The following is a 144,179-nucleotide window of genomic DNA, read 5'->3' on the forward strand; positions in this document are numbered from 1 at the left end:
CATTTTAAGCAGTAACAGACCATTTTTCAAATTCCCACCTTCTGGCATTTCCCTGTGGCGTTACTCTCGGCAGCTGTGTCTCAACGCAGTGTTAGCGACATGGCTACCGCTAACGACGTGGCTACTGTCCAAAGCAAAAAAAAAAACAGCCGTAAGAAACCCTGAAAAGGCAGAGTTAAACACCCGGTTGAATTTATAAGCAGGCAGGTTTTGTTATTTACTGATCTAATAGAATTCATCTTAAGTCCCACTGGTAAGAGGAAACACGTTTCAGTCGGGTTACAGAGAGTCTGTAGTCCAAAAACATCTCTCGAACCCAAAGCGACTGAGCTGGAATAACTTGCTAACCGTAACCAAACTTGGTTAGCTTGTTGGCTTGGACGACTGTGTTCTCCCTCCTCAAAAACTTTTTATTGAATGAAATGTGGGTGCAATTGTCAAAGAAATGCCAGGGGGGAAGTAAACAGAACAGCAGAGAGAACACTGACAGCCTGCCGGGCCACCTCGCACGTTAACAGTTGGCTCACCAGAGACAGGAGGGAGGACATGGCTGTATCCTGAGCGAGAGTGCAAACATCACAACATCCCTACGAGTCACAGAAAGCCTGCAGGGCTAAACACAGACGTAACTTATGAAAATTAATGAAGAGAGCTGCGAGGAAAGACTTCCTTATCTACGTGTTTCTGCCACCTGCCTCCCTCCTATCTCGTTTTCTGCCTGTCTGGTGCCAGATTGGTACAGACGGAGCAAGAGGTGCAAGGATGACCCTGAGCTGTCATTGTTTCCCTGCTAACGCCCTTCCTCCTCACTCCCTCTTTCCTTCCTTTCTTCTCCCTCTCTGTTCCTTTTTAGGGATGGCAGGCTGCACAAAGACAGGTGATTGCTGCTGCTGCTCCTGTAAGGTAAAAAAAAAAAGAAAAAGATGAGCGAGAGAGAGAGAGAGAGGGAGAGAAAAGTGTGTTTTTTCTCTTCCATTTGGAGATGTGCTACGTCAAAGCCTGCAGAAAGTGTTTGGAATCACTCACCTGAAATGTCAGTGACTTCCTAACAGGGTGTCCATCAGTGCTTTTTTAAAACTGACAAGGGAGCCATTAGCTGGTAGCTCTGCCTGTGGGTGTGTGTCCTGTGGTGGGAAGGGCTCATATCGAGGTTTTTTTTTTCTTCTTTTTTTTCCAATGTCCATCTGCAGCGAGCCTGTATGACATCCATGCGATAGAAGAAGAAAAGGAAAAGCATCTGGAGTGTATCTGCTCATGAAAGCATGTGAGGATACTTATTTATATCCAGCAAGGAGGGTTAAGGTTCACGATCTATGAAATGTGGTGTGATTATAATACCCCCTTGATTATAGCTGTTGTTTATGCTCTGCTCATGTGTACACAACCACACACACACACACACACACACACACACACATCACAGACACACACACACACGCAGGTGCAGGCACCATGACGACACCGCACTGTTTGCAGCATGGACACAATCTTTAATCATCCTGTGGTTCGGCTGCAGAAGGGAGAATATACAGTGATGCAGACACAAACACAAACACAAGGACACACACACACACACACACTCACACACCTTCCCCCACCCGTAGTCCACCCCCTGCAAACCCACCGATCCCTAGTCCATGATGTAATGCTATCAGACCCCTCCTCTGCTGCCTCTCCCTCCCTCAGTCTCTCACACACTCCCCTCTCTCTCCTTCGACTCATTCTATTGGTGGCTCTCGCCTGCATCTGCTGGATCAGCTCTGACTCCTCGCACACACACACACCACACCACACACACACGCACACACACACACACGCACGCACTCACACACACAGACGCGCGTGCACACTTCCACCACGCTCCCCTCCTCTCACACACACTCTTTTACACATACACTACCAGGGGGATTCCTCCGCCACTGCAGCCTCTGCTCGCTCCACCTGGCTCCCGTCTTCTCTGCCGTGGGGGGGAAAGCACGGTGAGTCCTCCCTCCTTTTCTCTCTTGTGACAGCAGGCGATTGGGGTTCACAATAAGACAAAAGGATGAACGGACGTTGGGAGTGTGTGTGTGTTTTTTTTTTCTTCAGCAGAGAGAGTGGCGGACAAAACACCGGGAGGCATTGCTTTCCTGCCACTGCAGCCTGGGAGGAGGAGAGGCTGGCAGCCGAGTTTGGAGTAAGGAAGTGGTGTGAGGTTGCTCAGCTACTACAGATACCGGTCATCCAGGCGCCGGGTGCCATGGCAATAGATTGCATTCAGTCAGAGAGGGTCTCGCCTCATTGTGCGTCTGTGTCCTAGTGGTGAGGTGCACGTGTGGGATAAGGAATCTGTTTGTATGCATCTGTGTGCATGTGCAGCCTGATTCCCTGAAGCCTAAATATGCTCCAGGGTGTTGTGTTTTTTTATCTGCTGTTTGAAAAAAATATCAGTCAGAATTGCTTTGAGATAACACAGGGAATAGGGAAAATGATTTTGGAAGCTGAATCATATGAATTTTAAAGCTGCTGCTGCGTTAAGTTCCTGCGATGTGGTGTAGTTCTCACTGGACGGCGAGGATGTATGGCTGCAATAAAGCCCTGACAGTGTCATTATGTACGTATAGATTGTTCCTGTTGTGTCCCTGACGAAACAGGGTGTGTGCATGTGGTGTGAACTCATGCGCCTGTGACATTTGGACACTTGCAGTGCTCCCTCTTGTCTTCTCCTTCCCCCATTATGTGCACTGGGGCTCTCTCATTGTAAGACTCAATGACATTGAGTCTAATAGGAGAAAGTAATTCTATTATTGCCTCGGCTTTTGACTGCTAAATGACACATTAATGATAATGGAACTTGGGGAGCGAAGTCACTGGTGCATTTGTTCTTTTCCGGGCTGAGCTTGACCAGATTGCATTTTCTGTAGCCGTGCACTGCAACCTAACCTTTTAGATCCAGTGTGTTGAAATGTTAATATTTAATAATGGCTGGTCTACTTCACATGTGGACACTCTCATGACTAATTCATCCAGATGTTTTTTCCCATTCCTGTATCACATGGAGCTGACAAAAAGCCAGACATGAGTCGTTGCTTTTTTCCATTTCAATACAAATGCAGAGAAACTGGCTAATTTTAAAAGCATCTCCATCCTGTTTTAGTTGATGAGTGCGTTGATGGGATCCATAATTCAAACAAATATCGGCTAAATCTGGAAGGAAGTGTGATCCGTCACCAGCTCACTGGCAGCAACCCAAACAATATATTTTCCGCGCTAGATAATCTGCATGCCGTTCTTCAATTAAGCAACAACCAAATTAGCTTTGCTATGCTCTTCAGCTCAGCTCATTATTATCAACGATTGCAGCTATAACCACATCGAAAGGAAACAAACCCACAAAGATATTTTGAAAGTCAGCTGGCCTCGTTCAGATTCTCCCCCTCATGGAACAGCTCGTGCAAATATGTTGCTGGTTTTTTTTAAATCGATGATTAGCACATGAAACGGCTCTTCCTCCAGGCTGTTTAACTCCGACATACTCTCCGTGGGCATAAATGCAAAGTAATTAGGATGTGGGTCCAACAACAAACTAATAAACCAACAGGCAATGAGGAAGTGAAGTGCATGGTGAGTTCCCATTGGCTGTTCAAGCATTATTTGGGGTCCTTTAAAGGTTAGTGTGTTGTCACACTGAGATAGTTTATTGATTTCTTACTGTTTGAATCCCATTACAGCCCCACTGCCCCAAAGACCTTTTGAAAGTAAGGGCAGGAGCTAATACTGCACTCATGCGCTGCAGTTTGTGAAGCTGGCACAGAGTCTAAATGTTAATATTCTCCCTGAAGCACTTCTTCTGTTATTCACACATCCTCTGATTGTGAGGATTCTCTGGCTCTCATCTGTTCTGTCACTATTTCTGACTTTGGAGCTTCCTGTGTGGTGAAGTTGAGGATGCAGAGCCTGTACATTAGATCTGCTACAATTTCATGCTGACTGAACCTGTTAATTCTGTATCTCTCCCCTCACCGGGTCTACTGACGTCAAAGCAATCAACTGAGGTGAATATGAATATTTGAACTCACTCGAGGTATAGCGCGAGGAAAGAGGGAAGGTAAAAAAAAGGTCAATTAAATCAATATTTTATCGACTCTGCCGACTGTGTAACCGATTTGGATCCTGAACGCAGCGTTAGAGGAGGATTCACATACCTTTAACCTTCTGGACAACTTCAGCTCAGTCACAGTTTTAGCAGCGCATTTGCCAAGAATGAATGTTGGCAGTAAACATGAACGCAAACAACTGATGCAGTCACATTTGTCTGTGTCATCAAGGCCGGATTAAATGTAAAGATTACACCAGGCAGACATATGTTTCTGAGCCCCCTACATGCTCATCCTGATATCTGGTAAACAAACCAAAAGACTGAAACGCCACATGATATCATACTATTATGCTCATTATTTTTGGAAAGGTATATATTTTAGCTTATCTATTTATGTTTCAGTTACCCATGTATCTATAGGGAAAGTACAGCTAAGGTTGTGTATGTTTAAAAATGGATAAACTAACATTGGAATTAGGTTTTAGATGGTAGATACATTTAGATTTTTCTGTTTTCAAAAATACTCAATTTTGGCAGGATGGCACGTAGCCTGTGTCACAGGCTACGTGCCATCCTGAAATGACATTAAAAAAAACATGTCATATCACATTCACGTTACATATTAATGACCTAAGGTGCAGGGGATGGTGGTGGAGCTACAGGTGAAAAGACTAGCCAGGCTAGCCAGTGACTGCTGTTCATGACTGTGTTTCAATATTTGTAAGCGTGACACTACTAGGCATTTTTAAAGAGACCTTTTGTGACGACACAAACGGATACTTTGTATACGTGTGTGTGTTTGTGGTGAGTGAAACAGCAATTTTAAGACAAAGCGTGATCTTTTCCAAACCCTAACCACGTGGCTTTGGTGCCTAAACCTAACTAGATCATATTAAATTGAAATTTGAACCCTAAGAAACATAAAGTAGCAACATATCAGTGGTTTGTGGAAATGTTAAAGCTGCTGTAAGCGTTGTTGTCGTTTTAGCTAACTTCCTGTCCTTTTTGCAGTTAGCTATCCCCTCCCTCCTCTCTACGGCTCTACACTTGCACAACTCCTTTCTTTTTCTGAAGCAGCTCTCTTTGCCTCTTTCTTTTCTGTCATCGCTTGGCCTGTTTAGTTGTATAAGCTCACCCATTGCTGGTGCAGGTACCATAACAGGAGGATGCTGCTCTCTGCCTCTTGTTCGAGCAGACAGCACCGCCTCTTTATGGCGTTCTCTGTCCTGATTGGATGAATGAGGCAGGGATAACAGATTTTCTTTTGCTCTTTTACTGCATGAGCAGGGAAAGGAGAGACATGGCTTACTGACCAAACACTCCACAACAGTGAAAACTGTTGGAATAAAGATCTATGTAACCCTTATTTTAGTAAAAAAAAAAAGATATAATTTACAGCAGCTTTAAGTGCCAACATGTATTCTGGAGACAGGGTTGGTTTTATTGCACTGACTGTGTGCATGTGTGTGTTCTGGTCTACATACAGGCTTCCACACGAGCACTGACAGCTGTCATTTTCCTGTTTTTAATCAAAGATTGTGATTTTTCCCCCCCCCCCCCCTCCCTGTTGGCTCTAAACAGACACACCACAAGTATTCCTAAGAATAAAACATGTGACGATGTGGGGCTCACTTTAGGAAAAACCAGACCCAGGACAGCTGCTCTGCTTCTTTGATCCTCAAAGCTCCGAAGCACTCTTCCACCAAAGCTGTCCACCAAATGTCATGCATATACAAGCTCATCAACAAAAAAAACCCTCCGACATCTAAACGCATTCGACTCAAAAACAATGAGTTCTTCCAAAGTGGAGAGCTATGTGTCTGCAAATAGACACACGGCTGAAGAGCATATGAATACCTGGGACTGCACAGTGTTTTAACAGAGACTAAACACACAACAGAAGGTTGAGAGTAAAGAAAAATATGGATGATCTTTGTTTAACACTCGAAAATCTAGTTTGACTGTTCGTGCCTGCACTTGTGCTATTATCACACTTTGCTTAAAAGGATTACACACACGTCGCATTGCTATCCAAGCAGCTGATGGAAATTTTATTTTGTTTTCAATGAGGTGTTGTTTTTTTTGTAACATTGCACAAATCTCTGCGGAGCTTTACTGGAAGCGGAGCAGTTTTGATTTAATTTCAGCAAAAAAAACTTTAATGGAAAAACCTGCCATTAGACCTAAGAAACACAGAGGCAATTTCTTACATTTAATGATATTCCCCTTTAACGCTGCGCTATATTTAATGTCAAGATTAATAAACTTGTGTGTGCTGAAAAATTCATATAAAAAAAAAAATCAGAAACTCATTAATTCAGTCCCAGTGCTGGGAGGCTTTCTTCCACAGCCCTCCCCCCGTCCCGCTGTGCAGCTGTGCAGGACCTTCACCTATGCCCTCCTGCTGCGGCATCCACAGCCTCCCGGCTTCAAAACCAACCAAGACAGAGCCAGACAAAGAAAATCTATGTATCGAGCAAACACACACACGTCGACATCTTCATTTAAACTGCACTGACTGTCGCTCAGGGGAACACCAGACCACCTTAATCTCATAACATCCTTTAGGATTCATAACGCCACATGTCAGCCTTTTCTCCTGAGAGGCTGTCCGACAGCAGATATTGGTGCTTATTCAGTATCAAACACTTCAGCTAGCTTGACCACTGAGCAGGCAAGGCTTTGAGCCCATATCATGATAATCTCTGCCACATGTGAGACTGTCTTTATCTTTTTTTTTTCCACTTGTCCTCCTTTGTTTTTAAGTAGCTTTAATGTTTTCTGGTTAATGGAGCAGAAATGCTATGAAGCTAGTCCAACAGATAGGCCGCGATTCTCCTTTCCCGCCACATCTTCAGATTCGTTTTCTTTTGTTAACTTCTAACGAGCAGGAAACCCTAAAGAACAATTGGTCACAACATGAAAAACAGCACAGAACAGGACCTTAAAAATCAGAACTTAGTATTCTCCATGATGAGCTGTACTATTGACAAGTTAGCCTCTAAGCTTTAATTACGCGGGGGAACCAAGAAGCCTCAAAAACTCACTGTGGGATGATTGAACATGTCAGGAATGAAAGTAAGAGCCAATTAAAGTTGATGACATGATTTACATCAACTCGTGTTTAATTATTTCCCCTGTCACTTAATATACGGGCGTATTTCTGACATGTGTGTGCATCAGAGAGAGAGAGAGAGAGAGAGAGAGAGAGAGAGATGGTCGTGAGGCTGCGTTAAAACAATGGAAGTTGTAAAAACAGGAGAAGCCACCTCCCTTGTCTTTGATATGGACATGAGCTACCATCTGTGGTAACAGTGTGATTTACTCTCTCTATCTCTTTCTCACTGCTGTTTGGTCACTCTGGCTTCCTAAAGGGCCAATTTACCCAAATAACAAAACGTCAAACATATTCTCTCACTTCCCTCTGATAGTATTTATCCATGCAGATAGTTTTGGATTTATGTGCTCAGAGATTTTTGCATATTTGGCTGTGAGATTTCTGCCTCGACCCCAAAAAGGGAATTATGTTTGTGGTGCTCACAGTGTTGACAGATGATTTTAAAAACTCATAAGCAGCATGCCTTTTCATAAAATCCACTGATTACAGTCTCTGTGTTGACTGTTACTTTGGTAGAAAGTAGGTCCAATGTAAACGGAGGCCTGTGGATTGTCCAGAGTAACCGGGTCAGAGATGCTGTTGTGGTTTTTGTAGCTATGCTAAAGGCTCTATAAGGACGGTGCTGTCAGTGTCAGACCAACACTTTGATCCAGAGTGGAATATCTCAGCAGCCACTGGATTGATTGTCATGAAATTTGGCTGACACAATCATGTCCTCCTTCATAATAAATTCTATTAACCTTGTTGAACCTCCAACACTTCAAATTATGAGCAGATACATGCAAAACCAATGACATTCACATCAGTCTCAGCTGTGCGTCAACCGTGTCCCAAATTCATACTAATTTTATACAGTATGCGCCACATAACTCATAATAATATACTGTTTTTTGCAGTTACTACAACAAAGTACATCTGCGTGCGTGTGATGTCGGATGTCAGTTAAATTTCTACTTTAAGATGTCACTCCAAATTAAATAATTAAACTTCATATTGAAATGTTTTCCCTTAGATTTAATACTTCTGTTTACAAGTTTTTTTGGAGCTGTTTCACCACCACCACCCACAGTTAACTTTAATTTTTTTCAGCTGTGAGCTGCTCCTCCATTTCCCCTGAGAATGGCATTGTGGGAGAATAGTGTGCATAAACAGCACGCTCAAAAAATGGGCTGTATTTAGTCTGTGTGTCGTCTGCTTTAAGTGTACTTTGTCACGTTTTATACTTACTGACACCAAACGCCTCCTTAGAATCAGTGTGTAGTATGAATGTTGGACACAGTGTTTGTATTTTGCGCTAATTAGCAAGTTTTAATTACTTACTGAAATAAGTAACTGAACAATGCAACATTACACTTCGAACAATGCAACATTACAACATTTTCATTGTGGAAGTAGAGTGGGAGTTTCTGTCACAACTACACCTTCTTTCAAGGTGCATTGGAGAAGAGAAGTATTTTCCATTGTGGGCATGTTGGTTTACCAGCTCAAAGCCCTGGTGTGTCTAAATACAGCCTTTACAGAGCTGCAAGCTGGAGAATCACTTTGTTGAAATGTTATTTGAAGAAGTCCTTTACCTCCAACTAATTGATTTCACTAGGGCTGATTGAGAAAATGTGATTCTTCATAGCTTGAGCTGATTCTTTAAACTGTGTCAGGGTCCAGAGTAGTTCATTTGCCTGAGTTGTGTGGGGTGTCATCGGCTACGCTAAGAAGAAGGCTTCACATGTGTATAAATGACAAACATTTATTCTGATTCTGGTCCAAGAAACATCAGTTTAGGTGGTTTACCCAGATGTGTGGGAAAAAATATGGTCACAGCCGACAGCACATGCAGTTTGATTTAAAGGTATCAAAACAACAAGTCATTCCTGTCAATGATAAACGAGCAACTTGTCAAAACAACTCCACTCAGGATCATTTATAAAGGAAGCAAATGGGACACTTTCAGATTGGAGTGCCGCACCCGGTGAATAGTCATGAATCATCGGTGTGAGGAGAGACGGAGAGAGAGAGAGAGAGGGTGAGTGAGATGTGGGGACATTTTGGGGACCGTTGGAGCGGGACAAGGTGAGGACACGGGGATGAGTCATAGTGCAGTCAGGTCTACAGGAGGTGCCTCTGACTTCATCACAGCCTGCAGGAGTAGAGCGTAGTAGTCAGGGTGTTCGCACCTCAAGGAGTCATGAGTCAACCTTGTTGCATGTCAGCGGCTCTAGTCGTCATCGTCTCTAACAGATACGTCTCATATTGCATACAATTTTGAATATATCTGGAACATACGGCATAAAATACGTCTGTCGTTATTCAGTTTTGTTGTATAGCTGTTTTGTGATAAACCTGTAGTACTGGGCTAACTGACATTCTGATCAGATCCGATTATGGCAATTGATTAAAAATCTAAGGATCACCAATGTCATTCAAATGTAAACTCTGAATGTCTGTACCAAATTTCATGGCAATCCATCCAGCGGAGAGCTGCAGGAATGAGTCCTAAAACCCAGAAATAATAAGGAATAAGTTAGCATTTTTGCACTTCCGGTTCCCTCGTCTACTCAGTCCGTCTTTACAGGCTGACTTTAGTTGCAAACTATTGTGACTAAGGAACCAGGGCGATGCTAACTTCCGGGTTAGCCTACAAAAATACGTCATCCCTGCAGCACTCTATAGTCGTTGAGATCTCTCAGTCTCAGATTTCTTTTTAGCCAAGCTGCTAGCATGGCTAAAAAGAAATCTTTTTTAAATCTCAAGTTCTTATCTATGAAGGTAAGACATAAGGGGACGAACACCTAAACTTCGAGTGCCTTTGAGTCTGTCAATGAAAGAAAAAGAAATGTTGATCTCATTGACGTAAGCCTTAGCTTTGCCGTGAGCTGCTTAGCGCTTGTAAATTGACTAAATATTTAGGCGAGTCTCCAAATCTGGTGTTGTGTATTACTGAAAGAGTCTGTCATACACTTAACCCCAATAAAAGCTCCGCGGGTGGCCGTGACCTTAATATGAATGGCTTGTGTGTGCTCCCCAGTGCGTTCGCGTGCCACCACAAAGGGATATTATTTGAGTGCGGCGGCAGATTAAGGGTTATGTGGTCAACAACTGAACATTTGAGAAAAATGTGACCTTCAGGACTTAGAAACTGCTCTGATTGATGATTTTTCTGAGTCTGAAATAATTTCTTCAAAGTGTAAATAGCTCCTAATAAACCCTGGCGTGCTCATTACCAAGAAGCTACTTAATTCTTATCAAAGTGCTTCACAGAAAGCTTGCAGAGCTGCTCAGCATCTTGTTATTGCATCTTCAGTTTGGGAGTGTCGGAGGACTGCTCGGCTTTTTTCTCCTGTTTTTTTCCAGATAGAAGCTAATTTGTTCTCGTAATTTTTTAATCCATTTGTTTTTAGAGCGCTCAGTCTCAGTTTCGTTTGGACTCACAGCTCGATGCATTGATTAATAATTGCTCAGTGCTTCAAATCACTAGGAATAAAGAAAATTCTGCCCATTTTTTAGAGGAATTCATTCTGCTGTGTGGTCCATCGACTCCCTGTTGTTGCGAGGCTGACTTCTGCATAAGTTGGATGATTTTAATCTTCCCGGAAGTAATCCTTGATTGAATTTGAGGGATTACTGAGATAAAGGAGAGCAACTTTGATTTGACGCCTGTCTATCAGAGAACGTACAATAGAGAGAGAAAGAGCTGCAAGTAGTCAAAGATATGGAACAACAGGGACAGAAAGCAAGAGAGGAACAGAGACGTTGCCTTTAGTTTAACCCTCTCCTGCGACATATTTTTCTGTGACAACATTTCCAGAGGCTATCAGGATGCAGGTTGCTGTCATTACATCACTTAATGGTCAAAATATCTTCCCCCCTGATGATGCATGATTTGTGTCCCTCCTCGTCAAGAAGAGATACTGATCATTCTGATTGGACGTCCTGAGCGGAGCAGAAGGGTCAGCCGCGCTGTTGTTCTAGAGGCCACGTTTCTTTTTTTTTTTACTCTTTTCTGAGGGCGAAGAGGAGATTACATGAATGGCTGAGTCTGGTTGTGTTCAGGTCTTTGCCTTTGTACATAATCCCCTGTAATTCTCTTTGTGGTGGACGCTCTCGGTTGACGTTCATTGTCTGACGGCTGCAGGGTCGTCCTGAGAAGAGAGAAAGAGGAACTCTGACACCCGCGACAACAGAGCAGGAAAACTTTCTCTCAGCAAAGAAATCTGTCGAGGTCGGAATCAGAGTCTCTTCTACTGTAAAAAATGCATTAATATATACTTCAGAGTGTGTTTCAAACAGACAAGTGCTGAATCAATTCACTACTCCTACACGTTGGTAACTAACTGTTTATGCACAGATTGTGTGTGTGCATAATTGTCAGGTTTTCTGCATTTTTAACACTTTCAGGCAACTTCAGGCTTTTATTGTGGTGGAATATGTGACCCTGTGATCCCTGCAGCAACTGGGGGAACTCTTATATATAGTACACAACTATTCGATCATTCATTTATTCATATTGGGTTTGTTTTACTCATTTCATTCCCAAAACAATCGTACAAAACAATAATACACTTTTACCCAAAACACTAAACAGGAGCAGGAGGAAGAGGAAGAGAATATTATCTGCCCTATGCTGCCGTGTACAAACAGAATTTGAACTTCCACATATTATGTTTCCAAATTTCGATAAGACATAAAGGCCTTTGCAATATTTTGCACTCACACTTTGCAACACGAAATTCTTACATTACAGAAGAGTTATGTGTAGACCTATGCATATGGCACATTGTTGTTTTTTTAGCTAACTTCCTGTTGGTTTTGCAGTTAGCAATCCCCTCTCTCCTCTCCGCCTCACCACACGAACACACAATCGGCAGACATAGCAGCAAACAGGAGGATCATGCTCTTTATGGCGTTCTCCGTTCTGATTAGATAAAATGGGCAGGGAAAGCAGAAAACGTATTTTCTCTTTTACTGCATGAGCAGGGGGAGGAGAGACATGGGTTACTGACTAAACGCTCTATAACAGTGATTACTGTTGGAATATAGAGCTAATACTCTTTTTAATGAACAATATATCAAACTTACAGCAGCTTTAAGAGATAGAAGTGGGAAAACAATCTAAGAAGCAGGGCCGTAGCCAGGATTTTAGACATACTGAGGGCCTGCCCCCCACCCCCATCGAGAACATTTTGACTGCTATAAATTTGACTTTAGTACAAATCTTCACGTTCATCTGCAATTTGACAGGACCAATAATCACTTAGGAAATAATATAGATGAAAATTGGACTCTGAAGAAGAAGAAGCTAAGTAACAAATATGGCCAATCTTGACTTAAATGTATTAAACTAATTGCTTTGCTAAAAACAACTTAGCGACATGGGTTACACTTCATAATAACCATGATTAATAAACGGTACATTTATATTTAATTATGTTTAGTTAAGTCATTTCACTGTTCAAACGCTACATAAAACATTAATTAAGCAATCAGTTGCAACTCCAAATAATGTTCATGAAGTATTCATGAAGTATTATGAGCATCAATCACCACTTTCCAATAAACAGCTGCTAAAAAATGGATCATTGCTGAAATAACTATTAACTAAAGTTAGATTAACTATAAATTTACCATTTTTTTTTAGTCTATGTAATTGTTTATTTGAATGATCTGACCTGTGAGTGATTTCATACATGATGCAGTCAGACACAGTGCGCTGGCAGGCGGACAGGCAGCGTGTGCAGTGGGAGGAGCTTAAGTTTACAACCCTGTGATCCAGCGGCTTCAGTCTGTAGTAGAGGAGGCTCGTCTTCACACACACACGGACTGTAACACCCACCAGCTCCTCAGGCGAACTTTTAGCGGATTTAAATTGTGTTCCGGTTCGTTTTTTCGACACTTTTTTTTCCCAAACAACCGTGAAGACGTGAGGTTTTTTTTCTTCCTGCGCTGCAGCTCGTGCACGGTAAGGTCTTTTCTTGGGCTCGAGCGCTGCGGTGTGGCGTTCAGGTTCAGACACCTTCACAGCGGTTAGACAGAGTGGAGAAGACCCTCTGCTACATATCATATACATTTATGTTATTTTGTTTTCTTTCTTTAGAATGGAAAGAAAACGTTGTGGGCCTCTTTAACTTGACATAAATGTACTTTTAAAGCATTTAAGTGAGGAGGTTTATTCAAAAATGGGATCTTTAAAGCCTAACTTGAGGTTTTCTGGGCATTTCTTTTCGATTTGTAGTGTTTTGTTTGATGTTTCGTGTCATTTCCGGCAGGGATGTGCTGCAATTATCTCCTATAAATTTCAATTAATACAAAATTGATTGCAGCTTTGGCAGTATTGTAACCTATGTGGGTTAGCTGCTATTCAGTTTAACTCAAAGAAACAAGAAACACTTCTTGTCTCTGCTCTTCCATATAGTGTTCTTGCTCACTTCAGAGCTGCTTTCATGTCATTTTTACGTCAGGGATGTGCAGCTTTGGTGAGGCTCCCTGGCACAAATCCTGTGCAAAATCCCCAAATTTGCATCTTTAAATTTGAATGAATACTTCATAAAAACTGCAGCTTTGGCAGTAAGGCAGTAACTGTAGGTGTGGAGGCAGCCTGATGGACTGGACCCCTCTGTTTTCTTTCTACCCATGTGGGTAAACAGCTGCTGTTCACGTTGGGAATCAAAAGAAAACACTTCTGTTGCTTTATTTCCTCCAGACTTTGAGAAAAAAGACACATTGGCACAAACTGCTGCTGCTGCCGAGCCCTGATTGATCACACAGGTCTGTTAACACCATGTGGAGCCACTTGGAATTGATCCTGTCCAACTTTACACTTGCTTAACGGCACCTCGCTTTTTTTCTTCTTCTTCTTCGTGTTATTCTCCTCCTCTCGTCTCTGCTGGCATGTGTTGACATATCTCTCATATCGCTCTGCATTTCTGCGAGACAATCACATTTTGACCCTGCCTAAAGCATCCTTTTTCCCCTCTCTGAGCGTGTCTTCGTTAAGGTTTATGAAATTTGTACTCTATCCTGAACTAATGGACCCGATCTGCAGGCTGTGATGCGTGTGAGTCTGTGTTTAGATGGTGCTGATGTGCTTTGTTAGAATCTGACTGTAAATGACCGGTGCGGCAGTCTTTTCCCCTCGTCGGGCCTCATCTGCAGCTCTCCTGCTCCTCTGTGATGCTGTATCACCAACACTAATAACACTGATAGTGTGTGGCTCTCTGGCTGTAAACAAACCTTTTTTTTTCCTCTTGAAGCATCTTGTGTGCTCCCCATCCTCCCTCACACACACACACACATATGCACACACACACACACCCCCGCCCACGCAATCACACGCACATTCAAACACTCAAAACAAACAGGCAGACTCCACCCAGCCCTCCACCCACTGTAACAACTTCAGAGGAATGGTCAGCATGTGGAGAGGTTGTGGTAAAAGAGCTGGAAGGGAAGTGGAAACCGGGGAGGGGAGACAGTGCTGCTTTTAACCCCTGGAAGGGTTAGAGATATCCCATACTGAGTGCAGCGGGACTGGAAGTGCTCAGTACAAACTGATGGGAACTGGTGTGTTCATGCGTCCCTGTGCAGCTTCCCATACTGTGCCGAGATGTGGGAAAACAAGTCATTTCACTGGGCTGCAGCCAGATAGCACCCAGGACGGGGGCAGGCATGAAGCCAGCCACGCTGCCTGTGCGTCAGCTGAGTTGAGTTAGTGCAGATGAGTTCATGAAAGGTTAGTTGTCAGTCCCGAGTAAAGAGAGCAATGGCAGTGTGTTGTTTTCTGTCGGGTTTTTCCTCCAGCGAAAACATTTGGCAGAGAGAGGAGCCCCAGTTTGAGGAATCTGCAGGAATTCTTGTAGCATTATCGCAACCTGAACTGTGAAAAGTCACACTTCGCCTCTACACACGGGTTCACATTTGCATTCACTAAAACCCGCCTGCAGCCCCTGTTCCAGACCGGCTCTGCTGTGTTTTAAGGCCATTCATATTCAGTTTGACCTGCAGGTCCTGTAGAAAGGCTGGTCAGGCCCTGAAGGGGTTTTAGATGTTGGGCCAGAGGAGGGCTCTGAATGCAGGTGATGTCCCTCAAGGGGCCACGAAGATGAATCTGAGAGTCATTTCCCTAATCTGACGTTCAACCTTATCCTGTTGCTTGCTCTCTGCACACTCTGCCTGGCATGACTATGACAGACGGGTCTGTTTTAAAAGTAAAAACACGTGTTTTGACACATTCTTATCGGTCAGCTGTCATCACTGTTCACACAGGACCTGAGTTTGTAGCTGCAAGTCCGTACATATCGCAGCTCAGCCCCAGAATTACACCAGTCCGTACCGACGCGCCGTGTGTTTGCTTAACACCGTCCATTAAATGTGGTTTTCTGCTGTGTTTACACTGGAGATTAAACATGTCATGTAACTATTTAACATGCCTATATTTGGTCAGCTTTATGAATGGTTAAAGGAGAAGTTCTGCCCAAAAATGAATTCTGGTCATCTACTCATCCCCCATGTGGGTGGAAAGTTGGATGAAGAACAACTGAAGTAGATGGGGACTTATTTTTAAATGTAATAAAACAACAACAAAAAAAGACATATAAAACATAAAATGGCTCCATGCAGCTCGTCTGGAGTAATCCAAGTCTCAGGAAGCTCCTAGATCCCAAATTTATTTGGAAAGATTTTTATTTTCACCCTTTTTAAAGCCAATATCTTCACTGTAGCTGCTAGGCTAAAAGCTTTAGCGCACACCCCGTCTCAGTTGGGTGCACAAGCTCCTGTAAATTTTGTCTTTTCAAATCATTTGGGATCTCAGGGCTTCCAGAGACTTGTATTATGACGGAAGAGCTGTAAGTTGTTTAGGAGAATGCTGCAACACTGTTATGATGTGAAGCTCCAGAAATATTTTCTGCACTGTGAAATTTCACCCGACTTTCCATCGGCATGAGTAGATAATGACTGAGATTGATCAGACAAGAGATGGTTGAGAGGATCAGAACATCCGCCGTGAACTATAGTAAGTCTATAGTAGTCCTGTTATTGTTAATAAAAAATAATAAACCCACGTTTAACTGTGGTTGGCTGAAACACGTCCACCCAGTCGTGGTTATTATAAAAGGCAGGTTTAAAGTCCATCTGACAAGAGTTTAAGTGAGAAGTGTCCTCTGCATCGACTTGGACGAGGCCTGAACTGAGGTGGCTGTCTCTGGATGGAAACATATTATGTAACACGCTCCTCTCCAGAGAGAAATTAATGTCTTCCCCATTTTTCTTCCCATGTTTTGAAAGAAATGTAGACAAAAAAGATAAACCGTGACTTTGTAATGAAAAACAGACTTTTCTGTGTGCCTGGAATGTTTTTCCTCGTGAGCCCAGTGATAACCGTATCTTATATTTCAGCTGGAGTGATATGGATACAGTTATTGTGTTTTTATTTTGCCCCAAGATGGTTTTTGAGATTGAGCAGATTCATGGAAGTTACGAAATCCAATCGTCTTATTTTGCTATTAAAACAAATAACTTTTATTCCCACATGAGGCGGGAGGGGTGAAGTTATCAGGCACGTGTAATTACAGAAAAAGTGTTTCTTAGAAGAGATAAGAAAGTCATTTACTGAAGTTAAAGCTGCACTTTTATTTCTTTCTTAACTTCTCTCTTAAATATTTGAACAAACTACCTCAGTACATCCAGTTCCCACTCTCATTCTCCACTTGTTGGAAGTCATTTTATGTGATGCAGTATGACTTTAATCTATCATTAAGACATAAATGTTGATTGCACCTCACTTTCACTGTGCTGTACTGTCTGCTACCCGGGCACGAGATCTCTCAGGATGGGGGTGAATATCATGTCTCCATTACACGTACACAAAAAGAAAGAATAAACTTGCATTGTGTTCTGTGTTGTTGGTAGTCGCAACTCGGAAATGGAAATGATCCAGTTATCTTTGACAAATAATACTTTTATTATTGGAAACGCAAGGGAGACTGTTGTCTGATGGATGGATGGAGGTGTTACAGTGTTCATGTAGGAACGTGCACTTTGCCAACAGCACTAATACACTAATACATTTTGCAATATTCAATTTAACCTTAAATGCGGCATCAGGGGCTAAATTATTGTTGCATTAACATATTCATGTTTGAATTAGGTTACAGAGTCTAATGAGTTGTACCAATTTACTGTTCACTGCTTTGGTATTATGACATATTGGGAAAAGGGAGTGCTGCAGTTTTCTTCTAATTCCAACGAAGGGTCCAAAGAACATATTAATAACACTAGAGAGGGCCATTATTTTTAAAGTGAAGCATTTGATTCAGCCTATCTGCCCACCCAAATAATTTTCCTCTCACTCATAAAAGGACAAAATCCTCCTATTTTTATGACAATTTTCATTGGAAATCAATGAATCATAGCAGCAGCAGGCTTTCTAATATTTTCCCAGCTTCTCTTGCACCATTGCCCGTTATAAATTCATTATGATACCATTCCTTATCTGTCCATGTATCAGCTATTATCAGCGGTATTGTTGCCAGGAGGGACGACACTGTTGACTTATTACTTCCGTTATTGGCGTCGACTGCTCGCGAAGACAAAAGACGGAGCCCCTGACAGTAAACAAAGCAGAAGTGCTTCGGCTGTTCCTTTTTGAAGTCGACGTGTTTGCAGAGCGTAAACAGCCAACAGCCTCGAGGCGGCGAACCGCACAGACGACTCAAACTGTGTCGTGTTTCCACTCGGGATAAGTAATGTGAACAGTCTTGTGGTCACGGCCCGTCGTTAACATCATCGCCGTCGGTACCTGATCACTCTGAAGTGTTGCACTCTCAGGTTTGACGAGGTGAAGCAGGGGCCAGAAACAGAATATCGTCATCTGATACGCTTTTAAATCCTATTTCCCTGCCTGTCAAATCGAGTAAAGAAATGAGTCCTCACATCGGTTTAACTGCAGGGATTAATCGTGCCCCCCCAACTCGATGTTTAAGTCATGAGATGAATAGCCTACTATGGATAGCCAAGTCTTTGGATTTGATGGTGTAATTAGCAGATGAACTGTGATGCTAACACAGCGTGGTCCAGACCTCACAAAGACCTCTATTGTGCGATTACATGACTGTAAATCTTTCACTCTCCTTTGTCACGCCACACAGTTTGTCCACAGACGTGGCTGACATCATCATCGACCCGGCAGATGAATGAGAAGTTGTCTCCTGCGATGTGAACGTCTTTGCAGCTTTGAAAGCAACAAGTGTTTGCTGTACATCTTAGCTGGAAAATAACAAGGAGACCAGAGTGGCGGGGAAATAAATGAAATGCCCTTTTTTCTCTCGCTGCTGACGTCTTTGGACAATCATTAAATTGCAGTCTGTCAGGCTGCAGAGCCCAAAGCAAGATTTAGATTCCTCTGTGATTTTTTTTCCGACTGGAAGCAAAAATGTTTGGCTGTAATGACGAGGATTTCCTGATTGGTCAGCGCATTCATTAGTCTAAATGGGTCATCAGGTTAAAAGCGTGGAAAGCTTTTCCAGCCCAGAAGCACATAATAAACAAAAGGAGATTAGACTAATCTGTTATTTTCCAGTGAGTTTGTGTGCTAATAGCAGTCATTCTTTAAATACAGTAAAGTGATTTCGTTATAAGTGGCTTATGCAAAGGTCTCCCATAGTTTCCGTAACAGGCCTGCGATCAAGTGCGACTCCGGGAAATGATGCCTCCTATCACACTGCGTTCTGACTGACACACGCAGCTCATTATTGACACTTTGCAAGTTTCTCAAGAAGCGATCTCCCACTGTTCCCCCGTCAGGCTTGAATAATTTGAGGCAAGGGCAACTCTGTATCAGAGGGAATAAGGTGACCCCAACTCTCCTTTGAGCACTTATCTCCTCTGCCAGTTCTGCTTCACTCACTCGTTTGAAATGATAATTGCTCTTTCCCACGCGGCAAAGCTGAGCAGTATGTGCACAAATGTAAAAGGGGGGTTTGAATATTCCTCAGAGCCTATTCGAGCTTAGGATCACACTTAAAGTGGTGTCACACCACGCTCTGGGCTCCTCATTTCAGCGCTGCCTGTATATAGCATGTTGGGATTGGTGTCACTGAAAGACAAGTCCCGATAATAACCTAAAACGATAACACGAGGGGATGTTCATCGCTGCTTTTAATACCTTTGACTCAGAGACATGGGCGCAGTGGGATCATGGGAATGGTGTTAGTACTGCAATTAAAAAATAAGCACAGGTCTGTCTGGTAGCTTAGCGTCATGCAAAGCCAATTAGGGCATATTTAAAGGAGCACTACGTAGTTTTGGGGAAAAAATAACATAAGATAGAAAGAGATAAGCTAGAACAGATCTGGATGGCAAGATCTTCATTGAATGATTGAATGATGATGCAAAATTGCTAACATGCTCTTTAAATTCAACATAATCCAGCTCAAACCAAAAAATGTTTTTTCTACGTCCCTTTTTTATTTTTGAAACTCCAATTATCCGAGAGATGATGCAGCTTTCTGGACCTAATCACACTGTGAAAGTTATATTCCTGCGATTAACGGCTAAATCTTAGTGAATATTATTATTTTTGCGCGTAGAAATGTACTGATCGATATCTTCAATTGCATTGTCTGCAACTAAAATCAAACATTTGGAGTGTTGTGCAGCAGAACATGCCGTCGCTGAGTGCTTTCTAGTTTAGTTAGCACACTGTGTGTCTGCTCTTTGATCCATATTTATTTTTTAGCCGATGGCGGTTTGAACCATCAGTGAGTGAGTCACTCTGGGGTCATGGGAAATGCCTGGTTTATGTCCTGAAACCGCCTTTCGTTTGATAGTAAGTTTAATGTCCCTTGAGTAAAAGTTAAACGTACTCTACAGCATATTTCTCTTTTGTTTTGTTGTTTGAAAGTCGTCATCGTTGAGCATTCGAATGCATCAGGGACAAACCGCAGCAGGATGCGTTACAGCCAGCCATCAATGAAAAGAGGATTCTATGAATAATTAATAATCCATGCCGGAAAAGTCAGTATCCTGTTATTATCACTCTGGGATCACACATGTAAATCAATGATTCAGTAAACGCTGTCTATTTCGATTCTCAGAGACTTTCATGTTATCGTCAAGCAAACTGAGAGTGACAGATGATAATGTGTCCAGGAAATAATGCCCGTGGTTGTAAGATGGGATATTTTTTTCTTTCTTTCTTAAGATTTAAACCTTTTTTGACAGTAAACCAAATCTCCAAAACATTCAGAATCACATTCACGAGTTGGTCATTTAAACAAAATAAAAGGGTTTTATAAATGTATTTACATCCGAATACACAGCGGGTCTGAAATCTGTCACGTAGTTTCTGAGTTGCTGATTTCCAGCTTCGAAAAAAAGATAAACAGGAAAAACATACATAAACATACAAGTATACATATTTATACTTCTTTTTTTAACGCAGTTCTCGTGAAGGATTGAAAAAGTGCCAGATTGCTGTTGCGACGTCCACATTATCAGCTGCCTGCTATCATTAAGACGAACACATTTGCATGGAGGAAGTGGAGGTGATAAGTTAAATCAATGGCTCTTGATTAGAAGTCGCTTCTGTGTTTTTCGCAGCACTTGCACAAATTTTGTCTCTTTCAGAGGAAGGTTGCCTTCAGGCGTCACAATCTCGAATCTTCAGTGTGCAGCTGTCCCATATTACAGAGCCGAAAGTTGGAGCGTGCGTAAAGGTTTTTTTTATTTTATCCCGGGTTAAAGTCTCTTCTGTTGTGTACTGACACGGAGGCCTCGGTTGGTTTCAGAGCCAACAGAAAATCGTGTTACCTGCAGGGCAGAAATGATATTGGAGAGACAATATAAGAACATTTTTCTCTCTGGGGTTGCTTTGTATTTGTGTGTGTTAGTTTTTTAAGGAGGAAAAAGTGAAAGCGTGTCCAATTGATTTCATATCTTCAGTTGACATTTATAAAAATAAGCCCTTAAAAAGTTTACATTCAATTTCCTACTCTATATGAATTTTCTTTGAGAAGCAAAAACAATATCTGGATGTAAAGACATTTCTGCATTATGAGTTATGACGAGGTCGTCCATATTAAGAACAACTCAAAGGCCTCTGTGAGATCACATCCTGCAGACGTGTCTCTGATGGACGTATTACCTACAAGCTGCTGTACAGTCTTAAGAAAGCAATGAGCCACTTTTGTTGCCTGTGTAGACGTACCCACGATTTTAGAGTTTATTTTTAACCCGGTCGTGATTTATTTAGAAGTCTGCTTTCTTTGGCGCTGGGAGCAGTCTGCTCAGCTGAAACCTTCCTCTCTACTTCCCCCCTGTCCCATCCCCAGGTGGGCTGGATGAGAGGAAGTACGGTACCCCACGTTCACAGAAGGCATCATAGTGCTGTATCTCATAGTATGAAAATAACAGTACTTTACCCTCCACCCCTGCTGGAGAAATCCACTCAAAAGGTTGAGGATTCAGAATCTTTCAAGTTGAGGGTACGTGTTCTCGTTCTCAATCATCAATTTATGAGTTATTTATCAAATGGACTATTTTCTCGAAGCAGTGAAGTTTGCCAGTATATAAAAAAAGAAAATGCATTAATATGTACCGTGTAGCATTGTTGGCACACATGCTAATTACATTGCATCCTTTGCAGTTTGAGCGTACATGTAGAAGCTTGAACTATATAAATCTGGCAGAAGACGTGCACTCCTTGCAAACGTGCAATATTGTGCAGGAAACAAGCCTTTTTATTCCGAAGTTGAAGATTCTGGTTGTCGCACCTGATTCAGAGTTCACTGAAAAGTTTTGTAGCTTCTGTTGACCAGACTGTCAACATATAAGCAGCTCTATGTGGTCTCCTGAATGGTTTTCCTGGCCATTGTTTACTACATTACAATGTTAAATGCATATTCACAAGTGAGGGCCCATAGGTTGGTATTGGAGTGGAGAGATTGGTCCAGGATGTGCTAGTTTGCTAAAGGTGTAAGAGAAGGAATGTGTCTCCATGTAACTCCACGTTTGGGTTACATGTCTCATCTTAGCTGGCTTGCTATCAATATTCACCCTCAGCTTGAGTTGGGCTGTAGGTCTGATATGAACTCCTGCAAGGACGGACTTCTCAAGTGCTGCTGTGTTTAGCCATCTAGAGCTGAACACAGCTAAGCCAGCTGGTGATGATCAGAACAGAGACTCTGTGCTGTGCTCGGAAACAAAAGTACTGTGTCGAGAATTTAACTAGTGCTTTTGAGTAATTAGAAAAGTGATCATGTGAAGTATGTTATGAGTATTTGATTACATTTTTATCACTGTATTTAATATATTATGTATCAGTGAATCCAGACAAATTTTAGTTAAGAGTTCTTACTCCGGAGTAAGTTATTGGACAGGGGGGATTTAACAAGTTAATGTTGTTGAAATTATATGTGAGATAATTGGTTTTTACAGCTTTTTCTTGGCGATAAATTAACACTCATTTCACAGTCAGTGAGTAGCCAGCCATTGGTTTTTTGAGGCAACATGGCACACCCTCCCCCTACCATCCCCCTGGTTGACTTTAACCAATCGTGCACTGCTCGCTCAGCAAAGCAGACTGCTATAAGTGAGAGTTATAATGGCAGACACAGCATGGAGTCTCTGATTGTCAGTCACCTACTGAGATCTTTTCTGCCCAACATAATGGCTCCATAAATCTCCCTGAACAGCAATCTGCACCCAAGGGGCTGTGTTGTTTTTAGGGTCAGAGCATGAAAAAAAAAATCAACTTTAACATTAGTGCCAGACAAGGGCGGATATAATTTACCCTCTGAAAATGATTAGACTTGTTGTTGTTTCTTTTTTTTTGAATATGTGTTGGAAGCAGTAGTTGCAGTCGTACAAGGTCACCCTTAAACCTGGCAAAAACCGAGACAATAAAGTTTAAAACTTGATTGCAGCTGCACGGTATAATGCAAATTACAGTTCTCTTTCACTTTGGACTTAGATGTACTCATGATACTGTTAATGGATTGGACGGCGGCCTAATCTAGCCTCATGTCGAGCTCTGTGATCGCGCTCTCATCACAGGGTCCTGCCCGGCCGCTGATTATCTCCATAAGTGCCTCAGCCTGTGCCAAAGACTAAATGAGAGACAAGTCACTTTGCAGAGATGACTTATTGGGAGCTGCTCGTCGAGGACAAAGCCCAGTCGTTTATGCATAGCTAGCCAAATGGTTAGCATTCATGCTGCTCCCCATTCAGTGAACTTGCCGTGACCTGGCCGAGCGTATCGTCCAGTGTGTCTGTCACATCCTTTCTCCCTCTCAACAGATGCAGGTATTAATGGGGAGCCTCGAGGGAGGTTTGAAAGGTTAATGAATCTGTTGCCTTAAGCAATATGGCACCAGATTCACCCTTCATAGATACAAGGAGCGGCAGACCCTCTCCTAGATGAGCAGATGGGTCCTGTGGCACTGAGCGTAGCGGGTTGCCTGTACTGTAACAGCTCCAGATGAACAGAGCTCTAATCCTATAAGTCCTGTAATAGTTGCCTCTAATAAGATCACTTTCTTTGGTGGAGTACTCGCTGTCAAATATGATTTAATGCTTATTAATATTTAATACTGTTCCCTCAGATCCATGCTTCATTGTTCTTCAGAATGAATTAGGACACTACATGATTCATTTGACTAAAATGCATGTAATGGTGACATGGCTGTATGGCAACAAAAATATGTAAGAGAAAACAGGACAAGTGTGTCATTATGTCGTTTACTTGCCCTCCCTGCCCTTGCTAAGCCTCAGCAGATCGGCCTCCGGGGTTTGGAACATCCATCTTGTCTTCCTGAGGTGCTGGACTGAAGATTTGAGGCAGCACACCCATGAGTCATCCCGTATTTTGGATTCCCCAGATACTTTAAGTTTCCCAGACTGCCGGAGGGGCCTCTTCATATTGACATAACTCTTTTATGACTAAGCTCGCCAACTTGTTGTTTTTGCTTCAACGTACAATAATTTGTTGGGGAAGCACCAGAGAGAAATGTTCAAATACGAAAAAAAACACTGAGGAATAAAATAAGCTAAAGGGATTAAAGATGACTAATCATGAGCCACACCTGGTGCTACCGTCAGCCTCTCCTGTTTTAAAGGAGACATATGCTCATTTTCAGATTCATCATTTTATTTTGGTTTACTAGAATAAATTTCCCTGTTTAAATGCTCAAAAAAGCAACATTTCTTTTTTGCTCATACTGCAGCACTGTAATCATCCTCTGTCTGAGACACTCTGTTTAAGCTCCTGTCTCTTTAAGGCCCCCCCCCCCCCCCCCCCCCCCCCGAATACCCAGTCTCCTCTGATTGGTCAGCTCACACACGCCTGAGCCAGCATGGTACATCGTGTCACTGGTCAGCTCTGTCATGGTTTTGGGTCCAGTTAGCTTCACTTCTAATGTGAATTTAGGCATAAATTAAGCAAAAGCGTGACATGGTGATGTAGTGTGATGTCACAAAGTCACGGAATTAGAGTGGGGGACTACTGACGAGGCGTTTTAGGAGCAGTGTTTTCCGTGGGAGAGAGGAGCTCTGGTTGGCGCAGACTTTGGGCTTTTTAACTTTCAAGATCTTTGACATGTATATAAGAAAGTATAATAGTTCCCCTTTGATATAGATCAGAGATAAATATATTTTACAAGATATATAAAAGATATTTTGACACAACAAATAGCAAATCAATAACACCTGATGTGCCTTTAATACTCAATAATATGATCTGGTGTGGTGTGCGTATAACCTCTTTTCTCAACAATTTGCACAACCGTGTATGTGATTGACAAAGTAATTTGCGAGTGAGTTAACAACTTCTGGTACAGAAAGGTCAATGCAAGAGTGTTGAGATGTTTATTAATGCATCCCTGCCCTACAGAACTAGCCACAAAGTTTCCCAATTTCTCAGAGTGCCAGGAAACCCTCCCGAACAGCACCCCTCTCTTTTCATTAAAATTTAAAAGACCTCTGGAGTTATATAAGGATATGCCCCGGGAACATGGAGACCTGGGGTGTGTGACACATGCGGGGCTGCCATGCTTGTTGTTGCAGTCTCAGCAGGCATGAAAAGGACCAGACGAAGAGGTTGGGGGATGTTACAGGATCACAAACGCGTGTTTCAGCCCCCAGTGACTCAGCTAGCTTCAGTGGATCAGAAAGCTGCTAATTTTCCTGGTGCCAGTCTGCAAGTCTGTAAGCCAACTGGTCCAGTCTTTGCGCCGGTAGGTAGCGAGGAGACAGCGTCGTACATCTGTTTATCCTGCATTCTGCTGTAGTATGTCCCGGCTGGTCCAAAGTTTTTTAAAACGGTATTCCCCAGCAGGGAATTGTCTCAGCTGACAACCAGGGGCCACTAACTGACCCCCAGTTGTCTTGTACTGTTGTCGGATTTATCAGCTCCCATAAATATTTGAACGAGGTCCTTCGGGAGTTGTTGCAGTGACGCAAGCTCTCAACCAGAGACGCCATGTGCTCTCCAGTGTTTACTCTCTAAACGTCACCACCTATGTAGGAGCTCGTGGGGGGAGAGACATCCAGCGCTGTCAGGCAGTAAGGAGCAGTGAGTTCTGTTCTGTGACGGGAACAGGCCTCGCTGTGTTTACCGACTTTGGTGTCTGTACTTTTCTCAGGATGTTGGCGAAATCACAAGAATAAAGAGACAGTTTGCTCTCTTGTCTGACATTTACGTCCCCCTCAGGATACATTTTGATACCCATCAGCTCCAGCTGTACTCGGCGTTTAGTGTTAATTAGCCGTTGTTAGCATACTAACATGCTACACTGACAATTTAAGCTTTGGTATTGCTTTTACGTTTTTCTTTTTTTTGTTTTTTAAAGCACAAATGATGATTCAGACTCAATTCCTCCGTTTTATTTCTTTATCTGGTACAACTTCACTGTTTTGTTTACATATCAGTCACACATCATCCTTTGTGGCCACACTAGTCAGCTGTGCTCATTCAAAAAACCTCAGTAATAAACATCAGACATGCAAATCTAGCAACTAGCTGATGAATGCAACCTTTAATAGCTTAAAAGCCAGATATATCCGCCAGGTGTTGGTGGAGACCCAAAATGGAGCTAAAAGGATCGTAAATGTCGCCATAAACATGACTCTAAATTAATGCTAATGTAGCTTTGTGTCAGCAGTATGATGTGTAACAGGTTCGCCATACAAACATAAAAGGTCTGTGTTGGTGTCACAGCTTGTTTCCACCACCTCCAAGTGTTAAAGAAATGTGTTATGGCTGCTTAAGTGCTACTAAGACACATGTCTCCATTTTATTTTATCATATATCTGCACAGCTTGTGTTTGTTTCAGCCAAGAGCGATGAATCAGACGGAAGAAGTGCCTATTTCGAGTGTTTTCCAAGGAAGAAGACACCCTTATTAAAGAATCTGAGCATACATAACAGGCACCTTATCTGCACACTCACACTGTAGGCAGTAAAAGTCAAAGAGCAGATGTGTTCATTGCGCCTCTTTGAGACAAATTACAGAGTTGTCTTGGGAGTCACTGTTCTTTCATTTATTTCTCCACATAGCCACAAAATTAGAGCGAAGCTACCATAATATCTTCTCGGGGAGCTCTCACCGATTGTTGATGACAGCATAATTAAATACAGGGATATAAAATAAAAAGTCCAACATGCGTTTTATCTGGCAGAGAAAACTTTGTGGGCTGCTGTGCAAATTGGACATTCACTTGGATTTAAAAGTTTATGAAACCCTTGAAGCTACCACACGGTCTGTGTGTTCGTGTTAGCTGTCTGGTGGTCTGAGGAATGTTGAATTGAGTTTTTCTTTGGCAGTGTGGTGAAAAAGCAAACGGTAGAAGGATAAATATTTGTTTTTGTCATCAAGGCTTTAGCTGAAGCCATCAGCGCGCTACAGTTGAATATTAAAATCTCGGGACAAAGAGACGCAGCGGGTGATTTTTGGGGGGGTGACGCCATTGTTTGCTGTCGAAGCTGATTAACACCTTAACTCTTGAATTCTTGATTTGTTGTTTGCAGTAAAACCAACACTCCATCCCCCAGGGTGAACCACCAAATCTATCAGTCCTTTTGCTTTTATAGTTGGTATGGTTATAGCGTCAGAAGTTGGATATGGATCTGTTACTCCAGCTGGTGTTTCATCTTTTTTTTTAACGTGTTCTTGGATCCGACATAAAGGAACAACTTCTCTCTCTTCTCTCCGCAGATCTGGAATGACTTTTACTAAATGGCCGGTGGTCGGAGCTTAACGCTGATCCATCGAAGAGCACTATGAGTAGATGACAACAAACAGCCTTTAATCCAGGAAGGACTCCTCTTCTCTGTGCTAAGAGTCTCGCTAACCGTGTGTAAGGACCACTGGGAGTACAAGAATCAAGTCAAGGACACGTTCACTCCCCCGACAGGAAGATGGGAGTGAGAAAATAAAGCTCTGCGGAGTCGAGAGGAGCTTAATGAATTCCAGGGAATCTTAAAAAACAAACTGTGCTTTTGTGTACGTCTGTGTGAGAGGATCAGGCAACCATGTGGACATTAGCTGCGACGGTCCACTGTCTTCTGGCTGCTGCACTGCTATTGGCCTGCTGCCTCCAATCACTGATGGCCACTGAGGATGATGTCACGCCACGCATCAGTTTCCCTTACAGTAAGTCAAAAATAATTACCTGACACAGTTTTGTAGGCATTGCTAGATACATAGAATACCAGTGTTATTACAGTTTCTCTAAACCCCTCCCCCCAAATACAGCAATTGTCCAATCATGTGCTGAAGCTGCATGCAATCTCTCTTTTCTCATTAAAAGCAAAACGTGCTTCTTTAAAAAATGTGAACAATGAAGCACAAATCTGACCTCTGTCTTGCTTGTCCAAGTATTTAAGATGAGTAACTACACAGAAATCAAGCCAGCTACAGCTTAGAAATCTGCTACAACAGTTGTAATTTCAGTCAACCACACAAAATAATACAAGTTAGTCTAGCTGAAGGTGACCTGAGAGAACCAACAGCTAGACATTGTGTGTAATGAAGCAGCCCCCTGCAGCAGTCTAGTACCGACACAGACATGACAGAGACCACAAGCGCCTGCAGGCCCCGGATGCACGCGTGCCAACGTGAAAGACGGCCACTCAACAAACACCACTTTTCCTAAACACATGCAATTATAAGTTTGTTCCCTCTGGTTATTTTTTTCTCAGATTAGATGTCACTTTGCATAAAATTGTGTTGTTTTTTTCACCCCGAGCGTTGACAGAACTGGGTGAAATATGCGTGGCTCAACACGCGACTCTTCAAGTTCAACAATTCAGGCGCTAGGAAGTATTATGCAGCACTCACAGAGCCGGGCTTTGTACCTTCACAAGCACTCGGTCCTTCCCTCCTTCTGCTGCTGATTGAGCGCTCGGTATTGTCCAGCTGAACGCAACAATTTATCTCACGAATATAAACTTAATGTGTCTCCTGGTGAATCTGATGCTGATTGAATGGGAGACCTTTCTGCACCTGACTTCATCACTGAATGTAATTACTTCACACCGCAGCACTCCTTATTATAATAACAACTGTGGATTAGGCTTTTATAATGTAAATACATGCTGCCGTTGTTTGCCATTTGTGCAGCTAACAGCTTTTCGGCAATTGATTGATGCATTATGGGAGCTTATGACAAATGAGGGAGAAGAGAAATAAGGTCGCTGTTTGGATGCAGCTCACAGGGAAATTGACTGGCTCACTAAACACTATTTTTTAAATATCCTGTGCTGGAAGCGGACAGTTCTGCATAGCTAACAAGTTGTTTCTTAAAATTAGCTTCCTGGTTTATGTATTTTTATCCTGTCTTTGCATCTGTTTTGCACCACTGCTCATCCAGGCAAATATGCCGATCCAGCAGCAACCAAAGTACAGGCTTAAATGGATGTAGGGGTGCGTTGGCTCCTGTAAACACTACCTGTCTCAATCTGAAGTTCCTCCCTGTGAAAACAACAATCTGACGCTTGTTTCCTTCACTCCTCAGCCAACGCCAGCGAGGCGTAATGCTGTAATTCACATGCACCCATCTCAAACTGGCATCGCTTATACCCAAGAAGAACCTTTCACATACTTGAGCCAATTTAATCCATTTAGTTCTTTGAGAAACAAGTTAAATGGCTCAAGGCTGGTTCCCAGCAACTAAGTGTTTTGCAAACCACTGATGTCTCTATTTTGTACCCCACTTTGCTTTTACTCCACTCGGCATTCATAATTTAAAATTTCATGTATTTTGACAGCAGCAGCTTGTGATTGAGTTTCTCTCAGCTGGAGTGGTGACAGACAACATGCTTCTCAGCTGATAACATGGTGTAGAAAATCGTATTTAAACGTCACTGACACTGATTGTAACCTTTTCATTAAGAGTTCAGCTTTGCATAAACAGGGTCTCAGCGCCACTCACATGCTAAACGTTTCGTATATAGACTAGTCTCGATTCAGCCCGCACCATTCATGCAAAACATGTAAAGCAGGTCACCCCTTTTAAAACCTCCATTCTGGTGTGCACAGTCGGTAAGAAAAGAGAGAGGACCCTTGCCTCAACACGGCCTTTTTTCCTGGAAAGGCGTCCTTTTTTCCTTTTTGTCCTCCTTCCCTCTCCTCCTGCTCCTTCCCTCTCTCCTAATGAGCCAGGCTAATCTCTCATGTGCACTGAGTGGAGGTTTTTGTGGTTTCTGCAGTGGGAGAGCTCGTCTGTTTTTCATTATGGCTCTAGTGCAGAGAGGCAGCACAAAGGATCATGGGACTTGAAGCAGTAAGCATCGGTTAAGCATGCGGCATGTATCGCTGTTAGATATCAGAAACTTCTCGGGCAGGATGTTGCTGTCTTTCTCCAGAGATCTGCTGAAGGGATGATTTATTTTTCCTCTTTTATTTTTCTTTCGCGTGGAACAACAAGAAGAAATGAAAGTTCTGCACAAACTTAAAACAGTTTATATTAATGAGCTGGTTGGGGCGTCTGGCAACCACTTGATCCTCTTTTATTTAAGTCTAACTCAAGTACATGAACTGAGTTGTGTGTCATTCTGGATCCTCTTAAAGGAACAGTTCAACATTTTAGGAAATATAAATTATTCTTCTTCTCGTCTGTTAGATATAATATACTACATTCAGCAGATGTTTAGCTTAAATGGCTAGCCTTGCTCTGTCTGAAAGTAACAAACTCCACATACTAGCACTAAAGTGCAAACAGTCACCCCCCCACTCTGAGTGCTTTCAGTCTTTCAGTCGATGCCCCTGTCTATGTGTTTTGGCCTTTCATACACATGCAAACGGTGTTTTAGGTCACGGAAATCTGACCTCCTGGAAAACTCATTCCAGGGTGAAGATATTCAGAAACCCTGTTGTCAGCGTTTACATCAGGATGGGCAGAAACGGAGATTTTCGGAAATTATGACAATCATTGGCAAATGTGAACTTGGAGTATGTTTGTACGTTGATGTCATATTGCTTAACATTATATTTAGAACGACTTTGATGATGCAGACATGGAAAAGATAGACAAAAACTGCTGCTTACAGTGTTTTGCTGACAAAATGATATTATACAAGAAGCTTCTGCCTCGTTCATGGTATTTTCTGTCACTAAGCAACCGAGTATAAAGTCCAGCTTCCATATGCTCAGTGTACGTGAATAGCCATGAGAAATGCGTTTTTCCGGTGTGTTATTATGAAGCGGTGCTCGTCTAGACAGAGATTTTTTTTTTTAAAATATGTACATGTGGACTAGGCCTATAATAGAGATGTGAAAGCATCTGCCAGCCTGTCTGGATCGCCTGTCAGTCTTCATTTTCCTGGGAAATTTTGTGATTGTGACAAAATAGCATAGTGAAAGCGAAGTTTATAGGGAACCAATCGAAATGCCGTTAGAACTCTATAGCCGTAACATCGTGCGAACATTTACTTCATAATAAAATTAAGCAAAAAACTTGTAAAACATTTCCACACACTGATTTTATCAGCTTTGCTTGGCTACAAAGTTCATAACAAGCTCCTCATGTAGGCTAACACATGACAAGAACATGTTTCTCCCACAATGTCAAAGTATTCCTTTAATTATCAACTACAGTGATTGCAGTGTTGTATTTGTTCATCTTATAAAGTGTTAAATTTTAATGACACAACCTGGTGTTGATGTGCTAGGAGATGCAGCATAACCTTTTTGAAGATCGTGTATATCCTGCTGCGTGCCCTTTTTTCTTTACCCATGAAAGGGAAATGATAGTTTAGATATAACACATGTGCTGATAGTCAGTGGTGTATCTTATTGCAAGTAACTTTGTTTTGAATCTTGCATTTAACTTATATGTGCTCACTATCCTAATTTTCACAAATGGGCGTCCAGAGACTCTGTCAGTGACTGTTTTCTACACCTGCTTTGTAGGTAATGTGCTGAATATGTAAACAAAGGAATCAGTCGGATCCTAAGGGAACATTTTCAGTCTCAATACTTTCACACAGGCTTAGAGAAGAAAAATCAAAATGGCCCTTTAAGCCGAGCTAGCGAGCATGCTGTGTTTGCTCAGTGTACACAGTGTCCTTTCCCGTTTACGTTTGGTTTACGTTCGGCGAATATTGTGCTCTTTCTCTCATGCATGCTAATCCACTGACCTTGGCAGTGTGCGGATCGCAGTGCAGAAACAAGAGGAGGGGCGGCGAGAGGGGGGTCAGCCCAAATACTCATGACATGCTCCGATGCCCACCTAAAACCCCGGCAAGGACACGCCCACTGATCCTGAAAGGAAAGCGGTCTGTGGCTTCCAGCAGAGGTGGCACTCACAAGTGCCTGCACATAACGCCATAACAGCCGCAACAATGGAGCGTAATTACTGCACATCAACTCCTTCTGTTTCAGACGTTTTAATGGCTTCACCACTTGCACGCTCCAGGGAATGTACAGAAAAGTTCAGTCTTTGCAGATTTCGATCAGGGACATTTGATTTGAAGAAAATGGCAAGCAGCAGGAAATAATGGTGTAGCTGTTAATTAAGATGGACAGAGAGGAATGTGAGGTTAAAGAGAGCCATTAGGTGTTTTTTGGACTGCTGGGGTGCAGTGTAGAGTTGTCCAAAGTAAAATGAGGTTTGCCTCATTACTATTAACACAAGAAATGTTTTATCGTTACTGTGACACAAAGATGACCATATTTTATCTTCATTGTGTGATGAGGAGGTAGGATTTTTGTGGTTTCTGTGGTGCTGGCTGTAAATCACTCTGGACTACTCATACATTGACCATGCATTTTATTTATGCTTTTGCAGCACTTCAGTGTCCACATTGCCGTCATAAAAAGCATTTTCTTTATGCATGCACTGCTTTTACCACATGGACCTTTGATGCCAATCTCACAGGAAGATAATCCGAGACTTGGACCCCGTTCACAGAGCCACTTCTTGCATCTTGGGGCCGATTGGATAACCTCAAAAATTGGATCTGATCTCAAAAAACTGAGTTCATCCACATAGCATCTTTATCAGGACTGATTGTAACCTGATTGCTCAAAGGTGTACATACATCAGTCTGTCCAAGATGTACACATGATGTGTTTCCCCCCATACTGTAACAATGTCAGTAAGCAGTCTGTGGAAAATAACTCTCATTTTTCTTATACATCCATAGTCTGTCTCCTCTGTCCTTGTGCTGCTCTCTGTGTGTAGTTCTTAAACTGTATATAGTCACAAGCTCAAAATAGGCTTTGCCCCCATTAACGTTGTGTCAGTTTCTATGGATTCTGCTGTAGAATGAAACATGGTGGCACTTTTGGCTCTTTCTTTAGTTTCATTTCTGCAGAAAAGCATTTAAACATGGGCTCTTATGGGAATTTACTTGCTTTTGGAGTCAGCCTCAAGTGGTCATTTGAGGAATTGCAGCTCTTCTGCATTGGCTTTATTTGTCAGCGCCCCAGATGTTGCTGCTTGAGTAGTCTGGCTTACCAGATGTAAACTGTTGGTATCAAGTATTTCATTTTTCCCTTTCCTTCCGCTATTTACGTATACTGTTTTCAAAACCCCCATCGCTGCACGAAAAAACAACAACCTCTAAGCTGCAACCTACACGCTGAAACTGTCAAGTTACTGTAGCACTACCAACGGCACGGACGTAAACAAGCTAGCAGCTGTTACCTTTTCTTTGGCAGGGATTTAGCCATTTTGATTCCAGGCGTGCAAAATGAGTTTCCCCCAAAACTATATTGCAGGGGCACCGTCGCTGCATCCTGGGTTAAAAACCACCCACGATGATTTTGATTGCAGTAAAAACATGCAAACAAGCCAGAGCGTTTTTTTTCCTCCCCCTATACCAGAATGAGACTCGGTGCTCTTTGCGGAAGTAATGCTGCACTAAGAAGAATTACATGCTAATTATTGTCATAAGTTACCACAAAAATGTGCTCATTTGTAAGACTGAACTTCTTGCTCATGTGAATATATTTCAAAATTGATATGCATTATGGCAAATTAAATAAAATCTTTCTATACGCATAAAAGTTTATCACGACCACAAACCATTAATATCTTAAAACATCTAGGCACAACAGAAATAAGCATGTGCTCATAAATGCGCTCAGGAAACACTTGAGGTTTTTTACTTTTGAGAACTTAAATGGTTAAACGCAGTCGTCTCGTGTATCTTTCATTAAAAGTCAGAACTTTCCTGACTCCGTTCCAGTATGTTAATACGCTCCATATGCCTCTTATTCCTACTCGTGGCTGAATGTAAAAAGAGAGAGAGAGATGTGTGTGTCCCTGTGAGGCCTGGCTGAATATATTATATAGACCGAGCTGAAGTATTCTGTTAAAGTGTCTCATTTTATAGGAATCTTATCCGTCTGATCCTTAAAAACACTGGTTTTGACTTGATCACTGACGACAGCTGACGGTCTGCTGTGCGTGCAGGTGTAGCACTCATTGATCCATGAGAGGAAGCGTCGTCCTTTATCAATCTGAATGACACCTGTTGACGGGAGAGATGGAGTCGGATCAGGCCATGTGAGGGCGGACTAATCCTTACGAGCCAAAAATATGGAGGCTAACGCAGCAGGTGTGGATATCCTGAGCTCACCGGGGTCCTGATTAGCAACATGACGGCAGGAAATAGATGTGACAGTGAAGAGGTGTGTGTGCGTGTTGTTGTGCTGCTGGTAGAGAGCACTTAGAAAAGAGCGGCTCTGGTGAGGTCGAAACTGGAGTCTCTTCTCAGTTACTTTGTGGTGGATGAGTAGAGAGCAAGAGACTCCAGTTTCGACTCCAGGCCGCTCTTTTCATCAAGTGCCTCTCCAGAGACGCACACACACACACAAACACACGCATACACACACACTTTCAGGGTGGAGGTGTGTGTCTGCATGCTGCGGTAGCACTTAACGACCTTCAACACATGTCAGTCCAAAGTGAGTGCACTTAGTACGCTGCACACAGCTGCAGTGGTGCCCTAAAAATCGACAAGAGTGCGCGCTGGAGAATGGCTGGAGAGACGTATCGAAGTGTACTTTGATGGGACTCGAGCTGAAGCAGAAACCATCTGCGGGCATGTGCGAGCCAGCTGGATTTGAACGTGTCCAGTGCCAACAAAAATGACATTATTTCTCTTCAAGTCCGCTTGGCTGAGCCGTGGATACCGTGTCATTTATCAAGCCAACCTTCTTTGCCTGTTATTTTCTGTGTGCATATAAAGATATGAAGAAATAAAGAAAGCGTTTGAAGTCCTGGTTGATTATGACCCCGGAGGTTGTTGGTGATAGTTAAACACTCATTAAGCAGCTATTTTGTCAGAAAAACAACAAAGCAACACGTGTTTGTTGTTGTTTTTTTGTTTTATTTAGATGCATTTCTGATCATCGCTGTTAAATTGAATTGCTTCACAATAAAAGCCACTCTGTGCAGGAAATGTTGCATTAGCTGTAACTTAATATAGCTTCTATATGGCAGCACTGCATCATCATTTCCTGTCAATGTGAGTGAATGCATTTCAATCCAATGTGTGTATGGCGGACCATGCCATCAACGATGGAAACTTCTATTTGGTGAATTAAATACAGAATATAAATACTTTGAGGGCTATCTTTTAAGAAAAATCTGTGTTGTATTATTACCCCTTTAACATTGTAAATGCTAAAATTCAGAGTTTGCTGCAAAACTACAGAGTGCCTCTTTAAAATGTCTTTACATAACTTCTATTCTAAACTCTTACTGATATCCCACCTAAACTGGTTTTACCCTAAAACCATGTTGCCTTTTCTTAGCCTTTAGTTTTGGGCCTCAATTCCACGTGAGCACTCAAAGATAAGCAAGATGGCTAAATCTGAGTGGATCAGACTCCAGTGACATCTGCAGTCTCTTTCCTAGAGACTATAGGAGAGAGAGAGGGAGAAGCAGGCCACACAGGACAAGATCAGGCACGTCTGTTTTGAATTGCGCATGTGAGGCAAATTATAACAACTATCTGTGTCTGAAGAACTCACTCGGATTCCACATAGAGTGTCTCTCTCTCTCTCTGTGTCTCTCGGAGCTAATAGGCAGGATTTTGTAAGCTTTCAGCAGTGATAGACCACTGCGCTCCATCGCTCCGCTGCTTTGAGTGTTGGTTGGGTGCGTGCCAATTCAGAGTGCATCAGGATGACACCTAAGAGCCAATAATTACAGAGCGGAGCATCATGCCTGTGTCAGCCCCTTGTTTTTCTGCTTTTAGAGGTGCACAGCGCTTCATGCGCTGACCTCATCCTTGGTACATTTGTGTCGAGGCGATGTTGTTTTTTCTGTCCGAGGGTGAAGGGAACATTTTCAGCATTTGGGCTTTTACAGTACACACACCAACTGCTCCACATTTCCTACAAATGCTCACTCATCTCGTGGTGTTCTGTTGTTGCCCTGATTCTGAGCCTGCACATGTAACCATGTGGCACCATTAACACCTCTTTGCTGCATAATCCTCACACGCTGCAAACACTGGACTTCCACACCGTCGGGCTCTGGTTATTATCTGCAAGGTGCAGCCGTCTCTCAGTACGATGTGTACACACTCACAAACACACACGCATAATACGCAGCATATACACACAATATAGCAGCAAGGCCACAGCATCATTCCAAGTCATTACAAACAACATGTGTGAGCACTACAGACACTGTAGGTGTCACAGTCTCTTCTGAGATTGATTCAGCACTGTCAGCTTTTATTTACAGTCCAGGAAAAGTGTGATTTTTTTTTTTTTATCTGCCCCCATTTCTCTCTGTCTTTGTCTGCATCAGGTTTTGTATTTTTTACTCGCGGTGCATTTAAAACAATAAAATCAACTCATGTAACCGACGCTGAGGACACCATTCGTATTAAGATGAAAGAATATTTGTGAAGTCTCTTTCAAGTTTGCCCCCAGCTCTTGCAAACCAGCCTGCCACTTCATCAGACGTCCGTGTCCTCTGACTGTGCAGACAAACAGTGTTTCTTTGCCGACTTGGCTGGCGGACTACAGCAGCAACACAGAGCCGGGCTGCTCTCGGTTGCCAGTAGTCACCGACCAATAAATTACCATCACTTCGCCCAAATATCAGGAGGAGCAGCGCTGTGATGACCTTGAAGTGACTTGTGTCGGCCTCTGTCAGGGAGCTCCAGGGCCGCTATCCAGCCCGTTGTCAAGTCATGTCAAACAGAGAGCCTTGAAGCTGTGTGTGGTTGTGTGGCTTTGGCTGGCGAAGGGCAGAGATGGATAGATTTTTTTTGTAAATTTGTGTCTTGCATGCGAGATAAGCGGAGCTCGGTGTGAGATTAATATCAGCTGTGCTACACTCTCCTCTCCTTTGGATTTTCTCTGCCCGGCTGCAAGTGAACCCCTCTGTCCCCGTTGCCCCCTCGCCTTGTGACTTGGCTCATGCTGCTTTAGTAAATCTGGGGCATGTTTACAGTCGGGGCTTTTAGGAGTGTCTTGGCAGGCGAATGCCTACCAAGCAGCCAATCAATCGCCCCACCCTAGGAGTACTATTAAACCCCTTGGAAAAAAAATAGGTTGATCCTGCTCCATTTCGTCTGAAATATGATGCCTGCCAAAGTGCCGGCATGTATTTTATTACTCAGCGACACTGTGGCTGCAAGCTGGCACCCTCTAATGATATCTTAGTTACCTCAATGGTGAGTAAGCACACGCTGAACAAACTCAGCTGCGATGTGAATGAAGGGATTCAGAGCCGTGCAAATCTCGATGGTGTCGCTGTGCTATTTTGGAGCTCTGGTAAATCGACACTGATGGAGTGAAGGTAAAATGTATTTCAATCTTAAAGGTGCACTGTGTGGTTTTGGGGAAGAAATTTTAATCAGACGAGAAAGATCTTTACTGAATAAACAATCTTTGTTTTCACGACTGAATAAACTCAAAAACAGATTTCATGCAGTGTCATGCAGTTTCACTTTGAAGCTAGAAAGATGGCAGGGTCCGCCAAATATAAACAAACAGTGTTCTGTGGACCTTATGTTCCTCTGACAACAGTTTGTTTACTCAGTTATGGAAAAAAATAAATATTTCTGATTTTGTAGTATTACCTCATTTATATTGTAAATATTGAATTTTTTTTTTTTCCAAAACTTTATAGTGCCCCCCTTCTAAAGTAAAAACAAATAAGCAATATAAACAAGTGATGATAAAACAAATTATAATAAACAAACATTACATTTCCTAAGAATCTTCCATCAAGAGCACTCACTTTGGTAAATACACTAAAGTTAGATAAGAAGATTGGTACCACTGTCGTGTGTGTACATGAAATATTAAGCTATGGTTGGCAGCCAGGCGAGTTAGCTTAGCATAAAGACTGAAAACAGGTTTCCCTCTGTTTTCAGTCAGTTCAGCTAGCGTCTCCCAGCGGACAAGCACCTATTTCAGCCAATGCATGTTGCACATATTGCAATATTCACATTTTCATCAGTACATCGGTTTACACTAATTCTAGCAGAATTCGTTTGAAGAGGCCGAACTATTATATAATATACATATGGAAGAAATTTTAAATAATCAGTGGAGTAAGTACAGAGACGATTGGAGGCACAGTTACAAGACTTTCCCCTCGTGTGTCTCCATTTTAATCCAAGAAGTTTGTAGCTGCTCGTTGTGTGTGTGCACAGAATTAGTCTGATTCTCTCACTACAGAGCAAACACTTCTTTGATCACAGAGCAGCTGCTCTCTGAAATCCTCTGTGATCTGACTTGTTCCTGCTATCTTTACCTCCACTGATTAAAATAAGAACATCGCAGTGAATGAACACAATGAATACGCTGCCGAAATTAAATTTCACCTAATTGCCGAGAGGTTGTTATGTGCCTGTGGAGAAAGACAGTCAGTTCATGAGTGTTTGTTAGTTTTTCACGAAGACTCTGTTCTTTCAGCTGTAGATTGTCCCCGATCCTCATCGTTTGAACTTTGCTACTGCACTCTAGTTTGGACCATTGGCCAATTTCTCATGCAGCTTGTAGGCTTTCACAACCATGGAGAATTGAGGCTGAATAGGTTGTACTAACCAAGTCAGCAACGACAATAAAGCGGCCAAATTGATGGTAGGTGTGATGTGATGAGCATTAGCAGAGGTTGAGGGCCCAGCTTGGTGACAGCCAGCTGATTAAACAGGCCGGTGATGAATGGACCTGGAGCCTGGCTGTGAAATGGCCTGCAGATGCCCAGCATTCTGCCGCAAGCATGTCAAAACACACAACTGATCCGCTGCATCGGGCAGCGTAGAAACAGAAGAAATCTCTCAAAGAACCCTCGTAGATAAAAGCGGAGAGAGAAAGCCTTGAGTTTTCGCATCTTGACACAGCGTCTACGTTCGTTACTGCGTGACCTTCTGCTCTTATCAAAAATCCATCCCAGAGTGCTTTGAAAATAACATTTCCCTCCCCTCTGTCTGCATGTCTCCTCATAGGTCATCGTCTTAAACCAATCTTCCTGGTTACCACAACTCCCACTCAGTGCCCTGACCTCAAACCCCTCCCTCCAAGGAGCCCCAGACTGCTCTCCGAGTAAAAGTTTCATGAGTGTGCTCTCCTCCGCTCGTTATTCCATTGTCTGTCTAAGAGGATGTCACTGTGATTTATGTCAGAGAGTTTTAATATGCCGAGGGAAGGCTGTTTTTGGTTCCAGTGAATGGCCAAAACTCAGGGGAGCCGTGACAGTCAAGCTATAATACGTCCCCCTGTTGAGAAGAGAGACGGCTCTCCTTTGTCTGCCAACAGTGGCGTCCACTGGGACTGACTATAGCTGTCTTTATGAGCATTTAGAACATTTTTAACAGACTTAATTCACCTTGAAATAAAACCAGTTTTTCCTTCCCCACATGGGTCATTCAGGACAGAGGAGGGGAAATACACGTTTTCCTAAATATGACAATAGGAAGTCTTTTTTTATTTTTGAATCCCCTCCCTGGATTTTAATGACAGGCCCCTCTCTTCATTGACTCCAGATGTCACCACGTTTTAAACAGAATGAGGGCTGTTGATCTGCAAAGGGCCTCAGATTTGATTTTGGACATGATGTGGCTTGCGCAGCTGGCTTTCACTCCCATAAGGGGAGGACGATCGTCTGCCAAAGAGCCTCGAGTGTTAGATGAACCATTTGTTTGCGAGCATATTGAAAAGTTTAAGTCGTGGGTTGTAAACATTTATTGCTGTTTACTGGCTCCCTTTGCGTTATGGTCCGGTGCACCACCTGGAGTGCTGGAGATAAACGTACTGCTAGTGTCTTTTCTTTACTGTCAGAAGTGACTACATTTGAATTCAGTTTCAGCTGGTCGTACATGAGGGAGAAGGCCGTAAACGGTTTAACTGCAGCAAATATTAGTGTTGACGACTTCAGATACGAGCCAGTAATCTTATTTGGATAAGCAAATGGAGTCCGTGACCCCAAGCGCTTTGGCGCGGGGAGCGCATCGAGTGTGTTTTAATATGTTTGGAATGGAAGGAAACGGATAAACATTTACATAGATGGTCAAAAAACTGCGAAGAGCAAGAAGTATGTAAGCAGAGGATGCAAAAATATTTGATTGCTCATATCCCATGTCTTTGTTGACCTCTAAAAGGACCGTTAGTCTTGTTGATAGATACCAAGTGATAACATTCACCAGCTCAGCTGTTGTTTCCCTGAGGATGACAATGCTTGAAGGTCCTGATAACCCACTTTTTATGACATCCTGGACCATTTGATGTCATTTTTATTGGGTTGTTTGAGCAGTTTATCACACTGTGACCAATTGTCAGACTCACTGCCTCTCACAAAAATCAATCCAAACCTCTTGAAACGCCACTTTCATATTGGAAAGCAGCAGTAAAAAGCCGCTGCTGGTGCCACTGCAGAGGATCCTGGGCTGTTTGCGACAACGAGGGAAATGCTATAAAAGGAGCAATGCGTACATTGAATCTGTGCCTCATCACAAGAACTATTCAAGGCTGCAGGGGAAGGGAGAGATGCGGGGGGAAAAAGTAACTCATTTGACTTTCGGCCCACTGCTAAAGAGATCCATCTGAAGAGGGTTTGGCGAGCGGCAGAATGAAGGTGATTTAGATTGGTGTTGAGTAGAAGAGGCTTTCACCCCGCTGCCAGTAGAGAGCTGGCCAGCACAGGAAAGTGTGGACGTGGCTCGCTGGCACACATGTGACATGTTGTCATGGAGCTACAGTAGCTCCTGGCTGCCACCACCAGAGACGGGGGATGAACAGAGAGGATAGTCCCACACAGAAATGATGCTCAGCTTTTGTGTCATGAATTGACCTGACTGAAGCTCTCCACTGCAGTGTGTGTTGTGCTGTAGTTGGATGTAACATGATGTCTGTCCACTTGTTCTTGTTTCCTGTTTGATTTGTTCTTCCAAGAAGATTCCCACATTTCCTTGGAGCCCTGTCCAATCGTTCATTTGTGTTTGGCTAACAGATCCTGTAGGAGTGGAAGTTATTGTGTGTTGATTTGTGGCAGTCCGCTGTGGTTTTAGGGTGTTCAGCATGTGTGTTTAATAATGCTAGAACGAGGTACCTAAAAGCCCTCAGCCTCTTAGTGGATAGAAACCCAAGGCTTTTATTTTGAAACATTATCAGGAACACATTGAGGAAAACTAATTGACTTGTAAGATTCACATACATGGGCTACTTGAAAATGTCATTACTGCCATCTTTTCTCCAGTTTCACTCATATGGAAATATTGTGCGACTTGAAAACAACGTGTTGCAGTTGCCCTGATGGACTGTAGTGCTGCTACACTCTCATTATGTTCCTTGAGGAAGCGGCTTGGTCTCACGCGACATCTAGTGGTGAAATTCGGTATTTCGCCATGTGCGTTGGAATAACTCCTCAGAAGTCGGAAAAAATTAGTTGCCATCATATGACCCTGAAAGATGGCGGACAAAGTTTTAACATTGTTTTTATGGTAAGAAACTTTTTCATAATCGTCCCAACACTTATATATAGTCTAATGTCACAATAACAATACAAGGATGATATATTGCCCGACCTAGTTTGAGGTATGGTGGACTGTCCTGGATGTGGCAGGAACACTGTACATTTTTGCACTTTTCTGCCTGTAATTTAATGATGTCAATTATATGATTCACCTCCACTTCACCTTTCAAAATAAAGTGCTCTTCTTCTTGGTCTTTACTTGAAGTTTCAGATTCAATTTGTTTTTCCCATTTCAAGCATGTCCAGGCACTTTCTGGCTGGATATGACAAGCGAAACCCATACATCCGTGTGATGTTTTGTGCATCCTCACCAAACGAAACATTTTATCGGGTATTTAGTATCTAATTACAGCAATAAAGCGGTTTTTATTTCTGATCATGAGATGAAAGTTTTGAATCCTTTTGAAGCCCTTTAAAAACTCCTCAACATGCATTTTAAATCCCAGCGCTGGGATATGGAATAAATTGTTCTTCTCCCTTCTTCACAGCTTGACAGTATTGAGAGCGTTGTAAATTGGGACCTATTTCTGTGCTTGTGATCACATTTATGTGTGTTCTTGTACTTTAAGCATCAGGATTAGGTTCTGTACCAGTCTGTTCCTCTCTGTTCTGTCCTGCTATGTGATGCTAATCTCCAGTGTGTGCGTGTGGTTTTTTTTCTTGCCGTTTCCCAGATGCAAAGGAGAGGTCGGCCAAGAGATTCTCTGTGGACGGCGTCTTCAATTACACGTCTTTGCTGCTCAGCCAGGAGGACGACATGCTGTACGTCGGAGCCAGGGAGGCGCTGTTCGCCCTCAGCCTCTCGGACATCAGCAAGACCAAGCTGCAGAAGAACGTGAGTTATCGCAATGCCAAGTGGGGGAAAATTGCAATGAAAATATGGGCTGGCAGAAAAATCGTGCAGCTAATCGTCGTATTTTCTTTTCCGAGTTAAAGGAGACCTATTATGCTTTTTAGTTTTTTTCCCTTTCCTTCAGTGTTTTTATATCCATTCTTGAAAGTTTAAAAGGTCAAAGTCCGCACCAACAGAAGCTCCTCTCTCCCACAGAAAACACTGCTCCTGAAACGCCTCGTCAGTAGACCCGGCTTTCATTCCTTGGCTTTGTGACATCACACTACATCACCATGTCACGCATTTGCATAATTTATGCCAGGGCACTGAAGAATTGATTTAGCACACCTGCTCTGTTGTTGTTGTTGTTAGCGGTGCTGGGTCAGGCATGTGTGAGCTGACCTATCAGAGCAGAGTGGGTATTTGGGAGGGTCGGCCTTAAAGAGACAGGAGCTAAAACAACCCTGTTCTAGTGGTAACACAAAATCAAATTATGAACCTGAAAATGAGTATGATATGTCTCCTTTAACAATGTGGTTTGTAAATGCAAATGATCTGAGTTAAATGACTGTGAAATGTATAATTTAGGGGCTTACTTGACTCCATATGTTGCGTCATCTTTATTTATTTCCACACGACAGTTCATCTTTGTGTATGAAGAAACTTCTCAGTAGAATCGACGTGCTTCCCTGAATTTCGCATGACTTATTCAAGGTTTTTCTTTATCATCCTCAGCTGACGTGGGGCACTCCTGCCGGAAAAAGAGAGGAATGCAGCTTCAAAGGGAAAAACCTGGAGGTGAGAGGCACCTTTTCACCGCTATTGAAAATACCTCTGGAAAAAAGCTCCATAATGACAATATCGAAAGTGTGGATTTTCTTGTCTCTTTCCTATCTGCCCTCTCTGAGTTGTTTCACTGGTGTGTGAGAAGATAAAATGAGCATTGACTTCTGTGTTGACAATCGTTTCCACCAGTTACAAATAGATTCATCAAGTGTGCAGGTTCGCCAGGGGATTGCTCTTTTCTCCCTCTCTCTCTCGCTGTCTGTTACCTTGTTGTCATACCAGCTGTTGTTTCCCTAGGCACGAACCTTGCTAATCTTTGTACTGCAGTGTACAACGCTGGTCTGTGTATTACAGAGAGCCCACCAGGAAACTGCCGTGTGACGGTGGGGGACGGAAACATTTTTATGTGTCTGTCGAACAGTTTCTGAAGTATTTGTGTCTGTCCGACAAAATCCGTTTCTAAGAATTTCTTATGGATTCATAGACCTCACACTTGCTTTTCCCTTTGTTCCCCATCCAGACTGATTGCTTCAATTACATCAAAATTCTCCTGCGGCTGAACAGCACTCATCTCTACGTGTGTGGCACTTATGCTTTCAGCCCTATTTGCGCCTACATCGTAAGTAATGACCTCTCAGTCCAACAGAGTCCTGATTTTTATTTCTCTCCACTTCTCTCACTGGCACAGCGTTTGAATTCTGATGCATTTCTTTGGTGTTCTTGAGGAATCAAGCTCTTTTATCCACCATGTCAGTATTGGATCTGTTGCTATCCAAGCGTAACCAAACGCTGCTGAGGCACTTTAGCCAGACAAGTCAACAGGGGGTACATGAGCCGTGTGGTTTTGCAGCGAGAGGGAAGCGGTAGATCTGTTTATCTAGCGGAGGAGTAAATCTGGAGTGATGGTAACCGGCAGCGGGATGACATTGATTTCAGTGAAGGGGGGTCGATCGAGCTTGGCGACAACTTGGCTCAACAACTCGACCCCCTCCCTCCTCCTGCCTTGACGTCAGAGTGAAAGAGAAACAAGAGACTTCTCAGACTGAAGATGACTTGGCAGGACTTTGGGCCCTGAACCGAGATTCCAACTCTGAGCCCGGTTGGTCGGGGTGAACACTCGTCATGTCGACAGAGTCCAGAAGTGTGTGTCTGTGTGTCTGTGTCTGTGTGTGTGTGTGTCACCCGGGGCGTTCCTACCGGCCAGACGCTCTCTGACTCGCATAATATTAACATTAATAAATGCTTTATTTTTATAGCTGTTCTCAAAACAGTTGCAGGAGGATTTTACGGGCAGCGTTACACGAAGCCGAAGCCAAGAAGATACACTAAACAATCAGATGACGGACATGAATTCAAACAAGCCCCGAGTACAACAAGTCATAATGATGAAGCATGGGAAGATTTTCCCGGCAATGGAGGCACTCTGTGCTGTCCTTTTTAAATAGAACGAGTTATTACTCTCGCTGCTCACAGACTTTTTTTTGCCTCTCTATGTTAATAGTCACATTCCCGTATGTACATTTAATTTAAAGGCTTTCTTGGTGACTGTAATTGTTCCTCCTCTCTATACCGACTGCAAAGAGGTCTCCTATTAAAGCAATTTAAGTGTAAGTGGCTGGCACAAAATCTACTGTCCCTGTTCTGTGCAATGCACTGAGTGAGAAATCATACGTCTTTTTTAGGGATCGACAGATTATTAGCTGTCAGGGAGACAGTTTACAAATATTTGGAACCGATGTATATTATATTGTACTTCACTTGATTGATTATTTCCAATTTCTGCTACTTTATACTTCCACTCCACTAAATTTTGAAGGCAAATATTGTTATTTGCCACTTTGCTGTTTTTTCTATCATTGTAAATTGATTTGAGACGGCCGGCCACAAGACGTCATCCACACTTGCAATAGTGCATCACGCCAGCATTTCCTGTTCGACCCTCCCTGTCTGTTGACGCCAACATTTTTCAAACTCTTTGCTCACTGTTTGTTATGCGGCTCTCTGTTTAAATGGTCCAACCCTGAGATGACTCAAGTGATGTCACTCTTTCAGACACAACAAATCTCCACGACAGCCCAAATAAGACGTAATACAACTGTTACTCAACCTGAACCGGCGTACACACTTGAGCAAACAATATTATATATACCTGTGTTTTAACCAGCGACAGGCACCTAGGGTTACTGTGCTCTGTTGGTGGACAGGCATATTTAAAGTATTTTTCTCTGGTGGTCCATTCATCCTTTGATACTTCTCTGTTTGTCTCACTCAGCCACACGTCTGTCTGACCTCACTGATGACATGAATCTTTAAAAAACGGGTCACAAGTGTATCATTATAAGTTTCAATGAGGCTCAGTAATTCCCTGAAACAGCTGGTCACTGCAGCTTTTAGCAAACATCACCTAAACTGTACTAAAGGGTTGCATTTCGGCGACTGTTCTGAGCGAGGAATTAATGAACATTAGCAGGCATTTATTGCAGCAGGATGGTGCATGTGGTGTTGACTCACAATAAACTGCAGCAGCTGTGTTCACAGCCTTTGACATACAGTAGCTTGAAGACCCGGCCTTGCCTCCAGACGGAGCTACTGTGTGTTCAAAGTGACCAAACTTCCCTAAAAGTCAGTCCTACTGTGTGTGTTGTAGTGAAGAAGTGGAGACAGCGAGCTGGAGGTGGCTGAGCTCACTTTAGCTCACTCTTTACTGTAAGGACAATTTAATTGGACTGTGCCTGAGGGACATTTTTTGCTGTTTGTGTCTCGTCTCCAGAACACGTCAACATTCACGCTGGAAAGAGACGAAGTGGGCGAGGTCGTGATGGAAGATGGGCGCAGTCGCTGTCCCTTTAATCCAGAGTACAAATCCACTGCCATCATTGTTGGTACGTAGAATTACACACACTTCTTCTTGTTTTCCTCCCTTTGTGTCACTTTAAACATTTGGAAAGACAAAGACAAAGGTATGATTATGAGTGGCTTCTTGCTGGGAAACAGGCTCAGGCTGTTCTGAAGCCATACTTTGATGTTAACTACCACTTTGATTCAGTAATGAGTCACGATGTGCCTGCTGATGTTGTTTGTCTGCCTCAGCCCTTCTGATAAATAGCCGGACACCAACAGACGCTGTTTGTGTTCAACTTCTTTAACAAGCAATTAGGGAATAATTGAGCTGGATATGAGCGGAGGACATCATTTGTCTAATCCCTCACTCATAAACGCTCGCTCTAAACTACCACTGACTTCATCTGTTGCAGTTAAAAAAAGCCCCCAGCACATCATTTATTTGAGGTTTATTATGCTTAATTAATAGCAAATTAACTTCTTTATTTAAAATCTTGCAATCTTTGTCTTTTTTTCCTCCAGATGGTGAATTGTACACGGGCACCGTCAGCAACTTCCAAGGGAATGAACCAGTCATTTACAAGAGTTTGGGTCAGGGAACGGCTCTGAAGACAGAAAACTCTTTAAAATGGCTGCAAGGTAAAAAAAAAAAAAAAAAGGACATCAGATTGGACTGTGTTTCTTTTTTTCCCCTCTACAAATCTCCCATTATGCACTCAACAGAGCAGATAAGCTCCAAAAAGTAGCGATCATTAGCGAGGCAAGGCCCGCTAATGCATGCAGACGGAGAGTCCTATCAGACGGCGCACATGGACTTCAAAACACAGCTCGTCTGTGTGATCTCTGACTTCTCTCCGAATTTATGAAGGCACAAAACGACTGAAAGCACAGTTCCATTGCATTGATGATAAAATTGTAACATGTCTCTGTCTCTCTGTTTCCTTTTGTGTTTTTCTATTTTAAAAACAGATCCCGTCTTTGTCGGGTCGGCTTACATCGAGGAGAGTCAGCCAATAGGCAACCCCGTGGGAGATGACGACAAGATTTACTTCTTCTTTAGCGAGGCAGGGAAAGAATTCGACTTCTTTGACAACACCATTGTGTCGAGGATCGCTCGCGTGTGCAAGGTAAGACACCTGCGGTTGGGGTGAGGTCATTGCACAAGGAGGCCGTGCAAAAGTAAAGAGGCGCAGCGGGCTTCGAGCTTCCTCTTGATAATCCTTGATACAATTACCTCAAAACAAGGCGGGACGTTCCCATGTCAAAGCACATTTGGCAACATTTAACTGAACGTCACAAGGGTGCAGACGCAATGAAAATGTGTCACTGGTGCGTTAAAGCGCTTTTTCTGTTCGACTGTGCAAACATGTTTTCAACAGATTTGGTTTCCCCGTGCCTGAATCATCCTCTCCTCCTCACCACGCCGCCCTCCCTCCCTTTTCTCTGCAATGTCATCTCCCCCTCTCCTTCCATCTCCCTCACAATGTCAGCTGCACTCGTCCATCCCTCCAGCTCTCTGCCTTTCTCCGCCAGCGCTTTGAGCTTTGCAGGCATTATTAGTATTCAAGGGTGCTTCGCAGCAATATGAAATGCTTTTTTCCACTCTACTATATGGCCTGTTTTTTGTTGCAGGCGAACTGTAGCAACTGCAGAACTCGCTCGCTTCATTTAAACAGCCGACGTCATCCCCCCTCCCCCCTCCGCGAGAGTTTAGTTGGGTCGATCACCCTGAATAATCAAGAGCAGACTTTATCCCATTTCACCTGTCATCGGATCAATTAAAACGGCTATGAACCTGCCTGATATACACGCTCTCAGCATCCCTCCCTGATTGATGCCTCTTGTTCATGGAGGCAGTAATGTGAGTAATCGTGGGGACAGCATGTAATCTTAAGTGACAGCTTAATGACTTAGTCCTGCTAGGCTGTGGCACTCGGTGCTGCGACACCTTTCGAAGCCGGCGGAGCACCTCCTGGGTTCTATATATGGAAATCAGTGACAGAAAGGCCTCCAGACTGTGGCAAGCAGGCAAGCTGTTGCTGCAGAAGAACTGTGCAATAGAGACAGAAGAATGGCTTGCTCTGCTCTATAGAGCGCCTTTATTTCGCTGGAATGCAGCAGCCCTCCTTCTCCAGACTGACGTCTTTTCAGCCCCGTACTCTGTGGCAGTACAGTAGAGATGCAGGTGGTTTCTTCAACAATGCAGCCGCGAACAGCTTGAAAACGCTAACAGTACAATGTATTGAGACGATGCAGAGGAATTCCTTCTACTGTCCAGTTTCTACTCGAAGAAATGATCGTCTGACTTCAGATAAAATTAATGTTGCACAACGCTGACCAGCTCTTGCTACTAGCTATTTTGAATTTTTGTTTTTTCCTTTCCTTCAGTGTGTCAAATAGGTTCCTGTGCATGTGAAAGGACTTGAAAGTCAGAAGCTCCTCTCTCCCACAGAAAACACTGCTCCTGAAGTGCCTTAAATGCCTCGCCAGTAGTCCCGCCTTTAATTCGGTGACTATGTGACATCACACTACGTCACCATATCACACATTTGCATAATATATGCAGAGCTGACAGGAGATGCTATGAGTTGAGCTGGCTCAGGCGTGTGTGAGCTGACCAGTCAGAGCAGACTGGGTATTCAGGAGGGGGGTCTTAAAGAGACAGGAGCTAAAACGGAGCGTGTCAGACAGAGGGGGAAATACAGTTTCAACAAGTACAGTTTCAGCTCCCGTTTGCACTGCACCCATGGATGTAAAGACAGTTATCTCTGGATTACTTAGATACTGAAGGAAACATAAACATCTGATTATTCTCAAGCTTACAGTTTATACTCGGGATCAGTGAGTCACACTGAATCTAAAGCTGTGGTAATTGTGTCTGTGTGTTTCGATTTCACCGAGTTATGACTCAGTCGAGGAAGGAGTACAATTTTGACGCAAATTGCAGCAATCAGGTCTTAAAGGCTTAAAAGTGCCTTAATTGCCTCCATGAGCTGTGTGTCGCTGCTGCTGCTGCTGCTGACTGTCGGTGAGTGGGCCCAGTCAGCAGGCTGCACCACACTCACTAACTTCCTGTTGTCTCCAGAACGCAGACGTGTACCTGTCCACCTCTGTGTCTCTGCCTCACGTCCCTCTCCAACACATCTTCCTGAATTGCTTCAGGCTGACATCCCACACTATTTCCATATTCACCTTTTGTTTCTCAGAATAGCGTCTCACGTCTGAACACACACCCGGCCCTGTGTACTCCTTCGGTGTGCAGGAAAGGGCTGAACTCAGATCAGAGTTAGGTAACTGCCAAGTACGAAGGCCCCTCCCTAGAACACACTTTTCTTGCAGCCTGACAGAAAACATGCACTCCCTTCTCCCTCTGTGTCCCAGGTCAAGGCCAAATATGTGTAATTGTGGTTTTATTCCAATATGTGAAGTATTTTGGATGAGCTGGTTCACCTCATAAGATAAGATAAATCAAGGCCTCTTCAGCCTTTTTCGCAGTGTTCCTCCTAACTACTGTTTTGCTCGGGTTTGCCAAGTAATTCTGCTTCCGAGTTGTTTTTCCTCGCCCTCTTTCCCAACTGTCCCCCTCCCTTCTTCCACTCCCTCTTTCAGTTGTTTATTCAGGTGTGCACACTGAGGGACTGTGAAAAAAGCAGGCCGATTATGAACGCTGCGTGGCACCATTTTCTTTACTTTTTGTCGAGCTGCTTCTCAGGTGGACAAACGTGAGGAAACTTGTGTTTGATACCGCACATATGAGCGAGTGTATTTTTGGAGGGTAGTTATCTGGGGGGGGGGGGGGGGGGAGTGGTCGATTTGAAAGTACGAGCTGCGCAGCGAAGCACAGCAACAACAACGGTGGACAGCTGAGAGAGCAGGAATGTGGTCTCCTCATTATGTGGACAGGCTACTACCACAGCCTGGTAATTGGCTCCCAGGGCCTGCAACATCAGTCCCACGAGGTTTCACCTCACCGTCGTGCAACAGGATTGTTTGTGTGTAGCAGAAACACAGAGGAGGAAACAGAGGAAGTTATAGTTTTGCATTTTATTATCTCCTCAAGGGCGATTCACTCCTCGTGCTGTTCTGCAGGAGTTGCTCAGGGTTTTGGAGGCCCTGCTGACGGGATAGTTTGGATCCGAGGCAGAAAAAGCTGTCTTGAGATTGGGCGAGACCACTTGTTTTGGTCACGTTCCTCCTCCTCCTCCTCCTGCTGCTGCTGCTGCTGCTGCTCCTCATGTGTTTTCCAGCTTGCTAGCTGTATTTGGGAGGAGTTCCTTGTGGTGTGTGTTTACAAGCTCTTTGATAATTGCTGGTCCCAGCGAAACCCATCTGATAACCGTTTTGGTGAATATTTGTGACAGCGTAAAAAGGAGAATAAGCATCTGCTCTGTTTGTTGGAGGAGAAGTGAGGCGTGAAGCACTGATGTTGATTTCAAAGCTGTAATTAATAACTAACCATTGTCTGTTTTCCATTTCAACATCTCCTCTTCAAAGAGCAACTAATATTTATCTGCCACATTTAATCCTCAAAATGTCCTTTGCAGTTCAGTGTAATTGCACCCAACTTAAATGGTTGGAGTTGAATCAAACGTTAAATCCTGTTTGGTTTAGATTAGTTGTCCAGTTTATTTCTCTAAAAATAGAGTCATAACTGTCACAGTCGCCACTTTCACTCTCAGATTCCCTTCTTTGACCTCAACAGCACCCTCTAAAGTCAAGCAGAGGGAATACAGTTTTGATATAACAAGCATTTAATAGTCTTGCAGGTCTTTTTTGAACCTTTCCAACAGCTGGTAAATTGTAGCAAGTCCCAATAAAAATGTGTCTTGCTTATTGTGGTCTGGGTGGAGTGGGGTCTCCACTTCACTCCTGTGTTCTTGGATTCCTGGTCTGTTGTCTCAGTTAAGCTCAGTTACCCTCTGGCTCCAGGATTGTTGTTCATGTCGGCTCTAATGACACATAGTTGCAGTAGTAAGAAAAATCAGGGACTTTAAAATCTTCATCAGCTGCATGATGCATTCAGGTCCATGCCCTTCACTCCGTATTGAGTCCTTAGCCATGTTCTGTTCTTGTTCAAACTCGTGCAAATAAAACTTAAATGAGACATAAAGTCTTCTGTAACAAACTATAACGTACCTGAACTGTTTGCAGGGTGATAAAGGCGGCGAGCGGGTGCTGCAGAAGAAATGGACCACCTTCCTGAAGGCCCAGCTCTTGTGTTCCCTCCCCGACGACGGCTTCCCCTTCAACATCATCCAGGACATGTTTGTCCTGAAGCCCATGGGAGACAGCTGGGAGAGCACCGTCTTCTACGGCGTCTTCACCTCCCAGTGGTAAGAGAACAAAGACGAGGGTTTGTAATGCACAGGCACTTTATTTAATCTGATTTGTGTTCCAGTTTATGTTTATGCAGAAACACACAGACACACACATGAATCTACACAGCTCACACACACAACCTCCAGCCAGTTTTTATTTAATATCTCCACTCAGACTTGGCAAGTCGCCTTCTCTTCCTTGGCTCGTCTGAATTCAGAGCAGCTGTAATGAGCTTAAACACTAACAGAAGCTCATGCAACCCCGATGTCTAATTAATGTATCAACAAAATAAAGGTTTTAATATGGAAATCATTCAAGCGCCCACTCTACAACTGTTCTCCAGTGAGAAGTTGCTGCTCCAGTTTCCTGAGTGAAATGATGAGAACTGCAGAAAGGATGGACCGGGTAGCAAAACACGCTGCAATAAAACGGACACACATAAAGTGCGAGACTAAATCTTTAAATCGCTCCACTTTCAAAACTGCAACAGAAGTACGGAGGAGATATCAACTTTATGTGTGTTGACAGGTATAAAGGAGCGTCGGGCAGCTCAGCGGTGTGCGCTTTCACCATGGCGCAGGTGGAACGAGCCTTCAGCGGGCGCTACCGAGAGGTCAACAGGGAGACGCAGCAGTGGTACACCTACAACCATCCAGTGCCTGAACCAAGGCCCGGGGCGGTGAGTGGTCCAGACTATATCCTGTCACAAACAATTCAATTCAGCTTCTTTTGCCTCAGTTGACTTTAACCTCGGCCTTCTACTCAAGGCCATTCAAGTAGCATCCATCTCTGTTCAGTCAGAGGAAAGTTCACATGAAATGTTTGTTTTTTAGATTCCTAATATACATTTTTATGATTATGTTTTACATTTTTACACAAGCAGTGTATAATACGATCCAGAACCAAACATATCCAGCTGTACCTGTAGACTGATTTCTGGCCTTTTCAATAAGTGAGCTTGATGTAAAGCAGATGTTCTTCTTTTCCTTTCTAATGAAAGAATCCAAAAGCACTGTCTTGCTGATTTTCTGCCTAACTGTTCATGAGTCCCTGGAGCAAAAGAAATGCCTAAGAGCTTAAAATGAGAAGATATTAGCTTAAAAAACAAGTCAAAGACTTCTTTATCGGCCAGTTCTGTCTTTGTTTCCAGATACCTCACCCCCCTGAACATTATGCTTTCAGCTAACATCATAGTCATTCATACATGAAAACATAAGATTATCAACAGACTGTGAAGAAATAGCAGTTTTGATGTTATGATGTCTTTTTATTGTGTTGCTGAGATATCTACTAAAGTTAGCATGCTAACCAGCTTTCCTCAGCCCGTTGTGGTCCAAAGCTCCTGTGTGCTAGCGGTGTAAACTATAACACAGACCACTAGCTGCATTGCGAACCGAGCTAGCTAGCCAACGGCAGCTCTAGTTAGCAGCAGTTAGCTGTCACTCTGGTGATATGCTGCCCTCTACTTGTTTTGAAAATGATTTTGAACAAAGTCACTATAAACACTGATTGCTGTGAGTAAAAAGGATTTCATGTAAACTTCTATAAACTCGCAGTTGCATTTACTGCAACAATTTAGACATAAATCTTGGGTTTAGGCACCTTGAAAGTGCTTAGATATTACTGCTAAAGAAAACAGTTTGAACGCTGTGTATCTTCGGGACCACTTGAATAAGCAGAGATTCATTTCTCATTTCTAAATTTACTCCCTCGCAGTGCGTGACCAACCACGCCCGGCAAATGGGTATCCAGTCGTCCTTGCACATGCCCGACAAAGTGCTCAACTTTGTCAAGGACCATTTCCTGATGGACAGTGTGATCCGCAGCGCTCCCCTGCTGCTGAAACGCAGCGTGCGCTACACACAGATCGCCGTGCACAAGATCCAGGGCATGGAGAGGGCCTACGACGTGCTCTTCATCGGAACAGGTACGGCTCATTACACGACAACAGTCCACTTTATGGGTTATTTTGTGGCTATTTCCATCATTTTTAAAGGAAAATCTTTCATGTATATTTTAGTGTGTTTGATTTGTTGCTTATATCCGCTCACAAATCCCCCGGCCTCCAGTATAAGTCACTTCCACTCGTCCTCTGTGTCTTCCAGATGATGGAAAGCTCCATAAGGCCATCAATGCCAACGATAAGATGCACATCATCGAGGAGATGATTCTGTTTCCCGAGCCTCAGCCCGTGCAACACATCGAGCTCGATCCTCAGAGGGTAAATCACAACTCTTGCCATCTCAACACACCTCATAATGATGATTGTCTCTCTGCGTTCGTGTCATATTGTATTTAATCTTGACTCATTTCGTACTCAAATTCGTTTTTAAGTCACTAAAAAAGTGGAAGAGCTACATTTACCGGATGCACAAACTGGTTACAGACATTTTCTTTCCACAGCGGCGATTCCATTGAGTTTTCCTGTAAGTTATAGCACCGTCTGGAGCAGAGTTTATGATCCTCTCTGGCATTTTACCCCGAGCTAAATTTCATTACCTTTCTCTCTTTATTACATAATGGCCTCTCCCAGGGCCAAAGCAGCCAAACAGCAATCTTATCTAAGATTATGTAATTCTAAGTCCAAGATGTGTTTGGTGTGTATATTCTTAGCACCAAATAGGGATATGAGAGACAGACAGAATCCACAGGAAGTCTAATATACTGGTAGATAAGATGGACTAAATTTAGCCCGTGCTTTTGGGAACACTGGGATGTGCTTTATATCAGGATCAACGTCACAGTCGTGGTGAAAATGCAGCTCTGGATAATCGTATTTCCGCACAATAATACATAGTGACTCTGTATAAAAACTGAAGATGAGGTTTTTGTAGCGGACACTTGTTCTCATGTGTTTTTGAGCTTATCCCAGGCCATCTAACGACTTGGCTGACATCACAAAGAGAGAACAGCTGGCCCGTGTTAGCCCTTTGTTTTGGTTAAGTTCTTCTGTTTATCTTAAGTAATTGTTTTGGCATTGTTTCCCTTTCTGAAATCAGAAAATCTGTAATCCAAAGCAGAAGTTCTGTTCTGTTCTGTTCTGCCCTCCGTTCACCTTTTTTAATGAGAGATTCGCCTCACACATGGCATTTCCTTTTCCTGCAGGGTCTGTTGTTTGTGTCGTCCAACTCCGGGCTGGTGGAGGTTCCTGTGGCCAACTGCTCCAACTACCTGAGCTGTGGAGAGTGCGTGTTGTCCAGAGACCCCTACTGCGCCTGGACCGGGCGGCTGTGTCGGGACGTCAGGATGGCTCCGCCGGACAGGTGAGAGGTCACGCACACAGGGCCACAGCATCCTCAGCTGCTCTGAAACATTCACTTTGAGTTTTTACTTTGAAAGTACAACCCTGCTTCCAAAAATATTGGGCCGCTTTAAACAACTTTCCCAGTCTCTTGATGCTCCTGTCCCAACTTTTTTTAAAACATGATGCTGGCGTCATATTCTGAATCAGCATAAATGTATAAAAATCAATTAATTTGATGAGTGAAACTGAATATATTGTCTTTGTACTGTTTTTAATTGAGTATAATTTAAAAAAAGGAACAGGACATCGTCTCATTCTGCATTATTTATGTTTTACACCTCATCCCAGCTTTTTGGAATCGGGGTAGACCAAAGGATAATTACTTTGACAAAACAAAACAAAAAAACACTAGATTGTCATCCATGATTTATAAGAGCAAACTGGGCCGTATGCAAGAACATTTTCATATTCTCATCCCAACTTCTCTTCAGAATGTTTCAAGTTGAATTCAACAAACTCTCCGAAGCTGCACGTTCTTGAGATTTCATGGTTTTAAATGAAGTTGGATGCTAAATAACTTATTTCTAAAGCAAAGCGGTCCATGACTACTGTGAGCAATGACCTGACAGGCAGGGAAATATTAAACAAGGGAATATTACAGCCTGTAGTCGGTGATTTTACACCGTTTGGTTCACAGAGGGGTAGGCAGCTGTCTGACCTAGAGGACCTTCCTGTTTCTCAGCCAAAAAATGAAAATAAAGAACTAAAATCAAAATTAATGAATGACACAAATCTTAAATAACTCGCCGTATAAATCTGTTTGCATGAGTGGTTCTTGCACGAGGCCCAACGTACTCACACACAATGAACAACAGGAAAAGATGCGAGGCTGATGTTACCTCACCTTACCTCACCTGAACTGCCTTTAGATGAATGTGTTTGTCACAGTGTAATATATGAACGAGCAACCAAACAAACACTTAAAATAAGTAGCAAAAGCTCATAGTCATGTGTGTCAAGAAGTAGCTTTTAACAGAGCTTTGTTCTCTGCGTCATACTGCTGAAGCTATACTCAAAGGTTTAAAATGACAGGCTTGGATTGAGAAATGCGTGCGTCCATATACACGGTGCCTCTCATTGCAGCTGCTGACCCACACCATGTTGTTCTGTTTGGTATGTTTTGTTTCAGTCACTGGCAGCAGGATGTGGAGGAGGCCGATACATCAGCCATTTGTAACAGGACACTTCCCAGCACCAGATCGGTCAGACCAGCAGCTTCCCGTAAGTGTGACCTCTGTGTGGAGTCACTTTTGATTATAGTCATGTTGTCAGGCACCTCGTGAACGCCACAACACGCTCATGAAGGTGTCACATGCAGATTGTTATGAAGGCACGAAACACTGTGCAGGTCTGTGTATAAGCATTGGGAGCAAAGGACTTATCCACCAAATCTTTAAAGGAATAGTTCAACATTTTGGGAAAACAAGGCTAGCTGTTTCCCCCCAGTCTTTATGCTAAGCTAAGCTAACCATTTGCTGGCTGTAGCTTCATATTCAACGAACAGATGAGAGAGGATTTTAGTCTGAAACATTAACAAATGAACTGATATCACCAACAGAATGTGAAGAAACAACAGATTTGACATTATGTCAAAGACTGAGATATCTTCTAAAGTTAGCATGCTAAGTAGCTACCCCTTAGCCACTTTGTTCAGATAGTAAACAATACCCTCAGTGCACGAAGCTCTGGTGATATGCTGCCCCCTATTGTTTAGAGTATGAACTAACAGGTGGCCAATTCTTACGTACTATACCTTTAAATTAAGCTAAGTCCATATGCAGTTGGTTGAATATGGATTGAATGAAATCTTAAAGTGTTTTGAAAAACATATTGTTCTTTCTTTTTTCTAAAGGTGGCTCCCACTGTAAGCTCATTACAATCCCAGCCAACACATTCAGAGTCCTGCCCTGTAAGCTGCGCTCCAACCTGGCTCAGAGGAGGTGGCGCTACAGTGACAGCGCCAGCCAGTTCCTCTACGCCACCCCGGAGGGAAACCTGGTGGTGGTGGCTCAGTCCGACAGGATCGAGACCTACGAGTGCTGGTCGGAGGAGGAGGGTTTCCGCCAGCTGTTGGCCAACTACTGTGTGAGGGCAGAACCCCGCCAGGAAAGCACCACTCTGATTGGTCACTCACGCACACCGCACATTAAGCGAGAGGAGACCATCATCCTGCCAGGCGAGTCCCGTTCGCAGCAGGTCCACACGAAGACGTACTGGAACGAGCTGATCGTGGTGTGCGCCCTGCTGGCGTTCTCCCTCGTGGTGTTCTCCCTGTTCGTCATCTACAGGAACCGAGATCACATGAAGTCCATGCTGAAGCAGGGCGAGTGCCCCAACATGCAGCAGAAGAAGCCGAGGATTGTGGGAAAGCCTGCAGAGAGTTTACCCCTGAACGGTAACACCATCCCCGTTTCCACTTCTGATCACAAGGGCTACCAGACGTTAAATGACAACTACATCTGCAGCACGCCCACCCACGAGTCCTCGCCAGACAACAGCAAGAGCTTCTCCGAGGCCTCCGACAGGCGGCCGCTTAACGTGAAGGAGAGCCACGTGGAATACTCCCCGACCTGCCCGCGGCCCAGAGTGAGGCTAGGCTCCGAGATCAAAGACTCAATCGTATGAGAGCACAGCGTTCGCTAAAGAGATTCCACCCTGTATCTCCATGAAGGATACAGGCCACCGAGCGAAGGAGAGGAGACCCCGACATCCTTCTACATCACAGCACGTCTTTTTATTTTAGCCATCTTTGTTCTGTGATCAATGCGGAGGTCATTTTTGTTTAACCATTTCCACTCCGAAGCCAGAGGTTGGTCCGGTTTTGCTGCCTACGGGCAGGAAGAGAAGCAGCGGAGGATCATGAACCGTCGCAGCTGCTAAGAGTAGTTAACAGTCTTTGTTTGAGTCATTCTCATGGCCGCTCATGTGTGTGAGTGTGGGGCTGGGCAGTATGGGGAAGAAAATAAGAAATAAACAGAAGATCTTCTCCCGTTATCAGTATTTATCACAGTATATCTCTTAGGTATGCAATATCCAACATTAATTTGTCTTTTGAGCTCCATCACTTAACACAATAGACAGTAAATATTAAATAATGATATGTTGCCCAGCCCTATCTGAGTACGTGTAAACCTGCACATGCTCTGCAGAAAAGTCTACACTTCTGCTATTATGCACACTAGAACCAAGCTACAGCTTCATGGTGACCAAGAGTTCAGGTTTAGGAGATTATAATACAAGTTTTGCCTATTCATCACGATCCACACATTACGGAAGCAAGTCAGAAGCACATTTGTTCCCTTTTGCTGAATAAATGTCACGACTGTACGAGGACGAAGACGACGAAAGATGAGGCAAACCGGGAGAAAACGCCGCACCCTGGTTATAAATCGAGCCCTCGTAACGAATAATTTAAAGGACTGCAACATTTAAGAAAGAAAAAATGATCGAAAAATGTGATCATAATTTATGCTCCAGGGTCTAACTATTGACATTTACCTCCTGAATGTACGCTGTTGTTCAAAGAAGGTCTGCTTCATTCACACATCACTGCACCGTGGACAATTTAGGCAGCCCGTTGCTCTTCATCTCTGCTCATCTGAGACAGCCCTGTTCTTCAGTATTGACCTGCAGGTACCACGATGGGCTCATAAACTGACACAGATGTCCTGTTTTCGAGGCGAATATGGAAAAGAGACCTGACATTGTTCTGTTGAAGAAAAAAAAAAACAACACAGAGCCAAGACAAAAGGAAGACGTCCACACCTCTACCATGTTCAGGGCGGCACTGAAATCATCCCGTGCACTGTGCCAAAAAAAACAAAACTAACTTGATTGTCTTTCTAAATGCAATAGTGCCATTCTGTTATGACCACTCCCATGCTTTGTGTTAGCATTGATCACTGTCGAAGAGCACATGGTGACGGAAACCAGAGTAGGGTTTCACAGAAAAGTAAAGTGGCACTAATAATAAACAAATGTGAAGGGCGAGGTTGGAGATTTCCCTAAGACTGTTAGCTTATAACGAAACCTTTCAGACTGTGTTGGGTAAAAGAATCGACTTTTCGTATAAAATCTGAACCGGGGCCAAAGGACACAGCATGGAGATCTCTTCATGTCTCGTGGTTGTGTGAAAATATTCCAGTTTTTTTCCTTCAGCTACCCTTAAAGGAGTTATATGCCTTCTTAGCAGACACTGAATCACACAACGAGTTTGAGAACATTGAGCTCTGACAATACAAACCTTTTCTAAGAGGAGACAACACAGGTGAAGATGTTTTTTGTAATGTACACAAATTAATTTTAATATTTGATTAGATCACCTAATTTGTTTTAAACATTTAATATCAGAAAACTACAAATACAAAAAATCTTTAAATTTTACCATTCTCACCATTTTTGTCCCAAAAAGTATATAATTTAACAATCCGTGTCTTTAAAAGTGCAATATGTAAGAAACATTAAAAAAAATAACTTTTATTATTAATAGAATTTGAAGAAATAACAGGTTTGGGGTTATGTCAAAGATTACGATGCTAACTAGTTAGCACTGGGCCTGAAAACCTCTGTCTCCCATCAGTACAAAGCTCCTGTGCAAGCGGTCTAAACACCAACACTCCCCCCCAGTTGTCCAGCTAGCTGCACAGCTAACTGAGCTAACATGGTAACCGTAGCTACAATCATGGATGTATGAACAGGATGCAGTTAGCAACAGTTAGCAGTCACTCTGGTGAGATGCTGCTCGTATTAGAGGTGGCCAATTCTTACATATTACACTTTTTAAAGGAAGTTTTCTCATTTTTTTTTTAATTCTTTGAGCCGTAAATCTCCACTTCAGCAGCACTTACACCAAACTAGTGTTTGACTCATATCTATATTCTGAAGATGTTTACAGAAGGGTTTGTTTATATCATTCATAGACTGATTTATAAAACATAACTTAGCATTTTATTCTTAACACATGGTGAAAATTGTTTTGTTTTTTTTCTTTTTATGGCTGTTGACAATGTTTTCTAACTTATTGAGTGATAAAAAAAAGATATCCCATAATCCACCTGTACATTTGTCAACAAAATGAAACAAGAATTGCGAACCTGGAAATGGAAATGTATGCAAATTGACACTTTTTAATCATATAAAGCCTTATTTAAACATTTAAACATTTAATTCAGACAACCTGTAACACAAAAAATCTCATTATTCTCAGTGAGTTAACAGCTGGGAAACTTTCATTATGATACCTTTTAGTTTAAATTTCTACCCTCACCTGTAGTGTCTCCCCTTAAGTGCTAATAAACCGAACTCCAAATGAGAAAGTCACAGAATAACTGATAACAACTGTCGCTGTCGTGGACAGATTATATTTACTGGTCTCTCGTCCGGCCTGCAGCTGCACGACGTAGTGATGTAGTTGCTCAGAACGCTGCATTAGCCTCAGTTAGCTCAATATAACCTCCCCCACCAGGTGACATTTCTCACATACATAGCATTCACCACACTCACTCAGATGTCAAGGCGACGTTAATGTGAAAGCACAAGTAATCAGGGTCTTGAATACTTCACAGGTTTGCACATGTCAGCGAAATTAGAGCGACTTCTAAGAAATGCAACTACTGAGAGACAGACGGCGTGGCTGCTACGGAAAATGATTTTTAGAAATCAGTTTAATACAGGGACCAGTGCAGCCATCACGCTCGACACTCTTGCACCCACATTTGCTTCGACTTTTGAGACTTAACAAGCAGATTTTTCCAAAGATGTAGGAAGCCGATAGTGTTGTGTAAATCTGAATGAGAAACATTTACACGGCCATAGGGACAATATGGCACCACATGTCTTAGAATAAATCACCAGTTCACTGTATCGATCAAGTAAGCCTACAGTATATATTCCAGTACCGTACAGAATTAACATTTTGCTATTTCCGACACTGAGCAGACGACAAAATGCTATGTAACTGCTACAAGTTGACAAAGTACTTGCATACTGCGCAACAGTGGTCAGTGTTTCCTTCTTTTCTTTGTTTTTTTTTTTTGTTGTGTATATACAGTATCTGTGCTTAATATTGTGTGTTTTAAGGGACCTTGTGCAAGATGTGTTGTAGAGATAGTCTTGAAACTAGAGAGTGAACACTGCTGATATTTTGTTTTCGTAGTGCTTTACTGCCTACTTCAGCGTAAACATTTCAACTCTTGCACAGAAATACTGCACATTTTCTCACCATGCTGTTTGTTCAGCACCTGGGCTGGTTTTTATCGAGCATGTCAAAGCAGGAGAGAGATCTCTACTTATTTTCATGTCATACTGAATTAAAGGGGAGCTCGATAATGAAGGAAGTAGGCCTTTTCACTCCCTTGCCGAGAGTTAGACGAGAAGATTGATACCACTCTCGTGTATGCACGCGAAATGTGAAGTTACCACCAGCAGCCTGTTAGCTTCCCTTCGCTTAGCTTAGCTTAGCATAAAGACTGGATATCCAGAAACAACTAGCCTGGCTCTGGCCAAAGGGAGCAAAACCCCATGCAGTGACAACCTGGAGTCTCTTCGTCAACTTGGGTTTGCCAGGAAACCAACAGTCACTCCAGGAAGTCACTGCTCCCAGCCAAGAAATAGTCCAGCACAGAACTTCCAATAAAACCATAATTACTTACTGAATTTACCATTCAGGCAACAATAAATTGTTAATTGTTGCATATTTTCATTAGTGAGCTTTTGATTGATTTTGTTAGCCGTTTCCCCGCCGTTTCTAGTCTTCTGCTAAGCTAAGCTAACCATCTATTAGAAACAGGGTGCATCTTCCAGCAAAATGCAGCTGAATTAGGCGCTCAGCTTGAGGACAGTGAATTAAAAAAAAAAAAAAAAAAGGAGTCGGCAAACAAACAGTTTTTTGTTTTAATCAGTTAAATTAAGCTAACAGGCTATAGCTTCACACCACCCATACAATAAAGTGCTATCAATCTTCTCATCTAACTCTTGGCAAGAAAAGAAATAGGTCTATCTCCCAAAAGGTCTACCTACTCCCCTTATCTTGTTTGCTCACTTTGCAAGCAAAGACTGACAAATTAAACCGGAGTATAAACAAGAGATTTATAACAAGAGTAAATCAGATGCTAAAAGCCTTGGTGCAGAGCATTGTCTCAACTATAAAACATCTCTCTGGTGGCTGAATACCCTGCTTTGAGATGCTTGGTGAACAACCTCACAACATATTTTCAAAATGCCTTTTTAGATCTCAAGTTGTTCTGCCTTTAGCCATGTGCCACATTGTACACCACCCAGCAGTGACCTCACCAACAGAAATGTGGTGACTGGCATGATTGTAGCCCTCCGCGGGCACACGCAACTCCACAACTCAACACGGGTCAACAGTAGATTTACAGCTTCATCCAAGCCGCCGCTAACTTAACCTGCGAACAGTACAACTGGGAGCTTCTCAAAATCATGTACCATTCTGCAGTCTTGCTGCTGCTTGTGTCAAAAGTGATACAATATCTAAGAATAATAATAATAATACTTCCTTATCTCATGTAGAACCGCTGAACTTACGATACCATCTGACCTTAATAGTTAATAATGCCGAAAAGGTCAATTCTGTGTCACAAATGCATATTTATTAATGACGTGCTTCTCATTAGAAAGCAAATACTACCATGGTGATTGATGCTTCATTTTGAGTGGCTCCTCAGTAATGCAACATACTGTACTGGACATGAATGTAGCCTAACTATAACACATTTTGTAGAACATCTGCAGCAGCCTATTTTCCTAAAACGGCTTAAGTAGGCATTGCAACATCTTTTCAGGATTTTGTTTCGAGGGTCATACTACAAAGAAACGGCACAATAGAAGTAATTAATCATTTGTGCTGCGCGATGTAGTAACTGCAGTAAGATGCAAGCACAGCTTCAAATCCTCCATATCGGCTCAGCCATGAGACACGGCAGCAGCTTTGCCTCAGCATACTGAACACCATAAGCTTATTTGACTGAATAACTATTAGACAAATGTGGTCTTGCCTGCATGATTTCCTTTTTTTTATTTGTTGTGTACAAAAAACATTGTGAACTGTATTTTTTGTATCATTGAGATTGTGACTGTTGTTTTTATTATATTGTACATAAAAAGCACTTTATTTTAATTTTTTAAGATAAATGAATAAAATACATGTTTTGACACATGCAAGTCTGAGTCCACTTTATGCTAATAAATCGGTCCTGAGCTTTTTCATCGAGGGCGTGCTTGAGATAAACTTTATACCAATTGAAAGTGGGACTATAAACAATTGCATATGGGCTAAATCTAACTTAAAGGGTAACTCCACCAACTTCTCACGTTAAATTGTCACTCCGTGGTTGGAAAAACGAGGAATAATGCTTGGAATAGATGACAATATCTGTTTCTGCTGTATCAAGTTTGATCATTTGCTATTAAGCTCTCAATAATTAGTCGTACAGTGTTATAGGAGTGGCCTGCCCTTTTTAAAATCTGGCGCCTACATTACCCACAATGCAAGGTAACCACTGAGTGACATCACTGGAGGTCATTTATCAGATTGCGTGCAGCTTCCTCTGGAGCCACAAAAGGCTTTATTCTTCTTTTTCACATATACTCGTGAGTACTCGTCGTACTCCCCAAGACCTGTAAACACACTTTAATGTGTAAAAATGGTGGAGTGAGCCTTTAAGGTTAGAGTTGCATCCATTTTTAGATGATTCATTATCGGTAAGAAGGCCACAGTGGACTTCAGATGTTCAAAAGAACATCTCTCCTTGTCTTTGGATTGCTGTCATCAAAAATAATTGATGAGTAATCCTCCATTATTATACAAATTGTATTGGTAAATTAATCAATTAATTAATCGCTGAATTAAAAGTCCAATTCATTTAGTGATTAAGTGAATTAACATCTAAATCATATTATTCAGAAAAGTGTTTTAAAAAATTCATCATCATCATTCAATCATTTAATTTGGAAATTAATCATAATTCATTCTTCAGCACTGAAGTGGTGCTCACATTAGCTGATTGCCATCAGCTGCTTCATTAAGGCCATCACTGGCTACAAGCTGACTTGTAACGTCCAAACATATTCATGTGGGTGTAAAATGTGGCATTCATAACCTGACACTTGTCAGTCCTACTGTGCCGATAGACTCATGCCAGCGCTGTGGACTGCAGCAGCCCCTTCCCCCGCCCCGACCTCCTCCACATGTGCTAGATCTGTTTGTACCGTTGATTTAACTCAGATTTAAAGTTTGTGTTAATAAGTGTGTTTGACTAAACTGCAGTCGATGTGCCACACCGAAAAAAATCTAAAGCTTTGATGAGAGATGAGAAAGCCTCTTACACCCAACACTGAAAATGATGCTGTGAGAAACGGCTTAAGGATCCTCACGTCCAGTTACAGTTTATTAATTCTGCTGCACACTATCGTGGATACACAGAGATCCAGAGGGCAGCCCCATCATAAACGCTCCAGCTCTGTGAATCAATACTTACTTATTTTTGGAGACTGTGTGTATCTGCCACCCAGAACTACATGATGTGTACTCATAGTGGGGACAGAGAGGAGATGCACAGCACAGGTCAAGACTGGGTTTGGTTTTCTCTCCAGTTTGTCTCTCTGTTGTGGGCTCTGAGTGTTGTACAAGCACATGGCAACTACAAAGTGATGAGAAAATTCTCTAGAAATGCTCTAAACTCTCCACCAACACCGCCCTCAAACCCACATCACGACTACTTGAATATCAAGGAGCATAAAGTTGACTCTCTAATATCTGTTCATGCCCTTTCTCACAAGATGTTTATGCATCATCAAGTGTATTTTTCTCTGGAACATTCAGTTAGTTTTCTTCGTCAATTTATAACCACAGCTGCTGCAAACATTGAGCAACTCTTCCCATCCTCCGACACTGACCGTCTCCAAGCATCCAGCCTGTTCTGATGACTCACACTTTACTGTATTATATTAAGGGCCAAATTACAGATGGTGTCTCCTGAGAGAGGGAAAAAATCTATTATCGTAAATGTACCATTGTCTTATAATGACAGATGTTGTCAGATCATTCAGGCAACGGTAAAGTGCTTAAAAGAACAGAGTGAGTGTGCAGTTTTTTGAATATAAATGTTGACCATCTGGCCTCATAAACAAATACAAGAGTCTCACTGGAACATATTTTAATCTCAGTTTCTGAGAGTAAAAAACAAAAAAGCTCATCGTTCACAGATATTGACACAAAACATTCAGCTGTCATGAGGTTTCCAGGGAAGCAACATGGTTAATTTAACATGTGGTGTACCACCAGGCTCTTGTTTGGGACCCCTTATTATTGTCTTACATGTATCAATGATTTTTCATTAGTTTATTTGCTAGTGATACGAACATTACTTTATCACATTTGACCCCATCTGTCACTTTTAACCATTTTCTGGTGTCATGCTGTTGTACAGGGTGTGCAAATAAAGCCATGTGGTGTCTATCTAGGAATGCTTAGTCAGGCAAAGGTTTGGTATTTTGTCAGACACAAACTTAGGCGTCTAAGTAAATGGTGATATTTGTTGTTTGAAATGGTAGGTCTTGTTAAAAATAATGAGCTGTGGTTGATTCTCCAGGCGCCAAGATAAGCTTCTGATATCATTAGCCTGGTCTGTACCTCTGACACTAATGATTTTCTGAGATTTTCTTTAGAGGTGTGTGAACAAACTGCTGTATTTGACTAAATCGTTCGATGCAGTAGCTGAAATTAAGATTAGCTTAAATTCTCTCAATCTATTGTAAAATAATCAATATAGGCCTCTTTACTGTCTTCATTCTTACATTCAAATTATTAAACTCAAAGAGCTGATGTCAATCTGTGGATCAGTGGATCCAGATCTGCCTGGTGTTGTTTGATCAGTAGGTCAGGGGAGGAAGAAGTCTCAGGACATCTCGGACGTTTAGTTGGCAGGTTTGAAAGGGTTTTTGAGATAGCGACACGCTGAGTGCACACACAGAGATTTTTACACAAAGAAAATGCAGATTGAGAGCAGGGACGAGAAGAGGAGGAAGGTGGAGATGGCACTGATGACACCACCAGTCAGTAGCTCCTCTCTGCAAAGCTGCTGAACTGAGTACAGTCCTCGTCCTTGGCGCGATACTGCAATGATGCAACTCCTCTGAATATTTCTTTATTTTTCATAAACTAATTATGCCATTTTCCTGGACTTAAGTGTTATAAGAATGGGTCTTCCATCTTCTGGTTTTCTTAATTTGTTTGGGACACTTTAAATTAAGATGAATTGTGACTTTTTTCACAATCCTCAGTGGCAATTATCAGGGCTTATTCAGATAACATTCATTTCTGCTGTAGAAAAGGGCAGGATGGACCGGAGTGAATAGCTGAATAGAAAGCGAGTGTGTATCATCCGTTTCTCCCTTTTCAGATCTGTTTAACAAAGCAAAAAAATCTAATCATCAACCTTTAGAGTTACATTCTTATTAGACTGCTGTCCTGTGCTGTTGACCGTGAGATGCATCAGTCGATTAAATATGTGATTAAACTCTTTGCTGACCTCACTTGTTGTCCCTGTTCGTGACTCCAGATATTTTCAGAAAGAGTTTTTATCCCCCAAACTAACTTCACAAGGACACAAAAATATGATTCAGCTATACCGTCCTTTCAGACATTGTTCTCACACGCACACATTTTCCAGACAAACAATCAAAGCATTGTTTAAAAAAAGATGGACAATTAAGTTTTTAGACTTTTAGATTATAATATACGTCTTTTCAGAGGTTAGTGTCACTGTGGATTTACACACAGCTCCTTTGTGTTTCGGGTCGATAATCAAAAGCAACAAAAACCAGGTTCACATCAAAAATAAGTGGAACGAACATGAAAGTGAAAGGAAGTACGCCCATGAAATATCACTGGGGTGTAATTAGTTCTTCAGCTCAGCTTCATAAAGAAGCGACAGATGGCCCTGCTCACATCCAGACATTTATTGACGGTCTGTCTGTCCAATTTTAAATGTTCTGTACTCTGTAGTAGGTGCCACTTTTTACTCCATCCACCAGTTGTAATAACACTGTCAAACTACATCAAGATCAGCCTCCATCTTGTTTTTGCTGACCAGTTTGCAGCTGTTTACAAAGATGCCTCATATGAATCAAGCCTGCGAAGTTACTAAATGACACGTCCAGTGACCCCTCTATCTGTGACACCCGCATCAGGATTTGTGATTACAACTTATTTTACCATTTGTACCGGTGTTCATGTTAATAGAGATGAGCCCAGAGTCAGTGTTGAGCTGAGACCTGAGACCCAAAACCAGCCTCAACATGGTCAAGACATTCTGCAGGAGACTCTGCTCAGACAGGACGCTGCACTGTGAATAAATCTCACATTATTGATGTCCTAACACCCCTGCTGAGACAGAGATCAGCTGCCAGCAGGAATAATAGGCCTCTTCCCTCACAGAGTGTGTGTGAAAGCTCTCATGGTCACACGGGCAGAGCTGACCGTACAGAGGACGCTCATCCTTTCCTCAGAGTGACTCAGGGTTAATAAAAAACAAAAGGAAGCCTGTCCGTTCCCACCTTTCTCCCTCGCTGTCAGCCCATCTCTGTCCGTCTTCCTCTCTCTACACATCTCGACTTCTCCTCTCTCTTTTTTTGATGCTCTGCGACAGATCCCATTTGCTTTCAACGCCAGCCGCTCATCTGCTGTCAGCGACCGTTTGATGAAGAGCAAAGACGGTAATTTGCCATTCATTATTAACAAATCACTGCGCTGTGAAAAGTGCCTTTTGTTTGGCTCAGCCTTGAAAACAATTACAGTCGAGTTGTATTTCAGCTGTGATTGCATTGCATATTTCACGGCAACGCTCTGCTGATGGTGAAATTGAAAAGCAGATTTACTTTTCACAGGCGATGAGAGGAAGTGGATCTTTTAAATCAGTCCAGATCCAACTTCGCAGGTCACACGCCATCTCATCTCCCTACAAACCTGAGTAGTCACATTATAGGTAACGATACTGAAATGATGCTGATTTTAACTCATCTGGTAATAAACTAAAACCTACTGAAACAGACCGAGAATGTGACTTAGTAAATCTACTTAAGTACTGTACTTAAGGACAAATTTGAGGTACTTGTACTTTACTTGAATATTTCCATTTTATGTAACCATATACTGCAAATACTGCACATTTTATTCCACTACATTTATCTGGCAGATTAAGTTACTAGTTACTTTTCAGGTCACACCCTGTCTGTGCAGTGAAAACCATGTTTCTCCAAATTTCAAATATCAAATATCTTTAGACTTATTCAGCATGCTGAACGTGGTCCTCTCATAACCTCATTCAGGCCCTTTGATCATTTTGTTAGTTGGGTGGTCAGCCCATTCGTTAGTTATGTCTGTTGCCCCTTTTTTTATTACAAAGTTTTAACCCAGAGTTTAGCTTTTACCATCCCTGGAAATGTATGTAAAATTATTATTATTAGGCATATCCCAGTACATCCCAAGGTAAATTCATAAGCTGTTGTTGAACCATTTGGAGTACAGGCATGGTTTTGGGCTCTTTTGAACGGTTATAGGCTGTCAGAAGGTCTTAAAATGCCTCTGGCATTAATCAATAGGAGTCTAAACACACTGAATTATATTCCCTCACTTAAATTTTTAATGCAAAAATAAGCCTGCAGATGACCTGTAACTGCCCCTTTCAGCTGGAAAACACAATGGGTCCACGTCATGTAGTCTTACGGGGTCCAAGTTCAAATTATCAGATTAGATATCACTGAAAATGATAATCTAATTAATGATTTTCTGAGGAAATATTCAGGTGCATGGCAAAAAAAAGCCGTGCACCTGAATAAAAATAAAAATACTGTGACCTTAGAATACCCCTGCTTGAGAGTAACAGGGGCAAAAACTCATTATTGTTCTTTATTTCCTTATTTACTTTTATGGAATTTACGAGAATCAAACTGACAACCTGCTTCTAACATTAACAAGGTGCGTTTGTTTCCCTGTACTTTTGCTATACACAACAAATCTTTTTCAAGTGCATTGTTTTAGCACATTTAAATCAACTTTACAGGGCAGACATAGGAAATGTAAAAGTCCAAGTCCAAGTTGAATAGGCCTGATATAATCTATAATTTCAAAATGTCAGCCTCTATGTGTTATCTTACAGCTCTGTCAAACTTTTAGTGTCAGTTCAGAATTATAGCATCATGTGATATTAAAATTACATTTGTTTCATTAAATATTTACAGAAATATCAAATTTAAATAGTGTTGGGTGAAGCTCATCATGATGTAGCAACCTTAGGAGAATTACATCAGTCTAATAGTTTACATTTGATGTATGAATCTCCCGTCTGATCATTATTTACAGTATGAAGGGACATTTTCCGTGATAAGGCATTGTATATACACTGTGGATATCAACCAGTTACATGATTTATGAAATCCATCATTTCTTGTGCAGTCATTATCTAAGTGGCTGCAGCAGCGTCACTGTTTAAAAGATGTTTTCTTTACAGAAAACAGGCATTATTAAAACACCGTGCAGCCTTCACCCTCAGCATAATGAAACAGGAGGAGTCCCTGCCAGTGGTTATATTTATCAACAACATAATGAGCATGATAATCACATATTTCTTCAGGGGTGAATTCTGTAGACACTTCCTGTCTCTGTTAAACAATATTTCATGTGGCTGGCAAGTCTGGCTTTATTAGATAGATTTAAAGTATACGTTTGATAGAGGTGGCGATAAAATGGGGTGATGAAAGAGCAACATAGGTCCCAAACCCAGAACGATAGTATCATTGTGTGTGTCTTGGCTAATTGAGCCACCTGGATTTATCACAGCAGCAGTCTGGAGGGTGTATAATCGGGGGAAATGAGTTGTTTTTCGAGCAGTGGCCATCCAGAGACTCACACCTGGGCTCCTTAATACAAGCGGAGTGTTCCACTGTTGGCTTCTGACCTTGTAATCAGGGGGGTAGCATGTCTAAAAGCAGATCTTGCGTGCTGTAAAGCAGTGGATCTTGGAGGGAAGAGTGAGTTGAAGCCCCAAGTCTTAACTCAAAACCTCCCTGTGCCGGTGGGACATAAACCTGTGGATGTACTTTACTGAACCGTCATACAAACATTATCTTCTCAAGCCTTTTTGAGTTTCGTGTAGGAAACAAGGTACAAAGTACAAAGTACAAGGTACGAGGTAATTCTATCGTCATTATACAATACAGGCTTGTATAACGAAGTCTGTAAACACCCTCATGCGACACAAATTACAGAACATGTATACAGACTTTAAATATACAAATATGCATAAACACGGAGCGCATCTTTTGAATCTGCATCAGGGTGAATGTAAACAGCAGCAACAAGATGGTGATGATAATGTGGTTGGCATCTTCTTATCAAAAGTTCAACATCTGGGAAACTCTGTGTGTGAGCACCAAGCATCAATGTTATAAACACAGAGTCCACCTCTCCTCGTCCCACGGTCTGTCAGCTCAGAACACGGTCCACCCGTCGAGTGCAGCAGCTTGATCCAAGATGTGATGGAGTCAGGTCCCTGGGGCACAACAGTCTCTGATTTCACGTTCTTTGGCAAGCCTGTGTCCCATTTTGTCCGTTTCCTTTTCCTGCAATCAGACATTAGCCAGGAGCAGCCTGAGATGGATTAGCATGGCTCTTATTCTGACTCTCTTCCTCCCTCGGGCGGTCCAGCCGCTCATACTCAGAAACTGTGCCTTCAAACAGGCCGGCAGGACTTCCGTAAGGTTGTGATGTTACAGTCATCCCGTCAGCCACTGCAAAAACACCAGCAGAGCTGATGCCCAAACACAGCGGGCGGTACCTGCTCAGGCCTGTGAGAGCTGACCAATCAGAGCAGACTGGCCTTAATGAGACAGGCACTAAAATGTAGCGTTCAGACAGAGGGTGAATAGAGGTGCAGCAGCGGTGGAAGGTATGAAAAAATAGTGTGGGTTTTGAACAATAAAGCATGTAAACATTTTCTAGTTTACACCCAAAATAAAAGTATGAGCCTGAAAATGAGCATGGGACCTTTAAGAAAAAAATGTCTTCTGATTCTAGCTTCTTAAATGTTAATATCTTCGGGTGTCTTTACTTCTTTATGACAGTAAACAGAATATCTTTCTTTAAGTTGTGGACAAAATAAAATGTTTAAGGGTTCATCTTGGGGTTTGGGAAACACTGATCGACATTTTTCACAATTTTGTGACATTTTACAGACCAAACAACTAATCAATTAATTCAGAAAATGATCCGCGCATTAATCGTCAATGAAAATAATCAGTTGCAGCCCTAATTTGTCATTACCTTCACACAGTATGTGGCTGAAGCTGGATTTCTGAAGAGCGAGAGGATATATAGGGTTTGACTTTACTTAGAGTGAATGACATCTTTATTATGGGTAATTTGAGGCCATATTTAACACATGTAAAGCCGAGCAGCTACAGTACATTGTTGTCCGTCTTCTCTCCAATTTGTCCTTTGACACTGGACTATTGAACAGTGTAAATAGGAGCGCACCAGTTCTGCTACAACAATGCAGTCTTCTCCTATCTCAACAAATTCAGCAGAGGAGGCATAAAGAGATGAGGCTTCTTGTATGAATTTAATTAAATGAGCTGGCTCTCGTCTTTTTCTTTTGCGTCCTGTGTCTCATTACCACCGAGCTCCTTTTCTTGGTCTGTTTTAAGAAAACTTGCCAGAACCCACTCAGTCTGTTGGGCCTTATGCTGGAATTTAAGTGAGATCTACCCAAAGCTGCGAGCAGGGTATCATGGATGATAGCGGATAAGGTTTGAATTTTCTTAAATTTAGGCAACTTGCTGATGCTGCGTTTGTTCCTCATCACTATTCAGCTCTTCAGCTACTTCCCCCCCTGCTATCTGAGATGGAAAAAAAAGCTAAACTGGTGACTTAATTATACGCCCTGTAATCTGAGAACTGAGGATACAAACCCGCTGGATTTCAGTAAGTAGACACACAGCTTATTGACTATAAATAGGCTGAGCTGTAGCTTACTGGCACCATAAAATATCAGCAATATGCACTTAGGTTGGAGGATGACAGTCAATTGTGCTGGAATAACAGTGTTTGAGTGTGTGTGTGTGTGTGTGTGTGAGTGTGTGTGTGTGTGTGTGTGTGTGTGTGTGTGTGTGTGTGTGTGTACTTGCTTCATTTCGATTGTGTGATTCGACCCATAACCTCCATAATTTGTGTTCTTGTAACTGTCTGAAGCCAAGAGAGCACACACCCCTTAACCAAATCAAACACAATTCATACGCTTTACCATTCTGACAAAATCCAACGTTAACCAGTCAGAATGAGGTTGAAAAAATAGCTTGGTGTGTGCTTCCACCTAGTGGTTGCAACGCCTCTAAAGTACTATAACATCTGCTGGCACACTTTATTTAATTACAGTGAATTTGGCAGACTCCAGCCTTACACAACACAGACGTATCCTCCCTTTAATCACAAGTTATGAGGGCAGGATGTTATATCTTGGTCTATTTATTGAAAATAGGATAAAGAGATATTCTCTAACTAATATCAATATGTAACTAGGGGATACTGTGTAGGGACTGCACATATCAATTACGTCTTACAGTGTTTGTTCTGTGTATGTGGAGGGTTTCCTCTGAGCAGCCCGTGATCGGTTAACTTTGTGGGGTGTCTCGCTGCCATCCTGGATCTTCTTCTAGTGTACTGCAGGAGTTTGGCATGACTTTGTGCACATAGTACTGCACCCATAATAGCCCACTGCGTTTCTCTGGTATGCACACATTGCAGAGTCTGATAGACGACTGACGTAAGGAGGTCATGAGCACACTGTGCTGTACAACCACTGTTTATGATATGAAGCCATCAGGTCGGTTGCATCCTGTCGCAGTGAGACAGAGACAATGTCGTGGCAATCTCTGTTCAATGATTACAAACATTTCTTCATTTGTTATGCCTATTTGATGAGTTGTACACCTGGATTCTTAAAGACAGAATAAAACAATGTTAAGTGTCTTTAGGTGAACTGTCTCTTGTCAGATTGATAAGTGTATATCCACAAATCAGATGATGATGCTCTGGAAGGACCTGCCTGAGGAAATGAGGTTGCCTGAGACAGTGTCTTCTTATTAGTCTCTTCTAAAAACAAACTTTTATCAGAAAGCATACCCTGATTTTATCTTACTTGCCTGCTTATTTTATTGGTTTTAATTTTTTTAAGATTTTAATTCAGCTCTCATTGTATATTTTTATTTCAGTTACGCACTTTTTACTTTTGTTTGAGGAGTGCTCTAAAAATAGTTTGCTGTTATCATATTAAATAATTTTATAGAAACTAGCATGTTTATCAAGGACATTTTTGATTATTCAGTAATACTAGGCGGTAATGTTCCTGGTGGAATAGTAATATTTTCATATATCTGTGTTAGACATCAGAAAAACAAATTGTGAGGCTGTCTTTCTAGAAAATTTTAATTTATGGATTGAGATATTGATTCATGCACAGGGAGGGTTTAAATGGTTTCAAGTGCCTGGGTGAAATTATATTTTAGCTTTCATCACAGCTATTATTCACCTTTTGTGAATACTTACATTTTAGTATTTGCAGCTATTAAATGTTGTACAAATGATCTAAATAGCAGAATAAACTCAGGAAAATCTAGAAAATAGTTTATTTACTGATGCCATCTAAATGTGACGCTACAAGATGTAACTAAAATAATTGAAAAGTTAACATTTGCCATTCAGTACTCCCACGATCATCATGTATACGACACAAACTGTCTTCCAACAACATTCAGAGTAACTCAAGCAAGCATGAACTAAAAAGATACACTTTATTTAAAACCAGCAGGGGACATTATTGTACAAAAATACACAACTGTTACATGGATGCTTTGTGTCAAGAATTGTTCGTCTCTCTCCTGCTGATTACACCACCGATGCTCTTCTGCATGCAGCAGCAACATGGGACAATCGCTAACTTGCTCAGACATAATTTTTACCGAGAAAAATAACAAGTCCAACAAGCAATGTCATTTGCCGTAGGGAAGAATGTAGGATCCTAGATTCTTGAGTCTAGACAAACATGGCAGACCCATTCTCATAAATATCAGGAAGAATGCTGAACATGGGATGTTATTGAAACACTGAGTTGAACTCGTCTGCGATGTCATTCTGTAGCCTACTTGGCGGTGGTCTTGGCGGTGCCACCTTTCCCATCTCCCCCATCTCCATCGGATTTTTTCTGCTTCTGCTGCATTATCTCGGCATCCCTTGGAGAGAAAGGGCGGTTCAGAGAGACTTTGTTAGGGCAGACTCTACTGTTACACAGAAAACAGAGGTGCAACTAATATGTCTATATATACTAGTAATTAGGACTGGGATAGATTCTCAAGTAAAAAATAACTTGTGTTGCTTTTACCAAAATGTACCTTAAGGTTTTGCAGTATGTATAATACACATAATCAGCCAGATTGGAATAGTCTGCATAACCCGACATGACAAGTCATGACAAAACATGCAGTGCTGCTAAAGTACATTGCTCCAAGTTTGTGTGCATCCCATTCCTAAAAAAATGTCATGCAAGTCTGCTGCCTACCTCTGCTTGCGAGCAGCAGCAGACAGCCCATCGTCGCCCCTCTTCCCTTTGGACTGGTCAGTGCTTTTTTTCGCATTTTTCATGCGCGCTAGCTCACGTTGGTTTCCTCCTGCAGGTCAGACATGAAAAAAGGAAAGGAAACGACAATGTAACAGAAACAATGGCACCTTGAAGACCTCAGCTGCACCCTTGAAATCCTACTCCTAATAAAAAACATTAAAATACTAAAAAAAAAAAGACACTTTGTGAGTTTGACGTTATAAAAACAGTGTGCAATGACACACGGCTCCTTCCTGTTTAGCTCGGCTGTGTGATGGCAGAAATAAAACTGGTGCAACGCGTAAAAGCCGCCGACGTGGCACGGGGGCGCTCCGGAGCAGCGTCCTCCATCGCATCGCGGATGGTCTTCAGCGGGCTAATTAATGACGAGCAGCGACGGCACTGCCACGTCTGAGGACATAAAAACGAAGATGAGCAATTTTGTCAGTCAAGATGTCAAAAAAAATATCCGCTACGTGCGCTAATTATGGCTTAACAGCGGGGCCCGAGGCTTCGTCTAATAGCTGGACTCCAAAACGGCCCAGTGGCCTTGTCGGATGTTGACTGACGAACATAACAACGCACACAACAAAAACACACACACACACACAGCTAAATAGCTACATGCACACACACTGCAGCAGAAGCCTGTCAACACACTGGCGTGATTTGTTTACAGCCCGAAAAAAAGTCGACAACACTGGCGTGATGTCTGTGGAGGAAAAAAAAGAAGAAGAAGAAAAAAAACACGTCCATTTCAGCAAATAGACGGGACCCGGGGTCGGTGGTGGCCAAGGCTAACGGCGGAAAAAAAACAACGACCACAGACTACGTGCAATCGAGTTAAGTACATGAATGTCTTACAGTCATAATATATGTCGATACCCACTGGTCATGTTATTAATCGACGCTTCTCTCGCCCGAAATCCAAATCAGCTCAGCCAAAGGGCCGTCGGTTCCCTTCCCGTCGCTCCAGTCGCTGTTGGTGCTGTTGGTTGCGCCTCCGTGGCTGCCAAACACACGCGAGACTTCCGTGCGAGAACTAGAACATTCCGTCGCTCCCCCGGGGTGTGCACTGCGCATGCGCCAGACACGCATGCATAAATTAAAAAGATTGAATCACAATAACAAAGAGACGGAGATGGGGTTATTTTAAAAGCGTTTACTTAAGCAACAGAAGTAATCTGCGCATTTAGTTTAAAACCTTAAAAAATAAATAAATAAAAAAACATTAGGCACCCATTGACCTCTACATGGGTTTGTTTCATTCACTTATGTTACATACAGTGCCCATACAAAGTATTCGCCCCCTTAATTGTTTTCCTCTTTTATAAATGAAATTAAAAAAACAAAAAAAAAGTCTTTAATGTCAATGTGAAAACAGATTTCGACAAAGTAATGTGAATTAATTAAAAAGATGTAATGTAAAATAAGTGATTGCAGTGATTTAGTAGATGCGCTGAGTCTGTGTGGATAGGTTTGAACCAGGCTTGCACATCTGGGTACCGCAATTTTACTCCATTCTTCTTTGCAAAACTGCTCAAGCTCTGTCAGGTTGCACGGTGATCGGGCGTGAACAGCCCTTTTCAAGTCCAGCCACAAATTCTCTATTGGATTGGGGTCTGGGCTTTGACTCGGCCACTCCACAACATTCACCTTGTTGTCTTTAAACCATTTCTGTGTGGCTTTCGCTGTACCCTTCAAGTCATTGTCTTGCTGGGAAAAAAAATCTTCTCCCAAGTTGTAGTTCTCTTGCAGACTGAATCAGGTTGTCCTCCAGGATTTCCCTATATTTTGCTGCATTAACTTTACCCTCTACCCTAACAAGTCTCCCAGGACCTGCTGCTGAGAAGCTTCCCCACAGCATGATGCTGCCACCACCAGGCTTCACGGTGGGGATGGTGTGTTTGTGGTGATGTGCAGTGTTTGGTGTCTGCCAAACATAGCGTCAAGTCTGGTGGCCAAAAGCTCCATTTTGGTCTCATCAGACCAAAGAACCTTCTTCCAGTTGTCCTTGGAGTCTCCCACATGCCTTTGAGTGAACTCTAGTTGCGATTTAATGAGCTTTCTTCAACAGTAACTCCCATAAAGCTCTGACTGGTGAAGAACCCGGGCGACAGTTGTTGAATGCAGAGTCTCTCCCATCTCAGCTGCTGAAGCTTTTAACTCCTTCAGAGTAGTCAGAGGTGTCTTGGTGGCCTTCGTCGCTAGTCTCCTTCTTGCACGATCACTCAGTTTCTGAGGACGGCCTGCTCTAGGCAGATTTAAACATGTGCCATATTCCTTCCATTTGTTAATGATGGATGTAACTGATCTCCAGGGGATGTTCAGTGACTTGGAAATGTTTTTGTATCCAGCCCCTGACTTTTCAATAACCTTTTCACAGGGTTGCTTGGAGTGTTCATTTGTCTGGTGTAATTGTGTAATTGTAGCAGCAATACTGATTAACCAGTGATGGGACCTCCAGACACAGGTGTCTTTATACTACAATCACTTGAGGCACATTCACTGCACTCAGGTGATCTCCATTTCACTATTAGCACCAATTGACTGGACCTCTGTTGAATTAGGTCAGTTAATTTAAAGGGAATATTTATGCAATGACCTATTTAACATTATATATTTTTTTAATTAAGTGACATTACTTTGTAGAAGTATTCAATGTAGAATTGTACTGCCTGCACTATATTATCACCTCATCCTTATTTCCTGTTGTTTGTGTATCTGCTTAGCATGCTTGATTGTCTTTACATTTTTAATAGTTTGTATTCTCTCATTGTCTATGTTGTACTTTTATGTTCAGGAACCCAGGAAGACTAGAGGCACATCCAAGTGCTTCTAATGGGGATCCTTATATAAACATAGACATAAACTGAAACGGAAAGCCACCCGCTCATAATTTTAATGAGCCAAATAGCCTATAATATAATATTTTTACAATTATTATCATTTTATTGAAAAAGGTAATCAGAATTTTGCCATTTTACATACTTCCTAACTCTGAGGAAGGCAACAGGATCTAGTTGAAATCATGATAGTTGTGCCTTTGTACAGTACCCGTAGGCCTACCTCTTGTTTCTCATGGTGCAGTGTGCAAGGTCAAAGATTATTCTTAATGCTCAGCTTTATTATTAGGGTATTGATATTGTGCTATATTATATATGACAGTAACTGCTGTCATAATCACAGTAGCAGTTTTCTAAGTTCATGTCAGTTTATTTGATGGTCTTGTATCGCTCGCCCAGTCACTCAGCCTGCAGAGTCTGAGGCTTTGATTGAAGGACACGGAGCCTGGCACTGTCCAAGAGTGACTTTTCTTCCCTTCTTCCGTCATCCTGGGCCAACGCCAAGATGGGAGACACAGTTGCTTTGTATCGAGTACAAAAATGTACTTCAAAATAAGTTTATATGCATTAAGTTTGGTAGCCTACCTGAGATTTTTACGGTTGTCTCTTAAATTACTCACATAGAAGTGGCTAATTTCACTTACCTTTTGAATGTAGATTTAATAAACACAATTCAATGAGACATCAGCTTCAAGCACAATTCACAGCTAAGTCCTCACAGCAGCTTACAGCAATATAGCCAGCAGGTGGCAGACTAGGCTCAAGTAAATTTGGAAATGAACACTTAACTGTACATAGCCATTACTGACAAAGAGGTCACTGATTATTTCAAAAATATGTATTATGTCACAAGTATCAAGTACTTCAACAGATACATTACAAGCAATTAACCGAAAATGATGATCAACACAGTTAGCTATGTTCCAGTGTTGACAAAACTCACCATGTAGAACAAAAACATGAATAACTGATTTTGTTACTTTGAATTACAATTTGCTTGGAATTAATCAGACAACAGAAGTATGATAACACAGTATGACTCCACTGATATTATTAGATTATGGGTTAAAGTTAAAAATATAATCCTTTTAATAGTAATTAGAAGTTTTATTTCTGTTTCACAATAAAAGCCACACAATGTTTCCCTTGCAGTTTTGGTGGGTTGACTTTATTGACTGTCTGGCTGTTAAATAGGCTGATGACTGAGTCACGTCTGCCCAAAACTGAACTTTTACCCAGACGTTGTCGCTATGAATAGAAGAAGACAGTTCACTGTATGCAGCTGAACCTGAATGTGTCTAATGCACAAGTTGGCTCCGTGTTATCTCAAGGGGATAAAATAAAATGACTTCTTTCTAAAGAATCATCTGAATCAGTAAAAAGAAGAAGAAGAAGAAGACGGAAGAACTGGAAACTTAACATTATTCATGTCTGTCGAGATGATAACTTTTCTGTATTTGGAATAGAAATCTTAAGATGTGTTCATGGCCGTGGACGTGAGCTTGTTGGAGGAGAATGAAGACAGGGTTGGGTTTCTTACAGAAAGACGAATACTGTATTTTAAGGACATAATTACTGTTTGAATACAATGAGGCATCAAACTAGTGCTGTGATTGTCTAGCCAACAGTCAATTTGGGTAAGGAATAAGATCTTCTTTGAATTTAATTATATGCTGTTGGTTTGTTCTGGTCTGCAGCCCTCTGCATAATATTTCTTGTTGGACGTTCGTCTAAAAACGTATTCTGGCTGATAAAAGTAGAGCCCGAACACTTTTTTTTTGTTTTTCTGTTGTTTGTCAGGTTTGTCATCAAAGCCTTGAGGTCAAAATCACTGCCTCCTCAAACATAATGAACAGTCATTTAGAAATATAGCTTTGACACAAGGTCACTCACTCATCACTGACAAGGCTGACTGTCAGCATATAAACACAATGTCAGTGAGCAGAAATGCTTATTTCTATACTAACCTGCAGGCTGTAAGTGCAGTTTATTTTACACAAACGTGACCTGACACTCTTCAACTTCTGTGTTGTGCTGGAAGCCGGTCGATAGTTGACGTTAGCGGACTCCATTTTAAACGTTAGGGACTGTCACGTTTTGTTAGCAGAGCGGAGAAACATAAAGTCACATCCTTTGGACTGTCATGGAAAATCTGACCTGGGTCCTTCACAAAGAAATCCACAGTCCAGCAGCATTTAACAACTCAAACAAGTCGTCCACAGGCTTTAATAGGCGACCGAAAGAGACAGGGAAAGTGTTTTCACGTCACACTTCAATACGCTCACATATGGGCAATAAAAAATGGATTAATACATGTTAATTGCTACAAATTGTTACATAGAGCCCCTTTAATTTGAAGGACTTGTTGAGCTAAATGCTTACAATGCTAATGTTTAATAGGTAGGCTCATGTATACCATTTTTTCCACCTTTGTTTGGCGGGTTAGCATGCTAACATTTGTTGATTTGCACTAAACTCAAAGTATAGCGGAGGCTGACAGGAATGTTATTTGTTTTTTTTGGCATTTTTAAAATTTGACCTGATGATGGTGCCAAATAAAAAGTCAAGGTTCATCCTGACGGCAACACAAAATGTCTGAACTACATTTCATGGCAGTTCGTCCAATAGCTGTTGAGACGTTTCACTTCAATCCAAATGTGAACGTCACGGTGGCACTAAAGCTGAGGGGTTCACCAGAGTCATTAGGATTCATCCTCTGAGGATCATGAGTGTAATGGCAATCCAATAGTTGCTGAGGTATTTAAATCTAGACCGACCGACATGCTGCAGGCAGGGCTAAAATGTTACCTGCTACCATAGTTAGAGTATGACTCATCTAAAAGTTACACAGTACTTAGAAAAGACATATAACCAGTATAACCAGTGACATTTTTAGCTTAATCCCATCCTGATTGCACTGATTTATGGATTTCCATTTATATACTTACATGCATTGTATATGAGTTATATGATGTGTTATATATTGTGGAACAAACTGTACTGATGAAACACAGATGAAATATATCTTTTCTATCTTTAGTCTTAGTCTCTCTTAAGTCCCCCCCACCCCACCCTCCCAGATTGAGAGATGTACATCTTATCATCAGCATTTCTAACTTGTGAATCCAACAGAAATATTAAAACTACAGAGGAATGAGTGGAAAAAGAGAAATGGTTTTCGCATGCCACTTGCGTGCTGGAGCATGAAGACTTTAACAGTGTGTAGAACAGCATGTCGAACACTGTGGTCAGTTTATTGGGCTGGTGGCGACACGGGGCAACTAAGGATGTCTGCCTCTGACTTGTTTTCCCCACAGCTGCTTTCAGTGACAGCATCCTGCTTAAAGCAAACTATTTTTGTCTCCCAGTGCAATTATCAGCACCTGGTAATTTTGACAATGTTGACTGGTTCTCCTTTTTACAAAGCCTCCAAATGTTAATGCCGTCCTTGTGTGACTGCTGCTGCAGTTCAGCAGCTCCTCTTGTTGTCTGTCGCGCCTCCAATTTAATCAAATGGAGATGATGGCGAGGGAAAACTTTGTTTTCCATTAATTTCATACTAAATTTAACAGTAGGAGTCCTTGCCCTCTCATTACCTCCGGCACTTTTCCATACTGACTGCTTAGTGACAGACACCCTTTCACATGATCACATGCAAGTAAACTATTCAGTTTGGGCCTCCAGCAAGTGTGCGTGCATGTTGGACTATTAAGTGCGTGCCATGGGATAATAGAGGGTTCTGCTGTTTAAGGGGAAATATGTTTGTGTTTGTACTTCTGTATTTTCATTCAGTCCAAACTGGTGATAGATGATTCATGCAATCATGCAGATGCGAGATACATATGATCTGACGTGAGGACGGGACAACCACCATTAATTTCTCCTCCAACATTTTATTGCACCATAGTCATTCACAGGCTGCACTGCACTGTCTGGAGCAGTGTGTTGCTAACGCTGATCATGAAGTGGTGGAAGCACTGATGTGTGGCAGTATAAACTTAGTGTGACAAGCTGGACGTATGGTGCATTCTTCTCTGTCTCATTTCACCGCTGTCATCCATCACGCTGCCAGAGTCCTGCCCGCTGTCGTGGATGATTGATGGGACTTGCTGATCCCATCTTCTGCATTGCCTTAATGTCCCTCGTGTCCTGATTGTTGGAGCTAATTTTGACATGAGCCTATGAAATTGCTATGTCTGTCCGTGCCATGTTGCAAACTACTGTACATGTAGGCCATTTTACTTCTCTACTGAAAACATCTATTTTTTGACTGCTGGAACTTAAAAAGTATGTTTATCTCATACTGTATATGTGTTCAAATGTTTAGTTATTTGGTTTTGACTTGCATTAGGCCTTATTAATCCAGGCTCATATTTTATTTTCAGAAATGATTAAAAAAAAAAACCCAGTTTAGAAGCGGTTTTGGGGTTTTTTTGTCGTTTTTTTTTTCAGAATATTGATTTTTGTAAACATTTTGTGTAAAAAAAATGCATTGGCTGTGAGCAAGCTGAACTTTAGTATGCTGATATAAGCAGGTAGGTGGTATTACTTTTACTCCCAAATATTTTGTGTATTCTGTACTGCAAATAGCCGACAGTACTTGAATATGAACATACTTGTCAATTGTCGCAACACTGCTTTGAGATAAATGCTAACATCAGCATGCTACCGTGCACACAATAACGATACTAGCATGCTAATGTTTAGAAGATACAATGTACCGCAACACATCCTCACACCAAAACAATTAAATAGGTCGATTGTCAGCAACTCCCAAAACTACTGTTCCCAAAACAACATGACCGCTGCAGTGTAACAGCAAGTATAATGAACCTTTGTCGTACTGTTGGTCGTACTGTAGTTTGGTTAGGTTTAGGCACAAAAGTTGGTTAGGTTTAGGAAAACATCGTGGTTTGGGTTTCACCACTGGACACAAACAGCAAATGAAAGTGAGTGAAAGTTCTGTGCTTGTTTATTCCTACCTTCAACCCCAGCCTCCTCTGTGTGCAGACTTTTTCGCTCTTTATACTACTTCACTTGATTTCCTCCTTTTGCTGCCGTAATAATAACTACAGCCGCGAGTGGGCGCCACCTAAATACATACGTCAATATGCTTCTTAATAAGCTGCTCTCATAGTCGTCCTACATGGTTGTTTTTCTGATGATGACGGGCTGCTTACCACGTTCACCATCGAGTTCAGAGTTGGAAGCATAAATGGCTTAGTTCTGGGTCTGCCCCGGGGTCTCCTCCCAGTTCGTCGTGCCTGGTACACCTCCCAAGGGAGGCGCCCATGAGGCATCCTAACAAGATGCCCGAACCACCACAACATCAGTATAGGTCCAATGAAAACTGATAAGTTTATTATGTTCAGTTGTTTGAAGAGGAGTGAACCAAGAGCTACAGAACGTTATATCATAACTCTTTTGGTGTGACATTGCATTAGCATGCTAACATTTGCTAATTAGCTCTAGGCTAAGTGCAGCTGACGGAAGAGTCATTACTTTTTCAGGTAACCAAAATATTAGACAAAAGGAAAACTAGAGAATTGACATTCTGTTGAATTCATACTCAAAACAAATAGGGGGCAGCATTTCAACAACTGCAGCCACCATTAGCTGGTTAGCTCAGTTAGCTGTGCAGCTAGCAGTCCAGGCTGGGGACTCGGAGTACCGGTGGAGTGTTGGTGTTTACACAGCTAGCACATGAGCTTTGGACAAAGATGGACCGGAGATAGCTAGTTAGCATGCTTACTTAGCATGCTAAGTAAGCATGCTAAGTAAGCATGGCTAACGATCGCTTGCTAACTGTAGCTGTCAGTGCTGATGATTATTGTTTCAACTTTCCAAGCACAAAAAGCTTTGTTTAGTGGTCGCTGTAAATATCTGATTTAAGTAGTCGCTACAACCTGAAAGAGGTCAATCACTGCAGAGGTTTTTAAACTCACTGTTTCCTTGAGACTAGAGACAAACATGAGTTATGTGTGCTGCTCTCATGGGTATCACCCTCGATATTATATCATGCAGTGATTCATTTCACCTGCGCCTTTGTCCTCCTCGTCACTGAACATAAAGCTTTCAACAATGTAAACACAGTTTGCATTGTGGTAAAGAACGCTAAAATAGGTTAATGTTGCCGGGGGGAAATGTTTGCATGTTGGCTTCTCTACAAAAATGAGTGAAATTCCTGACAAGATAAAGATCAGCTTGAAGGGAAGGAGGGAAAGGAGTTATCCATTACGTAAATTAATGTCTTTACCTTTCTCATATTTCAGTTTGGTCATGCGATATGGCTTTTAGATGACTCAAAACAGTCCTTCTTTTTCTCATTCCAGCTAAGACATGACTAAAACATCACTATTATTGACAGTAAAATATTAATTTAAACAATAATGCTGGCAAATTAGGACACCAGACGAAGAAGAATCCACCTGTGTCTTGCACAGATTAAAAAGGGATGTGGAGGAGGGAGATGGAGATAAAATGACCTTCTCCCATTCTTCTTCTGTATTTCCACTCCCATCTAATCTAGAGGCCATTTCCGCAGACCCATCGGTTCACCTTTTATCTCAGGTCTAACTGCCTTTGCCTGAGGCGAACTTGCCTACTTGATCAAAAGTTATCTGGGGACAAAAGAAGGCACGTGAGCGTCAAGGTAATTTCTCCTGGTGTGCAGATGTTGCACCGGTTGACCCTGTGCTGTGGAAACACCAAGCACAGTCCAGCAGGGGTGGAGACTTGACTGGATTGAATTTCACTGACAGGACTGTGGATGCAACTTTCTGAAAGCACAGAGAAGCTTTCTTGACTCGAGAATTTTTTAGTCAGGTGCATGAGAACAGAGGAAACACGTGAAAAAAAAAAGGCTCCTGCAGAGTCTCATATACATCCTGTAGTGATTTGGCACACAACACAAAGTAATGAACTTGCCTTAATGTGAAGAATCATTCTTATTTTGAATGACGGTTCAGATTTGTCCTTGCGAGCAGAGACGTTACCCTTTGAGTCATCTCTGTGTGACTCAGTGCTGTTACAAACACAGTGCGTATGATAGGAGCTGTACACCAAGTGAACATTGTGAGATTATCAGGAAAAAGTACAAATTCAATTTGAGCTGCTGAATCACAAACAGGCTTTTTTTTCCGCACGTATGCGGCCAAACATGACAACCTGTCCTCTGATAGAGCCTAACTAAATGTTCTTTCACATGGCACGGAACAATAGCGGTCATCCAAGGAGAAAATGAGGGCTTTATTTACCAGAGACACACTCTGTCTTTGTGTCCTGTCGCCGTCGTGTCTTTGTGTCCTGATTTAAGTCACTTTAACGGCACAAAATGAAGGAATGCATTAAATCAAATAGTAAACGCGACAGGCTGTTGATGAAAAGTCCTTGACGCAGCTACATTGCACTTTGATCCTGTGCTACATTTAAAGCATTTGACTAAAAAAAAGACGAAGCCTACAGAGGAATCCATAAGGCGGTTTTATGGATCATCAGTACACTGAGCAAAATGGGCCTACGTCAAGACTGGAGTCATTACGATAATGAAATGAAATCATGACATTGTCCAGATGATGTGTTTTAGAATGGTTGCCAAGGTAACCTCCCTTTCTAAGCGAATGCATGATGTCCAGAGTATAGGGATGAGTAGATAACAGTGCACGGTGCGTCTGACGAGGTTGACTGGTCCGACATCAAATTGAATTTGGAGATAGGATAATTGCACCAGAACTGCTGTGTACACTTGACACATGTAGACATCCTCAACAGTCAAAATATAGATATCATCCTTTATTTTTTGCAAACATATTTGGGCTTGTTTTTCGGTCATTTTTGGTTGAGATGTCTCCGTTTTCATCTCCCCGTCCTCCTGCCGTGTATGATGTCACCACTGTCTGCTGGCTGACTCATCTCGGTTTGTTCCAGCGACAGACGATCTGACTGACGGCTCCACACTCTGCATGTAAAGTACAGAGAATTATTCCATCTCTGTGAAATCTAGAGGACACGCAGAGCAGACTCACTGAAAGCACTCTGTATGCAAGACATGTTATTATTCAACTGAGCTTATCAGTGTGTCTCTCACAACAATTTTTTTGCACGGCCAACACAGTATTCAGAACAACATACGCTAGGTGGACGTAATGCGACCAGTTCTAGCTCGTAAGAAGACATTAAACGATGTGTTTAAGTACATGTTGTAGCTACAATACTTCGTTATTAGCCATCATGCTAGTTTGGCTCCATAAATGAGATGTCGCTTGGTCATTCCACCTCTTTGGTTCACCTAAAACATCTCAGTAACAGTGAGATAGTTTGCCATGAAATTTTGTTTAAGAAAGTTTAACATTGTTTTCAGATACCAACTCATTATTTTGTGATACAAAGTCATTATTTTTATAAGATACTGAGTCAATATTTTGAGATAATTTCTCTATATAATCGTGTACCGTGTACTTAACGCTACTTTGCAAATGTTTGCTTGCTAACACGTTAAACTAAGATGGTGAGAACAGTGTTAACATCATGCCTGCAAGAATCAGCATGTTAGCATGGTCAGTGTGAGCATGTTGCTAACATTAGCATTTAGCTCAAAGCACCACTGTACTTAAGGGCCAAGTTATGCTAGAAACGAACTAGTTCAAACGAGTCGTCTGAACAAGTTAGAGGGTTAAGGTGTTTAAACTGTTCCACTGTTGACGGTGGGGGGGAAGTTGGCTGTCACAGAGAGGAAATATGTGGAAAACAGCGAAGCCTAAACTTTCAGACATTGTATCCTAGCATGTAAAGGCATTACATCTGTTCAGTAATTGTGTGCAAGTTACAGACCATGTTGGATGCAGTGGATGGATGGATGGATCATCACAAATGTGTTAGGTCAAGTGGAAAGCATTCTTAACTTTAAATCATTTCTCTTGCTTTTTTAAGGGGAACAGTGTGATTCATGTAAAGGAAATCATTCAAACAAGAAACTGAACATTACTGTTCTTACAAATAACAAAATAGAAATAAAAACGTTCAGCACAAACTTACCAGTTTTCCCAAAAGAGCGACACTAAAAGTAGCATCCCCATATGTAGGAGTCTCCTCCATGGCAACGTGCCTTTACCGGGCCTCAATTAGCTGAGTGGCAGGACACATGGGAACCTCTTACCCATCTCGAGACAGGGCTCCCGAGACCAGAGCAGAGGGGAGTGAGTACAGCAGTCGGGTTCTGTACAGTAAAGCCCATTATTTTAAGTCTGAGGTGTAACAAATATCCACAGCAGCTTCTCCCTGAGAGGACAGGTGGAGACAAATATTATGAAGGGTGAAATTAGATGCAGTTTGCTCTTTTAAATCCTGCTCGCGCTCCCAGGGCCCTTCAGCTTTAAAAGCCTATTGTGGATAATGATGAATACTTAACGCAGTCTAGGTGTTGTGTGGGAGTTCACGATTTCATGCCGTTTCAACCATCATCATTTGAATTCTACAAAACAGATGTCTGACACGACAAAGATAAAATAGGCTGAGATGCTGAACCTGCTTGCAAACAGACATTATTTACAGATCGTGTTGACAAGGAGGAAAATCATTATTGATTTGGAGTCGTGGTTTAAGTACACCTGATGAATATAGGTTTCATATCCATTTGCCTTTTCTGCTCCGTTTTGGTCTCCACCCACTCTTTGTCAGCTGCTTAATGCTCTGATTTGTTCGCCAGCTAGTTGCTAACGTTGTTTCTTTATTGTTTTTTATTGTCCTGCGCAGGTTGTGTGCAGTCGGTTTCACCGATGAGATGAGAGTGAACAAAAACAGTAAAGTTACAGGCCGTAAAACCAAAACAACGAGCTGACAGACACCAAAACTCTCTGATCGTGTGAGAGGAACTGTGCTCATTCTCTGCAGTGACGATGTTCACGATACACTTTCTCCTACAATTAATATAAAAAATGTGGATTATTGCAGCTTTAATTTATCTCTTTTAGTTCTATTTACACCTACATGCGAACACGATAGTGCTCAAGGTTACTTAATGTAATGTAAAAATTATATATTTGCAATATATGTGGCTGAATTTGTTTCTTTCTTCTGCCCTCTTTCTCTGTTTTGCTCTGTTTCTCCTACATTTACTATCTTTACTCTTCCTCTCCCTCTCTCCGTGTTGGAAGTGCCGTGCAGCTGTGGCAATACGAAGGCACCTGCCCCTGAATAAGATGACGTCTGTGGCCTCGGTGAGTCATCGAGACCCTGAAGAGCAGCGGGGGGAAACTACAGCGGGCTGAATGACTGCTCCCCACCGTAAAGCAGCTCCAATCATCCAGCTGAACAACAGGCTGCTAACGGTGAGCAGCATTAACCTCTGAGATAAGACACTGTGCGACTCTATTGTATGTTTTTAGTCCTTTGACTTTCAAGTGTGATTACCTGGTCCTCATACGTAATACGGCTCTTGACAAGGCGCCGACTTTAATCAAGCTTCAAAGGGGAATGGCATCATGTGGTGGCTACACACACACACACACGCACACACACACAAAAGAACACACTGATCTGTTTTTTTCTTAAAAGCACAGAAACGTGTCAGTCAGCCAGAAAGCTTTACATGTTGACAGTCCTGCTTTGGAGTCAAGAGTGTTGAAATATGTGCTGTTGACCAAGTGGTTTACACTGACTGATAACTCAACTCATCTCTGCATTCCTGCTGATTAACACGGTGATAATACTCAGGACACGGGTTGGTTTTTACTGATGCAGTCTCAGATCGAAGGCAGACTCTAAACTCAGCAACTCACACCAAAACAATGTAGATGAATAAACAGCACTACAGGTAAAAGGAAAAAATACGTCCATTTGATTTGGGGGTGAACTGTCCCTTTAAAGGCTTTAGCTTCAACAGAGTGTAAAACTCAGTCACTACATTACCCCGCTCCCTCCGTCATAACATGGTTTCACAGACGCATCCCTTCTTGGTCCCTTGGTATAAATGCTTCAGTAGTCTGGTATCTGACTTTTATTGGATCGCTCTGTCACTGTGCCCCTGTGGTTATGGGAAATCAGCTCCTGCTCCCAATTACACAATCCCGTTCCATTGGCAGGCGCCATTTGTTGTTGTGTTTTGTGTGTGGTGGCAGAAAGCTGGATTTGCCAGACCCAACTGATATTTTAATCAGAAATTGTCCAATTATGCCAATTATGCTGTAAAAACACAGACATAACCGTCCCGCCGCTACTGAGACTTGCTGTAAGCAAAGTGTGGCTGGTATTCACTGCTGGAGCACTTACAAAAAAAACTGTCTGAAGACAAAAACAAAAACAAACTGAGAACTGGATGGGAGGTTGAAAGAAGGCGGGAGATAGGTTAAATCTGTTTCACGACCATCGTACAAACTAATATATAACACCTCATCAGATGCCAAAAACCTTCTGAATACTTAAAAGCATTGACTTGGACGGCGAGAGACAGAAAAGCCCTGCAGAGCGTTGATGTTTTGAGGATGTTTTCCAGGTCGGGAGGACACAGCAGCGCTTGTTTGACTGCTGTCTCTTTTCATGCGTGCAGTGATCAGTCACACCTGTACAGTCACTGTAAAACTGGTGGCTGTAAAGGGCCTGTGATCTCAATAAAACACCAAACACCTGGGTCTGCTTAGCAACGAGTATATACATGCATGTGTGTGAGCGATGGCACAGACACAGAGGAACACAAACACACACACACACACACACACACACACACACACACACACACACACACACACACACACATTCAGAGGGAATGAAAAGCCCAATCCAAAGTCTGATTGTGTTTCTTTGTGGGAAAGTTTGCGCCCACCTTCACTTTGAAGACAGTGAAAACAAATGTTCAGATCTCAGATGTATGTGAACATAATCCACACAGTGTGCTGAGTTCGTTTTTCTCTCTGTGGTTACAGGCGACTACGACCACATCCAGATTTTTGTCGTCTTCTATCTCACACGGTGCTGCGGTGGGTTCAGCATAGTAACTTTTATAAACGAGATTTATTGTGCTTTTTTTGTTTATTTTCCTTTCCTTCAGTGTTTTATAGGTTCTTAAAAAAGATCTTGTAAGTCAAAAAGGTCAAAGTCTGCACCACCAGAAGCTCCTCTCTCCTACAGAAACACTGCTCCGGAAACGCCTCGTCGTAGTCCCGCCTATAATTCTGCGACACTATGACATCACGCTGCATCACTGTGTCACGTTAGCTAAATTTATGCCTAGCGGCTAGCTTGGCATATAATAATTGATTTAGCACAGCTGCTCTGTTGTTGTTAGCGATGGTGGGTCAGGCGTGTGTGAGCTGACCAATCAGAGGAGAGGGAGCCTTAAAGAGACAGGAGCTAAAGCAGCATTTTAGACGGAGGGGGAACGCAGTGCTGCAGCACTGGACAGTATGAGAATACTGATGTGTTTTGAGCATTAAAGCATGTAAACTTATTCTAGTAGTAACCCAAAATACATTTATGAACCTGAAAATGAGCCTGGTACGTCTCTGTTAAATCGAGTATGAGTCTCGTGTACACAGTTGCAGTCCTTGTTTTTGGACCCAAGTTGAAGATAACACGATACTAATTTTGTTACGCTTAACAGAGCCAAAGATAAGGGCTCATCACATTCCTTAAGCAGTGTTTTTGAAATAAGCTTATCGACTTTCGTTTAGGTTTAGATGAGAGGGTCAATCCCATTTTGTTTGGTTAAAAGGCAGCTAGTTAGCCTAGCTTAGCATAAAGAAAAGAAACAGGGGGAAACAGGTGGCTTCACATGACTCCAGGTAAATAATGGCAAACAGGCTCAGAGAGAGCAGATCACCTGCAAGTCGGAAGGTTTGCACTTTGGTTCTTGTGCAGATTAAACAAATGAGATATAATGCGATAATTAAAGAGACTGAGAGGTGCTGATAGAGTCAGGCTAGCTGTTTCCCTCTGTTTCCAGTCTTTATGCTAAGCTAAATTAACCGGCCTCTCGCTCCAGCTTCATATTTACAATACAGACAAAAGAGGTGCAACAATTTTCTCATCTAATTCTTCAAAAGAAAGTGAATGTTTTTAATATTTTCTCAAGATTTTGATCTATTCTTTCAAGACAACAAATACTATTTAACTCGTGTTTTGGTATTTGCTCTAGGGGCTTCACAGATCGCACAGGAAGACAACCTGACTGCTCACAACAGCTTTCAGTGAGAGATAGGGAGGTCTGTCTGTCGCCAACATGCCTCCCAAGTAACACGCAGCCTTGAAATTCCTTCACTTCGGAAAACACAGAAGCCTTGAGTGCAGCTCGGTGCAACAATGTCAGAAATCCTCTCTGATTTCTACTCTCAGACTTCACTCATATACACAAGTACTGCAAATTTGCATCCAGCAGTCACGTTGTTATTCACGTGTTCTGTAACATTGATTTATAGTATTTCTTTTTATATCAAACCAACATTTCACTCTGGGTTTTTACTTTTAAGGGGCATATTCCCATGCAGGGGTCAATCTCAGTGTTAGCTCCTCTCATGACTACTGACTAATTCATGAAAACATCAAAAACGACTTCAAAATGTTCTCCACATCTTAGAGGGGGCTGGAACAAACTTAAATAAAGCTCACGTTAAAGCACCAGGCGAGACTTGTGACATAACATTTTCCTTTCCTTATGCACTGTAACGTTAAAGTGCTGGATACTTTATGCAGTGTTTTTTCAATCCTGGTCTTCCGGATCACCTGCCATGCATGTGTTCAGGTGTTTTACCTGCCATAACACACCTGATTCAAATAATCAAGCCTGAAAATGACCCAAATATTTGAATCAGGTGTGATGAGGCAGGGAAACATCATTTTCAAAATAAAGTTTAGTGTATATATGGTACATTTTAGAAAATATATAGAGCAATAATGCATACGTAACCTACGTAACGACATCTAGGACATCATTAAAATAAATGAATACTTAAATGGATTTGATCATTTATTAATGCTGAACTTCAGAATAAAACAAATCTATTGTTAACTCACATATTCCAGTGAAGGAGATACAGTCTTTTCACTTTTAATCGGCACTGACTTTAGTGATTGTGCTGTTTAAATTCATAAATGTTATTCACCTCGGAGATTCAACTCTTCATCGCAATCAACGGTAGTCAACAAAATATTTACCGTGTGTGTTTTCCCTGTTTTCTGGACTCTAACCTTCACGTTTCCCAATTAAAATGATTATCTTTAGTTCAATTTCTGATTCAGACTTTCCCAAAAAAAGAAAATCAAAGTTTGAACCTGTGAAAAAACACCATAAAGTGCTGAGTGCTGTTGAGGCTGATACCAGCCGAAGTGTTAGTCTCACATAAAAGGGCGTTAGTGTGTCGAACCCGATACCTTCCCCAAATTCATAAGTGTTTTCTCGATCTGCCAGATACACCATCTGCCAGCTGAAATAACAGCGTGCGTGTGTGTGTGTGTGTGTGTGTGTCAGAGAGAGAGAGAGAGAGCACACTAGATTACAAATGTACACATTACACACCCTCTCTGAGCCTCAGCCTTTGAGTCATTTGCACTGTCTTTGAGAAATGTTTAGCTGGGTTTTCACAGTGAAATGTGCAGTGACGTGTGCTGCGTGCATCATCGGATACAGAAAAAACATGCTGCATGTGATATGACTTTATGTGTTACAGCATGCACGTCAAGCTTGAAAGGTCACTTTCTCTAAATAACACATAAAGAGATAAAGCAAAGGGGCGTAAATAACATCGCTTCAAAGCAGTTTGGCATCTCGGGGCTTCTGGGGACTTGGGTTACGCCAGGCGAGCTGCATGGAGCCATTTTATGTTTGTTTGGTTTTGGGGGTGGTGGTGGTGGTTTCGGTTGTATTTGCGCTTCTCTAAACAATTATCCATCTACCTCAGTTGTTTAGGAGAATGCTGCGACACTGTTTTGGTGTGAAGCTCCAGAAATGTTTTGTGGACTACGAAACGGCTTCCCATCGCCATGGGCCGAGTAAATGACTGAATTTTCATTTTTAAGGTGAACTGTTCCTTTAAACTTTCATCTACAGATTATACAAAGTTTCATGATGTTTGTCGTCTTGATAGGAAAATCCACTGTTTTACCACATCGAAGTCTGTTTACAGATATTCACTAGTGCATATGTGAAAAGTGTGTATAAAGACTTTCGTGTCTCTTCAGGGAACCCTGAGAAAAATTGCCTCAAGTGATGCCAGGTGAGTCAGCGCTGGTTGGATCTGAAAACGAAAAATAACCTGGGGATGTAAAGTTAGAGTGAAAGTGATCTTACCGCACCTCTGCAGCGCACATCTCATATCCGCTTGTGGCTATAGTGGCTGCATTAGCCGCTACTAGCATGAGACACTGTTGGCCTCCGCGTTGCATCGTAGGTGATGTTGGTTGATGTGGGAAAAGAGAAAAGGCAGTGGTTCTGGTTCTTTAGCATCACGTTTATTCCTTCTGTCTATCAGAAGAGTGCAATTTTTTTCTTTTCTTCAAGCGTTTCTCATCACTTTCTCATGTTTGGTCGTCTAAGCCGTCAGCAGGAGAGCTTTTCCTGTTCCACCATCGCTTGCGTATGTACCAGAACAGGAGGATCCTATTTTTTCCGCACAGGACCGCCTCTTTATAGAGTTCTCTGTCGTGATTGGATAAAGTGGGCAGGGATACCAGAAAATGTATTTTCTTTTTAACTGCATGAGTGGGAGCGGGAGAGACATGGGCTACGGACCAAACACTCTATTACAGTGATTACTGTTGGACTATAGAGCAATTTACACAATTATTTTAATAAAAACATCATTTACAGCAGACGTACACTAAATTAACGTTGACTTTAAAGCAATACTTCATTCTTCTCTTTTGGATGTGATTCAGTGATAAAACTAAAAATATGTTTTCAAACTACGCCCAATATTAATGAAGCTTTCCAACGTTACATTAAGCACATACGCAGTCTAATGCTGACAAAATGTCCTGGTAGATCTCCACATTTTATTAAACATCTGTTCCCTTTCTTCCACTCTGCAGGCTTCGTATGGACACACAGTTTCCATTACGTTCTCTCCATGAGGCCGTGATTTAATATCTATTATTTAACCTGACATAATGGACATAATACAGTTTTTTGACACGTAGTGCTGCTCCGCACTAAAGAAAAAGGGGAAACGGGAAGGACACCGGTGCAATATGAACAAAGTGCTTGTTACCAGTTGCAGGTGTCCTGGGAGTCACTGACCTCAGGTGTGAATCGTCGCTCCCAGGGGGCCGGTGTGCATTAGCAGTTTCCCATGCAGCAGATGGCAAAGCGCAGACAATGAGTGGATGAGACAGACGAGCCAGGTAAAGAAGAGGGAGGGGCTGAAATGGGTTAATCTCCCACCGCTTGGCTGTTGGAGGCACGACTTCAAACCTACATGCGTCAGTGAGTCGAGTGGAAGGACTGACATTTTATGTAATATGTAGCCTTGTGTCTGCTTCATGTTCTGATAAAATACAAAGGTTTATTGGAGTTTAGAGAGTTACGCAGAGATCGGAGAGTTGCAGGCTTTTTTCTCAGATTCATGGAAGAGCATGATGCGAACATTCAGCACCACCTGTTCTTTGTTGACCTCCACCTCCCCCCTTCCCCCCACCTGTTATGTACTTTCATTCAGGGAGTAGCTTAGCAATTTAACTAAATAGGCTTACTTGTCAGACTCATCTGCTTGGCAAACCTCCACCATCACTTGTGCGCTTTCTCCCAGTTATGCAAACACTTAAGTTGCTTAGTTTTGCCGTCACTCAGCTTAGTCACGTTTGCTGGTGTCTGAGGCGCATAAATTCAACACGTGAAATTTCTTGACAGATAACAGGTCTGACACAGCGAGGTCATTATCAGTCTGAGCTGCTCCTGTTTTTTTTGCTGTTTCATTGTTGGGCCTCATCCAAGAAGAATAAAAAAGGAAAGTTGGGCAGAGTGTCAAAAAATGACGACAACTAAGCTAATTAACTCCTCAGGATAAGCATCTTTCCTGTCAAGGATTATTTGCAAACTGACCCACATTGTGATTGTGACTTGTTTCTTCTTTTTTCTTTGCTTTTCTTTTGTCTGTCCGGCTCCTCGAGACGTTCACCAGACAATCCAGTATTTGATTTGACAAAACTGAAAAAAGGATATTCGCAGCATTTGTTTACATTTTTAACTTGAGAAAACTATTGAATGTGGCTGCTCCCACACAGTAATGAGTGCCTTATCAACAGTTTGTACCACAATCTATATTCTGGTATTAAATCCAAACGTTGACCTTTGACATTTGGTGGATCACAACTGGGCCATTAAGAAATCTGTCATCACTCAACGAGACTCCTAACACAATTAAAACTGGTTTAAATAGCGTCTCTTTTCCTGGAAGCCAGCGTGTAATAAAGTTTACAGGCAGTGTGGGATAAGCGTCCTTTACTGAGTGACTGACGCGCGTTGTTGTAAAGATGAATGTGGCTGAGAGTTCAATGTGATGAGCTGTAACACCCTGAACACTACCAAGAAACGTTTCCAACAAAAGTATCGCTGACAGATATCTCTGTATAACTTTACTTACTTTGTTTGTGTACGCTCTGTGGTGTCGGGCAATCAAATCTCACTAACAGGCTGCATTTGCAAAGCTAGCCTTGCCTGGTCTTGTTTTATTAATGAATGAATCATGTGTCTGTGTATTAATCACACAAGCTGTGACATTTATTACAGTTGGCACGTTTACCAAACGCTTCTATCTGTTAAGAAATGTTGATCGGCTCGTCAGGTTGTTCCTGACATAGATGACAGAGCCTGTTCAATGTGGTGACAGACGGTGTTTTCACCATGTTTGTGTTTACGTGCGTCTGATTCAGGTTATTTTTCCAGGTTTTGGACAAGATTAAATAAATGGCATGCCTCAACCCACACACACACACACACACACACACACACACTTTTGCTGTAGACCTTTAGCACTAGGTTTAACGAAAACATGGGGAAAATGTAGGTTTCAGCATGAACGTATCTGACATGTTAGATCGACTCTGCTTGAATTTCTGTGATAGGCTGAAACATTTCAAAAACGTAATAATGTGAATAACACCCATGAAGAAAGGTATATAGTATTATACATAGTATCTTATAATAGATTATTTGACTGCAGAGGCTGTCATATATAGCTGTATTATTGTTAATTGTTGTTATTATCACATGACAGTTGCCTTTTTCTACATTGAGCTAACACTTAGCATAGTTATGTTTCACTTGGAGTATTTCTTCTGTCTACCTGACAAATGTAAGTCCAATATTCACTCTTCTTTTAGCTCTGTTTTGGTCTCCACCAAGAAGAATACCAGTTCTGTAGCAGGGTACAGTGGGCTTTTAGAGCCCAGTTGGACTAGGAGCTCGGGGACCAGGGGAGTGTAAGTGTTGACATCGCTAGCACGGGAGCTTTGGGGCAGGATGGGCCAGGGCTAGCTGGTTAGCATGCTAACTCCATCTATAAAATAATAATGCACATGTACTGCTTTTATTTGTTATTTGTTAATTTATTTATTGTACTTTTTGCATTTACTCTATTTTTTTTCCTGTGATTTTGCCTGTTTTATCGCTTTTATTCCTTTTACTTTGACTTTTTAGTAGATCTTTAACGTAGATCACATCACTCCAGTTCTTACATCTTAACACTGGCTTCCTGTCTGTCAAAGAATAGATTATAAAATCCTGCTGCTGGTTTTATAAAGCACTGAATGGTTTCAGGTCAAAATACATTTCTGATCTGCTGCTACGTTACAAACCATCCAGACCTCTGAGGTCGTCAGGTACAGGTCTGCTTTCAGTCCCTACAGTCAAAACTAAACGTGGAGAAGCAGCGTTCGGTTATTATGCGCCACATATCTGGAACAGACTCCCAGTAAAGTGCAGGTCTGCTCCAAATCTCACCTCTTTTAAATCAAGGCTGAAGACCTTTTTGTTTGCCACAGCCTTTCACCGAAGCAATCTGAGGGCTTTGAAATGCACTGTGACTTTTATTCTTTAGTCTCGTCTCTTTCATATCTCTCCTATATCTTAACTTGTTTGAACGTTTTGTTTCTTGATGTCTTCCTACATGTTTTTAATGTCTTTTCATGTAATTTGTATGCCCCTGTAAAGCACTTTGAGTAGCCCTGTGTCTGAATCGTGCTATACAAATAAACCTGCCTTGCCTCGTTGTCGTTCGATCACATTTCCTTTTTTTTTTTGTGTTTTCTTACATTTTCTGTCCTGTAGACGCGGCTCGACCGTTGAGTGTTTATTCCGTAATGCCGTCGTCCTGAGTTTCCTGCTTTTGCTCGTTTGCCGAAGCGCTGTTGTCAAAGGTGCTTTATAAATAAAGTTTATTATTACTGTTATTTGTTGTTGTTTGTGTTTGGACAAACCAGAGACACAGATGTGAAGACGATGATTAAAAAAGACATCTGTAGATATGAGCTCTGCCACCGAGAAGACTGAGTGTCCTGCACAAATACACAGTGTGTAATGGTCCTGGCTGTGCACACACACATACACACACACACACACACACACACACACACACACGGTGCTTGTTTGTCGCCGTGGCCCCGCCCACACGGTGACGTATCAGGGAGAGTGTTGAGCCGAGCGAGGAAAGCAGCTTTAATTGCGGGGCAGCGAGAAAAGCCAGCGATGGCTTCGCTCAGGCAGGAGCAGCACTACGGGCTCTCCTGTGGAAAAAACAACAAAAACAGCTGCACCGGGACTCTGTACCATGTCAAGCTCACGGACACGGCTATCAGAGCGCTGGAGGCTTACCAAAACCTCAAGGTACCCTTTTTTTTCCCCTCTCATGTGTGTGTGTGTGTGTGTGTGTGTGTGTGTTAGGAGATTAATTGTCAAAGTTGTCGCCTGAGCTTTTCTTTTTTTTTTCTTCTTCTTCTTTGTAAAATCTATCACTGCTGCGTTTTTTGTTAAATTCAAACTCTTTTATAGCTTTTTTTCCATGTATTTCTATTTAAATAACATTGAGTCTGCCTCCTGTGGTGCGAGCACACACATGAGAGTTAGTTCACAGTCACTTCTAAAACTGCCTTACCCCCCTGAATCACTTGGCTTCATGGCTGAACCCTGTGAGTGTCGGGAAGAGGACGAGGCTGTCAGCTGTTTGCTTCCTGTGCTTCAGAGTGGCAGCCTGCCTGGTTATCTAAATGACAGCTACACTAGTCTGTCTCATAATTAACTCCAGTGGAGGAAGCCATTAACAATTGTGCAACTTTAACTCACATTTAAACCCCATTTTTCTTTCTCTGTCTCTCACTTCAGGGGTCTTTGCCAAGCCAGCCATCCATTTGCTTCAAAGGAAACCAAGGGGTGAGTTACATTTCAGTGTAATCTTATTATAAATCCAGTCTGACGCCAAAAGAACAAAGATAGATGAAGTTTCAGATCACCGAAAGCTTTAAACTCAAGTTGTTTAAATGCATGAAGCAACGTACTGACATGACACAACAGTAGTGTTTGTCGAGAAGATACACAACGCACGCCAAGTCACGTCTTCTACAACTGCAGGGCAGCTTTTTTTGTTCATCACACGTTGCTGTTGACTCACACGTTCCCCCACCGTGCTGCGGCTCAGATGGGGAGCTTATAGCCGGTCGTCTCCAGCAGATAGGAGGCATGCAGGTTACTGGGTCAGCCTGGTGACTGTGGAGAGGCTTTGTTAGGTCAGTGAGCGGCGCTGGGAGAAGGAGGGGAGGAGAGGGGAGGAGAGGGGAGGAGTGAGTGCACATACACTCTGACAGCAGCGGGGGAGAAGAGTTATCATAAGTCAAATGAGGATCCTTCAGTGACAGAGATTAGCCTTGTGCAACGTGCTCTCTTTTGGGAGAATACACTTAAATACTGCACGCGTGGCTGTGTATTCACTGTGTAAAACACACCGAGACACTAATGCATCAGTAAGACTCTTCTGCTCTCCTGCAGCCGAACCATAATCTGCATCATGTAGCCTGAGCTATGCTTGTTTTGACTGAAGTCAGGAGCAGCTGTGTCCTTGGGGAATACTTTACTTTTCAGTCTAATTGCACGGGGTTGGCTTGGAAAAAGAGTTGCAGCCCCCTTCCTGCCACGACAAGATGAGCTGAGTGGTGGTGAGTTTTTTAAGGGGGCTTGTGTGGTTAACAGACTGGATTAAGCCTGTAAGTGTGGCTGGTGTTGGGAGTGTGTGCTGCTCCTAGTTGGTCTGAAGGTACATCGTAAAAGTTGGCTTTAAAGGCGCACTGCGTAGTTAATAAACCAACGCTCCTCGTTTCCTGACTGAGTGAACAACCTGACCTTAACGGACAACACAATTTCATGCTGTTTTACTTTGTTTACATGTGGCGGACCCTGCCACCTTTCTAGCTTCAGACAGTGTTCTCAGTTTCCTCTGAGAACAGCTTTTTTATTCAGTTATGGAAAAAATAAATATGTCTGTTCTTGAGTTTGAATTTCTTCTCCAAAACTACGCAGTGCCCCTTTTAAAGGTGCAATACGTCCTGTATATTCTTGAACTTTAGGGCTTCAGGATGGGCAGCGTGTTGTTTTTGTTCTCACCCCATCATAATCAAAAGCACAAGCCTGTTTTGCTTTAATATTTACGATTACAAATGTAAAAATATGGCTTTAAAGTACATCTTAACATCACGTTAGCTTGTACAAACTCCTCGTATCCTTGTTTGTTTACAGGCCTCTTAAGAAAAGTTCAGTGCAACTTTAAATAAAAAATGGCTTTTCCCATTTTCCATAACTCTTCATTCTCTCCTCGAGGGATTGAAGGCGGTTACATCGCTTTTACATCCTGTCCATCATTACAGGCAGTTAATGTAAAGTTTCCCTGAACAAACAACCCCGTTACCCGAGGACTGTCTGCCTGATGCGCAGCTCTTTGCTCGGGGTCAAGTGTTGGAGGTCAGGGGTCAGTTAGTCAGCTGCTCTGTTGATGTCACAATTGCGACTCCAAGGAGGCACATGACCAACAGGAATATGCGTGGCATTAAATTAGAAGAAAAGCTGCAAATCCAATCCACAGCTTCACAGCTCACACACTAAGCTGTGGCACTGAGTGAGAAGAAGAAGAAGAAGAAGAAGAAGAAACTACTGTACAGACATCAGTCGAGTTAACTGAGTCCTGCATTGTGCAAAGAGGGAAATGCCACCTTAAAATAAATAAAAGGAAGTCCAGCAGATTGATTATGTGATTGAATTCATGCCAGTGAAATTTAATGTAGCAGACTGCCGTTTTTTGAGCAACTGTACGTGATGCTTGACACCATCTCGGTGCATCTCTGGAACCACCGCTGTTATTATGATGGCTGAGGGATTTCACACCCCTCCCTGTGCGCGGCACTGAGAGCTAAAGTTATTAGCCAAATGAATGTTTAGAGGTAATTACAGGAGCCGTAATGCTCTTGATTACAGCGTGAGGCATCATGACTTCAGTTTGCTTTAGCTTTCCCTGTCTGCCTGACTCAGACATCCATGAATGTGTGTTTTTTCATGTGTGTGTGTGTAGCGCTGACACACTTTTGCTGCAGTAATAGCAGCTGACATGAACTCTGGTCTGCTAATTTCCCTGTTCCCATTCCCAGGTTGGAGTCCCACTTTTTTCTGTGTGTGTGTGCAACGAAAGAGAGAGAGAGCGAGAACACACCTTGTGCTGCATACTCAGTGTGTATGCGTGCGATTTTATGTGTTAAGCGTTTGCTACGACGTGGGTGTGGATGGTTGTTTTTTATGTGTGTGTGTGTGTGTGTGTGTTTAGGCTGTGTCCTGTGTGGCCTGAAGGCATGATTTATTCATGTCCCACCTCCCTTTTTGTCATGTCCTGCCCCCTCTGCCCATTGTGAAGCAGTATTTAGCCTGGCAGCCCCTGAGGACCGTCTGTGTGTGTGGTGTCTATGTTTGTTTGCTTGCCTTGCTTTTCTTTTTCTATTACTTGCTTTTCTATGAATATCTGTGTGTTTGGTTGAAGGGGTTTTTTTTTGTGTGTGTGTGTGTGTGTGTGTCTCGGCTTGTGTGTGTTTAGGTTGCCTATGCTAAGATCCCCAGAGCCCCCCCTCTGATTGTGTGTTGTCTCCGCTGATTTGAATAACAATGAGCGGGGGAATGCAGGCTGTGTGTTGTCAGTCTCTTTGGATCACCCAAAATGAATGGTGTACAGTCGGTCCAGATGTGTTGTGGCCTGCCCTGAGGGTTTGTTTGTGCCCGACTTGACAGAAACCTCCCTGCTGTGGATCTAATGGAGTGGAGAACTAAAATGGAGAACACTGCAAACATCTTCCATCATAAACATTTAGCTGTTTAAAGGGGCTCTTTGTAGTTTTTGGAGAAGAAATTTAATATTCACAATGTTAACGAAGTAATAATACAAACTCTAGATACTATTTTTTTCCCATGAATTGAATAAAGAAGCTGTTCTCAGAGGGAAATAAGGCCCCCAGAACACTTTTTGCAGCTAGAAAAAGGTGGCAGGGTCCGCCAAATATAAACAAACTAAAACAGTATGAAATTGTGTCGCTTTCAGTGTTTTTAAAAGTTTGTTTATTCAGTTTATGTAGTTTGTTTAGGCATAAAAAAATCAGACAATGAAGATCTTTCTCCTCTGATTACAATTTCTTCCCCAAAACGTCATAAATGTTTAAATACGAGCAAAGTCTCAACTCTTTAAACACGGAAAAACACTGATGTTACTTCAATTGCAGCAGAAGCCGAGCTATCAAAGACAAAGGTATAAAACTGGCTTGTTATCTTAATGAACGCACTACGCGTGCACTCTTAATTTATGCATAAATCATCTTGAAACATGAAATTAAAAAGCACTTAAGAAGACGTGGAAGAAAAAAGTACGGCAATTAGGAATGTGAGCGTGCAAAAGCCCTTCCACTGTGCTCCAGTAATCTCTGCAGTACGTTGTATATGTTGTGAATGTCACCTGTTAGAAGTGCGATCACGTTAATCAGTGCGTGCCCACAAAGGGGAGGTTGTTGAGGGATTATGATGTTTTAAACACTGGTGGTTGTAGCCAGGAATGAAAATCTTGTGCACTGACCGGATTACACATTTATTTAGCGAACGGGTGCGTGTGCAGGACGAAGACAAGCGGCCCTCTGATATCCGCCGGGGGGCAGCTCTTGGAAAAATGCGTTCTCTGTCCGATTAAGCAGCTTGGAGATACGGCGCGAACCTTGGCTCGCTGAGGAACGTGTCCCGTCTAATACCCTCATGAGCAAATCCACACCGTAAGCTAATGAGGCATAAAAGGCCGCTTGTTTTAGCCCCACACACACACGTGTGTCATGGTATGGCCCTGGAAACAGCGTTCTGGGGAAGATCCTACCTAGCTTGGGGGGGACGGGGGCTTTTGTCAGACACAGTGACCCACAATTTGTTGAAGTTGACAGTTTGGCCCTGAGGCACCTGCCAGAGACGTATCGTTCCTGGCATTGGAGGGGGAAACCTCGGGGGATGCTTGTGGCACAGCACCCTTCCTGTCCTCCCTCCTCCTTCATACATACCCAGCCTCCTCTCCCCCCCACGATACTGGAGCTCGCAGCTCTGGCAGCAGCTCTGTCCCTCTGTGAAATTGCAAATGAAAAGGAGGAGAAGGTGATTACAGGCTGGGGCTTGATTACATGCACTGTCTCCCACTCAAGGCAGCCACATTAATCACCCAGTGCCAGCATGTGCAACTCAGCTAGAGAGAAGAAGATGCCGCTTTTGCTCCAGGCGTTGACTGAGTGACTGTGGGATCATAAACGCACCCAAAAACATGCAAAATGTCTCGCTCCTCTATCTGTGCGTCCCTCTGCCCCCGTGCGCCGTTCTTCCACCAGCCAGAGACACAGACACACATTGTGTTTTGTATCGCTGTCCTCCATTGTGGAGGGGACCCGTCTTAAATGGCATGTGTCAACTTGTGGCCCTGGGAACGATTCGGCTCTTTTGTTAGCGATGAGATGATGAGAAGTAGTGTTTGCTGAAGTGTGGTGGCTGGCTGGCTGGCTGAGTGTGTGTGTCTAAGCCAGTGGCATAGATGTTTGGCTGATAGATGGACTTTGGCCTTCCTCCCTCCTCAGCCTCATGAGTGGCAGTAGACACAGGAGCTGGAGCTGAGCCTCTCTCTGCTCACGCTGGATTAACACAAACCCAGAGTGACTCGCCTCCTGCTGATAACAGACAGCGGTGGTGGCGACAGGTTTCACTCCCTCCTCCTCCTCCTACTGCACCTCCTCCCTCTCCTCCTATCAACCAGAAAGGGGAAGCAGTGCCATGGCATCCCACTCTGGAGCCGAGGAGGCCAGAACAAAAGACGGCCTGTTTTCAGAAGGCCATTACTCAGGCTGCAGAGGATGTGGAAACAATAGCCTGCATGAGATCTACACCCAGACCCCACATTCAACCAAAAGCTAGCAGGAAACATAAGCCATGTGCACCGACAGCAGTCTCTCACAGTTTTTGTTCAATCGACTTTATAGTTCGATAAAGCCAGGAAAATGAGCCTCTCCCGTCCTGCGTCTTCAGCGCGTGGAGACATTTATGACAGTCGAGGGTGAGCCGTGGCTCATTAAGATAGTGTCGCCACACATGCTGACAGTCGTGACTTTCATTGTGTCAAAACTTCAGCTACTGACGTGTTTTTTTAAGAAATGGTATTGTGGGTTTCTGGTGTGACTTGGTATTTGTCTTGTGGAAATTTTAAATCTGATGCAGGTCAGTGAAAGTCTTGTGATTATGTGAGGTCAAAGGTTACCTCGACAGGCTTGTGACTCCAGAAAGACCAGATCAGAAGAAAAATAAGATTCTTAAAAAAACATTGCACAGACTTGGCCTACTATTGAGTGATGTTTTCATTCTTATCTATCTGTACATGCACACTTATAATTGCATTTTCAGGGAAAGATAGAACCACTACCTTAAGTTGTCCCGGATGAAGATGAGAACTTTCTATTTGTCATCTCAGTAATTTTTCACATTAAATTGTCGTCACAGGTCTTTGGGAGTACTACTGCATGAATGTGAAAAAAGTAATATAAAGCCTTTTGTGGCTCCAGAGATACCTCCAGTGATGTCACTGAGTGGCCGAGATGCATTGTGGGTAATATAGCTGTAGCTGCTGTACCGATCATTTGTTGTTAAATTGTCCGTAGGGAGTCCGACACTGTTATAGGAGTGCAACGCTAGACCAGTGGACTGCTTTTCAAAACCTGGCAACTACATTACCCACAATGCAACTTAACCTCTAAGTGACAACATTGGAGGAAATTAATCACATTACATGCAGCTTCCTCTGCAGCCACAGTAGACTTTATAGTATTTTTTAACATATGCTGTGGTGTTCTCCAAGACCTGTAAACACACTTTGATGTGTAAAAATTGGTGGAGTGACCCTTTAAACTGTTGTGTTGTGTAGGTGTACTGTACTGTACATATGCAGTCACATGAATATCAAATAAATCTTTAGAAATGTATGTATTTGTGTAACGTCGGTGGGTTTTACTCTCGGCCGAGTAACGATAAAAGCAAGTGTGTTGAAGCGTTCATCGATTTCCTCAGAAAATCTTTGCTGCATTTGGCTGGAAACTTAACTAGTGAGTATGAAGATTGGCAAAAAAGTAAATTCCCAAAGTTAAATGGAACAAAAAACAAGTGAATTTACAACACCAAAGACACACACGCACATGCAGACGTGCAGTCGCAGAACGAAGTGCAAACACACAATCAGAGATATCACTGTGCGTACTAGTATTTCTGGTTTCGGCACAAAGGTGCCATTCAGCTCAAAAACCCAAGAACTGCAAGTTAAAACTCACCAAGCCTTCAGCTGCTGCTGCTGTTATCTTCTCTTATATAAACCGGCAGGGCGAGGAGTTGAAATTTTCTTCACAGTTGTTGTATGATGAATATGACGAGATCATGACCAAAAATGTTGGAGGCCTGAAGGAATGCATGTGTGCTGATTTATACGTGGAGGGAGCGTCCTGTTCGCTGAGGGAACGTTCAGAAAATCGTATTGAAGTGAACACTGTAGAAGAAAATGGCAGCTCGTTTATGAGGGCGCTATGAGTTTGTTTGTTTCGTATTTGACTCTGTGGATACCGTTCACTCTCTCACTCTCTCTTCACTGATTGATGTATCCTATAAACTTGATCGCACCTATTAAGTTGGGACAAATTACACCCTCAGATTGTAAATTTTTCTCAGCTCTGAATGCTGATTTTTCATGGACATTATAAAACTTGAAAGGAGTCTGTCAGACGAACGGAAACAACTGTATTGAGGAAAAAAGGGTTTTGAAGTTTTTGCAGACGGAGAAAACAGACGGACACATGGGCACCCGCCAAGAGTAACGCCTTCGAGAGAGATTGATAGAGACTAAGAGAGAAAAAACAGACAGATATTTTAGCGAAGGGTGAAATTGGCATAGGCCTGATTTTTTTTTTTTTTTTTTTCTGATGGTGAAGACAGAGGAGGAATTGTTGAAAAAGACAGAGCAACCAGGACGAGACTGTCCGTGCTGCGCTGATTTGAATGAGAATAGGGAAATGTAGGGGTTCAGGGATTAGACTGGACTGTATGGGGGGTGGATGTGTGACGTTGGCAGGCATCGGGGGCCCTTGTTTGGGTTACAAGAATGAATTATATGTTGAAACACTTGTTGGATTTCAGGCTCCTCTTGGGTCGCCTCTTTGCCTTTGGCCTCCGTGGGGTCACCGAGCATTACTGAGGTCATGAGTCACTCGGTTTCGGACAATTTTTATTACATTAATGTTTTTAAGCGTTGACCCCTCGCTAGCAAGTGTTTCTAACCACCTTGGTAACCATTTGTGCTCCAGTTTTGTGCCATTCAAGAATCACAAAGATCAGAAGCAACCCGCAGATTCCCCGAATGTTTTACTTGAAAGGAAGACAATAAATATTTCATTATTCATGGTCAGTTGGATTCTTTAAGTGCCAAGCCCTTTGTAAGAGCGAATTGCCAGGAGAATGCGCTGGGCTTTGGTATACGGGCCCACAGCGACTGGGAACGAGAGTGCTTGTTGCAGTTTGCACAGTGGGGGTCTAGTGGTCTGCCTGTGGAGGTCATACGAGCAGCCATCATCGGATGAATGCCAGCGTGGGCTCCAGAGCGAACTGCACGACCGGGCATTTACTGCAGCTGGAATCCTGTGGCAGCACACAGTGCAACCCAATGAGTCCATAAATCATTTATTGTTTTTTACCGTGGTGGAAAACAATCAGCGATTCGAGTGGCACAGGTTTAGTCGTAAAAATCATTTCATTTTCACCTAGAAGTGCTTTTTCTTCTGCAGCGTCCCCAAAGAGACATGTGTGAGCTTGCAGGCTTGTCAGCATTGTCGCAAACTAATCCTGCTAGAACAAAAAAAAACAACTTGTGCTTTCAGTTAGAGAGCAGTGTAGTTTCATGTCATTGTTGGGTGTATTTTACAGGTTTGCCCCCCAATACCATGTTCCTGCGCAAAGGCAAGCATCCAGATTAGCCGTACCTCTCTGCTGTCCTGATGCATCCCAGGAGGTGCAAATCACACTTTGGCTACTGTGAAACTTTCACTGGAAGTGGAATTCAAAACAAGCAACAAGGCTCCTCACCATCTGTCCGGAGGGTTTTCAGTCATCCATGTGAGCAGCAAGTACGAAGTCAACAGTGAAGCGTTCATGTAGGAAACTCAAGTGCCATGTAGGGTTAATTGACAGTTACTAGTTCCCTTAAAATGACATAAAACTAAAAAGAGGCAATAAATTCTCACCTTTGAGAGACATTTTCTGCTTTATAAATCACTCAAACCTGCTTAAATGTGTTTTTTAGCCACTCAGCGGTGACATAAGGCAAAGTTGTTAGCCAACAGCGACATCAAGCAACATTAGCAGTCATACTGAGTTGTTTTTGAATTCACCTGATGAATGTACGTTACATTTTCACCCTCTTTTAGCTGTTTCAGGTCTCCACCAGCTCTCCCTAGCTTGTAAAGATAGATGATAGAGACAAAATAGACAAGACAAGACAAGATAGAGAGCGTAACATTTAAGATTTTTATTGAAAGATAAATGTAACAAGGCCGTAACATGACAACAAGATACTGCTGATACAGAATGACTGAAGTAAACATTAAATATCATACTTTCTAAATACACACTTTATGTAATTATGTTTTTTCTCTTAAAGGGGCACAATGTAAGAATTTAAGTTGAAAACACTCTAAAATTAACTCAAATTATGTGAATAAATGGCAGTTTTGACATTATGATGTCTGTGTATCATGTTACAGAGATACCTGCTGAAGTTAGCATGCTAACCAAGTAGCCCCGGACCAAAGCTCCTGTGTGCTAGCGGTGTAAACGCTAACAGTCCCCCCGGTCCCTGAACTCCCAGTAGAAACCGGTATCTGCAAGGCCGATTAACATTTTAGACAACACTGCAAATTGCCCTTTTAGCTAATCATTTTAACACTTGTAGGGATTCGACTATCTCAAACCTCACTCTGCAGCTGCAGTTTGAAACTCTTTTGACAACCAGCCGGTTTGTGTAAGATGGCTCAGACCGACGAAGATGAGCGAGGAGTTGCGGTGTGACATCTGTACACACATCACCCTTTTGTATTTGTATCACCACACAGGTTGTTGAAATAACAAGGCTTTAAAACCTTATTGCTGTATAGTTAATGGGTATGGCTAAGTGGTCATTAAGTACGTGTATCATCTTGTGAAATGTTAACAAAACTGTCTCATGGTGAGAAGTAATCCCTTCTGGTGAGCTCTCACAACATGTTTTCTGACCTCGTTCTCTTACAAACAATGAGACATCCAGTATCATCTTACAGGCTTTGAGCGTGTACCATTGCAGGGCTGCCCACAGACAAACATTACATAACCCTGAAGTAGACGCGTTAAAACACAAGTTATGTCAAACTCGCTACATGCAAGCTGCTCTCTATCCGTCAGTGCTGTCAGAGTTCAGCTGTATATAGTTTGTATGAATTCCTGTGTGAAAGCCTGCAAGTACAGACATGTGCGGCGGGCTGATAAGAGAATAGAGCCAACGACTGTGTTGCTTTGTTGCACGGTTGCGTCAGTACATCCAATGTGACCTTAGAAAAACAGTACAGAAGCAATGGGACACCTCGCTGAGCTGGATGATTAGTTCAGAATGAGTTCTCAACCTTTTAAAACATTTATTCTCATCGGGTCATGAATGGAAATGAAGGTTTTTTAGGTGACAACCTGTTTCCCCGAATGAATTACACAATGTAAACCTAAACATTCAGGGTTTGGGACGCAGATTAGCCTGTGGGCATTACTGATTTTTCAAAAAATCTAATCTCATGATGTGAAATTAGCTAGAATTAGCTTTTTGTGCAGCTCATTTTTTGTTTACGTCAGTGGTGATGAGTTGCAGCTCTTTAAAGGCAGGAGGGTCTTAACCCCAGATTACAAAGGTCACGTCTGCGTCACGTTACAGTCTCTCCGCTCTGCTCAGTGGAGACGCGCAAAGTCTGCAGTATTTTTCGATGGAAGTGGACCGCAGCCGCGTTGAGCTGCACGGATCAGATCAAGCCAGACAGGAAGTCAGACAGCAGAACAGAGTAGTGCAATAAAACACTGACTGTGCAGACACAGGCATCTACAGCACAACAAAGTCGGAGATCTTAACAGTAAATATACAAACCACAAAACAATAAAACTACGTAGCCTGTTCAACCATGGTAGAAGCACAAAAATCAAGGGAAAATAATGAAACGAACACAATCTGAGCAAGTCAACAACACCAGGCAGACATGACCCTTCGCTTCTGAAATGCTCCCGGTGGGAATCGCCCTCCCTGGGAGTTTTTCTACCTGTCTTTCAAGGAACCCCCTGACATGCCTTTAAAAAATGATAGACTACAGTAGGGTTGTGGTCCGGCATTGTGAAACTGCAGCATATGAAACATGTCGAGATGTCACCTGAATGTGCAGAGTACAATCTCCTTTTCTGCCTTTGGTCTCCAGTTTTTGAGGGAATTATCTGTGTCTTCAGCTAATAAATGATCCATTGCTATCCATTTTTCTGCCTGATACATATCGATTCTGAATATCTGAACTGGTTTCAATAGCCATTTTTCAAAGTATCCACACACCAGTACTCGCTGCCTTAGAAAGTAAGCTGAGCAGGTCGTGTTCAGGGGTTTTGAGGGACGCTGAAACCCTCTCGGGGTTGATTATAAGCTGCAGGTTTGTCACTACGAGGAACTACTGTAACAGTAACAGTACGTTTTGGGACAATACGGTCCAGCCGCTGCAGCTCCTGTGTCGTACAGACATACAGGTGGGAAAATCAGAGCAGAACTGGACACGGCTGACTGAGTGGATTTGAAAACAACAAGAAGAGCAGAGCCATGTGGGAGCAGAGGCACAACAACAGGAGAAAGTAGAGGAAATCCCCCACGATAAGTTATCGCTTAAAGCTGCTCCCCCAGTTCCAGAAAGCGAGCCTGCAGCATGAAGAATGGGATTCGGTCGTGAAACTGCTGACCTCCGCGCCGCAGTTAGGAAGCACTGAAGAATACTTGTGATGACGGTGTGGATGTCCTCTGCGGATGGATGTTTCGCTCAGAGGTTTAACTTACTTACTGTGTCTGCTGAAGCTCCTAGAGTCTCTCTATCTCTGCCCCTACAACTCATGTAGTGCTTCTGTTGTGACAATTTCCCATAAAGCTCAACGAAAATACCAGTGAAGAAGTGTTTCAGAATTAGTTCAGAGACGTGCAATTACATCTTTTTCAGCGGTCGAATCAGCGTCGATTCTGACTTTTTTTCTGATCCTCATTTCTCCTGATCTGTTATTATATGTCTCTCTGTGTGTGTTCGTGTGCACGCTTGTCTGCCCTGGAGGTTGCAGCCTTGGCTCTGGTGCGCTCCGCCGAGTCTGCCAGGAGATCTCATGGACGCCTCAGTGGAGCGGACTCTTTAAAAACACTGTTTACCCAAGGAGATTTATTTAAAGTTACAGAGCGGCACAGAGTCTCACTCTAGATCCTTTATGTGTGTGTGTGTGTGTGTGTGTGTGTGTGTGTGTGAGATACGCACGGTATTTACACATGCAAGCCTGCGACGAGATTCTCTGAAAACAAGACGTGCAGAAGTGTAGGATTGCTTCCTCGCCATTTTTAAAAGGCACATATGATGAATATTTTCTCCACAGTTCATCCTCCGTCCTAAACAAAGAGCTTTGTGGTCCAGCGACCGCACTGCATGTTCACAAGTTCTCATTATCTCCCAGATTTTCCTCAGTTGACGGTGATCGGGTCATGCATGTAACTGTCTTCCTGTGCTCTGATGAGGACTCACACGCATGACATCTGGATTCAATACGCCTCTCCTCTCCCCGCCCTCTGAGGAGCATTAATCAGACATTTATCGTCCCTGATGAACAAACAATAGGGGGAATTACATTTTTTTTTTTATTATGTTGCAACATTTACACAACATTCACATAAATGCTGATTCTAATCGAAATGTCTAGGGAGTAACCCGGGACAGCTCATACGAACAGGGGCCTAAGTGGGTCGAACACGTACAGAACACTCAATGTTAGTCGATGTTCATAAATCTTGCTTTGAATATTCAGGTTTGCAAGCAAGATTGTTGATAGTTTTGGTGAACTCCTGACCTTTTCTCTTTTACTAGCAGAAGTACAGTCATGCTCTCTAGAGGATGAACCCTTACTTTGTCCTCTTGTAATCAAGGCAAAATGTAAACTCAGCAGGCACGATATCTCATAATCTACTGGGCTAACAGCCATTTAATTTGTTGAGTGCTCCCAAGAGGATAAATCACTTCACATTCAATGATCATGTGACCTTTATGTATTGTTAGATGCACTGTGAGATAGCCTCTGACAGCTATTAGCAGCCTTTTTTTTTAAACATTTCCTGTTATTTCAGGATGAACTAACGTTTTCAGACTTCTAACTACTTTTGTCAGAGTGTGGGGATTTGCTGCAGGCAAATTATTGATTTACGTTGATTGCATAAGCCTTGTCGTTGGATGGCCCCGTGTTCTTGGCTACAATGCGTTTGGCATTAGAGTGTCTCTCTGAAATACTGCTGAGTAGATAATTCCTTTTCCAGACAATAAAATGACTGTTTGAGAGATAACGAGAGACATGTGAACTCAAGAGGTTTATGGGAAATATTGACAAGTAAAAACAATAAAAAACATCCCTTAGGTCATATACACGTCTGTATATACAGATAAAAGCCTGGTAGGAACAGAAAGAAGAGTCTGGCATATGAGGGACTGAACATTAATATGTGGAAGCGTTTATCTTAAGTGTTGTTTCTGTGTTTGTTGGTCTGTATGTTACCATAAAATCTGACTTTCTCCTCATTTCTCTGCGCAGTACATCAAGATCCCAGCTCCCACACCGGAGTCTCCTTCCTCTCTACGCGTCTTCTCCTTCTACTTGTCCAGCGACAGCAAAGACCAACCTCAAGCCAGCTTCGACTGCATCCATCAATATGTCGCAAGGTATGAAGTCAGCCAGTTTAAACTTGTTATCTCCTCATACTATGTGATTTATTAAAGAGTTATTCAAGCACTATGATTTATTCCTTTAAAAAAAAATGCTATGCTAACCTCACCAAAGCTAGCTAACATAAACATTGCTAATGCTAGCTAGCTAACTAGCTAACGTTAGGCAGTACGTTAGCCAGCCATTTTTATTTGGGTCATTTTATTTTCTCCAAAAATTGGCTACCAAGACTCTTGATGCTAACGAAACACAGACGCCACATGATACTAACGGTGTGATACTATTGGCTGACAAACCTCGTTAGATGCTGGAACCAATCATCAGACATGAACAAAACAATCATTTTTGGACCCTACAAACATTGTAAGATTATTGATTCACAATCATAATAACGTTTTTAATTTTGCGTCACCTGTAACAGCAATTTTAAATAAACACATAACACCTTTCTGACATCATCGTAGGTCGTCAGTCTTTCAGTTCTCACTGTTCCCACATCTTCAGAGGAACCGTGAGAGACAGTTAGCCTACCGCTTGTTCTACACAGGATGGGGCAATTGTAATTTCCTGTATATTTCTGGGCTGACCCTCTCATTACTGAGACCTGCGATGCCTTGTTTATTGGAGTGGATATGCTTGGAAACTGAAGGTTATGCTCTGCTGCTGCCTCCTGCTGCCAGATGGTCTGTGGTCTGAACACAAACTTGTTCCGGTTCCAGTCAGCGGCCGGAGCCAAGAGAAACATCGTAAGAGCGCGAGGGCGAAAGCCCTGCTCTCGCTGCCCCCGCATTTGTTTTGATATTTAGAGGATAAAGAGGAGAAACGATCTCTGGCCACGAATGTAATTGTGTTGTGAAAATGGGATCAGGGGAAAAGGCTGTTTTTTTAAATGGGGAAAGAAAAAAGAAAACAGAATTTGGCATCGCAGTAAGCCCTTGATTTATTAACAGCATTAACACAGCCCAGGTTCATGTATTAAAAACTCTTTCCTTTTGTCCAAGATGATCCTTGTTTTGTAAGTTTGCAGGCTGGAGCCAAGCTAATCCTGGTGGTTTTCCACAGGCTCTGTCCTGCTTTGAACCAGGATATCTGGCGTTCTCACATATAGCAGGCTGCAGAGCTATATCTGGCCTGTGACATAACATACAGTAACCATAGACCTGTCTTAGCCAGCTCCCACCACAAAGCCACTTTATGCTGCTGGGAGTCAGCATTGGTATGCCACTCTGAGTTAGCTTATAGGCCCGTGTGTGTTTACAGTGCTGACCTTACAGCCAGCAGAAAGCCCTGCGGTCCAATGCCTCCGTGTTTTTGTTTCGCAGCGACGGCCGCGAGCAGCTGGAGGGTCAGGGCATCATCCAGGACAAGATCACGGTGTGTGCCACCGACGACTCCTACCAGATGACCCGTGAGAGGATGTCTCAGGTGGAGAAGGACAGCTGGAGCCGCTCCGCCATCGAGATCAAACCTGGAGCCACACATCCAAGTAAGAATAGACTTTAGAGGTCTCTGGCTGGAGATCAGAGGATGATACATGTGCAGATTTTAAAGGGGAGAGGCCAAACAGCTTTAAGCTTGGAGGAGGATCAGCAGCGTCAACGTGGATACAACGTCGCCATATAAAAACAGAAATAGTAATATAATAGCACCTATAAAAGTAATTGGAATATTTGCCTCACATGAGAAAATATTGCTGTATTCATTCCTTTAAGCTGAAAGCCAGATATTTTCCTGTTTTGATGTGTAATGAAACCAGATGTGCAGGCTGTATTTTTGGTTGTACAAATAAGACTTAAAGCTAACCCCTTGTCTCTCATTTTTTATTATTTTGTACTTTTTACTTTTGGCTTTTGGTCGTCGGTCCTGTTGTCGTTCATCTTTCCTTTCACATGTGGCTTTGAACTGGGAGTTTGGTATCGGTCGCAGTCAGCATAATTTAAGACGTCGAAGGCAAGTTCACAGGTCGAAAACCAGGTTGTTCTTGTTTATACGAGCGGAAGAAGCGCGACGTTAAGTATTTTATGAATTTGTGAAGAAAAGCAGCCTAGTTGTTTTGCGGTGTGGTTTTCACGAGCTTGTGCAGAAAGAGCTCCATGTTGCTGCAAACGTCTCGCAAGAATCTGATAAGAGAAGTTACCCAGAGGTGTGGCAGCTTGTGTGTGTGTGTGTGTGTGTGTGTTTTCAGAGTTTAATAATCTAAGAAGGATACGTACTTCTCATTAATCATATGAGAAGAGGCATAAACTGGCGAGCCACTTCCTTTTTTTCTTTCCTCTCTGCCAACCTTTGCCGTGGTCATGCAGTGTTGTTTCTTGGCCCCGGCGTCAGTGCTGGAGCTCCGGGTGGTTTAGACCCGATCCAGAGTCTGTGATTGTGCAACATCAGGTCGTCAGGTGAAGATGACTTGGCAACATGTATATCCGTAGGGAAAGATTTAATAACTTGACTGCGCTGTACGTTCCCCCTGCCAGCCTCGGGACACGTTGAAGAACACAGTGCATGTAATCAGACGTGTCAAAACCCATCGAGCGCCATAAGTTTACATTATTCAGTGTATTGTCATCATAATTAATGGCTGCTGGGAGAGCGATGATAAATAACATAGAGTTATTATCACTTGGCAGGACATTACCTTTTTCTGCGGTTGAAAGGAAAGCCTTCTTTTCCTGTACCTCCGCCTCACTGTGACCTTCAAAGCGCAGATTAACCTGTAATGGGATTAGCACAGAGAGATAGCTTTCTCTGCTCTAACATGTCCCATCTGTCTGCAGCAGAGATGTAAGCAATGATCAATGTGCCGTTTATATCTGGAGACAAATAGCTGCAGGCCTGCGTGTGCATGTGACCCAGAGGTAAAGGTTAGCAGAAGATATTTTAATGAATGTTTCCTCGTCGCTCGACCAGTTGTCATGATAGTGCAGCCCGGAGAGACAGTGTGGAGACAGAGCGAGAGTTGTGAAATCTGGCTGGCTTTAACTCTTGTCACATAAAGTTTTATTTTTTATCGCTTGCGTGACACGTTTGACTGAGTTCCTCTTGTGGATTTTTCTTTTTTTTTTTGCTCAGGCTCCAGATTAGTTCCAACGAGCCTCTTTAAATGTCAGCGCATTCCTCAGATTAGATCTCTTGTGACTAAGTGAGACATTGTTGAAGGCAGATCATTTGTTCTGGATGTAAAAATGCAGAGCAGCTATCGATATGTACACACAAACTATCTTATCTTACATAAACACGGCCATTCACAGGTACGACTGAGCGTCGCTTATTGATAAATCTGGTTCTCTCCGTGTGTTCAGGTAAATGTGTCAAGTTCCACAAGAGGCCAGCTCCTCCGCCGGCGTCAGACAGCAGCTTCCATAAGCAGTCTGCCAACAATCGGAGGAACGGCAGCGTGACCACGGCGACCCAGAAGCCCTTGAGGGAGCGCATCATCCACCTGCTAGCTCTCAAACCCTACAGGAAACCGGAGCTGCTGCTGTGGCTGGAAAGAGAAAGAGCCGGCCCCAATGACAAGGCCAAGCTGGGCGCCATTCTGGAGGAGGTACGGCACATGCACGCATAAACACTGCCATGCATGCACACACACACACTCACCTGCTAACTGTTGCTAACTGTATTCTGTACATCCATGACTGTAGCTGCAGCGTGCATGCAGCTAGCAGGAGTGATGGGGAAGTCTTGTTTATACTGCTAGCATAGGAGCTTTGGACCGCCAGGAGAAGGAGGTTCTCAGGCCCAGGGCTAGCTGGTTAGCATGCTAACTTGGCTAGATATCTCAGTAACACAATACATAGACGTCTTTGAGATAACGGCAATACTGTAATTTCTTTTTCTTTAATTTTTAAACATTTCAATTTAAATTTCTTGCCACCTTTATCATGCACAAGTGGTTTGCACACGTGGGTTTTGTACATTAATTGGACTTAACAGCCCTAAACAGTGTTTCTACATAAAAAACAACACTGCGTGCTTGTGTTTGTCCCAGCAGCCATACATCACACAATGCCTACGTATAAGAACAAACACGCTCACTTTTAACACACTGTAAAATTCATTCAACACCATTAAAACAAATAATTGCTCTCAATGTCGTCAGAGAAGATGCAGAGATCTGCATTGTTTCCTAATGTAGTAGCGACTAGCACCAGAGATTCATACCAAGGTGAATTTTTCCATTTTCAAACAACAAACCAAGATGAAGCCACATATAATCGTTTAATCATGTACTGGAACTAACGAGGGGCCAGCTGTGCTTTAATTGAACTTATCTAATTTAGAAACGTTTACTTTACGTGACTTTCCTGTATACATTTCAGAGTAATTTCTAAATGATGTTTGTACTGTCATCACTGATATGTGTGTGTGTGTGTGTGTGTGTGTTTGTGTGCGCTTGTTGATGTGCATGCAGTGCATGCATGCGGTTTTTGGGTCCGTGCTTGTGTGTAATTAGGTTGATGCTGTAATTGTCTCTGCAGAGATTGTGTTTGCAGCGGGGCGGGCCGCTGTGTCAGGAGGCCCCCAGAAAGATAGATGTCTGCAGAGAAAGGCAGTCAGACGAGATTAGAGAGGAGGTTAAAGCCTGACGCTGTCAGCTGGGAACAGAAACGCAGAAAAGGAGTTTTGCTTTTCAGGAATGTAGATGTGCCACTTTCACACCTCCAGTTCAGGACAGTTGTGGTTGCAACGGTATGAGAAAAACCATCCCAACCATATAGTGTTACACAATTATTAGTATCACTACCACTTACAATGACCCTTAAAGGAATAAAAACACAAGGATTCTTCCAACACATGTTCAGATGTGATGCTTTAGAAAATAAAAGCTGCCATATAATAAATCTGGATTTTATTTGACATGGATTTATTGTATTGCAAAAAAATTCAGCTGTCCGGCTAAAGCTGTACAAACTTAATGTACACAACCTGCTCAGCTGACAGACAAGGCTAAAGAACCAGATATTTCCCTCAGGTTCAAATAGGGTTAACATTGTGTGGTTTATTGTCTTTCAGGTGGCAAAAGTGAATCCCAAAGACAGCAGCTACCTGCTGAGGGATGATTTCTACAAGCATGTGCAGAAGGACTGGCCGGGCTACAGCGAGGAGGAGAGGCAGCTGATCGGCAGGCTGCTGGCCAGGTGGGTCAGAGGAACAAGCTGTGCTGTTACAACGAAATCAGAAAAAAACAAAGTTTAATCTTAATCTGTCTTTATACGGCCTATTTCTCTGTGACATAGGGTGTTCAAACAAACAGCTTCTCGCGTTCTCCCAGGGTGTTGTTTGTAATAGTAATAGGACATGCAAACTCTCTGTTCTACCCGTCAGATTGTTTTCTCACAGCTCTGGCCAGGCGTCTTTCGTCGTCTTTCCTCTCTCCTCCACATCTTCTTCTCTCAGCCCCACACATCTCTGTGCTGGAGCTAATCAACACTCCTGTCTGTACCCGCGACACTAAGAATCTGTTTCATTTTCAACTTCATTAGTTCTCCTGTAAATCCACACGGCCTTGCAGCGATGCCGGCTAGAAGTAGCTTTTAAATCGGTACAATGGTAATCCCCTTCTTCTTCCCTTCCTTCCTTCCTTCCAACAGGAAGTTGCAGACGCACATCAGCCAACAATCAGCACATGTGTCAATAGCGAAGACCCCAGAGGACGCATCGTTACATCACAGCCCAGTGAAAAACCCTGCAGTGGTAAATGGCCGTATTTTCTTTTCAGTCAACTTTAACACGTATGAAATCTGTCAATCTAGTTTGACAGGCTGTTTCTGTGGTTTCCATGACATTTTAATAAACAATATGAGTGATTAAGGTTCAGCTTCTCTCTTCTCCTTCTTCCTTCAGCAGAAACGCCCCGTGCCTTTTGACTCACTGGACAGGCTTGCCGTCAAGAGACAAAGACTTGCGGACCAGAGGTTGCAACAGCAGCCGGCAGCAAACGGACTGTCAAACAATAAAGGACACGACGTTGCGACTCCTTCCCTCAACCCCAGTTTCCACACAAAGACTGAGTTTCAGCGGACAAGTAACCATACTGGAAACCCGAACGGCTTACCGGGGGGCCACAGTGGCTTTCCTCTAATGCACAAGCTGTCTAGCACCTCTGACGCACCTGTTTCAGAGAGCAGAGAGCAAGAACCCAAAGTAAGCAGCTATCAGGCGCCGCAGGGTGACTCTGACTGCGCTCACCAGCAGCTTGCCAACAGCCAGCACAAGAAGAAGAAGTCTAAAAAGCACAAAGACAAGGAGCGGGAGAGGTTAAAAGACAACAAGGGCAGCGAATGGTTACAGACGAGTCCTGATCTCAAGCAGAAAGCGGACAAACTCGACAGTAAGGATCTTTTCTTGTACTTTTATTATTTTTCTTGTGACTGAACCCAAACAGCAGCCTGCCTCTGTCCACTGACTGTGCACTACGTCGTGTATTCAGGGGCTGCTTGTAAATTACAAACGCTTTGTCGCATTCACATCTAACTTTTAAGACTGTTTGCTGCATTTAGTTCATGTAGACTTCATTTTTAGTGTTCTTGATATTTCAAATTGTAAAATTGTAATTGTAAAACCCCTCCCCCCCTAAAAAACAACCACCAGGGATATGAACCGCACCGTGGCTTCAAAATCGATGTGTTAACTGAACCACGGTTTTCTGAGGGTGAGTCTGGTGGAGAAATTTTATATTTCCGGATAAAGTCTTTCTTCTTTTTATGAGTCATTTTGACCTTCATCAGGCAGTGTGACAAGGAAAACGTTTGGAAATATCACTCTCATCGCTTCTCTGACTATTTCTGTTTGAGCATTACATCCACTACATGGCAGCGAGCAACAAAATAACAGGTTAACCTCAAACACTTCGAGCTGGTGACCAGTGGTACATGAGCACGAGGTCTCTCTGAGCCTTTGTCCGACAGCCCACTGGTGCATTTACGCAGCATTGTCTCATAAGCATGTCTGTGTTTGCTCCCTTAAGCTCGCTCTCTCGAGTCCTCCGTGTGTTATGTGGCTGATTGACTCAACAACATCTCAAGCAGCGCTTTAGGTCTCTAAGCTGACATGTCTCCTGATACTCGCAAGCTCTCGGCTAGCGTGCACGCGTACAAAACAAAAACACAATGCTTGACGTTCAGACAATGACAAAGTGTCATTTCAGTGACTGTATGGACTCGACTCGAGCTAATGTCTTTGTCTTTGTCTGGTGCTTTTATTCCAGATCCTGACATCACAAATGCTGTGGCCTCTGAGGAGAAGCCGGATTATGTGCTGTGAGTGTGAACATGTCTTCAGATTGTTTTCTTGTGATTCGTCCGTGTGGCGTCACTTGGCATAGTTTCCTATTAACACTTTAAAGACGTATTAGCTGTTTAAAAAATGTGTTGAGAACAAAAACATGAGCATGAAAGGATCATTTTTAACTAATAAAGCTTAAAGTGAATGTCCTTGTTATGAGAGAGTAGACTGACATTAAGTTTTGTTTGTATTTATTGCTGTCATTTAAATGTATAATCTATTATAACAGTCAATAAACAATGGTCTCCAGTAGTCATGACTGGGGGCACCCCGTACTGTAGCAGCATGACAGTGTGGCCTTACGCTGCCACCTTGTGTCAGAAAGAGGTACTACACCAGAAGAAAAGGAAATAAGCATTTGAGTAAATAGCCTCTCTTGGTGACTAATGTGACTACTGAAATCCTTCTGCAGGATCAAATGACTGTCTGTGATATCAGCCAGTATGACATCGTCATTATTAACCCTCTCTGTGTGTCTCCTCATAGCACATACGGCACCATCATGACTTTGGAGCAACGTCAGAGGTACCAGGAGGATTTCTGTGCAGAGTACGATGAATACAAGGACCTCCACTCCCGCATCGCCACCATCACTCACATGTTCGTTCAGCTGGGATCCAAGATCAAAAGCTTGTCCCCTGGCACACAAGAATATAAGGTACCGCTTCGATCTAACCTGATTCGATACGTAGAGCACATTGGTGTTATTTTATGCTGCTAAATTAACTGTTACAATTTATTTATTTGTGGGGTTTCTTTACTATTTAGATCATGGAAGACCAAATACTAGAAAAGTACAACAAGTATCGAAAGGTAAGTCTGACATTTGGATGGTTCCAGTTGTTTTTGTTGTTTACTGGATTGCTTTCATCTGCTTAAAGGAATTAAACATGGCTCTTTTATTTTGCAAAATAAAATCTATTAAAAATGTTTTCTCCTCCCTCTACAGAAGTTCCCAGGCTACCGGGAAGAGAAGAAGCGGTGCGAGTATCTCCACGAGAAACTGTCCTACATCAAACAGCTCATCATAGACTATGACGTCTCTCAGGCCTCTTCATAGCATCGGCCTATCAGATTTTTTTTATGTGGAACCCCTTTCTAAACAACACAGGTGTCAAACGAAGCGTTTTTTTTGGGAGTGATGTTAAAGGTTTTGGATGAGACTGCAGATGTCAGCGTGGGCTGCTTCTTAAAGTTATCACTAAGATGTTTTGTTGATGTGAAAAGTTGAGGCAAAGACAAGTTATGAGATCTTGGAAATCATCTGTGCACATCACGTTGCCATAAGAGTCAGCTCCCCTCATAGTTTTCAGCCAGCCTTGTTAAAACCAGTGTCAATGACAGACATTTCGTTGGAAATATGTAAAAGGTAGCAGATATGACTTTATCTTATTCACTTTGTGTTTGAAATTTGTGAAGTCAAACGTTGCTCCCGGCACGGTTTCCCCTTTCAATACGAAGCGCCAAAGTAGTGTACTTCTCAATTCTGTATCAAAGTTACCTCATTCATCACACATGAGTGAAGCAGGCGTCTGCAAAAACGTTTCAAGTCATTTCATCTCAGGTTCAGCCTTCACGTCTTATTATGCAAATGTTGTGAGATAATTCCACTTGTTCCCATTTCAGTTTCTCCTCATGAAGACTCGTTTAAAGCAATTTCTGCTTTAGCATCAAGATATTAAAACAATTTTTAAAGGGCCCATATTATGGTGATTTTAAAACCTTTTAACAAGCTTTAACATTTCAAAAACAAATTGTTTTTCTTTGCATTGCTGCAGCACCTCTATTCACCCTCCGTCTATACGCTGCGTTTTAGCTTCCGTCTCTTTAAGGCCCCCCCGCTGTAAAGCCAAGTCTGCTCTGATTGGTCTGCTCCGACAGGCCTGAGCAGGCAACACCGACTGTGTTTGAGCCTGTTTCGAGGTGCAATATGTAAGAGTTTTAGTTGAAAGCAACCAAAAACTGAACTGAAATTATCAACAGAATGTGAAGAATTAACATTTTTGATGTCATGACATCTATGCATTGTTGCAAAGATACAGTATCTACTTAAGTTTGCATGCTAACCAGCTAGCCCCAGGCTTTGAAGCCACTTTTGGTAGTGGCCAAACCGTGTAAGTACGTCGCCACGTGATGCATTGCGGCCCAAAACACTTTTTCCCACAAGCTAACGTTGTGAAAGAAGCATCTGTAAAAGTCACAACCTCAGAATTTGAGCCATTCGGTCCAATAAAATTTGCAAAGTAGAGCCGCACGATTACATTATTTTATCCCCATTCAAGTTAGCCAGGCGCCAGCTCAGTCCGCGAAAGTCTGTAGTCCGTACGCTCTATGGGCCCCACAATGCCAAAGGATCAATTTTGGAAAACATCTGTCCACAGTATTTATTTAGCACCTAGACCTGCTTTATTATCACAAAAAGAACTGGAAATCTCACCTTCTACAATATGGGACCTTTAAAAAAAAAGTTTTAGAAGAAGTGGATTTTATATTGGGAACAAGTGAAATGATCTCACTCCTCTACATAAAATAATACTTTTATGACTCAGTAATATACAATTGGTGAAGTGAAATGAAGATATGTCGTACACTGAATTCAAAACTGGATTAAGAGGTTCACACAGAAGCGGCTGCAGTACAATACATTGCGATATACGCCGTCTCCCAAACGCACCTGTGTTGAAAGTATTTATTTACCACAGCCCTCTCTCCGAATCACTGGTAAAGGGACCAAAACGCTTGGCCTTGACAGCTGTTGCAATAATTTGGTGTGGAAAGACGATTCTCCTCCCAAAAGTCATGACTGAAATTGTTAATCAGGCACCGAGTCTAGTTTCAAGTATTTTACCCAACTTTTTTCTTTCTTTCTTTTTGAACTACTGATGTATTTATTTTAAGCTACATTCCTCTGTTCTGTGTTTTTGGTCTCTTCGGCTCGAAGGTCTCATTAAAGTGTTTGTATCAAAGGAGCCAGCGGAGCAAGGTGGGAGAGGTTGCGAGTAGATCAGAGGGTTGGTGTTTTTATGTTTTCTCTGTCCGACTGAACAGAGTTGCGGAGAGTCACTGTGTTAAAGCTAAAGTCCTCTAAATATTCATGCTGACATGGCAACAAAAGGCCTCAAACGGGAGGTGAGCAGCCCCTTCAACCGACGCCGTTTCTGAAATCGTTCACTTATTCACCGTAAAGGAAAGAAACTAAGGAAAGCGAGGAACTTCGACAGCACTACAAAATAGGAGACGACACTAAATCGGCGACTTTGTTGTGGATGTTGAATGATTTCAGAATCAGCCCCAGATATTTGGTCTTCAGGGAAACATGGAGCCATATTGGTAAAAAAGTACACATTTCCGATGACACAACCAGTTGTGGTACTTGGGTATTTTAAACCATAGCCTGGAGGGTTTTATATTATTCTGTTTTCAGGGTTTTTTTTGCACTAAACCCAGTCTGAAAAAAGAGGGACGAGAGGGCTTTTGAAATTTCCCATCCAGATTGTAATTGTTCACCATGGTTGCAGTTTTTTGTACTGAATGTTACCACGCAGTCGATGACGTAGAAGCCTTAAGGTTACACTTTTATAGGACAAAAATCTTCAAACTGCCAATATCAACAAGGACACATTATCCACACACATCTCTTACCTGCCTTATATTACTGCTAGCTGTTATATTTAAACACGTCTTCGCCATTTTCACTGCTCGAATGAACGCCAACAGTGGCTTTCTCACACGTTCGAATATTACTTTCTGGAGGAAAATGTTTCTATTGTAATGTAAAAATTGTTTTAGTGCACAGTTTTGTGTGGCTTCTCCTCAGCTGCATTTGTAATCCTTCTGGTACTCTTATGTTCATAATCATCATTGAGATATACGGTCAGGTATTTATCATTAGGAATATCGCATTGGTTCATACTGCGGCTGATATTCCCATTTACAAACCATCTGACTCGGCTCTGAGAGTTTGATTGGATGACGGTATTCAGTGGTTCAAGCACAAAATGTCCTTTGTTAAAATAACAATGCTCAATCACTTTCAGGTAGTGCATGTGAGCTATGAGAAGGCTTCAAGGGGGAAATGGTTGAGATTCCTTACAAAATCACTACATGAATTTAATTTATCCGTGCGAGTCTTAATCACAAGTTCATACGGTGTTTTGTTGCTTGGACCTGCGCTGAATATTAACAAGGCACCAGCGTGTGCTGCACAGTAGGTGTTTTCATGTACCTGCTGGAGGGAAAGTGTCATCCTGGTCGTGGAGGAGTCGGAGAAGAGAGTATGCACTATGAACTGAATTTTACAAATGTATACTTTCTCTTTTCCAAGTTGTGCAAAGTTCAACAGAATAAAAACGTCAAAGTAACTTTTGCCTCAGATTTTATTGTGTTGCAAGCTTCTCCGGTAATCTTTTTTTTTTTAGCTTTGCAGTTGTCATCAAATACAGGACTGTGATTCATGCGTTCATTAGCTGGTGCTGGAACTTTTGGGTTGCCAGGTTTTAAAACGACCTGGTAGACTGAAATAAATGTATTACCTCTTTAACACATTTCAACATTAAGAGAAAGGATAAGGGAGATGGCCAGAGGGATTTTTTTTCCACAATCTGGCAACCCAGAAGTTGTTCTTTGTAATGGCTGTGTAAACCATTAAAGGTGCACTATGTAGTTTTGGGGAAGACATTTTAATCAGAAAAGAAAGATCTTCATTGACTGATTTATTGTTTTTTTATGCCTAAACAAACTAAATAAACAAACTGACCTTAAAGGACGACACAATTTGACACCGGTTTACTTTGTTCACATTTGGCGGACCCTGCCACCTTTCTAGCTTCACACAGTGTTCTGGGGACCTTATCTTCCTCTGCGAACAGCTTGTTTATTCAGTTATGGTAAAATCTATTTCTGAGTTTGAATTTCTTCTCCCAAACTACACACACCGCCTCTTTAAGCAACAGTAAATGTCTCACTCACTATTAATAAAACCCATTAGTTACAATTTATATACCCATTAACACAAAACTATATGTGACTTACAATCAGAGAGGTCAATATAATAAAACATTTTGTGAAAATCAAAGTTTCTGTATGAATAACACTGCTTATGCCACTTCTCAACATTGACTTGACTGAATTTTGAGGGTTGTAAGCTGGGAAACAAAAAGCTGGACTCGTGCGAAGACATTTCCACCGCACTCCTCTCAAAAACAACCGTAAAAAGGGTGAAAATCGATGGTATTGACCTGATCGTGGAGGTAAATACACCTTTAAAGTACTTTACCTCAGGGAGCGTGTCCATGGAGGCCCTGTTGCCATGACGACCGTGACGCATTCAGCTCCCTCCCAGGCTGCTAACGCGTCCGTGTCAAGCCGCAGCGGCCAGGTGAAGGTAAGAAGACCGCCGGCCGATGAAGTCAGATGTAATGACATTTGAAAAGAAGTGGTTGTGTCTTTTAATTAACAGCCGACCAAAAGGTCACCGTGAGTTCAGACTTTCAGACCAGCGTGGAGGGTGTAGCTGGCGTCACAGCTGCGTTAGCCTGACTTTGGCTAACAAGCTAATTGTTTTTAACCTCACCCCACCACCAGCAAAACACAGAGCTGCACCGCTCGTTAGCTTTATTTTAGTCAGCTTGTAAAATATATAAACAACAGTAAAATGTCTTAGTCTCAGTCAAACCCACACAGTATCAATATATGTATTTATTGTGATGAGTACACAAGTTTATCTTTACTTGGTATGCTATAACGTTAGCACTACTGGAAGTATATTTACTCAAGTACTACACACAGTTCTGAGGTAGTTAGTAATACTTGACTAAAGTCTTTCCATAATTCTGCTCTGCTACATTTTGAAGGCAAATATTGTACATTTTACACACCTCTACAGTTATTTGATAACTTTATTTAGTTGCTTTGCAGATTCAGATTATTAATATGAATAAAAAATAAACAAATACACTGATATATTGTATATATGCAGTATATACAATTATTAAAATGAGCACTGCCTTTAATCAGCGGCAACACTAAAGTGATGAACACATTAAGGCAGCAATCATCCAGTAAAATAATATATTTTATTCTGATGTGGACCCTTCTGCACTTTTACTTTTAGTACTTGGAAGTACATTTTTATGTTAATACTTTTATACTTAAGTAAAAAACATTTACTTGTACCAAAGTATTTTTTAGAGGCTGATATTGGCTTATCAAAGGTATCAGCTATGATTTTTTAAGAGAATGTAATGCAGAAACACATACATGGGATATTTTATAATTATTAAATTCCCAGTAAGTTTCAGTGTACTAATGCCATTTTAGAGAATAAGGTTTATTCTTAAATTGTAACATATCCTGCCTCCGTTTCAGCGTTGTCACAAGTGTCTGATAAACACATTTTAGGGATCCCTGTAAAGAAATGTCTGTAAATTGGTGTAGCACACTTGAATCATCCACAGTGTGCTTGGAGTTGTATGTTGTTTATTTTCTGTAAACATAAACGTGACGCAGCATTGTAACTCATGCGCTCTTCTCTGAGCTTCATCTGAACAACACAATGTATGTATTGACCTGCTAACTTATTCAAACTTCATCGAGACACATTCTTCACTACATTCACACAGAAGTGTGGCACAAACCATCAAATAATATGAAAATGAAAGTATTGTGGCTACTGGCTACATTGTTTACAGGTTTATAGTACAAACACACAAAACAACACACGTACGACTGCGTAGTCTTCTTAGCATGTTAGCGGTTAGCTTAGCTGCCAGTGCGATATTACTAACAACTATGACTAAACATCAACACAACAACAATGGAGTAAACGGCCAACTTTCTTTACACTCTGACCCTAAGAGACACTAATTCATAGCTCCAGATGTGAGTTTTGGGGCTTGCTTACCTGTAAACATAAACGTGACGCAGCATTGTAACTCATGCGCTCTTCTCTGAGCTTCATCTGAACAACACAATGTATGTATTGACCTGCGCTGACCAAGAGCGACCCTAAACCACAAACTCCCTCTTGTGGTGAAACTCTGGAATTACAATGTCTAACTCTCGTCCTTTTAGCCACAATTACCAAACAGTCCATATCAACATAAATAAACAAATATATAGGGGGTGTCCTTTTAAGCCACTGTCCCACACTCTCCCCTCAAAAATGTAATGGTGTCCCGACATTATGAGGTTTCCAAATCACATTATGATTTAACAGTCCACATGTGGTATTAATGCACAGCATAAAGGAAGTTCATGTCTATGAAGGAGTCAGAATTCAATGTTCATAAAGATGCACAACTGTAACCAGTCCATCATATGACATCCATCTCCTGTTAATGTCACATGTTTGCAGCAGATGTTATTGTGCACGATAACAGTCCACTGCCACATCCGCCATGAGCGCGGGTACCTGCATCTTTCGTGAGAGTAAATAACTTTACATAGCAATAGCCTCCTGTCTAAACCAACATGTGGTATAGTTTCTAAGGTAGGTCACCTCACTGTCTGACATTAACCAATAAAAGTGTTTGTGTCTCTATGTAAATGAGCTGCATAACAATATTGCTCAACTGTAGCTAAACTGTTCCTCATGTAAACTCTACATTCTGAAATAAGGAGATGATCTATTCAAACATTCTAATCTTCTTTTGTTTGTTTTTTTTCTCAATCATGTGACATGGTAGGCTGTCCTAACCTATGGTAAGTAAACATCATTTTTGGTTTTCTTGTTCTGAAAGGATATTTTGTCTTTGGACCAGGAGGATGATCAGGATCTTCTTCTTGATCACTGGACGCAGATTCAGGAGACTGCTCTTCCCTCTGAGTGTGCGATGTCTCAATGTTCTGCTCTGGTGTCCCGATCTCTTCTTCCTCTGGTTCCGTCTGTTGTCTCAAGCTGTCCTCGTCGTCGTGATCCTCCACCACTGCTCCTCCTTCGTCGGGATGGAACTCGGGTGCCTCTGCTCTCAGAGCACTTTCCACTTGTCCACTGGATCTCTGTTGCAGTCCAATGATAGATTGCCATCTATCCTCATCCTCATCCCCTGAGCTATTTTCCTCTTCTACATGTCTCTGTTTGCTGCTTTTTGGTCTCTTTTTTTCTAGCTCAGGAGGTGAGTTCACTTTTTCAACAGGGAGAAAGTCACATGATAACATAAGATTCCTGTGCATGACTCTGACACGCCCCTTTCCATTTTCTGGCTTGAGCTCGTACACTGGACTGTCTGAGTGCTTCCTCTGTGTGACGACATATACTCTATCCTCCCAAAATGATCTCAATTTCCCTGGACCACCTTTTTCATTCAGATTTCGGACCAGCACTCTGGATCCAGGTGACAACTCAGCACCATAGACTTTCCTGTCATAAAGTGTTTTACCTCTCATTCCTTCTTTGCAGACTGATTTGGACGCCAACTTGTAGGCTTCAGTCATTCTTGTCCTCCACTTCTCAGCATAGTCTCTGTGGGATGAACTTTGGTCTTTTGTTGTGAGGCCAAACATGAGGTCAATAGGGAGTCTGGGGTTACGACCAAACAAAAGGAAATAGGGTGCATAGCCGGTGGCCTCGCTGCGTGTGCAGTTATAAGCATGAACCACTTTTGCTAGTGAGGATTTCCAATCTGCTTTAGCAGCCTCTGGCAGGTTTCTGAGCATAGCCAAAAGTGTTCTGTTGAACCTTTCCACTTGGCCATTCCCCTGTGGATGGTATGGCGTAGTCCTCGACCCCTTCACTCCACTGTATTCCTCTAGCTTAGCGAACAGCTTGTTTTCAAATTCCCTGCCCTGGTCATGATGAAGTCTTGTGGGAAACCCAAACCTTAGCACAAAATCTCCAAATACCTTCTCTGCGGCCGTTTTAGCTGCTTTATTGCGACAGGGATAAGCCTGGGCAAATCGGGTGAAATGATCCATCACGACCAAGATATATTCATATCCTCCCTTACACTTTTCCAAGTGCAAGAAATCAATGGAAACCAGCTCGAAAGGATAGGTGGTGATGATATTTGTGAGGGGGGCTCTGGTCGGTTTGTTAGGACGCTTGTTTTTCAGACAGCTGCAGACTCGTGTGATGTGATGCTCAACATCTTTTTGCATGTGAGGCCAGTGAAAGCGGTCTCTAATGAGGTTTACCACCCTCTCTACTCCAAGATGGCCCATGTCTTCATGGAGTTCTTTGTAAACCAGCTGATGGTACTTTTGAGGCAGAAGCAGTTGTGAACGGCTGGCCGTTTTCCTGTACAGCAGTCCATCATCACCGAGGTGCAGTTTATGTCTTTCTCTTACCAGTGCTGCTATTTTGTTATTCTGGGGTCGTTTTCCACCCTTTGGCCACTGCATTGATTCTACATATTTGAACACCACTCCAATCACAGGATCCTCTTTTTGAGCCTCTCTCAGCACTGCTTTAGGGATTTCCCTCACTGATGTCAGCTCATTGTTTTCCTCAGCTAAAGCAGTGGAAATGGTCACTGGACAAAGCCAGGGGTCACTCTCTTGTGAATTAACAGTCACAGCCTGAGTTACACTGTTCATCACATCAGGCAGCACGGCTTGTGTGCATGTTGACATGTATTGCTCCATGTCCAAAGGCATGCGTGAGAGACCGTCAGCATCCCCATTAGCTCTGCCGGGCCGGTACTTGATGGAGAACTGGAAGTCGGCGAGTTCAGCTACCCACCTATGAGTAGTTGCGTTCAGCTTGGCTGTGGTGAGCACATATGTGAGAGGATTATTATCAGTATAGACTGTGAATGGTGGTGAATAGAAAAGATAGTCTCTAAACCTCTCACATATGGCCCACTTCATAGCAAGGAATTCTAGCTTTCCTGAGTGAAGGTGGTAGTTTTTCTCTGGAGCTGTCAAAGTTCTTGATCCGTACGCCACCACTATCAGCTTTCCCTGCTGTCGCTGGTAAAGCACTGCCCCGAGCCCCTCTTGTGAGGCATCACAATGTAAGATGAATGGCTGTTCAAAATCAGGATACCCTAACACTGGTGGCTGGGAGAGAAAGTCAATTAGCTGGCAGAGTACCTCTTGATGTTCTGCTGACCATCTGATGGGATGAGATGATGGTAACTGGCCTCCGCTTTTTTGTTTCTTTCTGTCGTGTCTGGTTTGTTTGTACTTCCCCTTTACTGATTTGTCTGAGGAGAGGAGATCATAGAGAGGCTTTGCTATGCGGGAGAAGTTTGGGATGTAACTGCGATAGTACGATATAAATCCCAATAGCTTCCTTAACTCTCCTATTGTGGTCGGTTTCTGCTGCTTCAGGGCCTGTACTGGAGCAATGTCTGCAGGGTCCATAGTGTGACCTTCTTTGGTGACCAGCTTCCCCAGAAATCTCACTTGATTTTTAAATATCTCACATTTTCTGGGAGTCAGCTTGACTCCGTGGTTTTGGTAACGGTGTAGCACACTCCTCAAATCATTCAGGTGGTCTTCGAATGTCTGAGAGTGAACTAAGTTGTCGTCCAGGTAAGGCAAGCATATTTCATCCCTGAGGCCCATCAAGCATTCCTCCATTGACCTCTGGAACTCTGCGGGGGCAGACGATAAACCAAAAGGGATTCTCACCCACTCATACAGACCCCAGGGGGTGATAAATGCAGTGAGAGGACGGCTTGACTCTTCCAGGAAGCCCTGGTGATAGGCTTTTCCTTGGTCCAGGACCGAAAACCAGGAACTTCCTTTTAGGTTGTTGAGCATATCTTGTATGCGGGGTATTGGATGGCGGTCAGGGATGGACTTCCTGTTTAGCTCTCTATAATCGATGCATAGCCGGAGGCTTCCATCCTTTTTTCGCACACAAACGATGGGACTGGAGTATGGAGACTTAGACTTTGTTACCCAGCCTCTGTTTAACAAGTCCTCTAAGTACTCTTTTACCTCTTTGTGAAGTGGCTTAGGTACTGATGTGTATGTGCGCTTTACAGGTGTGGGGTCACTGAGGCGAATCTTGAGCTGCAGCGAAGGAATGGTGCCTACATCGTGTTCATCCTGAGCAAAAGCTCCACTTTCCTCTCTTAGAAGCTGTTTGACCTGCTGCTGTTGCAACAGGGGAAGGTGACTGAGGGGAACTGGAGGGTCCCACTTGGTATCACTGTCATCCTTTGTTTTACTTTCTTGTGTCTTTTCTCCGTTTTCCCTTTCGACCGCTGATGTCTGTTCTTTTTTTGGGGTCTCTGCCTCTGTCTGCTTGACTTCAACTGGCTTTGTATCTGCAGGGTAGATAGTCTTAATCCTCTGTGTCTGTCCCAGTATGGTTCTTGGGTGTAACAGGATGTCGTGTGTAGTGCTGTTTGTGACTGGAATAGTGACACGTGACCAGCTTCCTCTCTGTAGGCGCACTACACCTTCTTCCACTTTTAACCCCTCTGGCAACGGAGCAGGTGGACATGGCTCAAATAAAACATCTTGTTGGTCTGGGAGTGTGCCTGCTCTAACACTGCACTTTACTGTTCTTGTCTGACCTGCCGGAATAGACGTCATGTCCCTACCCACTTTTACAGTGCCTTCGTCTAGCCCATCGTCCCCACTTCTCATTACTTTCAGAAATACCTCTGCTTTCTTACAGTCAAAGGAGAATGCTGCACTGACTGCCTCTGTAACAACACATGGGGGTTCTATGCCCCTTGCTAACACCTGCTCAATCACGTTATAACCAATGATTGGCTGCTCTGCCACCCCATCTTCATCTGATACCAGAACTGGCACTAATAGTTCTAGCTGTTTGGATTTCCCTGAAGGTAACTTAAATGAGATTTCAACCCACCCAGAAAAAGGGATTGGTGTCTGGTTCACTGCGCGTGCATTAAAGAGTTCTGGGTCCACAATCTCAGCTAGATCCCTGACTGTAGCATGTGGAATTTGCTGTTGCCTCCATTTCTCATTTATGAGACACACTTGTGACCCAGTGTCCCACAAAGCCCTAGTGTCGACCCCATCTAACAGGCAGGTGATGATGTACTTTTTTCCCACCAGGCTGAGTAACTGTGCTCTTTGTTTTGGGGAAATCAGACTGACACTAACCACTTCATTTTCCTGTAAGACTGTATCCTGTATTCTAGCGGCCACTTTTGTCTCTAAGTATTGAATACTATCAGCGACTAGTTTGTACATGTCGCTGAACTGTTCATTCTGATTGTCTTTTTCAGCAGGTGGTGTTGGGGTAGCTGTCACAGTGTTAGCTGACATGTCTACTGGTCCTGGCTTGTCAGTACCTCTCCTTCCGGTCCTGCATCCCCGAGACAGATGACCACTTTGTCCACATTTGAAGCAATGGTCACACTGTTCCCCTTTATTGTTGTCTTGGCAGGTCCTGCAGGCACGCCTCCTGCCTTCTCGCTGCTGAGCAGAGAATCTAGGAGACTCATACATGACTTTTTTAATCTCCTCCACCTCTCCTTTTAACTGTTTTATTATGTCGAGGAGTTCAGATTCTGTACGAGTCACTGGTGGTTGTGTTTTGACTGGTTTACCTTTTGTGAATGTGGAGGATGCCCGTTCTTGACCACCAACTGCTCCCACTGTGGCCTCTGGACTTGGCTGTGCTTCCGCTCTGATTTCTCTCACTTTTAGTTCTTTACTGTTCTTTCGGAATTTCTGTTGTCTTTCCCACTCGAGACTAGCTGCCTCATTTGTCTTCGCAATCAACACATCATCAGTGACAGTTACATCATCCAGGCAGGTTTTGAGTTGATATTTTACATTGTCACTAATGAGCCCTGTCCCCACTGCTCTAAGAAACTTCTTTTGCACCAATTCAGGGCTGTATTGTTCATCTGCACCGAGTTCTCTTGATGCAACTAAGAGTCTCTCCTTCAGCTCTATTGCCCTGAAAAGGAAGTTCTGGGGCGACTCATTGCTGTCCTGAGTGATGTTTATAAGGCGATGGTACAGATCAGTGGAGCTATCTTCTTTGTAATGGCCCTTTAAAATGGTGCGCAGTTGGGAAAGGGTGAGGTCAGATTTGATTTCCAGCATATCGCGTATGTTCAGGCCTGGGCTTATGGCTCTTACAACTGCTTCAATGATCTCTGCCTCACTGTGATTTTTCCTTAATCCCATGTCAATCTGGTGGATCAAGTTAGAATATGACAATTTATCCTTCTGGCCTCTTTCTCCAATTTGACCATTAATCTTAAATTCCCTTCTAATAGTCACTTCCGGTGGCTGGGTGGCTATTGAGGTAGCTGGTTGTGGCAACAACACATTGCTAGGTTGCTTTGTGGTCACTTTACTGGTCAGCCTTGCCATGTCCTCCTCAAGTTTCTTTGTAGAGGCTTGGAAACTCAGTTGTAGTGCTTCATACTGTTCCTGGAGGCTGGCTAATGCAGCAGCATCAGGATTAGCACTATCCTCAGTCCTATGTGGCTGTTCTTCACCCTTTTCTCTTACTTCTTTAGCGACTTTTATTAACCGGACCAGGAACTCAGATGCCACCTCCTCTTCTTCATCTTCTATAGCTGTATCAGCTGCTTCGCTTATTAATCTGATCAGCGTGTGCTTTTTAGTCTGTTTTTCAGTGGAGATTTTTGCATGAAGGCACACCTCTTGTAGCTGCTCAAAGCATAACTGCACCAGGGACTCACTCAGCTGGTCCTGCAGTCTTTCCAGCTCCATCGTGCTGTGGTCTCTGCAACCTCACTGTCTCAGAAGCACCGCTGATCCCACTTCTGACACCAAATTTTGTAGCACACTTGAATCATCCACAGTGTGCTTGGAGTTGTATGTTGTTTATTTTCTGTAAACATAAACGTGACGCAGCATTGTAACTCATGCGCTCTTCTCTGAGCTTCATCTGAACAACACAATGTATGTATTGACCTGCTAACTTATTCAAACTTCATCGAGACACATTCTTCACTACATTCACACAGAAGTGTGGCACAAACCATCAAATAATATGAAAATGAAAGTATTGTGGCTACTGGCTACATTGTTTACAGGTTTATAGTACAAACACACAAAACAACACACGTACGACTGCGTAGTCTTCTTAGCATGTTAGCGGTTAGCTTAGCTGCCAGTGCGATATTACTAACAACTATGACTAAACATCAACACAACAACAATGGAGTAAACGGCCAACTTTCTTTACACTCTGACCCTAAGAGACACTAATTCATAGCTCCAGATGTGAGTTTTGGGGCTTGCTTACCTGTAAACATAAACGTGACGCAGCATTGTAACTCATGCGCTCTTCTCTGAGCTTCATCTGAACAACACAATGTATGTATTGACCTGCGCTGACCAAGAGCGACCCTAAACCACAAACTCCCTCTTGTGGTGAAACTCTGGAATTACAATGTCTAACTCTCGTCCTTTTAGCCACAATTACCAAACAGTCCATATCAACATAAATAAACAAATATATAGGGGGTGTCCTTTTAAGCCACTGTCCCACATTGGCCCATATATCAATATTGGAGGTTTTTTTCTTCCTAATATAAGTAAAATCAAGTATCAGTCTGGCTCCAGTATTTTTATGCTGTGGTATTGCTGCTTTTACTGAAGTAAAAGATCAGAATACTTTACTTGAGTATTTATATTTGATGCTGCTTTATACTTTACTGCATTTCAAAGGTATTTGTACAATTACTCACTAGATTTAGATTCAAATTGAATTGAAACTTGATAAAATATATGATCAGCTTATGACATTTTTAAAATATCAAGCATTGTTATAAATTAAACCACCCAATAATATATAAAGTAGTTAGAATAAGCTCAGCTTTAACATTAAAATGCTTCCTACACATTGATGCATCAGTAATATTTCAGTATATAATGTAACACTCAGTTCTGTATGAAGACTACTTTTCTAAGTAGTTACACATATGCCTTCATGGTTAGACTTTAATGATAACACAAAGACAGTATTAATGATAACTCCTGTAGATTAACTAGCTGTACTCTCTTGTCCGGCTATTGTAGTGTTACATTCAGCAGGTTACAGACAGTGATTTGTATAAACTGAACATTGTTTTGGTCTTAGGTCGTCCATGTACACCAGAAAAGGTACCCCAGACTCAGAAATGGAAGCAGCTTGCAAAACGGAAACACCCACATTGGAACCGTCCAGTGCGACACAGGTACAGAGAAGGAGTTTAAACGTATCTGGTCATTGTGTGGGTGGACCGTAGGTATTCATTCTTCACGGTTGTGATTTTCCCGTCAGCTTCCAGAGGGCACCAACTGCCTGGCGTGCTCAGAGGACGGCAGGTACCTCAGTCTGGGTCACTGCCAGGGCTTGTCTGTGTGGTGTGCATCCTCTCTGATCTGTGCTGCAGAGTGGCTGCAGGACAGAGTCGAGATTACATCTATTCAAATGACCAGGATGGCTGAGACGGCCTATCTGCTCGGCACTGTTGATGATATGGGTGGGTAGCACGTCGCGGCTTCTCTTCAGTTCCTGTTGTGTTTGTATTCACTCTCTGGATAGGCGGTTGCATTTTCACAGATTAACAAATACAGATTGGTGTTCATTTGGACACTTTAAATGCTCGATATTGATCCTGAGGTCATGAACTGTTGCTGCACCAAACTGAGACAAAAACACCGGACAATTAGAAAAGATAATGGTTTAAAACTGTTTTTTCAAAACCCGTAGAAATAGGTAGTTTGTGGAAAATGTATCATCATCATCATCCTGATATCAGCTGCTATCATCTTCCACTGCAGGTGTTGCCAGAGTCTTTGCATATCACTGTGAAGACATTCACCTTCTCCATGTTATTAACATCATGGTGTGTATTGTCGTTGTCATTTATTTGAGATATACCTTGTCATGTAATGTTTGTCCACCACCAAGTTTTCATATTTTTAGAAAGAAAGAAAATAAGCAGGATAAATGTGAAGAGAATATTTATAGATTTATTTTTTTATTTTTGGCTTTATGTGATAAAAAACATACTTAAAACCTCTTTTCAATATCAGGAAAACATCAACGAAAGGAGCATTTGCTTGACATTTGAAGTATCTGAAGGGGGAGATTATGGAGCTGCATCGATCAGCTGTAAGTACGGACTTTTCTTTTTGAGCTACGCTTATTATGTGATTTTAATTAACTGAACCATTTGAATTTCACACCTTCCGTCAGGCAACGGTGCTCTTTGGCTCGAGGTCTATCACTTCCCCTTAGAAGCATGGCTGAAAGAGTTAGAGATGGCACTCGCACAGAAACAGGTATTGTACTGAAATTTATACTCATCAAAACTATGCACACTTGTTTTTGCCTCCATTTCCCATGATTTGAAATAAACATCTAAGACTTTCTGTGCACACAAAATACTTCTCTCAAAATGTGAGCATGAATTTGTTAAAATACGTATAAGTGAGCGGTTCTCCTTTTTTCAAGATAATCCCTCCACATGACAGGTGTGACATGTCAAGAAGCTGATTGAACAGTATTATTGTTTATGTGACTTTGGACTGGCCACAGGGAAAGAGCGTGCAGTTGACATGCTGCAATGTCCACAAGAGCATTTGGCAGTGAATTAAATGTTCATTTTACTGCCATAAGCTGTCTCTAATGTCGTTGTGCGATAATCACGCTGTTTAATCAGCATATTGATATATCACACCTGTCATGTGCAAGGATTATCTTGACAAACACGCAGTGTAATGGATCGGCTGGGTGGAACAAGATTGTGAGTTAGGCATTGTAGAAACAGTGAAATATGATCGCCAACTACCATTTGATTATTTTTTATTGAAGTCATTACTTTGTGATAGAAAACGAAGAAAAAAGGAGACGAGCCGTTGAATCTTGAAAAAGTGAGAAAATGCCGAGCATGTGTGCACAAATACAGGCATATAATGGCAGAAAGAACACAAAGAGCTCGGACCTGATGCTGCCTGAGAAGGAGCACTAAGCTTGAAATGTGTTGCAATCACGCTGTCAATTTATGTGGTTAATGCCCGCCTCTGTGCACATATTTACCATAGTACATTTTCCCCTCCTTTCACCTTTGTTATTACGGACCAGGCTATTACTGTTAAGAATATTTCCGCTGTTTTGGGGTATTTTCTGAGCTTGAATATAACATATTCCATTTTAACTGCCAGATAAAAATATGTATCATTATCTGTAACTTTTTTATTATTATTATTATTTTGCGAAAAAATGTTAACAGCATTGGATTTTTTAAAAAATATATCCTCAGCACTCAAACTCATCCGGAGATGTGGATATGAAATGGTCTCCAGTTGCCATGGTGATTGAAATCAAGCCACTTCAAATTTCAGCAGGTATGATTTTATCACACACAGCTGCCGTGTGGTATAATTGATCCATTTTGTGTGTGTGTGTGTGTGTGTGTGTGTGTGTGTGTGTGTGTGTGTGTGTGTGTGTGTGTGTGTGCCTGTAGGCATCTCTGCCAGTGATTATATATCTGTTGTTTAAATGACTGTGTGTAAGTGTCACACCAGTTCCCTCTTTGTTGCTGTTGCAAATAAATGTAAAACAAAAAACATGCATAATGCAGCCGAGTCAGAATCCAACATTTCTGCTGTTTGCAGGCGCTGCTGCGGACGGTCCACTCGAGGTCGTGCAGACAATGGACTTTTTGACACACTGTTTGGCTCTGGACGTGGACACCAGCTGCAGTCGTCGGGCTTTTAATACAGACGTAGGAGAGACGAAGGAAACAAATGAAAGCCCGAGGTCCGATAAAGTTGACACAAATATAATTAACATTCACAGTTGAGCTGCTATGATAGCTCTGTTGTAGATTGTAGAAAACTGTGCCCATGTAAATGTAAATGCAGATTCTCAGCCCTCCTCTTGTCTCAGTTACATGGAATCTGTTTTTCAGACGTTGCACCCACCACTTTCTTCTGCCTTGTGGTCCAAATCCTGGTGAGCGCAAAGCAAAGTCTCAGCCAGGTTTGTAAAAGAGGAATATTTAAAATTTTAGTGATGAACAATTGGCTCGTACTTTTTCAGAGCCACTTCCACTGATAACATTTGGCAGCTCCCAGAATAATAGATCATAAACTGGGTCTTTGTGTTTTAATGAATAGCTAATTCCTGTGGATTTTATCCCTCATATTCATTTAAGCCTCTATTAAGGCAGGTAGTGACAGGGCTCTGCTCCCCCTAATGTCATCTTTAATCTCAGCAGGATTGCCTGTTGCTGTCTGCGTGTGGTGGAGTGGCAGCCATAATCTTCTGCAGTATTTGCTGCAGAAAGCACCGAAGAACAAACCAGGTAGGTTATTTATTTGTCCAGAGATGAATCAGCTGTATGATCACAAGCACCTCTTTAAAAATATGCTGCCTGTTGTTAAGAGCTCATGTCTGCTTTTTGAAGCAGATGTGGAAGCAATGCCAGATGTGTTGTGGCCAAATGCAAAGAAAATCCTCTGCTCTGCTGTCAGTCGCTGCACACATTACATAGCTGTTGGGCTCCATGATGGTTTGGTGTGTGTCTGGGACAGAAAATCTGGTCAGTAAACTGCATGGTGAGGTATTTTATTCAGTTGTGTGTAACTGACAAGCTAACAGCCATTTTTGGATCTTAAACAAGGTTATTTCCTTTTTAATTCTCCTTTTCTTGTCTTCCCTCAGCGTCTCCATTGTCTGTTGTCCCAGTGTCAGTGACAGACAGTCCCTTTTCCAAGATGCAGTTTGTGGATGACTGGCCTGTGTCTGCTGATGATTCCCAGACGTTTACCTCAGCAGAAGTCCATCTGTTGGTGCGGTGTAAAGGTGGAGCAATTCACGCAGTCACCACAGGACGAGGGACACGATCCTGCACAGTGCAGCTCACTGAAAGGTGACCTCAGTTTTACATATTTCCATATTTAACGTTTGCATCGAACTTTTGAATTGCAAATGAAACGCAGTTCTATTGTATCAGTCAAAGCATATTTACACATTATTTCCTGTATCTCTAAAGGCCAAAACACAGCGGGGACCTCCTGACTGTCACTGCATCAGTGCCATTCCTGCAGAGCTTGGTAAAACACTGAAATTGTTTTTAAAAAGTTTAAAGCTTCAAAAGGATGTTACAGAACTTACAGTATTGTAATTTTCACCTCTTTTGCTCCATCTGTCTTTTTTCTCGCCTCAACTAGTCGCTTGTGGTGCAAAGAAATGGAAAAATGTTCCTCCAAGATGTCGTTAACAAAACCACTGTGTGCCTCTTGATTCCTCCCACATCTCATCTGGTTGCTGCTCCCTGCAATCCTGTTTATGCTCTGAACACCAAACTGCGAGCTCTCCTCATAAAAGGTAACACACAGGAGACAAGTTTTGAGGAGGGAATCACTGGTGACGGTCTAGAAGAAGTGACAGTCAGTAAGTCCATGTTAGCATGGATGTGTTAGCATCAGAGCTGCACAAACAAGGTGACATGAGATTGAACTACTGTGACTGAAGCTTTCATGTCTCAAGCAGGTGACCAGGACCCCAGCTGCAGTTCATCTTCTCAAGGAGGAAGCCAAAGTCAGCTTCTCATCTTCCATTTTGGAGAGTCTGATATCATTAAGCAGTATATTGTTACACCGCCAGTCTCCCCGCAGCAACAAGAAACATGGAGCTGTGTCACTCTAGAGGAATCCTGTGATCTCTACCTTCAGCAAAGGTTGTTTCCTTTATATATGTGGTTTCCAATTATTTAGAACATTTACTCTCGAGATGAGTTAGAAGACATGTGGACTCCTGACCGAAAGGACAGGACAAACTATTCATGTTGGAATGTTAAAACAGTTTCTTTTCATGTGTCTCTTACTGTATGTTTTCATGTGCAGAGCGCTGTCTGTGGATGAAAGGAACAAAGCTATCGCACAGACCTGGAGGCAGCTACAGGAAACTGCAGAGACACAGCAGAGCTGCAGCCAGCTGGAGAGCAGCAGGAAATGACTTTGCACTGAGGTGCTATTGTATAGAGTGTTTCATATTTATTTCATGTCATTTAAAGCTACTTCTATAGCAATTCTTGTGCAGGACAATATACAAGGGATTTTTCTTTTTTTTAAATAAATGTATAAATCAAAGAGACTCTGTGGAACCTCTGTGTGGTGGTAGAAACTGGTTGTTAGTCTACGTTAGCGGACTTTCTTGACGTTAGTTACCGTGATGTCTTTCTGTAGAAAAAACATCACTGTGTCTCTTGGGTTAATTAAGGCAGCATTTCCAGATCTGTGGTGCTGGTAGGCCATCTCTCATATGTATTTTAAAAGGACGAGTGTATTCAAGCTCATAATGAAAGGGTTGCATTGGGTCGTGAAACGTTAGCAATTTGTTGCCTTTGGGGTCCTTGAATGTTTCATATGTCATGTTTTTAATGTCACAAAAAACTAGGACAGAGTGCAGAGGTCTTTCTTAATTTGATTAAGTTAATTAAAACTTTATAATCTGGCATGTGACGCTCTTAAAAACCGTTCAGGGCTTTGACTATCTATCCTGTGACAGTATGTTCTTGGCTACCTAACGGTTGTAAACATGTTGCAGTCTTTAATTTAATGGGAATTTGAATATTTTAAGTTTGAAAGGCATATTGGACATTAAAGCAAGGGGGCACACTCTTGATGCTTCTTAGGTATTCAAGCAGCATAATCTGCTGCTAAATAATGTCTGTCTGTCTTCACTGAGTGCCAGGTACTTGGTAATGGCCAATTATTTGGAAATAGATGTTGAAGATCTTTATCTATCTGAGACCATATTGTTTTCTATAACCAATCACGACAGTGCAGCTGGAGAATTATTCCTAATTGGCTCCCTGTTTGAGTTTAGACTGGTGTGCTCGTGTTGTTTATTTCAGTGGGGTTTTGTTTGTTTGTTTTTTTGTTCACCTGTGTGTTGCACAGAGACATTTAGCTCTATTGTTGCATCATTTGTATTCCGGTCCTATTGTGTTGTCTCTCTCTGTCAGTGAGGACTGATACTGATTTTAATATGTTCCTGAAAGCTTCATTTGAATTTCTACAAAGCTTTGCTGAGGGTTAATGCCAAAGGGCCACACGCCACTGAGAGTGTAATGAAAGCACAGGTGCTCTATACAAAGAGTTTGGCATGTGTTACTGTGAACAGTGAGAAGAATCAGTCGGTTAAAAACAATGAATTCGCAAATTAAACCAAGCACCGAGTTAGAGACTTTACTCTAATCCTTGTCACTGTTTGCTGTTGGGTTTGTTGTTGCTGTTGAAAGTTTTTGTTATTTTAACCTTTTCTTTTACTTTACGAAACAAAAAGTGTCATCATCATTCCCAGCTACGTCAATCAAGGTACTTTTTCCCTTTTCCAGCGACATCGAATTAACCGTAATATTCGCCTTTTCATATAAATGTATTTTGTCCCTCGCTTAAACAGGCACTCTTTGGAGAATCTAAGGTGCCTGCAAATTGTCTGCCTCTGAAGCCAAGTGATGACACGTTAAAAAAGCTTGAAAGTTGAACTTTTAAGATTATGTTGTTAACTTCAAGACAAAGAAGTTGATAATACGAGAAGGTGGACATTTTGTGAATTACGCCTTGTCGCTTGTCAAGAGTACAATGAGACGGTTATTTGCAGTGTACCGCTCATGTCCATAATGTTAAGGTACACATGATATGATCTTCCAAATAAGAAATACAGCAGCTGTTGTTACTGTTGTATTTCACAAACTGCACAGATTAAATACATTTTCCAGCTGCATTATGGGTTTTGTAAGACACATAAAAAAAGCACAACTTGCAACAATTTTAGTGACACAATACTGACAATACTAAAAATCAATCTCCCACTTGTCTGCATTGAGGTTCCTCTAATCATCGAGGACTTGATGAAATGATAGTGGCGCTGCACCTGAACCCACCGGTCCTTTGTTCTGAACAAAAGAAGAAAGTCTTTTTTTTCCACAGAGCTGAGAATAATTTTTCAAGTCCACCGCCACACATCGGTTTGTTATGATTCTAGGGTAGAAATGGCCTTTCCATTTTCGACCGTGACTCATTACCGATTATAGGCAGCAGTACCCTCAGGGATCCTACTGCTACACATCATTACAGACACAGAAATGTGTTGGCACAAGAGATCTGCACAGAAATTGCACGGCTTTGCTGCTCAAGATGGATTTGCGTCCTTGCAAATTCATCTATACGTGTGAAGCAGCAATGGATTCACAATAGAAACTCCAAATCACAGTGAATACATTTAATTCAAGATGAACACGAGTTACAACTTACAGAGCACCAAACGTTCCTTCATGACTGGAGCTTGTTATGTTCGTGTAGTTGTATTTATTTTATGAAGCTTCTCCTCCTCCTCCCTCGACTTCTGTATTTTCAACCAGCAACTACAGAAATGTGTTAAGATTTTTGAACTAAGCCAAAATGACATGTAGTTTTCAAGGAATACACGACCCAGTCAGACACTGAACTAATTAAACAGTCATACACAGGACGTAACAACTGTCAGGGAGCCTCGGCCCTGTCATTTCCTCATATGATGCTGTCAGAGCTGAACTGGTGAGGATCTCTCTCTGCGTCGTTGTCCACTGTTAAAAAGCTGCTTCTTGATGGAGTGGACTCTTCTCTGCTGTGGCTGTCACTGCACAACATGAACCTCTCCTGGCTGACCGGGCTCACCTCTCTTTTAAGCTGCAGAGAGTTGGCAGCACACGTGAAAGATCCGGTCATAACCGTGTTGTTATCGAGGTCAGACGCCGCGGTGGCATTGCGGTAATACCTCCGGAGCCCCGTCCGGAAGTGAATGGTGAACAGGCCGTAGATGACCGGATCCAGGCAGGCGTTGACGAGCCCAAAGATGAACAGGATGTGGGTCAGTGAGTGGGAGACCTTCCCCTCCAGGTCGTCAGGAAAGAACCAGTACCACAGGCCCAGCAGGTAGTACGGAGTCCAGCAGATAATGAAAGACGAGACGATCACTATACTCATTTTCAGAGTTCTCATCCGGGCTCTGGGGATGTTGTTCTTCGAACGCCGCAAATGCACTTCATTGGAGGGCACTGGGAGCACAACAGATGACAAAAACAATTAATTATGAAGGCTTGATTGCAAACAATAAACACATTTCTTTGCAATGCTTTTAAACGCACTACAAGGAACGTTCAGCTGGTTATGAAACGGTGAATTAAATACTGATGCCGCTTAACAACCTGCATAAGGGAAGGACCATCAGCGAGGCTACTGGCTTCTTCGATATTGTTTTCTTAATGCCTTCGGGTTGGATTCCGTTAATGAAAACTATTTTTATGGCGGAGTGATAAGAATGAATTGAGCAGCCTCACAGCCTGAGGAAAGAAGCTGCTCTGTAGTGTGATTGTGCGACATTATTACAAATGCATGTCTTTTTTTCACTCTCTTCCACAGCAAATGCACACACACCAGACAGATCCAGGTCTTTACCACAGGAGGCAGTGGTCCTTGTCCACAGGGGCCACCAGAGTCAACAGAAAATTAAAGTTCCTTATAGCTGTTTTAAGTTTCACTTATAATGCAGATAGTTTTACACACACAGTTAGTGTTGTGCGCAGCATTGGAGAAATATGTAAGAATTATTGTGTAAAATATTTAAAAAATGAACCAAAATTAACAACAGAGGGTGAATAAATTGCAGTTTTGACATTATGATGTCTATCAGAGATATCTACTTAAGTTAGCATGCTAACCAGCTAGCCCCAGCCTGTCCAGGTCCAAAGCTCCTGTGCCAGCAGTGTGAACATTTGACAGTCCCCTGATCCCTGAGCACCGCTAGCTGCACGGCTAACTGAGCTAACGAGTAAAGGAAATTCAGTACGGTATACGTTAAGGATTCACCAATGTTATTAAAATTCATCCTTCGGATATCCAGATATCCACGGATGCCTGTGCCTAATTCCATGACAAATAACCCGCTCACATGATGGAGCTAGACGAAATGTCAGGGGATCACCAGTCACCAGTCTGAGTCAGTCAGAATAATCCTGAGGGAACCGTGAATTTCACGGCAATCCATCAGATAATTGTTGAGATACATCAGTCTGGAACAAAGTGGTGGACAGACAGCTCGACTAACAGATCTGCATTGTCTTCCCTAGAGCCTCACCGCAACATCTCATTCAAAGAGCCAGATTGTTAACGGCTTGGAGGATCATTTTTCAATGCTGCTCACATTACTTGTCAGGTTCTTTGTTATGGACTGGCAGTAGAATCCTCTACAGCTCTATGCGGGCTGAAGAACAAAAAGCCTTAAATCGCCTCGCAAATGTGCGTAATCACCGCCTTAAACTGATCCACAGAGTTTCAGACGCAGTTTGAACTCACAGTTGTCCTTTCTCAGTCGTTTGGAGATCTCACAGAAGATCCTGGTGTAGCAGGTGATCATGATGACCAGCGGCAGCAGGAACAGGCAGGAGAAGGTGAACATGTTGTAGGCCGTTTCGTGCCAGTGACTGACGAAACTTCCACGCGTGGTGCACTGAGTGAAGTCCTCTGGCTGGATGATGGTCACGTTGTGAAAAAGGAATATCTGAGGAGGGAACGAAAACATAACTAGACATTCGGCATCTTCGGTCATGTGAGATTACATCTGTGTCTGCTCCTCATGTGTCATTGATGACTTTCCATGCTCTAGTTGACCTGACCTGACCCAGAGGCTGCCTCGAAAACACCCAACCTACACTCATTTTTATATCTGCAGTGAGGAAGTGGGTCTTGTGGCTCATGACCCACAAAGACACGTCTACATTTTCTCAGTGCAGGTTACACATGAGCACTCCAACTAAAACACCACTGGTCTTCTCTGAGACTGTGCGTCATTTGAATCATTTCATAATGATCCGGTTAAAAGCTGTACCAAATATATATTTATCCTGTCCTCCCGCCACCCCTGTTTGTTCATATTTGTCCTCGCCTGCACAGCTTCCCACATGGTGATTAATACAATTTTGATGTTAAAGGTGCACTACTCTGAAAGGTATAATTTACAGTAATAACAGGGTAGTAATACATACTTAGAAATGTTTATTTGATGAACAGTATTGCCATAACTGAATAAACAAGCTGTCTTAAGTCATCAAGGCTACTGCTGGCAGCCTGGCTAGTGTCCAAAGCAAAAAACAACACCAAGAATCACATTTTCTTTGTACTATGGCAGACCTGCTTCCTTTGTGTCGTAATGCAACCTTCATTTTGTTGGTTCCAACATAAATATAATAATGAAAAATGACAGTTTACGTATAATTTTGATGTACTTTACTTGAATTCTTCTATTTAATGCTACTTGATACTTCTACTCCACTACATTTACTTGATGGCTTTAGTTACTCTTTTTTGAGATTACAGCACTTAACAGATTAGAGAGGGTTCCTCACAGCCACAACATTAATACAGTAGTAATATTATAGAAATAATATAGGATGAAGGATAGATAGAAGGATAATATAGTTTATGATACAGACGGACAGCAGGAGATGGCAGGAGCCATTCTGCTGACCAATGAGTACTTTTACTTTTGATACTTAAGTTGTATTTGTTGCTAAAACTTTTACTTCAGTAACATTTTCAACAGAGGGCTTTTACTTGTAACAGAGTACTTTTACTGTGTGATATGTCACTACTTTTACTTAAGTAAAACATCTAAATACTGTACTTCTTCCATCACTGCAGATGGGGTCGTCTTTTTGTCAGACACCAGATGTTGGGAGGCCAACTGACAGCCACACATTTCATACTTTTCATTTTAAAGAAACGGTCATTTATGGACATCAACAGTAAAAAAATCTAAGGAAATAAAGTTTTCAGTAACACTTTACAGATCCAGTAATTTCTTTAATACATTTCCAGGAAACTTCCAACTGATTTCCTGCCTAACTTGTGCTGATCGTGCCAGCTTAACTTCCCCTCAGCATACCACAAAATGTCAACAACATTCATGTAAACAACTTACACCAAAGTTAGATTATGAGAGTACCAAAGGCGGCCATGTTCTCTTCAACAGGACATGTTTAATGAAAACCTGTTTCTAGTCTAATCTAACAGAAATCAGTCCTGATCTCTGGCCTGTGAGGTCAGCTGGGATACCTGCCCTTACCTGAGGGACTGACAGGAGCACACTCATGCCCCACGCCACAGTAAGCATGACTCTGTTCCTCTTCCTGGCCTTATTGATAGCCAGAGGGTTGAGGATGGCCGACTGC

General features: G+C 42.4%; 5 protein-coding genes across 10 annotated transcripts in view; 3 read left to right on the forward strand and 2 right to left on the reverse strand.

The window, feature by feature from the left end:
* Nucleotides 1-13,029: 13,029 nt before the first annotated feature.
* sema4bb (sema domain, immunoglobulin domain (Ig), transmembrane domain (TM) and short cytoplasmic domain, (semaphorin) 4Bb) lies at nt 13,030-59,000 on the forward strand. Its single transcript, XM_073465180.1, has 15 exons — nt 13,030-13,149; nt 27,398-27,835; nt 42,308-42,468; nt 43,201-43,263; nt 43,772-43,870; nt 46,022-46,133; nt 46,615-46,731; nt 47,062-47,219; nt 51,244-51,425; nt 51,940-52,090; nt 53,128-53,338; nt 53,517-53,632; nt 54,517-54,674; nt 55,845-55,936; nt 56,568-59,000. The coding sequence occupies exons 2-15, from the start codon at nt 27,715-27,717 to the stop codon at nt 57,338-57,340; spliced, it is 2,514 nt and encodes an 837-aa protein (XP_073321281.1). The 5' UTR covers nt 13,030-13,149; nt 27,398-27,714; the 3' UTR covers nt 57,341-59,000.
* Nucleotides 59,001-73,560: 14,560 nt separating this feature from the next.
* serf2b (small EDRK-rich factor 2b) lies at nt 73,561-75,361 on the reverse strand. Of its 2 annotated transcripts, none has more exons than XM_073464961.1 (3): nt 75,272-75,361; nt 74,344-74,452; nt 73,561-74,017 (listed from the first exon to the last, which is right to left on the reverse strand). In XM_073464961.1, the coding sequence occupies exons 1-3, from the start codon at nt 75,276-75,278 to the stop codon at nt 73,927-73,929; spliced, it is 207 nt and encodes a 68-aa protein (XP_073321062.1). In that variant the 5' UTR covers nt 75,279-75,361; the 3' UTR covers nt 73,561-73,926. The 2 variants fall into 2 exon arrangements, with proteins under 2 accessions (XP_073321062.1, XP_073321063.1); XM_073464962.1 differs by having other exon boundaries at nt 75,247-75,335.
* A 21,533-nt stretch (nt 75,362-96,894) lies between these two features.
* LOC140994220 (RNA polymerase II elongation factor ELL-like) lies at nt 96,895-122,414 on the forward strand. 2 transcript variants are annotated; one of them, XM_073463783.1, is made up of 12 exons: nt 96,895-97,032; nt 97,528-97,575; nt 110,641-110,768; nt 112,095-112,258; nt 114,069-114,313; nt 115,783-115,907; nt 116,361-116,463; nt 116,614-117,100; nt 117,977-118,028; nt 118,540-118,711; nt 118,822-118,866; nt 119,003-122,414. In XM_073463783.1, the coding sequence occupies exons 1-12, from the start codon at nt 96,895-96,897 to the stop codon at nt 119,111-119,113; spliced, it is 1,818 nt and encodes a 605-aa protein (XP_073319884.1). In that variant the 3' UTR covers nt 119,114-122,414. The 2 variants fall into 2 exon arrangements, with proteins under 2 accessions (XP_073319884.1, XP_073319885.1); XM_073463784.1 differs by having other exon boundaries at nt 116,617-117,100.
* Nucleotides 122,415-123,374: 960 nt separating this feature from the next.
* On the forward strand, nt 123,375-138,014 carry wdr93 (WD repeat domain 93). Of its 4 annotated transcripts, none has more exons than XM_073464986.1 (15): nt 123,375-123,436; nt 133,052-133,148; nt 133,235-133,436; nt 133,738-133,802; nt 133,993-134,071; nt 134,156-134,241; nt 135,222-135,306; nt 135,577-135,721; nt 135,873-135,943; nt 136,179-136,505; nt 136,628-136,835; nt 136,959-137,019; nt 137,137-137,293; nt 137,456-137,645; nt 137,812-138,014. In XM_073464986.1, exons 2-15 carry the CDS (start codon nt 133,059-133,061, stop codon nt 137,921-137,923), a joined length of 1,878 nt encoding a protein of 625 aa, XP_073321087.1. In that variant the 5' UTR covers nt 123,375-123,436; nt 133,052-133,058; the 3' UTR covers nt 137,924-138,014. The 4 variants fall into 4 exon arrangements, with proteins under 4 accessions (XP_073321087.1, XP_073321088.1, XP_073321089.1 ...); XM_073464987.1 differs by having other exon boundaries at nt 137,459-137,645; XM_073464988.1 differs by having other exon boundaries at nt 136,182-136,505.
* Nucleotides 138,015-139,727: 1,713 nt separating this feature from the next.
* LOC140994721 (putative gonadotropin-releasing hormone II receptor) overlaps nt 139,728-144,179 on the reverse strand; it is a 6,916-nt gene continuing 2,464 nt past the window's right edge. The window contains exons 2-4 of the mRNA XM_073464489.1: nt 144,074-144,179; nt 142,306-142,510; nt 139,728-141,008 (exon numbers count right to left, since the gene is read on the reverse strand). The exon at nt 144,074-144,179 is cut by the window's right edge and continues 498 nt beyond it. Of these exons, the coding sequence (XP_073320590.1) occupies nt 140,482-141,008; nt 142,306-142,510; nt 144,074-144,179 (838 nt within the window). The 3' untranslated portion in view covers nt 139,728-140,481. The remainder of the gene's footprint in view (nt 141,009-142,305; nt 142,511-144,073) is intronic.

This window comes from Pagrus major, chromosome 4, assembly GCF_040436345.1.
Source record: "Pagrus major chromosome 4, Pma_NU_1.0".
Classification (NCBI taxonomy): domain Eukaryota; kingdom Metazoa; phylum Chordata; class Actinopteri; order Spariformes; family Sparidae; genus Pagrus; species Pagrus major.

What these genes read in the sequence shown, in the direction of transcription:
- serf2b (XM_073464961.1), bottom strand. An exon ending in GCTGCTGCTCGCAAGCAGAG is followed by an intron (nt 74,018 to 74,343) that starts GTAGGCAGCAGA and finishes TTTCTCTCCAAG; the next exon opens with GGATGCCGAGATAATGCAGC.
- LOC140994220 (XM_073463783.1), top strand. Translation starts at nt 96,895, where the DNA reads ATGGCTTCGCTCAGGCAGGAGCAGCACTACGGGCTCTCCTGTGGAAAA. An exon ending in GAAAGCGGACAAACTCGACA is followed by an intron (nt 117,101 to 117,976) that starts GTAAGGATCTTT and finishes CTTTTATTCCAG; the next exon opens with ATCCTGACATCACAAATGCT. An exon ending in AGTACAACAAGTATCGAAAG is followed by an intron (nt 118,867 to 119,002) that starts GTAAGTCTGACA and finishes CTCCCTCTACAG; the next exon opens with AAGTTCCCAGGCTACCGGGA.
- sema4bb (XM_073465180.1), top strand. Translation starts at nt 27,715, where the DNA reads ATGTGGACATTAGCTGCGACGGTCCACTGTCTTCTGGCTGCTGCACTG. An exon ending in GGCGTCTTCACCTCCCAGTG is followed by an intron (nt 51,426 to 51,939) that starts GTAAGAGAACAA and finishes GTGTGTTGACAG; the next exon opens with GTATAAAGGAGCGTCGGGCA. An exon ending in GGTCAGACCAGCAGCTTCCC is followed by an intron (nt 55,937 to 56,567) that starts GTAAGTGTGACC and finishes TTTTTTCTAAAG; the next exon opens with GTGGCTCCCACTGTAAGCTC.
- wdr93 (XM_073464986.1), top strand. Translation starts at nt 133,059, where the DNA reads ATGTACACCAGAAAAGGTACCCCAGACTCAGAAATGGAAGCAGCTTGC. An exon ending in GCCACTTCAAATTTCAGCAG is followed by an intron (nt 135,307 to 135,576) that starts GTATGATTTTAT and finishes TGCTGTTTGCAG; the next exon opens with GCGCTGCTGCGGACGGTCCA. An exon ending in ACAGTGCAGCTCACTGAAAG is followed by an intron (nt 136,836 to 136,958) that starts GTGACCTCAGTT and finishes GTATCTCTAAAG; the next exon opens with GCCAAAACACAGCGGGGACC.